Source organism: Pleurodeles waltl, chromosome 10 (assembly GCF_031143425.1).
Source record: "Pleurodeles waltl isolate 20211129_DDA chromosome 10, aPleWal1.hap1.20221129, whole genome shotgun sequence".
NCBI lineage: Eukaryota > Metazoa > Chordata > Amphibia > Caudata > Salamandridae > Pleurodeles > Pleurodeles waltl.
The window spans coordinates 86,529,893-86,674,071 of record NC_090449.1 but is presented as its reverse complement, the minus strand read 5'-3'; the positions used below and the strand labels follow the sequence as shown (position 1 = coordinate 86,674,071).

At 44.5% G+C, this 144,179-nt stretch overlaps 1 protein-coding gene across 1 annotated transcript; it reads right to left on the bottom strand.

Moving 5' to 3' along the window:
* Positions 1-25,220: 25,220 nt before the first annotated feature.
* LOC138261143 (somatostatin receptor type 5-like) lies at positions 25,221-133,585 on the bottom strand. The gene is made up of 2 exons (XM_069209823.1): positions 132,844-133,585; positions 25,221-27,592 (listed from the first exon to the last, which is right to left on the bottom strand). Exon 2 carries the CDS (start codon positions 27,528-27,530, stop codon positions 26,427-26,429), a length of 1,104 nt encoding a protein of 367 aa, XP_069065924.1. The 5' UTR covers positions 27,531-27,592; positions 132,844-133,585; the 3' UTR covers positions 25,221-26,426.
* Positions 133,586-144,179: the final 10,594 nt, after the last annotated feature.

Below are 144,179 nucleotides of genomic sequence, written 5' to 3'. Positions count from 1 at the left end.
AGCTGCCCTGCTAATTAACTCCACCAGCAAGGACAAAATCTGCCACGAGGAAAGACCCTGCCACACTGGAAAAAAGCCTGCTGCAATGGCAGAGATTCCCAACAAAATGGTGGAGACCTAACATGTCGCCCAAATTTATATCGCAGCCCATGCTACTAAAACCCCGCACCCGTGAAGCCCAAGTAGTGCCCAAAAACAGTGCGAATGGGCTGTACAACTCTCGCAATAATCCCGGGCGGGAGACTGCCGATATCGGAGCTCCCCCCCAAGACCCCTTTCTCCACCCGGCTGTTCAAGACCGTCGGGTGGAGCAATGCAACATGCACATGTCTGTTTGGCCGGCCAGCTAAACAGACATGCACACCTATTGTGTACATAAAACTCCCCCTCGAGCCCAGCCCCACCCCAATCAGGCTCCCAGGAAAAATAAAATAATAATAATGCTTTATTATCATTTTATTTTTCCTTACCCTGCTACTTGAAAGCAGCAGGTGACGCTCCTTCGCCTTAGCGGAGGAGCCGCCCCTGGGAGGTACTCCAGATCCGTAAAAATATAATTTGACTAGTTTTGTAAGCTACCAAACCATTTTAGAAGGTTTCTCATGTTTTATTCATTTATTTTGATTCTGTCATCATGTAATAGTCACTTCTCTTATGACATCATAGATGTTAAAACTTGTGTGACATCGCTTCCTGTGGTGTCATCTAATATAGTAATTGATTTTTCCTCCTACAAAATCCAGTACTGCTCGCCAGCAAGCCTTCTTACAAAGGGGCAGATGCAAGAAAATACATTTTCCTGCGACACTCAAATATTCTAACTACATCACACAGGCGACGAGAGATATCTATCAGGATAGGTTGTCCTATGGTTTCCACTACTAGGTTTTCATTTTAGAGCCCATGAGGGTTAAGTAAAAACAGGAAGTGAACAAATAATTAGGAACATGTCCAGCAGGACTAATACAGTGCGAGAGGAAAAGAGGGATTGGTACAGGAGACGGAGAATGAGTTGAAAGACAGATAAAGTAACCTGGGCATGGCCTTTTTCATTATTTAAACAATAAATCAACGCTCAACATACATTTAATCAAAACTGCGAAATGTCACCGTAGGCTTCCGAGGACAGTTGCTCTTTCAAGTCAAGAAATCCTACAGTGGCATTTTACAGCCTTAATATGGAAAGGCAGTGCGCACATTGTTCTAGGTATTACTTCTGTAATTATTATTCAGTTTCCATCCACATCAGAGTCAAACATTTTGCAACCCACATTCGGAAAGAAAAGAAAAAGTCGAACCTTCATGGCACAAACACCAGATGGACTTTTTGGCACGGGATCTTGCTTGGCACAGCTTCCCCTGCTCTGGCTGTTTAAAACCCACAGTGCATTATGTGGGGGATGGGGAGCTGTGAAGCAACACGTGTCCTTGAACATGTTTTTCAGTTTTGCGCTCCACTCGCTGTTTTTGCTCCAGAGAACAAAATTGTTAAAGCAAATCTAATAATTACTTTCATGATTCTGTCATAGGCATTGTTTACTGGTGGTGAGCGGGATGGGATTAAAGAACAGGTAAAAGTCAGAATCCCAGGTCTGAACTAAGGTGAGCAATAACCCCATCTTAACCCCTTTGTATGCTTTGGGCTGGAGGGATGGGACAGTTTGTCGGAGGGATTTTACACAAGCTGGGAAAGATGAAGTAGAAAAGTGCTTGGTGGACACTGAAAGAGATAGCCCTGATAAGTTTCATGCATCGTGGGTAAGACTAACGCACATCATTAATCCTTCACTGTTGGACTTGTAGGGTCATCCCCAAACATTTTACTGCCACCCTCAAGTTTTTGAAAAACAGTTTTTGTTCGGCTCTAGGACTCAGAACTTCACCACTGCTAACCAGTGCTAAAGTGTTTGTACTCTCTCCTCTGAACATGGTAAAAATGGCTTATACCCAACTGGGAAATTTAATTGACTTGTAACATCCTAGTAAAGTGGTGCGGTATGTACCCAGGGCCCATAAATTAAATGGTACCAATGATACTGGTGGGCTTGCAGCACTGGTTGTCCCACCGCTTAAAGTAACCTTTCAAACATCTCAGGCCTGCCATTGTAACCTGTGTGTGTGTAGTTTTCACCTGCTATTTTGTCCTTGAAAATATAGACCTTATGCTAGGCCCAAACCTTCCTTTTTAATACATAGAAGTCACCCTACCAGGCCAGAAGGCATGGTGCAGTGTATTTAAGAGGTTTGACATATATTTTTAAGTTTTAAATGGCCTGGTAGTGAAAAACTCTCAAATTCGTTTTTCATTACTGCAAGGCCTACATATACCATGGGATAACACTGGAGCTGTCTTATTATATTTAATAAGCTGTAGTTTCCAAACGTAAGTTGGTATTCAGTTCATGTTTGGTGTCTCTGGTATTGTAATGAAAAATCGTCGATTGTGGTAAAATTGGATGTTAAATTACAACTTTTATAATGCCATTTTTAGAAAATTGGCATTTCCTGCCTTAACCATTTAGTGCCTGCAGCCTGTCTCTGGGTCACATGACTGGGTGGAGCTGACAGTTGGGCTTTGTGTATTCCTTCTAGATGGCCACACACGTAGAGAACTTAGGTGTGCCAGGATAGACCTTGACTACAGTATGGAAGGGCACAGCTGGGCACAGCCCTACTTACACTTGAATATGCTGTGTCCTGCCTCCACACAAAGGGCTACAGGCCTGTAGTTACTCTGGAGCCAGGACAAGAAAAGCAGGATGCCTGGTCACTTCGAAGGAAAATCTCTAGAAGCTTTCACTACCTTCCACAGGTAGGGCACCAGCTATAAATATTGGACCACGAACACTAACTCTACAGTACACTTCTGGACCCATGGAAACTCTGCCAGGAAGAAGGACTGCTGTGCTGCTGAAAGGTGCGCCACTTTGCTGGACTGCTGCTCTAAAGGACTGTTGCTCAGCTGTGCTGGCCTGCTGCCCTTTTGCCTGGATGATGAGGACTGGACCTATGTCTGTTGAACCCAGAACCCAGAGTGACTCCAAGGGCTAGCTGGCTGTCCTCCTGATCTGAAGCCTCCGGGACACAACAGGCTTCCAACAACCTTGCACCTGCAACTGGACATTTGTGAGTCTGCCCTGCCAGGTGGGCCCACACACAAATCTTGGACCCCTGAAAGTGGGCTAAAGGCATTCTGCCAGCCTCTGTGGATCCAGCAGAACCAATGCATTTACTTTTCTGTGCAGCGTAAACCAGAGCAGAACCGACACACTGTTGCTGCTACATGGATTGGACCAATCTCAAAGACCTGCATCGCCTTCACAGCCCCATCTCAACCACCGCTACACAATGCATCCTCAGCTCAGGCCCTTGCGTCACTCACCAATGGCATCCTAGACGATGGTAGCGGACTATCCATCACAGCCTCACAGGTCCCCGGAACCAATGCATCGCCCGACTGTGTGCCACATCCTCGATGTCGGACTGCGCATGGTTAGTGCAGTCGATGAGATCTTCGATAACGATGAAGGGCTTGCAGGTTGAGCACAGGTTAATTTAGGGTTGGCTTGTTCGTTACCCTGACCAGGATTGTGGTTGCTGCTTGACCAGGGTTCACACCCCCAACAACCCAATTTCTACATTCATGCATTACCACTTTTGAATCCTTTGTCTTGCACCTTTGAAGGTTCTTTTGAGCTCAGCAGGTGTCCTTCATTTCCCACCCAGCGCAAAAACGAAGTCATTTATTAGTGCAGCTGGTATAAATGTTTTTAGCCAATAATGAGGGTCAAGGAAAGGTTAACCGTTTTCATACACCTTCATACATGTTGTACAAACGGGGATACTTTCTGATATGTTTCTTATTACTTCATATTACAGATATTTTTCTGTTTGTTTTTCATCACAATTGAGTTTCATCCTAAATGTACCCTCAAACGATATGGAAAGTCACTCGTAGGCACACTCAAATGATGATAATGTCACAATTATGCAATCTGAAAACTTGGCAGATATGAATAGTGTGTAGAAGTCTTGCACGTGATCCAGCCATGCTCCTGCTTTCTGAGACCCTTCTATTGCTGTGTCCACGTTTAAACAGGCAGAGTGTGAATCTAAAGAGTGTTTACATTAAAACATGAGAGGCCTGACACACAAAGATTTTGCATTGTAATCCATTGCTTTACTTTTACAGCTTTATTTCGGTAAAACAATACCATAAAAGCATACTGACAAAATTCTTACATTTCTAGAAGAAACAAAGACACTTTTTTAAAAGAAAAAAGACAAAGAAACACTAAAAACTGATCGAGACCAAAGCTCCCTCAGGGCCATACAATACAAATAGGCGAGTTATGGGTATAAATGTTATTAAAAAATCAACAATTAATCACTAAAACACTATAAAATATACAGTACACATCATCATGCAGATCGCCATATAAATATTATAAAATTTTATAAAATACCCCTAAAGTATAAGCCTTAATACAAAAACAGTTAAAATTGCTATCTTGCTAGTAGTATCATTAACTATAGACTAGCTCAAAAAGTAACAATTATGAAAGTAGGATATATGCTTTTGAATGACTATTTGCCTCCAGTAGGTTCAAGTTGCCTCTACAATCTTAGCAATATAGATACCATCATCACGTGAGGGGTTATTTGACTAATTTTTAGAAAGTGATTAACAATCCCTAGGGCCCAACGATTCCTTTCTTTCTTACGTGCCTATATTGCTTAGAGGTCATATACGATCGAGTGATGCAAAAAGGCACATTGTTCTAGCAGCAGCAAATATTCACTTATCTACTAGAAACAAGTTATCTGATATTGATCTTAAAAACAGTAGGTAAAAATCGATTACAGTATTTCATTTGTAAAACCCATAAAATTTACCTCCCGTGCCATCAGGCACTTGTTTGCCTAACTAGGAGGAGATTTTTTGGGATAAAAGATAAATAAATATCAGAATCCAGGAACAAGTTTCATAGGTGACAATGACCATTCTAGGTAACTTAATCAACCTCCCAGTAGCTACGGTCCTCCCGGGCATAGACAGTGTCCCCTGAGCTAGATATATCCTTGGCCGATTATAGGTCCCAAGGCCATTGAATTGCAGAGGGTGACTCCCAGTTATCGATTTCAGGACCCATAGGTTGACTTTGGGAGTTTTGCCTGAATTAGAGCGCCTACAACCTCAGGCCCGCCTTGTCTCTGATGAATGAAATTGCTATTAAGAACCGGCTTAGACCAAAAACAACATATGGTATCGAGCTGGATCTAAAAAATCTGGCAGCTTCATTGTAGTTCCTGATTCCAACGTTCCTGCAGATGGGTCGGATCCATTGCACTGCAGTTTGTGATTGACAAACGCATTGTGATTGATAAAGGACATTGCAAACTGCAACACAGTCATTGTGACCTGTTGCTATTAGGAAAAGAAAGGGGTGGCAAAAGTCTTCCTTTACATTTACGATGTGCAATGGAGTGCACAAATGCTTTGCTATCCTTGTGGTTGCAAAGCCTGGATGTCTTAGCACCTGCCAAGGGCAGTGCGTAACCATTTTCGAAGTGTAGGCTGTCAATATTTGACAAATAATACTCTGCTTATGCAGGCGGCATTTATCAGAAGTTGCAGATAGTGTCCCAGGGGCCACTGCATGCGCTCGTGATGTTGCATTCACAATGTGCCACTGTTTGTGCATTGTGATCCTTGTCCTTTTAAGAGGTCTTAGCGCAGGAACATTGTGCATACAAATGCTTGGATGAAACTCTGCTGTCCCATGTGGGCCTTCACCCAGGCCTGCTCTGCATTCCAGAAAGCCTAGTAGTCTGCCTTATAAAAATACATGAGCAAACAGAGCATCCCAGGATGCTTGGTTCTGGTCCAGGGAGGACCTGACCTGGCAGTTTGGGCTGGAATGTTCCCACGGGGAACAGGGTCAAGACTGATTTGCATATTGCTGGGTCCAAACTGGGGTTGGGTGGGGTGGTGGTAAAAAAAACAATGGATTAAACCCAGATCTTTGTGACTGGGGGTAAATGTGTGCATTGTTCAGCATTCTGTCCATCATCTGTTGTTTTTGCTTTTGTCACCCTAAGTGGGAAGGGTATGCCCAGATGTGGGTCTCATTCTCACTGAACCACACGATTCAAACTAGCCTGGCTGATGAAGGGTGATAGCTCAAAATTGGTTCCAGGATGCTTGATTCCGGTCCAGGGAAGTACTGGCCTGGTAGTTCAGGCTAGACTGTTTTCATGGGGACCAGGGTCAAGACTGGTTTGTATATGGCTGGGTCGAAGCTGCTGTGGCGTGGTTGGCAAAAAAACAATGGATTAAACCCAGATCTATGTGAGTGGAGGTGAATGTTTACATTGTTCACTGTTCCATCCATTATCTGTTCTTTTTGCTTTTGACCACCTAAGTGGGAACGGTATGCCCAGACTTGGCTTCCACGCTCACTGCACCTCTTGATGCAAACTTGTCTGGCTGATGAGAGGTGAGACCCCTAAACCGGTCCCAGGATGCTTGATTCCGGTCCCAGGAGGCCCTGGCCTGGCAGTTTGTGCTGGACTGTTTCCTTGAGAACAGAGTCAAGACTGCTTTGCATATGGCTGCGTCCAAACTGGGGTGGTATGGTGGGCAAAAAGACAATGGATTAAACCCAGATCATTGTGACTGGGGATGAATGTTTGCATTGTGCAGCATTCCGTCCATCATCTTTTCTTTTTGCTTTCATTAAAATACATGGCACTTTGTGTGCAGCATTTTTGTGAAAAAAAACCTTTGTGTTGTGAGGGGCTTTGAACATCCATCATACTGCAAAGGAAAGTCTATGGGCAGCACAATGGAAAAGTTGCACTAAAACATGTAACTTCAGTGACTTCCTCAGATGGTATGAAAGGTCCCTTGACTACGTGCCCTGTGACATCGAAGGTGCCAAAAAGGCATTCATGCCCACTACCATTATGATTTGGTGGAAATGAAACAGCTGTGGAAATGAAGGCATTGAAGTATAAGTTTTAGCTTTTCTTTTTATATAATTTTTACATAAGATGGGGTGGGGACTGGATGCTCTAAAATCATGAGTGCAAACCTGTACTGAAATAAAAGTAGCCATTTTACAATACCAAAATGGTGTTCTTCCGTTGAGAGTTGTACTGTCCCTGAACTTGAGGGGCCCAGGATTTATGTACCTTAAAACAGCATGGGCTGTGTAGAGTGAATACCAAAATTGCTGTTTTAAGAGATCTCTATCATAATTGTGGTCCTACTCATGTCTTTTAAAGCTGAAGTTGAAGGAGCGGAGCTATTTTAGCGAGGTTTTAAAAAAAATTTTTTTTAATTGCTTTCATTATAGTGAGATAGAACAGAACAAAACAGTCCCAGCACATCAGTCAGAATGCATAATGAACAAACTATTATAGACACACCCCATGTTCAAACATTACAATCACTGTGAAGTTCTATTACCATCCAGTTCCTATTTTTGGTAATTAAACATTTGGTATGTGTTCATGTAGGTGAAATTTAAGTAAAGAGTAGTCAAGTAGCTCAGCCACGCATGACACCATCTGTAGCAGGAAACAGTAGAAAGGAAAAAAGTGCAGGAAAAGAAAGGAGGAGAAGGGGAGGGAAAGTACTAGAAGAGTCCACGCATTTATAGCATCCAACCTGAAAGGGTAAGGCGTTGGCTTGTCTCATCGGGGGGCCAACACGGTCACAGCTGGCTCTATACGCCTACAGCTGTTTCACACCAATACGGCTGCGATTCAAGGTAGGCCCGCAGGGGAGACCATATATCTTGTGGCCGAGAGTTAGCGACGTCAATTCCCAGTAGGTCATTAGTTGTTCCTGGCAGTACGCAGCATTACGCAGCCAATCCTGACAATGGGGTGTCTGTCCCCTAACCCAACACATTGATACTCTGTGCTTCGCCAGCACCAACATCAGCCCCACTAGTCTCCTGCGTTCGGGGGGAATCTCCTTTACACATCCCAGGAGAGCAAATTTGGGGGACCCCAGCAGCTCGAGTTTGTCTGTTTCTTGCAGTGCACCCAGCACATTCATCCAGTATTCCTGCAATGTCCCGCAGCTCCACAGCAGATGGAGGAAATCCACCTCCAGCGCTAAACACCTATAGCGATTAGTGTCCAACCAGACACCCATCCTCTTAAGGCACCTCAGCGTATAATGCAAGCAATGCAGAAATGTAAAATGTATTAGGCACAGTCTCATGTGCATGTGTGCACAGCAATATTGCCACACGTCATTCGAAAGGGTCTCCCCTATATCCACCTCCCACTACACTCTGGCTTTGGGTGCTGTCAAGGGCGCAGTCATCTGCATGCACCTATACAGGCCTGTAATAGGGCCGCGGGGAGATAGGGACCTGTCCCTAGTTCCAGAGCGTGGCTCACAGGGGCGCCTCAGGGAAGCCGGTGTATCTAGCACCCTGATTCATAAGTAAATGAAATGATAAAGTGCGGTATCATGCGGTTCACAGAGCACAGCTTCTGGGGAAATAAGTGCGCCCTCTGGATACCAAGACCCCAGGGTCGTCATCCCCAAGTCACGGAGACGCTCGCATATCTGTTTGCCCTGCAGTGTTCACAGGTTCACAATGTCCTGCACCAGTGTTGAGGGAGCAAAGGGTTCCTCAGTCCTAGCCCCCCGGAGGAGCGCCCGCCAGGCCAGCGCCATGCAAGTTACCGTGTCAACATTCTGTATCCTAGATCTGGGTGGCCCATAAATCACCCCAGAAAGTCCATCGGGCAAAACAGAATAATGTTCCAGAGCCAGATGGGGCAAATATTTTATGGGGTGCATTAAAAAATGCACAAAGTGTGCCTGTGCGCAGTTATAATAAAGTTCCAGATCTGGAGCAGGCAGGCCGCCCAACTCAAACGGCTGCGTTGGCATTTCCCATGCGATTCTGGGCTGTTTACTGGTCCAGACCAGAGTTATGAGTGAGGACCTAAGCCGCTTCAGGAAATTAGACGTGAGCACAAGAGGAATACTGGTGAACAGATAAAGAAAGTTGGGCAGGATTACCATCTTGGCAATGGCTATACGGCCAGTTAGCGAGAGCAGAAAGGAGCACCAAGCTGTCACCTTATGCTCTAGCCACGTAATGGCCTTGCCATAGTTGGCCGACCATAACTCATCCACCCCCCGCTAATCCATATGCCCAGATAACGTACCGGGCTATCAGCCCAGCTCAGGGGATATTCTGAGCAGTACGGTGTTGTAGCATCTGACAGGGGTAGAATCACTGACTTGGACCAGTTTATTGTAATTCCAGAGACCTGACCAAAGCATACAATGTTGTCTATTAGTGTGTCAAGGTGAAGCTGTGGGTCTGGTACCTATAAAGCAACATCATCAGCATACATAGAGACCAGGATTGGGCATGTCTAAATGCCAATTCCCTGTGGTTATGGTGTTGTCTCAAATGCACAGCAAGTGACTCCATCGCCACCGCAAATAGCAGCGGCGAAAGGGGCAGCCCTGCCAGGTTCCTCTAGACACCGGGAAGGGATCCGATATTGTCCCGTTAATTCTCAGTCTCGACACTGGAGCTGAATACAATAGATGGATTCATTGGATGAATCTAGGGCTCAAACCCACCCTTGACAACAGGCCAAACATTTACAGCCACTCGAGGGAGTTGAACGCATTGGTGGAGTCTAGAAACACAGCAGCAGCGCGGCCTTCAGGGTTCACCATTCGGGTCACCCCCAAAAAAGTACAGAGGTTCTACATGGTCGAGCAAAAACCAAGGACCACAGGCAACGCATGTTCTCAGTCATTATCACTAAGGGTGTCCCTACCCTCTCCATTATCCTGGGGGCAGCCTAGGAACACTTTTTTGTGAATGGTTTTCACAAATTTAGCTTCCTATTTCGGATCTATGAAAAAATGTAGTTTGCCCTTATGTTGCACACGTAGCTTAGCCGGGTAGATGAGGAAGTATTTAGCATCCGTATGGCTCAGAGTGCGCTCAACCGGGAGGAACGCCCTGTGGGCCGCCTTCACGCCAGGGGTGTAGTCAGGGAAGATGCTGAGCTCATTATTATTACAGAATATGGGTCGGCGCTCTTGAGCACGGTGAAGTACCATGTCTCTGTCTCTGTAATTTATCAAGCTCGCAATAACAGGCGAGCAGGCGTCCCAGGCAGTGGCCTCAGGCCGAGCAATCAAAGAGCCTGCTCCACCACCAACACCGATAAGAACTCACCAGGAAAAAGCGCAGACAACATAGCCTCCACATAGTCCTCCATGCGCCCCATGGCTGTCGACTCTGGGAGACCTAAGATACAGAAGTTGTTTCGTCTAGAGCGGGCTTCAAGGTCCTTGTTTTTTTTCCGGATTACTTCCAGCACCCGCTCCATCTGAAGCAACCGCTCGCCTTCTCTGCACCGACTGTCCTCCAAGTCTGAAATGCATGATTCCACCTGCTCAAGACAGGTGTCGTGATCATCCATACTTTCTTTTAAGAGATCCATTTGCTCCGTCAGAGGATCTAGCTTAGCATCTATAACCTTTACATACGACAATGCCCTAACGGGGAAAACAAATTGTTTATATATCATAAAACAACATAGGTGAAAACAAACAATTTATTCATACAAATATAATATTCATTTCTTTACTTATACATAAATATCAATTTAATATATTCATCCTATATGGATGCTCAGTCTTCTGAAGGCTCACACGTGAATGAAGAGTGCATTGGAATTGATTGGTGACCTGGTATATGAGGAGGAATGGTATTTCAAAATTAGATTTGATCTCCTCATAAATAAACAAGTAAAAGAAGTGAAGAAGTCTGAGGATATATTTAAGGGACTCCCATCGTAATACTCCTGAAGAAGACCCATTGTGGAGTTGGGATTTGGCCCAAGATATAGAGGGGTCGAAACGTCGACGGATATATCATAGTCTGGATTGGTTTCTGCATAGTATCTTTGGAGGATTGAAGCAATTGATTTAGACTCTCTGAGGATTTGGAATGGATTTAATGCAGCAAACAGAAAAGAACCAACCAACTGTTTTTAATGTTTCTTGTATAGGTTTTTGATCCATTGGAATATGTATTATTTTTCTTTCTATCTATCACAAGCACTTTTTCTCACACTACCTGTCCTTTGGTGTGTTGTTTTATCAGATGGGCTGTCCATATAGGATGAATATATTAAATTAATATTTATGTATAAGTAAATAAATGAATATTATATTTGTATGAATAAATAGTTTGTTTGTTTTCACCTATGTTGTTTTATGATATATAAACAATTTGTTTTCCCCCGTTAGGGCATTGTCGTATGTAATGATTATCTTCTACCCAGCTTGATCGGGTTTTTGGGTTACCCTCTGTGGTAAACTAGCATCTATAACCGTCAGGCTGTGGTTAAGGTCTAGAAACATAGCTTTCTCTGAGGTCGACTGAGAGTCTTCCTCCTGAGGCAGATCGTCCGTTGCTTTGCCTGCTTGGCTGCACTTTCTTTTGCCCTCGAATGAGAGCTTAGGTTGCTTATGGTCAGCCTTCCCTATCGAAGTAGAATCTCACCCGGGGGCGCACAGTCCAAGGCCGATAACGTAGGCACTCAATCCAGCACCAGTCACTCCTGAACAATACCGTGCAATATGGGCAGGGGGGCACCCCGTCCCGGCCCCGGAGGTTCCCCAGCAGGTCACCGGGCGGGTCACCCACTCCTTTCTGCCCTCAGGTATACACCAACACCATGGCCCCTGTTCTCTCATCAGGGCCCTGGATCCCCCAATTGTCTTCTGCTCCCGCTGGCAGTCTGCCGGCCTTCATCTGCTGCAGGGGGTGCACTCACACGCCTTCTATTTCACCCCCCCAGCAACAACGAGCAAGGTAATCGGCCACGGGGCCGGGATATACAGCTCGGTGCTCCTCAACAGCACGCCGGCTCCTCCATAAAAGCGGGCACACCTCCTGGCGTATTCAGCGGGTCCCCCACTCTCTGCCAGCCATCCCTGCTCCTGCCTAGGGTAAGGAGCCAGGCAGCGTGCTCCACCACTGGCACGACCCCAGGCCCTATCGCACAGCGCACCCACCTGCAGCGCCTGCGGCCCGATCCCTGCTGCCATTCCGGCCCCACAGGCACTCACCGACCGACCTGGGCGGGCGGCTCAGGGGTGCTTCAGCTCCGGATCTCCAGGTCTCATCGTCCAGGGGGGTGGGGGCAGTCAGTACCTTCCACGCTTTCCTTCTCTATTGCCGGCCTGACTCGGGGTCCCACCCGGCTGCTACACTCTTCGGCCATCCACGAGGCAAGGGCCTCGCCGTCAGGCCTCACCGTCAGCCGATCGAGCGGGTCTTCACCCATCCTCCACCAATGAACTGGCTCTGCTTCACCAGTCCCCACCTCCTTGGCAATTTAGCACATGGGGCGCATGATGAAGAGCGCCTAGGACAACTGATCCGTCTGGATTTTACACAGATTTAGGCCCCTGCCCTGCAGAACCTCACCGAGTGTCGGCCATCTTGCAGGAAGGCCAGGCCACGCCCCCCAGCTATTTTACTAAGGGTGATTGTCACTGAAATGTTAAATATGTGCAGTAAATTTGGCTGGCAATCTAGCAACATTTGTTGACGTATCAGAGAGTGAAATACGCAAATCAACAAAATAACATATACAAAGCAACACAATACAATAAAAACACACAACTGCTCAACACACTCAGTCAAATCGTGAACACACCACAACAACCACAGCATAACACAACATTGCATTGCGATAATCCAGCAGAAAAGAGCTACAGCACAAAAAACAACACATTCACAGCCAAGACAAAATGCCACACAGGGAGTATGCACATTCTTGCCACACTCTACCACCTTTAGCAATCTGCTTTAATGATTCAGTGGTAAAGGGTGTTTTCACTAACCACTGCCTTACTTACCACCAAAGATATGAAATAGCGCCAATAAAAAACGTTTTACGATCCAACCCATTTCACAGCATTTTAGAATTCAGATTTCCTGCACATCAGTGTGCAGCCGAATGTCTGCTTCTGTATGCTGTTGCTGACGGAGTGTAGCCAGTGTGTCATGGGCCCTAGTGCAATAAACAAAATGGGCCCTCTAGTCCCTGTTTGAATGACTAAATCCAGCAATAATCAGGGATCGGTAGGGCCCCAAGGCTCCTGGGCCCCAATGCCACTGCACCTAATGCACCAATGGAAGCTACAGTCTGGTTGTTGATGCAAATTGCTATTTTTGCTACTTGTTCCAAGAGAATCAATGAGATGGCAACTGATGTGGAAACAATGCATTTGGAGCTTTACCCCTGGAGAGAAGGTTGAAGTCCAGAGTATGCTGCCTGCTGTCTGAAGAGACTGACTGTGAAACGTTCACTGAGGCATCAAAGCCTCAGCCACAGGGAGCCTCGCTTCCGAAGAACCTGGACTGGAACCAACCAGCTGTTTTTCTTTAAACGGATGGACGGTGCCGAGAATGGCTACGAATCTATGAATATCATCACTGCAGAGGTCCTTTTGGCTTCATTGAGCCGGACTCGTTGAATTTGCACTGGCCCATTTCAGCATTCATGGATCCTAAGTAGCAGTTCAGCTTTTCAGGTTCAGAGTTACTATTTCTTGCAGTTTTGTTTTCACTCAACTACTGCATGACTGCTGCAGTGGTGGAGCCCAAATATTTTTGGGGGCCAGAGATGCGATGTAGTGGGGAGGAGTAGGTATCCATGTTATCAATAGAATAGATTAGGCCCTTAATCCATCCTTTCTCCGTGGGGATGGGACCCCATCCTCATCCTATGGCGACTCTGCATTTTGCCATTAAACCTGCCAGTGTTGCCTATTGCTTGGAGTGTTTGGGGACTCTTTCAACATAGCCCAGTAGCACTTGGAGTGGGGAGGGAGATAAAGTGACATGGAGCTCTGGTGACCCTGACGTTGCAGCACCTGCAGCATTTTCTGCAGTGTTTGAAGGTAGGGCCACAGGTAGGCACGCAGGAATAGGAGTGACAGCACACATTGCAGTGTAGCCTATCACAAGGGTTGGCTAATAAGGGTCTTGATTGATCTTTGGACACTGAACCCTAGTTACCATCGGTAAGAACAATATGTTCTCGCGCTAGTTTTGCTAGAACCGCCTTGGAAAGGTCTAGACATGCCATCATATATTGCCGCTTAGGGGCACCTACAGATCCCTGCCCTCCCAGATCTCTTGCAGATCCTGCTGAGACTGTTAATCCAGTGTTCAACACAATGTTTCATATTTCACTTCCTTCTCTTGCACTCCCCCAAGCATGAAAGCAGGGGGCGCTTGTTCCCTTGATAAAAAGATCCAACAACAGACCCCTGATAGCTGGAGAATTTTAGAATGATCTCCCTACTGCTAGTATCATCTAAAATACTGGAGAGGCTAGTGAATCAGTAGCTCAACCAAACCAAGGGATGAGCTCACATGCAAAGTGAATGATGTTTTTACGGCATCATTTATGATGTGCAAGGTAAAACTGCACAAGTACCAATATTTTGCTCATCACTAGCTGCTTCACCCTTTTCAGTCTGGTTTCCGATCACGGCATAGTACAGAAACAGCATTACTGGAGGTTTCTGAAACCATCAAAGCCCATCTCGATCAGGGTCAGAGCGCTGCTTCATCCTCCTGGATTATTTGGCAGCATTTGTCACCTTTTCTCATCAGATTCTATTATCAAGACTGTCTGAGATTGGACTCGGGGTTCTGCCTTGCTCTGGATACAATCTTTTCTATCAGTCAGAGGGCAGTGGGTGAGAATTCTGACTTTCTCTTCCACGGCTATTTTTTTCTTTGGGATCAATGCTTCAGGTGGACAGGCAGCTTTTTAGCAATGCCTAATAGACGTTGTAGGCTGCATGAGCAACGGTCTCATATGCAATTCATCTAAAACAGAGATTCTTCTGTTTGGTCAGAAGATGGCTGCTAGTCCTGGATGTGGTGTCCATGCAAACTTGGTACGCCACCTACCTGCTTGCCATCCGTCAGAAATTTAGAAGTTACATTTGATGTACCCTCTCCTTTCGTCCACATTTATTGGCAGTAGCGGGCACAAACTTCTCGCTGTTATGATCCTTAAAGAAAGCTTTAGAATTTGTCCCTTCTGATACGCATAAGACACATGTCCATGCCTACATCACATCTATATTGGATTAGACCAATGCATTATTCCACAGTGTATCCAATTATTTAGTGGAACATTTGCAAATTTTCCAAAATGCTGCAGCTAGACCAGTTTTAAGGCTTCACAGGTGCCAGTCTGTGGTGCTTCATTCCATAGAATTGCACTGGCTCCTTATTAATAAGTGCTTTTTTCTTTAAAGCCTTAATTCTTGTGTTTCAGGCATTCCATAGGATAGCTCTTAAATATCTTTCTTATAGGCTTTTTTTCCTACCATCCCTCCAGACTTGTTAGATCAGGAAAGGTATTTCTCCTTGAGGTCCCGAGACTCAGCCCCAAAACCAAGACCAGTCGTTTTATTTGACCTCCCTCGTATCTAAGGCTTAGAATGAGATTCCACCTTCAATGCATCACATCAGGGAGGGATTGAAGTTCAGGAAGGAATTGAAGACCTGGCTTTTCAGCGTTTGAGTCCTGCTTATGGGACTGTTTGCTTCTAGTACTGGGACGCCTTTTGTTTGACAGCTGCGCACTTTATAAATTCTGTTATTAATCTGTTAAACAATGGGGTATATTTAAGAAAACTGGTGCTGCACACAGCCCAGCACCACTAATGGGGGAACGCCCCCTTGCACACATTATGTCTGGGGAACGCATAATGTAGTGTAAAGGGTTACAAAGTGGTGCAATGCATGCATTGTCCCACTTTGTAAATATGGCGCAGTGGTTTCGGCTTCTAACGCCATATTAGCGTAAAAAAAATACGTTAGTGTGGTGTTGAAATGGCACCAGGGGCTCTTAAATATGTCCCAATGTTTTTTGATGTGCCATATATTCACCAACACATGTTAATAGTAGCCTATTAGTAGTAAGACATTAATCATTTAATTTGAAAGGCTGTCTCTGCCCTCTCACACACTGGGCTGTTTAACCATCAAGAAACAAGGCAGAAAGCCAGGAATACATCTGTATTTTGAATTTCACGAGTCTGTAACACGCACTCTGACCAGGCCCTATTGAATTATATGGGAAGGGACAAACAAATTATGAGCAGGGTTTGCTAAATTATGTGGAAAGAAAAAGCTAATTTTGCAGCTTGGTGCAGCACATTTTGAAGTGATATTACTTCACTATTTTCTAATTTTTACATGTTAATATCGTATGGACAGAGGTTTCACTTCATTATCATCATCTTAACAGCTAAATACAGCAATCAGAAACTGAAAGGTTACCTTCCTCTGTGTGATTGGTGGAAGGCCTTCCCCCGCTCAATAACACATGTGCAAGCATTTGTAGTAACTTTTGATCCATTTAACCTAGTAAAAATCTTCAAATTATACAGATGGTGGATCATGTAGCAAGTGCGGCATATCCATAATTATGTGGAAACCACTGCAGCTGCACAATCATATAATTGTAGTGGCCATGTTTATGACATATCAACCATTCCTTGCTTTTACAGCCAACAGCATTTTGCATTGTAGAGCTTGTTTTTTGGCAACTCTTTCGTTGAAGGGTCAAAGCTACAGAATGGAAAGTGTTGTTGCCTAAAATGCCAGAACTGTCTGAAGGTAACATGAAACCACTTTTCAAGTATGTTTTAAAATGCTTAAAATTTATCATGTCCACTTCAAAAGCTGCTTGTTTTAATTAAAGACAAAAGTAAACTCTTATGTAGATTTGTTTCTTCCCCGTGAAGTAATTATAGGTCTTGCCAATACCATAAAAACACACACAAAGTATCCACAGTTCGATACAAGAGGTACTTCCATATGAAAATCAGTGCTTTCATAAGCATGGCCAAATGCTTGCAATTTACCTGTCAATGCAGTTTTAAAGTACTAGAGAGCTTGTAAACTTATGCTATTGCAAGTTAACAACATAACCTGGTTTCAGAGCACTAGCTGGAAAAAACTAAGCAAAGGATTTTCTCAGAATAATTGATGTTTTATGGCACCACCTAAGATGTGTAAGGGAAAACTGCACAAGTACTTAGACATGGGAAAAGCAGACAACACCATCACATATGCTTTGGCCAATAACTAGAAAATCCAAGAGACTACCTTGCTTAATAAAGCGTTTTCCTGCCATAAAATGAGAGATACCTTGTGCCATTCAGAGTAGGGTACTGGCTTATATTTTGGCTACTAAGTATAAATTGATAAGATATAGCCCCTTATTAGAGTCACTGAATACAAAGATACCTTTATGGAATCTCAGGATACAGACATACCTTGAACTGAACTGAATTGGCAAAAGCAGGCAATGTTTGATGGTTCAACTTCTAAATGCCAGAAGGCCCTTGAGAACCTAAAGGATGTTTTCTGTATCCAGAATATTATTGGCCAGATGAGTGCTTGTGACAATGGGGTAATAATAATGCTAAACATCACTTAAATTGGTTGGACCTGCCATAACAGAGGTCAATGCACTGAAAGTGTGTGGTAGGGCTCCATCAACGTGACAGAGCTGATGGCACACTGCCAATCTAATTTTTTAAATAAAAATAAAAAAATCTCAAAGCAGGATGTTTTTTGACCCCCATTGCCATAGGAATTTTCTCCCATGGCTTGGGGTCATTGACATTATTTTACTCTTACATACCGCCTCATTTTGTATGGTGGTAAGCAAAAATAAAAAACATGCCATTGTTTTGCCCTCTATAAATAGAGCGGATGGACCATGGTAAAACCTCAGATGGTCCATACTCTGTTGAGCCATCAGAAGTGTATTTCAGCAGTGAATACAGAATAGTGTTTGTTGCAGACAAACTGGAGGTCCCCCCGACTTTAAATGAGGAATTCTCCAGCCTTTGTGCTCTGTCAAATCATTTGCTTCTAACCTATCTTTTTATCATGTGTATAATTTGTCTTTCTCTCTCGCCATTTTTAGCTTTTTTGGCAAGCTTTAGCCCCATTCTACTGCCATGGCATGGACATTTATTCTTGGTGTTTTTATTACTTTCTGCTTCCATTTTGCTCGACCTGGGAGCCATAGATCAAAGTTAAGAAATGGCAGGAAATTATTCACTCTGCTTCAGTGGCACGCCTGCTTAAGCTTGATATAGCGAGGGCTTCACTAGGCCCTTGCTTTGACTATATCTTCTAGGAACTGTACATCATCTATATGCATCACAAAGGCTACACCAAGCTTCCCTAAAAGGGGTGCCAATTAGTTCATACATAATTTAAGTGAAGAGGATTGTAGGAAAGTGCCTCTTTTGACATGGTTACCCCCTTCTTTTTGCCTGGTTTCTGTACGGTCGCTGTTCCAATTGTCAAACTCTTTAGTTGCCATTGCATCCGGAGCCCCTGGACCTAGAGGAGCTGAACTGATGGTGCCACTGAGTGCTTCAACATCCGAACTTACTGAGTACATGGTACCCTTGGTACCTAGGGCATGGGGCACTAAAGGAGGCCCATGAGGGCTGCAGCACAGATTGTGCTGCTCTAAAGGACCTTCTCATCAACTGCACACAGTGCTGCCATTGCAGACTGTGGGGGTCATTCTGACCCCGGCGGTCTCAGACCGCCGGGGCCAGGGTCGGCGGGAGCACCGCCGACAGACCGGCGGTGCCCCGCAGGGCATTCTGACCGCGGCGCTTTGGCCGCGGTCAGTGCAGGAAAACCGGCGGTCTCCCGCCGGTTTTCCGCTGCCCGTCAGAATCCTCCAAGGCGGCGCAGCATGCTGCGCCGCCTTGGGGATTCTGACACCCCCTACCGCCATCCTGTTCCTGGCGGTTCGCCCGCCAGGAACAGGATGGCGGTAGGGGGTGTCGCGGGGCCCCTGGGGGCCCCTGCAGTGCCCATGCCAATGGCATGGGCACTGCAGGGGCCCCCGTAAGAGGGCCCCGCTTGTATTTCACTGTCTGCATAGCAGACAGTGAAATACGCGACGGGTGCAGTAGCACCCGTCGCACCTTCCCACTCCGCCGGCTCGATTACGAGCCGGCTTCATGGTGGGAAGGTCGTTTTACCCTGGGCTGGCGGGCGGCCTTTTGGAGGCCGCCCGCCAGCCCAGGGGAAAACTCAAAATACCCGCTGCGGTCTTCCGACCGCGGTACGGTATTTTGGCGGCTCCCGCCGGGCGCGCGGTGACCGCGCCCAGCGGGAGTCAGAATGACCCCCTGTGTGTCTTAATGCAGAGATGTAATGAAAACATGACATGGCCCGCAGTCTGTGTGCCATGTACCCTAACACTGCATGCAATATATGTAAGTCACCCCCTTGGCAGGCCTTACAGCTTTAAGGCAGGGTGCATTATAATACATGTGTGGGCACAGCTATGCCCCTGTAATGTCTCTGCCGATTCTCAGACATAGCAAGTGACCAGTGAGGCCTTTTTAAGAACATGTGCTGGACACTTGCCATTACGAGTTCCCCAGCTAGATGATGGCTTCTCTGAATCCTGGGATGCTTGGTATCAAATATCTCAGAATAATAGATCACACTGATGGATTTATTAATAAATACACTCAAAGGGCACCTTAGAGGTGCCCCCTGGAAACCTACCAACTACTAGTATGTTTACTGACTGGTCCTGATCAGTACAGCCACCACAGATTTGTTTCCGGACTCCTGAGGCCCAGGGACAAAAACCTGCACTGGGAAGAGGTGTTACCACTATTCCCAGGCAGGATGGACATTCGAGAATGGGGAGCTTCAAAGGCCTTGCCACCTTTGTAATGCGACCCAGACCTCTCCAGATGGTGGAAATTACCAACCGCCCCTGCCCTGACCCCACTTTTGGCAGAAGCACAGGCAGAAAAATTAATTATGTTAGTAGGAGTGCCCACTTCATGGCAGACCCACCCCTAAGGTGGACGAGCTGAAGTGGACACTGCTTTTTAAATTCCTTCATCTTATTGAGAAGGAGTTAGGCCACTAGTGTTAGGGTTATGCCCACTTCCCAACAGAAGAGGTCATAAAAAGGTTGTAGTCACCCTAAAAGTGAGTAGTCTATTGGCTACCACCTGGCATTTCCTGTACTGACCCTAAATGCAGTATTTAGGTGGCACCCCTGAACCCTGAAACTCAGATTCCTGATCACCTAGGAAGAGCCGTTCATTACACAGTTGCACCAGCAGAGAAGACTGCAGACATCAACCGACATGGCCCCAGCCCTACTGGCCTGTCTGCACCCCTCGACGATCCTGCGCCAAAAGATGACCTGTTCAGTGACCTCCAAAGCCTTGGGAGGACTGCCTGCCTTCAATAAAGAGCAAGATCTCCTGCGAACAGCGGACCTGTTCAAGAAGAATCCAACTTTAAAGAAAAAGACCTCTGCCCTGAGGAACTACGAAACCACACCCAGACCCCCCTCTGTACCCGACACCCACTGCACGAGCCCATCGGTCCTGTGAAGGTTCCCCCGTGATTCTGGGTCCACCAGGGGTTGACCCCTGCATCCGGAGCCCCTGGACCTAAAGGAGCTGAACTGATGGTGCCCCTGAGTCCTTCAACATCCGCACTTACCGAGGCAGCTGTGGGTTTTCTTTGTCGAGCCTCCTGACCCAAGCCTGCAGCCTTTTATCAAAACCAATTTCCCTATTTGGTTATCATTGGATGCCAGACACTGTGCTGGCACTCTGCACCTGGCTGCACCCGTGCCACTGAGGGTGTCAGTTTGGTGCTGTCTTGTGGCCCCCTTGTGCTTACTTTAACCCCAGGAGATCGAACCCTGACATCGCTTTACTCTCCTGTGAGCAGCACATCTTCATTCACCGCCTTCTCCTTTGGTTAACATTGGGTATCTGACACTATGTTGGCGCTCTGCACCCGACTGCCTCGGTGCTGCTGAGGGTCTAAGTTTGATGCTGCCTTGTGGGTCCCCTTGCATTTACCTCAACCACAGGAGATCGACCGCTGACACTCTTTAGTCACCTGTGAGCAGTGCATCTTCATTTACCCCCCCAGTCTCCATTGATTAAATCGGGCACCCAATCCCAAATCTGACCTCTGCACCCGGCCGCCCCTGTGCCGTTGTGGGAGCACTCTTGGTACTGATCCAAACCTTGCCTGGTGTTGACCTGAAACCCTGAAGACTGGATTTGGAAGTTGAGTACGAACCTGCATAACTGCAATCTTGTTTTCCTCCCATAAGCTTAACAGTGAAGACTGTGAAAATTACACTGCGTAGATTTTTGAAACTGAAAAGTATTTTTAATTTAAGAATTGCATACCTTATAATGAAGTTCTTTGGTTCAAAGCATATATAAAAGCAAATTTTTCTAATTTGGCCTCGGATTTATTCCTTGAATGTGTGTCCCATTTATTGCCTCTGTGAGTACAACAAATGCTTTAGCACAACTGCTTGATGAGCCTAACTGCTCGCATACACTACAACAAATAGAGCATTAGACCTATCTATTTCTGTCTCTGCAAACATTTGGGGGTCCACTGGACTCTCTGCATGCTGCACTTCATTTTAATGACCATATAGATGGCCAGCTTCCTACAGGGATGATAGCTCTGAGCTTTGGAATATACTCCAGGCTATCTGTTTCTGATTACAATGAAACAGACTAGGGGTCTCATTACGACTTCGACGGTCCTTTCATAGGACCGCTGAAGCCACGGTAGGCAAAAGACCGCCAGTAATGGAGGTCTTTTCCACGCCATATTTCCCCCCGCTGGCCCAGCAGAAAACTCACCACAACATTTATGCCAGCTTGTAATCGAGCTGGCGGCAATGTTGTGGTGCATAGAGTGCGACAGCACCTGTCGCGCATTGTACTACTGGTAATTTGGGCAGTGAAATGTGCGACGAGGCTGTCCATGGGGACACCTGCACTGCCCATGCCAAGAACATGGGCAGTGCAGGTGCCCCATGGGGCCCCTGACGCCCCCTTTCCACCAGCCTTTGCATGGCGGTGGGACCGCCATGCAAAGGCTGCCGGAAAGGGGACTTGTAATCCCCAGGGCAGTGCTGCTTGCAGCGTTGCCATGGCGGATTGCGACTGCCGAGACCGCCAGGCTGTGGACAGGTGGCAACCTGGCAGTGGGGCAGTCAGACCATGGCCCATCTGCCACGGTCATAAAAGGGTGGTCGGACCACCCTGTCTGCGGTGGTCCGACCGTCATCGCGAGTGTTGCGGTCTTGAGACCGCCACATTCATAATGAGGGCCTCGGTGTACTGTCATTGTGAGGTCTGAGAGAAAGGATTTAGTAAAGAATCAGGGCACCAACATTATTGTTGCTCTCAATAAGATTTGAGATATAGGGCAACATGAAAATGGACCTGAAGTTTGTTGGGCCTTCAGAAAAGGTTTGACTATAGCTATTTGAAGCTCACCTGCCAATCTCCATTAGCCAGTGAAGCATTTATGAATGAACTAAAACTGGGTGCAATACCTTTGGGGATTAAATTCAAGAATTTGTCTGGGCAGATATCAATGAGTGATTCTGATGAAGTATGCTGTTAAATGAGCATGCTACCTATGCAATACTGAGCAGTTTAAGAGATGTGAAAGGCTAAGGCTCATTGTCTGTAGTATAGGTTGGTGGGGCATTAGGCTCATTGTCCATAGGAAGAGGCTGAGGGGTTTGAGCTTCCTGATTGAGATTCAATTGGGTATCCTGTCTACTCGTACTGACCTTATGCAGAAGGAAATCGGCAAGGGACTTTGCTAAACACTGAGTGGGAATCAGAGGCTAGGTGATGAACCGATTTTTGTGATGAACTTCAGAGGAGGCGGTGGCAGAGTTTATTTTCAAGGAATACTATGTTCTTTTAGAGGCTCTGACAAGATGACTGTACTTTCATAGTTGCCTTGGGTAGATGATCTTACATTCATTGTAGTATGTTTTCCTCCAGCACCGTTCGTGATAAAGTAGTTTAGATCTTTCCTCTTGAAGAGTTGGAATAAACCATTTAGAATTGATTTGCCCTTTAAAGTCGTACACTCTTTATGGGCTAGGAAATCTAATATTAAGTACATGGGGACTTTGTAATCTTTCAGACAAGACTGAGGATCCAACTCTGAATTTGAACTGGTCAGTTTTTACGTTAATTTTTGTCATTTGTGTCACTGGTTTGATAGAAGGTGAACCACAAAATCGAGAGCCAAATAGTGGCTTGCAAAAAAATGTAATCCACAATACAGACTTTCACTATATTGTTAAGGTAAGTAGATGCAGAATTAAGAGCAGTAAATCCATAGTTCCCTTCCCTATATATACATTTCTAGATGACATATTGGTAGTCGATATGGTGGATGCTATGTTTTTGCTAGTAAATAATTCAACGGAGGTATTGTGTCACGCAAGAAAGTTACATGTTTTGGCCACTTGCAAGAAGAAAAAAAACTTCTATTCCTTTGTCGATTTAGCCATGAAATTGTGATAGTAAATAGTGATTGGCACACAGAGCCGAGGTCAAGTTTGTCAGTGGTTACAATTTTCTTCTGAACATAGTATTGACCTAAACCAAAGAGAAATATATATTCTCAGAATACAGTCTTAAAATGCATTTAAGAAGCATGTGAATGGCACAAGTAAATAAACCAATTAAATAAAATGGATCTACATTGCTACCTGTAAAAAATACAGATATCTGAGATCTTGATAAACGTGGTCCTATTTAACAAGACTCAGACTGTCTGGACTCTTTTGTTTTGAACTCCCTGCATACATGAAATACGTTTGATAACCCACGTATGAGCTGATGTCAGATCCAGTTATTGTGCCTTTGACCTTCATAGTGAACAGTGTTTATTTTCAATTTAAAGCACTGACAAAGAATATTTTTACCAACCATGGTTATTACTATTCCAATCCACATCCTATTGTTCAAAATGACTTGCAGATTTTAACATTTTTGAACAACTAGGAGGACTTCACCATACGCAGAAACTCAGTTTTAATCAAGTAGGGTTTTAGCTGTGAACCATAGTGGACCGCTTGCATCTTTGATCGGTACCAGAGAGGCGTAACGATAGATTCAAGGGTACCTGGTTGAGAGATATCCCTTCGGTGCTCTATGTTACCTACAATGTAACGGAACAGAACTAGAATTATTTAATGAAGAATAGCAGGCCATCTAAACATTAAATAATAGTGGATTGCCTCATTACTAAAAAAATAAAAAATAAAAATAAGGGCACAGGCCCATCTTTTTCTTAGGAGCCTATCAGGGTTGTGAATACCAAAGCTGAGTTCATTTTTTTACCTCCGTCAACCTACACCTCTGGTGTTTCCCACTCTTGCAGGTTATTTTTCAACGTTTTTTCTCCCATTGTCACTCTTTTCTTATCTTTCTTTGCCCCCTCATTATTCCCTTTCATCCATTCTCTCTCTTGCTCTATGTCAAAATATGATGGTAAAAAATAAGTCACTGTCCACAAAAATGTATCCGGTTGCGGATTACCTTCAACCAGTGGTACAAATATTGTTCAAGGCCAGTCATGGCTCACAGGGGGGGGGGTGAAGGGGTGGGGCGGCACATCATGTGGTGGGGGGAAGGACAAACCAAAAAAATAATAATTTTAAAAAATAGTACCTTGCTCGCTGCCTCTGCTGTGCTGCTCCTCAGTCCTCACATTAGGCACGGGCTCTCAGCATGCCCTGCGACCAATCCTAACATTGCTTTCATGCGTCTGGCGGCATGTAAGCAGCATTAGGAGGGGCCGGAGCACCCTGGCTTGGTGCTTCGAGGCAAAGTGGGAGCCTCTGCCTACTGTCTCCAACCCGGCAATTCAGTGCCGGGTTGAGGAGAGCCCAGTGTGCATGTATGTTTGGCTGGCCCAAGACGTCTGGGCAAACATGCATGCACACTCTCCATCCCTGTCACGCCCCACGGTATAGTTTATTATCGATTAATTGTAAAAAGGTTTGCAGCTGCTGGCAGGGGGGCAATGCTCCTCTGCCATAGCTGTGGAGCCGCTACTGCTCAGGACCCAAAAGGATGCCACAAAAATTAGACAGATAAAGGGTCTAACTTGCATATGCATCCTAATGCCTCTTCTCCCGAATCCTAGCAAATTGATCTATGTTAGGAGTTATAACGTGCTAGAAATTATGAGACAGAATGCAAACACAAGCTGTCAATGAGACAATGTAAAATAAGTAGCACAATTTATTTGCCTTTCCGAAAATATTCAAACACACTTCTGAAAAACAATAAATAGAATGTACATTCATTACACATTTAATGGTGTATCTTGGGTGAATCTATACAAGGGAGACTGTACATTGGCACTGGCCGGTGAACTTTGAGCCACACATGGTGTCTGTTTACATTCTGTTTTAATACAAATGATTTTATGGAATAGACAAGGCCACTTTAATATTCAGACTTCACACAGACTATCCTCACACCGAAATTTAAAGTGTATAAACTATATTGTCATGACATGTCAAGATATGTCACTATGGTTACGTGTCATTGGATGTGCAACAATGAGCAATATGAATAGTGCATAATATCATAATATTAAAGAGCAAAGAAACTCAGATTTGACAGCTGGATAAGGTGGGATTTTGCCAGTGAGGAGAAAGAACACGTTTTGTCCGAGGTAAAGCATAAGTTTTTCATCTTTTATGCAATCATTAATGCGCCACTGAGTTGTGTCTTCTCGGATTTCTATTCCATTTATTGTTCCTCATTCTGTTCCATTGCTCAAAATTTTAAGAAAAATCCACTTTAATGCAAGTTCCATAAATCGAAGTAGATTTATTGTGTAGCGGTCTCCAATTAAAGAGCCCCATTGAACTATATGGACTCTCCTCATTGTATTCTGATTCATTAGTGATCCCATAACACACTGGCTGTTGATTGCCTGAAAAGTTTTGTTTTTGTTTCATTCAGTACACTGAAGGTTTGAAATAAATGAAGTCCTGGCCACACCGTGACCTTAGAACGCAGCCCTGGCCAAGCATCTCCAACGTGGTTGAGATCTGAGTGTAATCAGGGTTGACTCACGTTTATATAGGTAAGAACTACAGCAAATTTGCATTTCATATGTCAGATATCCTAAGTTCTGGGATTTGAACAGCCCCTCGTTATACCTGAGGGGAACACAGATGTTTTGAGCACAGGTTGGAGGAAGGTAGAATTTGGGAAGCTGACCTGGACCACATGAACATGCAGTGGGCCTGATCTCAGAAGTGAGATTGAAACCTTCTTGTTTCAAACATGTACCATCTTCCCCTCAAATAATCGTGGCAATTTCAAATATAATGAAAGATAATTCCCTCTGTTGCTGTGGTACTCTTTAACACTGCCCATTTACAATGCTCAGCACTGTTTTTATTTTATGACAGGGTTAGACCATGCTTGTTTGCATGTCTCCATTGATTTCTGAATTTCTTGGGACTAGCATTGTCTCTTGTAGATGGCTGCTTTTTTCATTTCGGTGATCGTTGAGGTCTATATCCTTGATGCCATTGCCTTTCCGGAGGCATAGGACCTTTTGAAAACTCTGCTTGAAATTGTCAGACAAAAACCCATAAAGGATAGGATTGGCACAGCTGTTGGCATAAGAGAGCACCACAACAAAAAAGTAAACCCCAACTGGCTCCTCGGGCAATATAAAGGACAGGTTGACTATGTTTAAGATGTAGAAAGGAAGCCAGCAGAACACAAAGACAGCAACGATAATAACCACCATCCTGGTGACCTTCCTCTCTGATCTGCGACGCCTTGTAGAGCCCACTCGTAGGCCTGACGATTTCACCTTGAAAACAATCAGTAAGTAGCAAAGGCAGATGACCAGTAAAGGACCGAAGAAGCCTACGACTGATGTATAAATGATAAAAGCTGCAGACCAAATGTTGACTGGATCAGGCCAATTTATGTTGCAGGTGTGGAAGTCTTCCTGCACATCTGCAAATATGATTACAGGAAGCACGACCAGGAAGGAAAAAGTCCAAACTGTGGCACTGATGAGCTTGGCGACCCTGGGACGGCGCCACTTGGTAGATTTAATGGGATGCACAACTGCCAAATAGCGGTCAATGCTCATTACCGTTAGGCAAAAGATGCTGGTGAACTGATTAATTCCATCAATGGTCATAACAAGCCTGCACAAAAAGGAGCCAAAGGGCCAGTAGGAGATGGCATTTTGTGTGGCAAGGAAGGGCAGTCCCAACATGAAGAGTACGTCTGCCACAGCTAAGTTTAATATATATATATTGGTAACAGTCTTCATCTTGGCATAGCGAAGGACTACGTAAATGACCAGGGTGTTTCCGCTGAGTCCAATGGCACACACCAGGATGTAGATAAGGGGGATGAGGATGGAGCTCAGTCTGGGCGAGACTGTTGGGTCCATTGATTCCTTGGTGGTGTTGACACATGATGAGAAGTTACAGCCATCTTCCTGCCCCGCCGTACTATTGATGGGTGTGGCAGAATATCCCAGATCCATGTTCTTGCCTTGCTGCTTGGGCTCAGAAATAACAGGACTCCACTTTTGCAGGCATTCCGTTTCTGAAAGAGTGAAGAGAGAGAAAAAAAAGTATGTTTTTTTTCTGGAGCACAGTTTACAATAAATAACACTCTGTAAACTACATAAATGGAGGAAATGGAATAAAATAATGGAGAACTCTTTTTGCATTGTGGTATATTTTTCTGGCTTCAAAGTTGTGATCAATGCATAAACTTCTAATTCCACTGGTGTGTAACTCTGTTTTCAACTGTGTTAAGAAAATTAAATAAAAAACGTTTGAGAAACTATTGCAACGCCTCTGAAATCTTAGAGCTTTAGTTTTAGGGACTCGTTGGAATGCATTGTAGTTTGTAGTGGTTTTACATTTTGGGTTCCATCCACTAAAGTAGTTTTCGTTTACAAGTTCTACTTAGATTTATCCTAATACACATCAACAGGTTATTTGATATTTATCAGCTGGATTGGTTCTGACATTTGGAATTTGGCAACTGGACTGGGGCAGGAGTACACATTTCTGGTATATGTGTTGCATCTTTCCAAATATGTTGGTCATTATTATTCATATGATCATGTTTACCTATCTCTGTAATACCTAGGAGTCTATGTTTCTTACTGTACCCATGCACTACGAATAAAATGACGACTGGGTGACACAATATCTTTTCACATCCAGGATGTATGTGCACCTCTGTGTCCCTTCATTTTTTAAATTCTGTAATGACGTCTGCGTTTACATTCAGTGCCTGTATATAGATCAGCCAGCCTCTGGGATCTAACTTAAAAGGCCAAAAACACCTAATGTAAACCGCCAGTAATTCGCAAAAAGATTCCTGGTAGATAAAAAATAGTTTTATGACGTGATTTCTCCAGCAAAAGTGGGAGTAAATATGGGGGCGGGAAGTTTAAATTAACAGACATGGTGTGCCTTGGAACTTTGTAAATGCTGCAAAAGTAAGTTTGTGGGAGTTCACAGTCTCCACTCAGGCCCCTTTCTACCCTGAAAATGATTTGGAAAATACTCCAGCCAAGGGCCAGAAAACGTCCCCTTCGGGATGAGAAGGGTAACGAATCACCCTAACATTTGATGGTGTTGTAGGGAAGGGATGTTTTTAGAGGGAAAAATGTTTTCTTCATGGAAGAAAATAATATACATCTGCAGAATGGTCTGTATTCCCTCTTTTCTGAAAACTATGCTGTAGAACTTTCCGCACAGAAAGAAGACCACACAAGATATCACATGACTTTCAGAGAAGTGCTCCTAGAAACCTGCGGTTGGCGCTGCCTTCCAGGTTTACTTCTGGGAATATTCATTAACTGAAAAAAAAACTACAGGTAAGCTCAGGCGGCGAACCTTACTTTTTTTTTTATTTGGACCTAGACTTCAGGCAGTAGCTTCTGCCAGTGGCCAGATTTCCTGTTATCACCTACACAACACCTCCTCAAAACCATGTTGTTGGGCAATTGGAAAGTGTGCTCTGTACTGTACTTTGGGCTGTTTTCAAGTCGAGCCTGCAAGCACTTTGACCTGTTATACGAATTGTGGGCTTTTAACCACGTCCACCTCATGCTCATCACTGTTGTTCGTGGGCTTGCCTTACAAAAATTACTTGATATCATTGGTGAATGCTTTACGTTTGTCCTACCTTAGGGCGGTTTGGTTACTGCCTCGGATACTGACCCTGTTTGCACAATTTCCAATATACTTTAGTGTGGGTGAACTACTTTTTTCTTTTGTCTGCACTTCGTGGCTGCTATGGAGTTAATAGCGCTCAGAGCGTTTTTACATTATATGCACTCTGATCTGCTTAGTACAGGTTCTTTGCAGCAGGCAAATTTACCCTGAGGCTTTCTTATGATGACTCCTAGCTTCCACAAGACAAAAGTACATTCTCTTGGCTGCCATGGCACTTACAGTGCTCACAGCGCGAACTTGATCAGCGTTATTGTTTTTGCATTACATGCACTCAGATCTGCTTAGTACACGTTCTTTGAAGCAGGCATATTAACCCTGTGCGCTACCTTACGATAACTCCAAGATTTCACTAGGCCATTGGTTCCCAACCTTTTGACTTCTGTGGACCCCCACTTTATCATTACTGGAACCCAGGGACCTCCAATGAATCATTATTGAAATCCTGGAACCCTTCACTGAGTCATCACTAAAAGCTAGGAACTAATGAGCCCAAACTTCCACTAGACAAAAGTACGTTCATTCTGTCAAAAAAGAACGTTAATCAAGTTATTTTGACATTTTTACGATATATTCACTCTGATCTGCTTAGTGCACGTTCTTTGCAGTACACATATTCATTCTGGGACTTGTAGTTTTATTTTTATAACTTGTTACAAGCTGAAAACAAGCTGTTGGAGTAGTATTCGTAGAGTTGTCCAGTTTCCCAGTTTGATGTGTGATTCACTCCTTTAGTTTATGTTTCGGCTTTGTATTATGGGACTTGAAGTTTTATTTTTCCAATGTGATACAAGCTGCAAATACAAAGCAGAAATCTGATTAGATGAACTATACATGTTTGAGTCTGTGAAACTTGAGCTGTGTGTGCATGTATTTATAAAACTAACCTCGAGGAGAGCTTATAGTTGATTATGCTGTACAATGGCCAATATTTTATAACTAATATTTCAGTTCAAGATTGACTGAGGATCATTAATATCATGTCAGGTGTGTGTGGGGGAAAAGTCATAGGTGTTTTGTTAACTCCACAGACTGCAGTAAAGGGATAGTGATCCAGTAAGCACGCATTCCTGGAGTGCAATTATTTATTCATTGCCCCACGGGCAATGTCGCCTGTACCGACTGCCAAGTAAATATGTTTTGCACCTGGGAGTAATTTGTGTTTTAAAGAACTTGTTTAAAATAATATTCCAGTAGGACTACTAGCCCTTTAGTTATATGCAGGGCCACTGGAATTATGTGGCAGAAAGGACCAAAATATGCAGCAGGTTTGACCAATTAATGTGGCAAAAAAAGTCCAGTTATGCATTTGAAATGCTAATAGCTCCAACTTAAGTAAATGGGAGACCTATTGCATTGCAAATGCTTGTTTTATGTTGCATGTGCCGAAAAGTGCACTGTAACAGCCATGTCAAAAATTATTGTGGGGCCAAGGCCACCATTTTGGAGTGAGGCCCTCATAGGAGCAGAACCTGCTTCAAAGTTTACAAGTGTGTCTTGTAGGGAAAGAGGAAACATGGAAGTCCAGCATCTGGAGCTATCAGGTTTAATTAGCCACGCATGATCATTAAAATCTATAAATAAATATACTGCAGCAGGAAGACAGGACTTCTCACAAATCACAGGCCTGAGCCAAAATGATCTCTGCACGCGCCTCACTCCTTATAGGCCTCCTTCTGTCAGTGCTGAAAAGCTGAGCTAGTGAGGCGCTTTTTCTGAATGTTTTCGTGTTGTGCTCTTCCAAAGCAGTCGAACCAGAAGGAAGTCATCATTCATTTTTCAAGGGCCACTGCTTGACCTAAGCTGCGTTGATCTAAGTTATTTAATCTCTACTGTGTATTGTGCCTTACTCTACAGAGCTGCAGCCAGCATGTCTTGCAAATAAAGGAGCCAGGCCTGTGGACATGCTCTGCTTAAGTGTGCTGTCCAAAGCTCCACAATTGAAACATACACGGAGACAGAAGATTATTGTCTATGGTAACAGGCTGAAAAACAGAAGACACCAGATCTTGTTCGAGATATCTGAGCATTTTGTTTCCTAAAAGCTTTACATGGGTAAAAGTGCAATTCACGAAAATGAAGTTCTTTAAAAAATGTAGGGACAGATTTAAGAGCCCCTTGCGCCAGGTTACTGCCGCCATAACGTAATTTTTTTACACCAAGGTGGCGCTAAAGTGGCATTTTCCCATGCCATATTTACAAAGTGGCATAATGCATGCATTGCACCACTTTGTAAACCCTTAAGCCACATTATGCCTGTGCCAGGCACACTGTATGCAATGGGGGTGTTCAGAGCAGGCAATAACGGGGGGCATATCATTATTTATAAAGGGCCCCTATGTACTCTACAGGAGTAGCACAAATATTTTGGACCTACTCCTGCAGAGTACATCAATAGCGTAAAAACAAAATAATGCTATTGCCCCCTACCCTGCGCCATGGTGCACCATATTTTAAATTCAGTGCACGCATGATGGCGGTAGGGGGGCACTAAGGGGCGCAAGGAAAGTGGCACTGCACTGGGTGAAGTGCCCCTTTCCTTAAATCTGCTCCATAGTCTCACAGATAAGGCCTTGGCCTACAGCAATAGTTAAACAGCTACAATAGTGTATAAAGCTGGAACTGTTTGTTTTAAACTAAAGCCCACAAGAACATAAACAAAAACTGGGACCAAACAAACATCAAAAAGGGTATCAGAGGAAATACTTCAGGCAAACAGCGAAATCAATTTACACGGACGTAACAATATTCAACATCCGATATCCATGAGAATTCCTTTCAGAAAGTAAATTTATTTTACTACTGATTAATCTACGAAAAACATAAAACTCTATTTAAATAAAATGTATTGTGGAATCACAAACTGAATAATTATGTGGCTTTAGAATGGCTCTAAGAGGCACAGTCCTTTCTATTTGTATTATTTATATATGAAAGTTACTTTTGTATTCTAGTTTAAATTCTATTTGAATATGATTGTTACCATTTTATTCCAATTTAAGGTAGTTTGGGGCCAATTCACAAATCAAATAACAGAACTTGAGAGAGTAGCACAGGAGTACTACTTTATGTACTCCCAGAAGGATTGTTTCAGCGTTTAACTTTTGGATTTGAATGTTTTGGTCGATTCACAAAAGTATGTAAGAGTGTGTGAAAGAGTACTCCTGTAATACTACTTTCCATGCTCAAAAACGATTGTCAACTACATTAGTAGAATGCTAGTCTTGCTTTTTATTGAAGCTGTTTTCCTTCCTTTCATGATTACGCATGAATACTTACAACTGGGCCTGGGCTAAACTCAAAATACACTGACATAATTTGAATCATTAGGAAGTTCACATTATGCTTGTTACAAATTATTCCCCAAGTTACGCCCTTGTTCCATCGTGAGTAATTACGTGTAATTTGTGTCAAACATTTACAGTGCAATGTATTTGTGCAACAGACACTAGCAACATTTTGTTTGCAGCGCTTTGTTTAAATGCATACTCATGCCAAAAATTGATGCACGGATGTATTTCACGCTAAAATGTCGGATGGATGACAGATTTGCATTTTGTACATTTATGGATAATTTTGCAAAACGTTTGCGTAACTACACGAAAGTAAATTTTGCGAACTTCACACACCCCTGCTCCCAACATGTGTTTTTCCTCAGTGTAAATCATACCTGGTGTTAATAGTTTACACTTATGTAAGTAATTACCTTATTGAGTGAGCTAACAGTCTTCCTGCAAGAGAATGTCAATTTCCTGTATGAAGTAAAGAGTCCCTATCAATGACTCACAGTAGAGAACCTCTTGCCTCTCTATAATAGCATAAGACATCACTCATACCACACACGAGAACCATTTTTCCAAATAAAATACAGCCCACCTCTACAAATAGATAAATGTTCCTCCCTCAATAAAAGAGGATAAGATATTATTCAGTAGGTAAGCACTCATTCTCTTCCTATGCAGCACTAAATTATCCAAGTAGAAATGAAAAGCCCCTACTAGTATTTTAGAATTCGCATACAACTCTCAACATCCTTGCTTTGAAAATAAACTTCAAACACTAAATGCAAGGTATTTTTCTGTGTTTTTTATGGCATCAAAAAGACTTCTAGTCGTGGATTGCTCAGATGTCAACGCAAGGAATTATTTTGCATCACAGTGACTGAGAGTAGCCCTAGAGCAGACAGTAATGTACCTCGGTGTCATACTTGTGTTGATGTTCCTTTTAATGCAATCTTTGGGCTGATTCACAAAGGCATTTTCAGCATGTGAAGTAGTGCTTCAAAAGTACCACTTCACTTCTAATTGCAATTCACTGCGGTGCAGGCTGAGATTTCCAACTATGCCTGTTATATATGTTAGTCCCAATTGCATGATACACAGAGTTTCACTCTTGGAGTACTGCTGAATTCCAGGAATAAGCCTGCCTAGTACCAAAGTTTAAGAAAGTTGCAATTTATTAAAGTTACACAAAATTTTACTCTAGTAGTACTATAGCTCAATGAGGCTCAAATCTACTCCAGGCAAGCCATAAAGTAAGTTGCACATCACACATGGCCACTCATATACACTGCAAGGGAATCACAAATAAATCTATTAAGTCAAGGATTGCAACTACCAGCAAAAAGCCAAATATATATATTTTTTTTTTAAAAAGCATTGACCAAGTTCTTACTCTGAAAGGCTAAACTATGACTTTTCTGATGTTTTTTGGCAATCGCATGCATCAAGGGGCAAGTGCACTGTTAGAAATGGGGTCTTTGGTTGACAGTCAGGTTACCCCCTGTTCAAGCAAGGACCCTCACTCTAGTCAGGGTAAAAGAGAATCACCCTCAGCTAACCCCTGCTTACCCCCTTGGTAGCTTGGCAGAGGAGTAGGCTTAACTTCAGAGTGCTAGGTGTAAAGTAGTTGTACCAACACACACAGTAACTCAATGAAAACACCACAAAATGACACAACACCAGTTTAGAAAAATAGTAAACATTTATCTAAACAAAACAAGACAAAACGACAAAAATCCAGCATACACAAGTCAAGTTATGAATTTTTAAAGATTAAACTCCAAAAATAGCGCTTACAAACAAAAATGCTTTGATGAGATATTAACATGGCGTCGTGATGGAGTCGTTCCCAACAAGCCAACTCCAGCGGTGCCGAACACGGAGTCGTGTAGACCCCCAAGTACAGTACCTTTGGTGAAGAGTGAAAACAAGCCAATGCTCGAAGTCGGGGATCGCGGCGTCTGTGCAAAATGTTGAATCCGTGCACTTCGAGCGGCGTCGCTCACGACGTGGTGCGGCGACTTCCACGGAGTCGCGGACTTCAGCGGGGCTGCAGCGGCGTCGGGCCTGCGAAGAGCGTCGCGTTCCAGCGAAGGTCACGGCGTCGGGTGCAGGCGGCGTTACCGGATTCAGCAGCGGCGTCGGTCCGGAGTCGTCCGAAGTCGATTTCCTTGGATTTCCACCAGCTTTCCTTTCAAGGGCCCAGGGACTGGATAGGGCACCACTTGTCAGAGCAGGAGTCTCTCCAGAGACTCCAGGTGCTGGCAGAGAGAAGTCTTTGCTGTCCCTGAGACTTCAAACAACAGGAGGCAAGCTCTAAATCAAGCCCTTGGAGATTTCTTCACAAGATGGAAGGCACACAAAGTCCAGTCTTTGCCCTCTTACTCTGGCAGAAGCAGCACTGCAGGAAAGCTCCACAAGCACAGTCACAGGCAGGGCAGCACTTCTTCCTCAGCTATCAGCTCTTCTCCAGGCAGAGGTTCCTCTTGGTTCCAGAAGTGTTTCTAAAGTCTGTAGATTTGGGTGCCCTTCTTATACCCATTTTAGTCTTTGAAGTCACCTTTCTTCAAAGGGGACTCACACCTACTTGTGAAATCCTGCCTTGCCCAGGCAAGGCCTCAGACACACACCAGGGGGTTGGACCCTGCATTGTCAGAGGTAGGCACAGTCCTTTAAGATGAGAGTGACCACTCCACCCCTCCCTTCTAGTAGAGATGGCTAATCAGGAAATGCAGGTTCACCTCAGCTCCCTTTGTGTCACTGTCTAGTGCGAGGTGAAAAACAACCCAACTGTCAAACTGACCCAGACAGGGAATCCACAAACAAGGCAGAGTCACAGAAGGGTTTAAGCAAGAAAATGCTCACTTTCTAAAAGTGGCATTTTCAAACGCACAATCTTAAAATCAACTTTACTAAAAGATGTATTTTTAAATTGTGAGTTCAGGCACCCCAAACTCCACATGTCCATCTACTCTCTAGGGGAATCTACACTTTAATCATATTTAAAGGTAGCCCCCATGTTATCCTATGAGAGAGACAGGCCTTGCAACAGTGAAAAACGAAGTTGGCAGTATTTCACTGTCAGGACATATAAACCACATTACTATATGTCCTACCTTATCCATACACTGCACCCTGCCCTTGGGGCTACCTAGGGCCTACCTTAGGGGTGCCTTATATGTAAGAAAAGGGAAGGTTTAGGCCTGGCAAGTGGGTACACTTGCCAAGTCGACTTTATAGTATAAAAGTACACACACAGACACTGCAGTGGCAGGTCTGAGACATGATTACAACCAGTGCTGCAGGCCCACTAGTAACATTTGATTTACAGGCCCTGGGCACCTCTAGTGCACTTTACTAGGGACTTAACAGTAAAACAAATATGCCAATCATGGAGAACCAATTACGTACACATTTTAAACAGGAGCACTTGCTCTTTAGCACTGGTTAGCAGTGGTAGAGTGCCCAGAGTAATAAAAACAGCAGAATCAGAGTCCAGCACACATCAACAACCTGGGGAAAAGAGGCAAAAAGTTAAGGGAGACCACGCCAAGGATGAAAAGTCTAACATGCACGTATTCCCAGGAATTTTGCAGTGGGCTTTCTGTTAAAGAAAAACAATTCCAAGATGGCTGGCACATATGTGCTAAGACACAGCAGCACAAGTTCCTCATGATGGTGCATATGTATGCATGAGCAGTGAAGTATAGTAACCATTCTTAATTTACTCCGTTTGAGAATGGTAAATTGCATCAAGGGGCATGTGCATGCATTCCCAGCAATTTTGCAGTGGGCTTTCCGTTAAAGAAAACCCATTCCAAGACGGCCAGCACGTATGTGCTAAGACGCAGCTGCACAAGTTCCTCATGATGGTGCATATGCATGTATGAGCAGTGAAGTATAGTTACCATTCTTAATTGACTCAGTTTGAGAATGGTAAAATAAAATAAAAAAGAAAATATTGAAAAGCATGTGTGCGTCAGAGTCAACAAAAATTAAGCAAAAAAATGAATGAAGCGGCCTTTTAGCAGTTTGCAGCTGCAGGGCACTTGTAGAACAAGCATTTGCAATGCAATGACTCTCGCATTTGCTCGACTTTCGAGCTATCAGGGTAGTAAACTAGAGGATGAATGACAATGCGTATGTGCAGCGGGAGCTGCCACAAATTTTAAGGGGAGGGTGGGTGGGTGTGTGGAGGGGACGGGGGAAATTTATAAAACTAAATTTTTAAAAATAAGTGCAATCGCTCTGTGTAAAACCCAGTGAAATTGTGAATTTTAAAAGGCAAGTTCACAAACTAATGAAAGTGATGGGCATGACATAGGTGTGGTTAAAAGCCCACAGAGAGATTACAACAGGCCAGAGCTCTTCCACGCTCGACCCTAAAAAGGCAGGGTAGTAGGAGCAAATTTTGTATGTGCAAAGGATTTTGCAGCAACTTTTGCAATGCCTAGTTAGTAACATATATGTCTGTAATATATGTTTTGTTTGAATTACACAGGAAGAATTCTGATGGGACAAAGTGACAGGATCAAACTGAACAGCACTCAATAATGTTTTATTATTCAAATAAATCGTCGTGCTTAGAGGCTAATTGCCTAAAGAGAATGGCATAAAACAGTAAAACTCGGTTTATGTGTATCCCAATTGGCTGCATGTGTATGATTTAAGTATGTCATGCTTCTGAATTATGACATATAGTTAATATCTAGGGCATCATTAAGGTGAACTGAGTGTTGAAATCACTAAATAAATTCTTTTAATAGTACCGCCAGTCTCTCTCATGCACACAAACACCTAAGAAGCTAATGGGTGCATGTTTCAGTAAAGTCAAAAGAACCACAGAGACATTGGGGAACAATAATAATACACATAACCATTGTGTAGTCTAATATTATACATGTATTTTATTGCAGCTAGCATGGAAAATATTTTTCATGCAAGAACATATGTATTAAACACAAAGATAAATACTGGGGTTTTACAGTTTGTAAAATATTATATATATTATATAATTATATGTTTTAATATTGTAAAGCTGTTTCCCTACCCTGCTCTTGGTGTAGGGCATGAAGGGTCAGCATCCATTTAAAGGTAGTGGGAAATGCTTTCCGTTTGTGGAGGAAATGTGATTTTATGCCAATTGTCTCCACTGGGTCAGGGGAAGGTTGGAAAAGCAATTTCTAAGCTATGGTTTTCCACTGTGGGGGCTACAACTGGAAATGCTGTCACATCCCAATGGAGCTTATGTGCAACTGGAAAGATGTGACTTTGTACTGAAAGCAGGGATTAAATATTAAGCAAAGGTATAGGAGGTTCCCCCTCAGAGCTTTGCTTCCAGGGCAGGGAGGGGTACATTATGGAGATGCTACACGTCGGTGGGTTTGCCTTGGTTCAGATACTCCAATTGAACATATGCTTTTGCACAATCCCTTCTTTCATGACTTCTTAAGGAAACCCACACAATACACTTTATTAAAGGCTTCTTTTAGAGAGAAAATGTAAAATGTGTCTCGCAGTTCCAGTGTTTACAATTGGATGGGTAAAGTTTCAAAATGAACTGTGAGCGCCGAATAGCTGAATATCCCAATTACAGCACCATGAAAGGGAGACATTAATGTCTTAAAAGCGGACTACTTATTCTCTCTTTTATTTTCCGGGTACCCCCAAAATGTGAGGTTGTGTTGGTTACTGGAGACAAGCTTCCATCTTGTGCACGCCAGGACAGGGGCACAGCACCAGGACGGTTCCACAAAGTGCCCTTTAAAAGCCGGTCACCCTGCCTGATGTTGACAGTGAAATGAAAGTTGAGCCTGTTTTGCCAAGCATACCAGAATGACCGGTCATTAGAACTGAAATTTTGAGGAGCATTACCTCGTACTCCCTCAGCTCACACTTTCAAAGGTTGGCAAAATGTTGGATACATTAGGTATGGAAACAACACAATTTCCTTTTCCTAAAAGCACACCCAGAGAAGACATCGGCACGGTTTTACAAGCCAGTGTTTTCAGAAGGGATTTGCATAATTCCTTCATTGGACTAATTCAAGTTAACACTAGTTTTGGCACTGCAGCAATAGCTGCATAAAAGTAAACTAAAAAAAAATAAAAAAATACGCTACATATGTTACTGAAGACTACTGTATGGGTTTGGCGGGGCCGCTGGAATTATATGTGATTCTGTGGCTATGGCGTTTTCTGCACAATGGGGTGAACTCTTTGCACAGACAGTGTAAAAAGTACAAAACAATGAAGGAATACTATTGCAAAATATGCCGCCGAAATCTCAAGGCGAGGGCGGGTGCAGATGGGGACGGGTAAAGTTTACAAAAGAATATTTTTTAAAAAGGAGCACGATCATGCTGTGTAAAATCCAGCGAGATCGCACAGTCTAGGAAATACAAAGGAAAAAATACCAATGGCAGACGGGTGCGTGCAATACAATTGATAGCAACATGGAATACCCTTTTGTATCGATTGTTAACAAGATGCCGCCAAACCCCAGCGTAGCAGAATGAAGATTTATGGGCCCCAATAAGGATAAGCAATGTCATGTGTGCCATGTCAATGTTGTGAGTGCTGGCAGGAAGGGGCCCTGGAGAGAGAGTGGGAGAGACTGAGAGTCTCTCAGGGAAGCGATGCGAGGGCATATGGTTCTTTTATTTAGACAAGAAAAAGCTTGTCTGTTACAGTGACCTTTATAACGTATGCACGACAAACGGAATCATGTATAAACAAAGGAAAAAGAGCGAGGGGAGAGCAAGCTGGCACTAGAAAAACACCCCTCTGATTTTGGTTTTATGTTTGCAGAGGGAGCAGGTGAGGAGGAGGGACTGAACAAGCACCCACAGTGTAAGACAGACAGACACATTCTAAAAAAATAAAGTCCCCTACAGAACAAAAAGAGAAAAAGGCAGGACAAAGAGGCAGAACTGACCACTAGCAAGCAAGGATTTTTAAAGGACACAACAAATGAAATCACTTGAATCCACAGAATAAGTATACTTGAAAGTATACAACACGTCGAATGCTAACGCTCAACCTAAAAATTACTAATATTTGTAACAGGGAGTGTGACACGAAGCACTTGGGGAGAAACAAGAGAGTACACAAGAAAGGGGGTGGGGAAACCAAAGAGGAGCAAGCAGGGGTGAGATGAAACACTGCATTCATAAGGACTGCTTGTTGAAAAATATAAAACATCTTCTCAAGTATGCTTTGGATGTAACTCATTCAATCAGAACACTGTTTACTGGATCGCTCCTGGGCAGAACAGACACAAGAACATAGAAGACTGCAATGAATCAAGAGCAGACATCTGAGATAGAAAACAAAGCCAGCTAATCATGTGCAAGAGGCTGATCCAAAGCACACTCTGAGGACATGTTATGTTTTGGAACCAAACAGATTTACCAATAAACAGCTAAAACTGTCTGCAGCTGATGCCTAAAACAAAATAAATACATAACAGAAAAATACATCATATCACTTCAGACATTTCAGGCACTCTTGTACACCTCAATGCACAAATGTAAATAAAATAAAAATAAAAATAAAATACATGAAGCAAAAATAAAATGATTTTAAAAATAGTTACATAGATCTCAACTTTGTATACATCCATAAACTTCACATTACACAAATATTGCAAAATATAAGCTAAAAATCTATAAAAGGTCAAATTATTGTAAACACATCCATCAAATCGTATTATACAAATATAAAAAATTATAAAGCAAAAAAATGGTGTCTGCCTATAAACATTGTAGACATCTATTCTTATTGACTTATAAGAATGTAATCATAATTGATGCACATACATAAGAAATACATGTATGCAAATTGGTAGTGATTTTTTTTTTAAACTACTCATACACTCAAAGGCACAGTTTAATATATGAAATGCAGCAAATGCAAAAAACACATGCACTACACAAAATGCAAATGTAGGTGATATCTTGTTACACCACTTTTCTCAACACAGGTCGAAGAGGTCAGAGACCAAGCTGTAGGCTTTATTTATACGCTTCCAGTAGTAATGTGAATCAAGTATGTTTTATTAATAATTTCCACATGGAGAAGCACAACAAGAGTAAGTCACACCTACTCATAGCAAAATGTTTGTGAATTGAGCCCATAGTGTGTTTAGGCATCAGCTGACAGCTAACAATGCTAAGTTTGATCCTGCATTTCTTCAATTAGTTGACCATGTGGAACAGTTAAAATCCATGGTAACTGCATGATTAACTCTTATGCGGAATATACACAGCTTATTGTCTCCATTGCTGGAAACACTGCCTTCGCACAAAAATAATTAAAATCTTGTCCTTCATCTGTGGCAGCATGGATTGGAAAAAGCAGCCCGAAATTAAATTCATAGAAACTGAAAACTTAATTTTATCTGGTCCTAAGCATGATAGTCGGTCAAGCTTAGTCAACCCCATGCTCCGGTCAAAACAGTGAGAAATCTAGGGATAAAAGTCAATCGAGATCAAGACTTGACTAGTGGTATGCTTTATATCTAAGGCTCCCAAAATACCTTTAAATTATACCTACAGCTTATTGAAAATACTACAGCTAGAATCATTCTTAACTTACTAAAGCTTCAGTAAGTATATTTCCACCTCAGAGCAATTCATTGGCTTTCAAGCTACAAAATAATTCTATTGAAAACATCTTGGTCATTTATCTTCAAAACCTCAATGTTGGTGAAACTGTCTTCCCAAGGACCTACAGCACTTCTCCCCTGAGCTCATTTTCTGCTGGAACCTTACAACTTATTTGTTTTTAGTTAGTTCCTGCCTTTTTCTGTGGTTTTTAACTCTAGGATGCATTAGTCTACGGTACTTGGTGTACTTTACAAATCTACCATTCATTCATTCATTATATTAATAAGACATGATTTATTCTAGCCTTTTAAAAACTGTCTTTAACAGACTGCAACAAGTGCATAATCATGCAAATATTTTAAAACATTTTTTAAAATGGCCCAGCAGCTTCAACCTGCTAAAAGGCCCCTTGCATTGTTGTTTGTGCTGATGTGGACATGACTTTTCCTTTTTTTTCATTTTACCTTACTGTTTAAAAAAGTAAATTAAACTAAGATTTTTCTTTGATATCCCTAATTCCGATGGTTTCAACAACCTGCTTCTCTGTATTCAAGTCCATTTGGAACCTTTTGAGCTTTCTCACCTCTTCCTCTTGTAAGGCGGTAGAGCACACCCTCATCATTGCAAGACTTGACTACTGGAACGCTCTCTACCCAGGAGTCCCACAATAACTTACATTACTCATGCAGGTTATTCAAAATGCTGCGGCTGGACTCATTATTAACTCACCTATGCATCGGTTGATCTCCTCCACCTGCAGAGCTCTTCATTGGCTTCCAATCCACAAAAGAACTATATTCAAATCATGGACATTCTTTTCAGGGCACTGGCCAACAAGGGGACACTTATCTTCACAACCTCATGAAGCTATGTAATCCTGTCAAATCCTGCAGGCCTTAGTGGCCAATCTGCTAACCATTCCCCACATTCAAGTGGCCAGAACAATAGGATGCTCTTTTCCTATTTAGCAGCCAAATTATCGTACTCTCTCCCGGAGGACCAATGTCACTCCTCTACTGATCTTTTTTCCACTGGAATATGAAAGCCTGGCGCTGGCTAAAATGCCAGTGCTAACAGTGAGAGGGCTGGGGTGGAAAGCAATCACTTTAGCTGTGCGGTCAGCTCCATTGGGTGCACTTCTAAGCCCTGGCCATAGAGGCAGATTGGGTGGGTTTAGTAGTCAACTTCAGTGAGGACAAGATGCATATCACAACAGCCATACAAGAGCTGCCAGGCTAAAGTGGATTTTTGTCGCTGTATGGTGTGTACTGTGAGCTTGTGGCATTAACATTTTGTGCTTCTGTGCCTATGACAGGATCGACCGATTATTGATTGCTCCAGAGATTGCACATGGGCCCCATTTGATCATAATTTTCACCACTCAAAGTTCACTCCCTAACTCTTTTAGTTCTGGGCAGGCTCAGGGGGTTCTCATGAGGAAGGTCTTTAGAGCACCAGCTAAGGACATGCTGCAGTGTCTATTTAGCTCCTGGGGTAGGACACATTAGAATCAATGAGAGGGGTTTCCTGCATGAGATGTAATGTTAATCAATTCACTAGCATGCCAATAGGTCAGGCCTAGGTTGGCCAACAACGTATACTGAGTATTGTTCTATCCTTGTCAGTATTTATTTTCAATTTATGTACCTCCCCATTTCATGTTTCACCCCCCAAAAAAGAGTGGCTTTGGCAGTAACCAAAGTTTCCAGTCAGGCTGCACCCAACTCTTTCAAGGATGCATCAAAGCTGGGATTATTATTGCCATACCTCACTCTGTGGGTTAGCATCTGTCATCCATCTCTGTATCTGATACCAGTAATATGCTGGCCTCTTCCAATACATCTCCCAAGAGAATATCTTAAGATATCTGCAAGGCCAACATGACTACCATAGGTCTGGTGGTTCAGTGGACTGCTGTATTGACTCCAGAAATTTGTGTTTGACCTCATAATAACAAGTGTGAATCCTGGCAAGTGGTTTGCATTCTTCTGTTGTGGTGAAATAAGTGCCATTGAGTAACAACAACAAACCACTGCTATTCAGTGCCAAGAAGGCCTTGGGGTGAAAGTGCTCTTTAGAAATACAAATTATGTTACGCTCTGTTCTCTGTCTCCAATCATCATGAGTCTAATCAATGTCTTTCTTTCCAGTCATGATATTCCTCGGTCGCTCGAGCATGCAGTTATCATTCCTATACTACAGAAACCCAACACAGGTGCAGATAATCTTTTCCTATTTTGTGTTGTAAAGGCTCCAAAAAACACCTGATTACGATTTTTGTGGACAAGTTACTCCATCACAGTGGTCACAGATAGACTATCCACCAAAATATAAATTCCATAGGATACCAAAGGATTTATATTTCGATGGACAGGCTAGCCGTCACTGTTGTGATGGAGTAATCCATCTGCCAAAATCTAAATCAAATCCTAAGACCGCATCATTAATACAGACGGGTGAAACAGTTGCCTCCTTTGCATAGGGACACAGTTTCATGGAGATGAAGGTTTGTACCATAGACATTACAAAGGTGTCAAATGTAGCACTACCCAGTGGGTAGTGCAAAGGGGAGTCACAAGCAGCTGAGGCCTCTTTTGTAATCATGCAGACACACAAAAGCAGGCACAAATTCCCACTGTGTCCGCGGACACCCAAGTAAACCAACTCCAGGTGATCTTTAAAAGCTGGCCCTTCATCATGAACCATTAAGTTTGCTCCTATTAGCATATTAAAGGACCATCTGGTAACAACGATACAGTCGAAAAAAATGGGAGGATGTTATTGGGGATAAAGGGCCATATGTTGTGAGATACTGGGCTTCATGGACAGCTCCTCAAATAAAATGCAAGCATAATGCGGAGTGAATACGTTATTTCTAATGGCCAGACTCTGATTGCTGGCAAGTAAGAGGGGGTTGTTAGTAACATCCCTTCTCCTCACTTCACCTCTCTAAAAAACGAGTAACATCTCCCCTGCTGGCAAATTAGAATGTTTAAACTTAATCTAAGGAAAATACTCTAGTACCTCTCAGGTCTCTTATTTACCCACCCTTTGAAACTACAGTACATAAGGTGTCAGAATATATTATGCAAAAATAGTCTATAGTAACCGAGAAGTCGCATGTTGACAGCAAGATGAAAGAAAAGTTTGGAAATAAATTTATAATAAGTAGCATAATTTACACAAATTAAGAACCAAATCGCTCACTACAAGAAGAACTCACATTATTTAAAGTAGAAAGTCACAACTTCCTTTTGCGAGACATCTTTTAGGCAGTGGCATCTGCCACTGAATAGGGGTGGTGGGGTGGGAGTGGGTATAACAAAGAAAAATGTACCTTTCTTCTGGAGACCTGTTTGCGTCTCCTCTGTCCTCTTCCCGGCAGCAAAAAAGGCTCCCAGCCAATCACGACGTGCTGTCACAAACATGACAGCAGTGCCATGATTGGTGTGGCGTCCTGCTTTGGCGCTTACATAGGGAGTGGGCGATTGTGCATTTTCTCCACCCGCTGTTCAATGAAGCTGGGTGGAGAAATGCAAAGTGCACATGTCTGTTTGGCCGGCCCAACACAGCCAGCCAAATAAGCATGCACACTTATTGTGCACTCCACTCCTCCCTCCAGCCCTCCTCTCTCCCCCTCCAGCCCAGCACCCCCAACCGGGCTCCCAGGAAAAATAAAATGATAACGCTTCGTTATTATCATTTTATTTTTCCTTCCCCTTCTGTTTAAAATCAGTGGGGCGATGCTCCTCCTTCTTAGCAAAGGAGCCGCCCCTGCTTTTAGGACAAACGGCCATTCCTTCCTTCTTCTGCAGGAAGTTTGCACTTAGAGGAAGCGATCCTTTTCAGTGAGACTTCGTTATTCAATGAAGACATTTTTTTCTGTCTTTGTGTGTATTTTGACAGTCTTGTCTCATTTTTAGGCACCATTCAGCATTTGTTTGGGTGGGAATAGTTTTATTATGCACTTGAAAATAAGCTATTTAGGGGACTGAAATTATAGATTGACGTTTTTAAAATATAGATGTTTAAAAATGTGTATTGAGTTTTACATTACAAAGAAAACAGCCATAACTCTTCAGAGTATATTGTAAAATAACCATTGCATGCCACATATGGCATTATCAATTTCAAGTTTATAAGAAATTAGAGGCATAAATGTTTAACCTGCATTTCAAAATGCTTTAGTTTGCTTTTCGATTTGTCATTGTGTAGATTTTACTTTGAGGCAGCATGAGAAGCAAGTGGAATCAGCATCAATAAGGAGTCATTTGGGAGGGCGAGAGGGGATTACTGAGGCAGATGATAGCCAGCTCAGTTTGTCATTCCCTGCCCAATGGCATGGAATAGAAGGTCCTGAAACTGACAGGGCTGAAAATATGCAATCAGATTTCTGTCTGATCAGAAGTATGTGCCTGCCATCTCAATCTCTTATTTACATCCAAGCCAACGACCTGCAGAAAAGCTAATGGTTGCCATACACCGTGCCATGCTGCAAGCCAATGAAGTGCCTACTGTTTGCAACCACCGTGGGAGGACAAAGGCACATACAGTGCCTAGATATCAAAATGGGTTAAATAACTGTGTCCAAGATCAGTGGGATTGATTCACAAAACCTTTTTCTGTGAGTAAAAGGGACTTAAGACATTCTAAGATTTAGGTAAGTCAACAGAAACACCCGTGGAGGCACAGAAAAGGTGTTGAGTGTTTCAGGTTTAATGCAAATGGAAGGAGCTAGGCTATTCTGAGAGCAATAGTCACTGTTAATCAAGAAGAGAAGAGCAAGTCTGTTGTTTGTGTATCTAATATAAAATGTGAACATAGAGCAAGTCCTGCCCTGGGGAGTAGTTTTGTGTCTCAACTAGAAAGATATTCTTAAGACATGAAAATCAGGGTAGGCCGCTGACAAAAAAGCCAGAGTGTAAATAGCAGTACCAGTAAACACATCACACCTTCAAGGAAAGAAGAGTGTTGCCAAGAACCTCCTCCACTTGTGTCCCAATTCCTTGCACTGGGAGCAGTGGCAAATTAGACAGTCAGGGACATTTGGTTAAGATAGTGTTTTCGCTCATGCTCGAAACAGTTCATTACCTAATTAATTCAACCTGGCTGGAAATAGAACAGAATAATTTCAGACACTAAACTAACATAATTTCTCTTACTGATAGGGACCTTTACCCACTTGGGTTTCCCCAAGGAGGTGGTATCTGACCGGGGTACCAACTTTATGTCTGTGTACATAAAGGCCATGTGGAAGGAGTGTGGTGTCAAATTCACCACCCCTTACCACCCCCAAAGTGAAGGGTTGGTGGAGAGATTCAACCGAACCCTGAAAGGCATGATTGGGGATCTGTCAGACTCTATGAGGCGTAAGTGGGACGTTGTCTTACCATGCCTTCTGTTTGCCTACCGGGAAGTACCACAGAAGGGGGTGGGCTTCAGCCCCTTTGAACTGTTGTATGGGCACCCAGTCAGAGGGCCTCTGAGTCTGGTGAAAGAGGACTGGGAGCAAGCTGCACAAGAGAACTTTAAAGCCAGCCAGGAGGACATGAAACAATGTTACGACCAAAATACCACTCTGGTTCAGTTTCAGCCTGGCCTGAAAGTGTGGGTCATAGACCCAGTAGAGCCGTGTGCTCTCCAGGACAAATGGACAGGGCCATTTGAGGTGAAGGAGCGCAAGGGTGACACCACTTACTTAGTGGACTTGCAAACTCGGAGGAACCCCTTTAGGGTCCTACATGTGAACCGCCTCAAGCCCCATTTTGAGAGGTCTGAGTTGACCATGCTTCTGGCTACAGATGATGGGGTGGTAGAGGAGAGTGAACCTCTTCCTGACCTCCTATCTGCCCAGGAGCAGGATGGGTCAGTAGAAGGTGTGGTCCTCTTCACTTCTCTGACTCTAGAGCAGCAGAGTGAATGTCTCCAGTTACTGAGACACTTTTCATCTCTGTTTTCACTCACTCCAAGTGTCACCTATCTATGCACGCATGATGTGGACACTGGGGACAGCCTGCCTGTGAAACACAAGGTGTACAGGTTAGCTGACAGAGTGAAGGCCAGCATCAAGGATGAGGTGTCCAAGATGTTGACTTTAGGGGTGATTGAGCTCTCCAGAAGCCATTGGTCCAACCCAGTGATTTTGGTACCCAAGGCTCTGGTGCTACACCATAACTCTGGTTCTGTGTGGACTACCGGGGGCTCTATGCAGTCACCAAGACTGACACCCACCCAAAACCGAGAGCAGATGAGCTCATTGATTGGTTGGGGGCTGCCAAGTTCCTCAGTACATTTGATTTAATTTCCAGTTCTGGGTTAAAGAACGCCCCTGCCACCTTTCAGAGGTTGGTCAATCAGGTCCTGGCTGTGCTTGAAAACTTCAGTATTGTCTATATTGAAGACATTGCTGTTTTCAGCTCCAGTTGGGAGGACCACCTGCACCACCTCTGGAAAGTGTTGAAGGCGCAACAAGCCGCAGGCCTCACTATCAAGGCCAGTAAGTGCCAGATAGGGAAGGGGTCAGTAGTGTACTTGGGACACCAGTTAGGGAGCAGCCGGATGGCACCCCTAAAACCCAAGACTGATGCCATTCGGGCTTGGGCACCCCCCAAGACGGGGGTTTCAACGGGTACTACAGGAGATTTATCAAGGGATACAACACCATTGTGGCCCCCTTGACAGAGTTGACTTCTAAGAAGCAGCCTAGACAGGTGATATGAACTGAGGCGTGCCAAACAGTGTTTGACACCCTGAAGGAGGTGATGTGGGGGAGCCCATGCGGCTGCCGGATTTCTCCAAGGAGTTTGTGGTACAGACCGATGCTTCAGAGCATGGTGTGGGAGCAGTACTTTCACAGCTGAACGAAGAAGGCCTAGACCAGCCTGTAGTCTTCCTTAGCAGAAGACCACTCCCCAGGGAACAGAGGTGGAGTGTAATTGAAAGGGAAGCTTTTGCTGTGGTCTGGGTGCTGACGAAGCTAAGACTCTACTTGTTTGGGTCTCGCTTCCGGGTTCAGACAGACCACAGGTCCCTCAGATGGTTTATGCAGATGGGGGGTGAGAACCCAAAACTGTTTCCCTACAGGGGATGGACTTTACTGTGGAACACCGCCCAGGCACAGAACATGCCAATGCTGATGGTCTGTCTGGGTTCTTCTGCCTTAGTGAGGAGAACTCCCGAGGGGTTGCATAGTTCCTCCCTACACTCAGCTGGAGGGGACATGTGTTAGACCTGGCAGCTTTTGACATTGTCTCCCCTGTCTTTTTGCCTTCTGACCTCCTGTTTTTATGGTGTACTAAGACTCTGTTTGTGCTGGTTTATTGTCTCTGCGCACTTTACCACTGCAGATCAGTGCTAAAAGTGTAAGTGCTCCCTATGTAAATTGTATTGGTAATTGGTTTATCCATGATTGGCATATCTGATTTACTAGTAAGTCTCTACTAAAGTGCACTATGTGTGCCCAGGGCCTGTAAATCAAATGCTACTAGTGGGTCTGCAGCATTGGTTGTGCCACCCACTTAAGTAGCTCTGTAAACATGGCTCAGACCTGCCACTACAGTGTTTCTGTCAGTTTGACTTGGCAAGTATACCCACTGGCCAAGCCTAAACCTTCCCTTTTTATGCATGTAAGGCACCCCTGAGGTAGGCTCTAGGAAGCCCCATGGGCAGGGTGTGATGAGTGATAACCCCTCTAGATCATAAGATTGAATCCCAACTGCAGATCTAGGATGGGGTTATAACACAATATGACAGTACGTTCTCATTTGACAAGCTGAATTGAACGTCCATGATATTGCTTGAACTTGGACTGAAAACCAGGCATTTATTGTGCAGAACTGTGTCATGAGGAGGGTTAAAACCCCTTCCTGGATCTGCAGTTGGGATTCAATCTTATGATCTATAGGGGTTATATACAGTGTTGTTGTTTATGAAATGGACATTCGTTGGAATTGTTGTACATTTTTTTGAACATCCTGAATCATATTGAGTAATATATTGGATTTTAACAGTATGGAGTTGTCTTATTAATTTATTGAAGAATGGATAATATGCATGCATACTATATCTAAATAATTCCTCAAGGAGCATTTTTAAGTGAGACAATGTCTGTACCCAGTTCCTAGGGCAATACTGGGTTGCCCCTAAGTGTGTACTTTTACAAAGTATGCATTTTCTTGCTTAAACGTAAACCATTCTGTGACTCTGCATGTTTGTGGATACCCCGTCTGGGTCAGTTTGACAGTTGGGCTTTTGTGAATTCCCTCGAGACAGTGACACAAAGTGGTCTGACGTGTAGCCTGCATATCCTGATAAGCCGCCTGAGTTAGCGAGAATGAGGGATTGGTCACTTGCAACTCAAAGGGATGTGCCTAACCTCACACATTGCAGACTCCAACCCGCTGGTGTGTCTGGGGCTTGGCGTGGACAAGGAATGATCTTGCAAACACTTGAGACTTTGCTTTGAAGTTTGCCAACTTCAAAGGCAGAAAGGGGTATAAGTATTGGACCCAAAACCCCAGACTTTTAGAATCTTTCTGGAATCAAGAGGAACCTCTGCCAAGGAGAAGAGCTGGAGGAGGAGTACTGCCCCTCTGCTGTGTTGCTTTGCTGGGCTGGCTTGCAGTTGCTGCCTTAAAAGAGAGCAAAGGGTGAACTTTGCTGTGTATTCTGCTTGAGAAAGTTCTCCAAGGTCTTGGAGTAGAGCTTGCCTCCTGTTGGAAGTCTCAGAGATATCAAAGACTTCAGTTTCATCTTCCTACAGCACTGGGAACTGTGTATTTTGTGCTGTTCAAGAAGAAAAACCACTGCGATGCTGTCAACTACGCCTCTGGCCTGCACCGTGACCTGTTGACGCCGCACGGAGCCGCATTGCCCTGCTCCGCACCGTGACCCTGGTCTCACCGATGCTTGCATCAGACAACTTCACCGAGCCACTGCTCGCACCGTGACCTGTGGGCCCCACACTCCAGCATCGATTTGCTCACACCTCAGCCTGGGCATCCCTGACGACGACGCTACTGCTGACACCGCGGCTGCTGCCCTCACCGTGGCCTGTGGACAACGCTCTTGACAAGCACAAAGCACCATTCTTTCTCACACCTAAGCCCCGGTCCACCGACACCAGCACCATCGACTCCGGTGTTGTCAACAGTTTTCCCTGTCTGCACCACAACCCCTGGATGCCGCTCAGAGGCGTCCCCTCTGCACCGCCGACTTGGGGCTACTGACGACAGCGCTGCAGCAACGACCACGCTGCTGCCTGCACCGTGACCTGGTGACACCGCATGTCGAACCACCCCACTTCACACCACAGCCCTGGTCTCACCGATGCCGCTGGACGACCGTCACCGAGCCGCTGCCTGCACCGTGACCTGTGAGCACTGCACGTCACACTGTCCCGCTTCGCACCGCAGCACTGACGCCATCCACGCCAGCGCTCCTGACTTCATCAGCCCAGAGCACCATCTGCAACATGTGTGACTTCAAGGGCCAGATGAAACCTGCACCGACCACCGGAACCGACACCGCAACGCCAGCGACGCCGCTCTCTGAAGCTCACCACGAGGATCATGATTTCCTGCAAATCCAAGGTACTGTTTGTGGGTCTTCCCGACACCGTAGCTGGCCGGTGACGTAGCGGCTGGCCTAAACTGTTGGTTTTGTTCATCACGAAGCCGTGATAGCCCCAGGTGGAGCTATCGACTTCAAGGAACTGTATTTTTAAGTTAAATCTTACAAAATTCATATCTTTATTACTGTATGTCGAACTGTTATCGTTTTGGACTTTACACAGATAAATATTCACTATCTTTCTAAAACTGGTGTGGTGTCCTTTTGTAGTGTTGTCACTTATTACTGTGTGTTATGTGCAAATGCTTTACACATTGCTTCTGAGATTAGCCTGACTGCTCGTGCCAAGCTACCAAGGGGTGAGCAGGGGTAACTGAGCGGGCATCTCCCTTATTCTGATTAGAGTGAGGGTCCTTACTTGGACACGGTTCAAACCAACTGCCAACTACAGACCCCATTCTTAACAAAGCCATGTTGCATAAGCAGTGTGAGTATCACTTTGATAATGACCATGACTACCTTAAATACCAGTTTATGGCTACATTGTACATTTCTGCAGAAGTGGTGCTAGCTTTCAACATCAACTTTGTATTAGTAAAAGTGCAAAGTAACACAGTCCATTCTATTTGTACTAATTGTTTACGAATATTCAATTTTTATTCCCATTTTATCAAATTGTTTGATGTTTTGGGCCAATTCACAAATATGTGTAAGAGTATGTAAAAGAGTGCTGCCAGAATACTACTTGGTTTACTCGAAATGTTAACGTGACTTAGGGCCGAATTAAGAGGACTTGTGGTGGCTGTCGGACTGTCGTGGTTGTGGTGGTCCAACCGCTACAATACATGGTTGGCGGGTAGCCCCGCCAACCTGCCTCCGTCTCCACCGAGATCGGAGATCCCAACGGGCTGACCACCATGAAAAGGCTGGCGGAGAACAGGTGCAGGGGGCCACAGGGGGGGCCTGCACTGCCCCTGCCTGTGGCATGGGCAGTGCAGGGGTCCCCCTGGTCAGCACCCTCGTAATGCGCACTGTCTGCACGGCAGGGTGCTGATGCCCCCTGCTGGTGGCAGCATTGCCGCCGGCTCGATTACGAGCCGGCAACAATGCTGCAACACTTTCCTGCTGGGCTGACCAGCGGAAACCTTTGTTTCCACCGGTCAGCCCAGCGGGGAAATCTTAATGGGGCTTGCAAGAGGTAGCCAGCATGATGGCAATCACCCCGTTGGGAGTTTGGCAGACGGGTGTTCCTGTTCGCCAAACTCATAATCGGGCCCTAAATCCCATAATTTCTAATGTTCTTTTTTTATACTACTCAGTGTTACTCTGGTAGCCTAGCAGGACGTCATGCCAATTTCCACTATGCCAAGGTTTGCACCCATAGAAAAGGGTATATGGCCTAAAAAGAGCACATGTGGCTGAGGCTTGGACAGAATTTCTGAGCTGAAAATTCAGATATCCACAAAGCAAGAATTCTGGAGGAAAGCGTGAAGCAGAAGAAATTCCTCCTGTATGAGCATGTGGGTGATTATTACTTGTACAAACCTATGAGACAATAAACACGCTTTTAATATTGATATGATACACATTTAAGTATGAAATAGCAAATATTTTGCAGCAAGAGTAATACTCTAATAGAACATAATGTTACAAATTTATATTTTAGAAACAAGTGGTAATATTATTAGACAGCAATGGAGCCACATGAATTAATGCAGAAAATAGGGAAAGCCCAGCACAAACCATTAATTCAGAAACTCATCAGGGACTTTTGCATTTTGGTAGACAGGAAATAGTTTAGGTACATACTTCCATGAAATACTGTTTTAATATACAACGAGACACTGGATATATTAGTGAAATAAATGTAAATCACTTAGAGGCAGTTGCAGAATAAGTGTTAAAATAGATATTTCTTTACCTTATTATATTGTCTTGGATACATTGATCTAAATCTTTCTCCCTCCTTGCCTTTCTCGCGCACTCTTTTTTTTTTATTTGTTCCTACTTGTGCTACATTGTATGAGCTATTATTTTATATGTTCTTCTAAAAGGAAAACTTTAAAGTATTAACCATACTGACTAGGGAAACATCCTGAACAACTAGGTCTAAACCACTACTTGCCTGAACCACTACTGCTAAACAACTAAAAAGTCTCTACAACTAAGTACTGAACAACTACTGTCTAAACAACAATTGTGCCTGAATAACAATTGCCTGAACAACTACTTTTAAGGTAAGGTTTTCTTTTTGGTTTTTATGGTTTATTAGTTGTTTAGAAGGTATATATTTATATTAGTTGTTCAGGCAATTGTTATTCAGGCACAATAGTTGTTTAGACAGTAGTTGTTCAGTACTTAGTTGTAGAGACTTTTTAGTTGTTTAGCAGTAGTGGTTTAGGCTATAGTTGTTTAGGACCTAGTTGTTCTGTCACATATTCTACTGACTAATCAGGAAACGGAGTAAATTGCCAGAGCCTCTCCACCCTTTTAAGATATCCATATGAGATCATTTTTATTTCAAATGAATTACTAATCTATTCAACTCTCAGTCGTTACATATTCATTGGTTAACCTAAAAATCCTCTAAAGTTGGTGGCTTTCATCCTTATGGACCATCATTGAAAACCCAAACCCTAACTTGTGAGCACTTAGTTCATCATCATTCTCGGAGGTCTTGATTGGAGTCTGATTCATTAAAAAAAAGTAGAAATCTCATAGCTCACGAAATTTAGATTTTTGCTCAGTTTACAAAACGCATAGGTACATGCCAGGTATTTTAGATTTTGTGGCTTTTCCTATCATGCTTCGCGTTTCTCAACTTCCAAGTGTAAACTGTCAATATGGTGTCACCAGGTGAAATATCAACATTGTTTCAAAATGTCAGTTTTTTTTTTTTTTTTTTCGTTTAAACGGAAATTATTTTCTTTCTGCTAATCTCAAGCAAAGAAGGAGTTGCTGCACACTTTACCAGATTTCGTACTCCCAGTCAATTTAGCTGCAGAATCAAAGAAATATGTGGTTAAGACATTGCAAATGTTTGCGAATACTAACAAATTTGTATCTTTTGGGGTGTGCACGATTTTTATATTGTCATACTCCCCTGATACTCTACTAGGTACACCCATTATAACACTCATTGATGTCACTTAGGGCTTCAGAAAAACCTGTACATCTTGCAGATCTGTGCCCATAAATAGCTTCAATCCTGACTTTGCGAACAGGATCCAGAGTTTACATGCACACTTGCCACATTTTTTCCGTCTTTATAGCTAAGCGGCTAAGAGTTTTGTGAGCCAACATGGCCCCAGCAAACCGGAATTGCTGGCGGCTTAGGCTTGCCTCATTGTGCTTTTATAGTACTCCAGTTCTAGTGCTTGCTGGGGTTCCCACAGGAAGCAATGCTAAGGACTCTGGGCAGGCCATTATACCACTGGATGCACCCATTTCGTCACCTGAAACACCCCGAAATAGCCAGCTAGGCCTCCTCCATTTATAGTTACATATTTATTTACGTTTAGTATGTGGAACCTGGCTGTTTGGGGGACCCTTGCAACTACTGGTGGTCATGTCCCTGATACCAGGACAGAAAGCCCAGTGATTTGAGATGGGGTCTTCAGGAGGCCAGGCGGGCTGAAAGATACCTTTATCAGTACGTCCTTAGCACAGGCCTTGCTTTGGATCTTTAGACCTTTGGTTACCCTGATGAAGGAGAAACCAGGCAGCCCGCCAAGGCACACTCATAGTTTGCTCCGTCATTAGTTTAGACTATTTGTTCACGATTAAATTAAGAAATTATTTTGACTCAGGCAGTTCATGTTGAGAAGCTAAGCACTGTCTTGGACAAAGAAATAGTGTTGATGTTTGTAGGAGGCTGGACTGGCTTGTAGTGAGTACCAAGGGGTACTTGCACCTTGCACCAGGCCCAGTTATCCCTTATTAGTGTATAGGGTGTCTAGCAGCTTAGGCTGATAGATAATGGTAGCTTAGCAAAGCAGCTCAGGCTGAACTAGGAGACGTGTGAAGCTACTACAGTACCACTTAGTGTCATATGCACAATATCATAAGAAAACACAATACACAGTTATACTAAAAATAAAGGTACTTTATTTTTATGACAATATGCCAAAGTATCTTAGAGTGTACCCTCAGTGAGAGGATAGGAAATATACACAAGATATATATACACAATAGCAAAAATATGCAGTATAGTCTTAGAAAACAGTGCAAACAATGTATAGTTACAATAGGATGCAATGGGGAAAAATAGGGATAGGGGCAACACAAACCATATACTCCAGAAGTGGAATGCGAACCACGAATGGACCCCAAACTTATGTGACCTTGTAGAGGGTCGCTGGGACTATTAGGAAATAGTGAGAGTTAGAAAAATAACCCTCCCCAAGACCCTGAAAAGTGAGTGCAAAGTGCACCAAAGTTCCCCTAAGGACAAAATAGTCGTGTTAGAGGGAGAATGCAAGGAAAACACAAATCAGCAATGCAACAACGATGGATTCCTGTCTGAAGGTACCTGTGGAACAAGGGGACCAAGTCCAAAAGTCACAAGCAGCTCGGAGATGGGCAGATGCCCAAGAAATGCCAGCAGTTGGTGCAAAGAAGCTCTTACTAGGCTGAAGAACTGTGAATACTGCAGGAACGACAAGGGCTAGAGACTTCCCCTTTGGAGGATGGATCCCCCACGCCTTGGAGAGTCGTGCAGAAGTGTTTTCCCGCCGGATGGACGCCAACAAGCCTTGCTACATGCAAATCGTGCGTTTGGCGTTTTTGGACGCTGCTGGGGCCCAGGAGGGACCAGGAGGTCGCAAATTGGACCTGCAGAGAGAGGGGACGTCGAGCAAGACAAAGAGCCCTCACTGAAGCAGGTAGCACCCGGAGAAGTGCCAGAAACAGGCACTACGAGGATGCGTGAAACGGTGCTCGCCGAAGTTGCACAAAGGAGTCCCACGTCGCCGGAGACCAACTTAGAAAGTCGTGCAATGCAGGTTAGAGTGCCGTGGACCCAGGCTTGGCTGTGCACACAGGATTTCCGCCGGAAGTGCACAGGGGCCGGAGAAGCTTGCAAAGTCGCGGTTCCCAGCAATGCAGCCCAGCGAGGTGAGGCAAGGACTTACCTCCACCAAACTTGGGCTGGAGAGTCACTGGACTGTGGGGGTCACTTGGACGGTGTCGCTGGATTCGAGGGACCTCGCTCGTCGTGCTGAGAGGAGACCCAAGGGACCGGAGATGCAGCTTTTTTGGTGCCTGCGGTTGCAGGGGGAAGATTCCGTCGACCCACGGGAGATTTCTTCGGAGCTTCTGGTGCAGAGAGGAGGCAGACTACCCCCACAGCATGCACAAGCAGGAAAACAGTCGAGAAGGCGGCAGGATCAGCGTTACAGAGTTGCAGTAGTCGTCTTTGCTACTATGTTGCAGGTTTGCAGGCTTCCAGCGCGGTCAGCGGTCGATTCCTTATCAGAGGGTGAAGAGGGAGATGCAGAGGAACTCGGCTGAGCTCATGCATTCGTTATCTAAAGTTTCCCCAGAGACAGAGACCCTAAATAGCCAGAAAAGAGGGTTTGGCTACCTAGGAGAGAGGAAAGGCTACTAACACCTGAAGGAGCCTATCACAAGGAGTCTCTGACGTCACCTGGTGGCACTGGCTACTCAGAGCAGTCCAGTGTGCCAGCAGCACCTCTGTTTCCAAGATGGCAGAGGTCTGGAGCACACTGGAGGAGCTCTGGACACCTCCCAGGGGAGGTGCAGGTCAGGGGAGTGGTCACTCCCCTTTCCTTTGTCCAGTTTCGCGCCAGAGCAGGGGCTAAGGGGTCCCTGAACCGGTGTAGACTGGCTTATGCAGAATTGGGCACATCTGTGCCCAACAAAGCATTTCCAGAGGCTGGGGGAGGCTACTCCTCCCCTGCCTTCACACCATTTTCCAAAGGGAGAGGGTGTCACACCCTCTCTCAGAGGAAGTTCTTTGTTCTGCCATCCTGGGCCAGGCCTGGCTGGACCCCAGGAGGGCAGCTGCCTGTCTGAGGGGTTGGCAGCAGCAGCAGCTGCAGAGAAACCCCAGGAAGGGCAGTCTGGCAGTACCAGGGTCTGTGCTACAGACCACTGGGATCATGGAATTGTACCAACAATGCCAGGATGGCATAGAGGGGGCAATTCCATGATCATAGACATGTTACATGGCCATATTCGGAGTTACCATGGTGAAGCTACATATAGGTAGTGACCTATATGTAGTGCACGCGTGTAATGGTGTCCCCGCACTCACAAAGTTCAGTGAATTGGCTCTGAACAATGTGGGGGCACCTTGGCTAGTGCCAGGGTGCCCTCACACTAAGTAACTTTGCACCTAACCTTTACCAGGTAAAGGTTAGACATATAGGTGACTTATAAGTTACTTAAGTGCAGTGTAAAATGGCTGTGAAATAACGTGGACGTTATTTCACTCAGGCTGCAGTGGCAGGCCTGTGTAAGATTTGTCAGAGCTCCCTATGGGTGGCAAAAGAAATGCTGCAGCCCATAGGGATCTCCTGGAACCCCAATGCCCTGGGTACCTCAGTACCATATACTAGGGAATTATAAGGGTGTTCCAGTAAGCCAATGTAAATTGGTAAAAATGGTCACTAGCCTGTCAGTGACAATTTAAAAGTAATGAGAGAGCATAACCACTGAGGTTCTGGTTAGCAGAGCCTCAGTGAGACAGTTAGGCACCACACAGGGAACATATACATGCACACCTATGAGCACTGGTGCCCTGTGTGACAGGGTCCCAGTGACACATACATATAGGCCACAAACCTATGAGCACTGGGGTCCTGACCAGCAGGGTCCCAGTGACACATAACAAACATACTGAAAACATAGTGTTTTCACTATGAGCACTGAGGCCTGGCTATCAGGATCCCAGTGAGACAGTGAAAACAGTGACAAACACCCTGACATACACTCACAAACAGGCCAAAAGTGGGGGTAACAAGGCTAGAAAGAGGCTACCTTCTCACAATGTTAGGCTTTCTTTGTTGCCAGTCTGGTCGTGTGAGTGTTATCATCATGGCAGTCCAGGGATGAGCGAAGGGTCTTTCTGACACAAGCGGGACACCCAGATATTTCCTTTTCAATGACATGAGGGCATATTCGGGAGCTGCTGACTCGACTCTTCTGAGGGACATTGATGAGGGGAGGACCTACAATTGGGATGCTCATTTTCAATGTTTGGATTGTCCCAGCTTTGTGCCTCTGTGCTGCAAGGAGTCTGGGGAAGGACTGGTCCAAGTTTGCACTCTCTAGCTGGAGAAGCCAGTAGCCAACCACCCTCTCATTCCAGCTCCTGTGGATTTGGACCCCTGGTCAGGATGCAGCTCCTCTTCTGACTGCAAAGAAACTGGAGGACCACAGATTCTTTGTATCACCCTGAGTTTGTGGGTTTTCTGGGAAGACTGGGATGAGTATTTTGTGAGACATTAGCAATTTAACCAGACTAGGGGGATCAGAAGAACCTTAAAGATTATCTTTAGACATGTTTTATGGCTTTACCCTTTATTTTCTTGGAATGGGTTGAGGGTTTACCATCCCAGCAAAAACATTTTGTGTTGGACCGTTATTTTCTGGATCTTGAAATTAGCCACAACAGCCATCGCTTGATATCAATTAAATCTCCAGTTTCAATGTAGGATAACTGGTCTGTGAGGCCCAATGTCTGTGTTTTATCAACCAGAACTTTGCATCAGTTCTCCTTTTCTAAGTTTACTACAGAACTCCATAGTCACTATGACCCAAAGCGAACAGGGAAAGGTCACCATTTCCAGTTATGGTGCAGCCTCACCTCTCTCTCAGTACACCATAATCCCAGCACCAGATATCTGTTTATTTCTGTCACAGACTTTGACAACATAACACACAGTTAACAATAGTTCTGGGCGAAATTCAAATCATGCTATTGTAGTTCATGTCATTTTTTAATTCCTGTTTCACTTTCTATGCAAAGTTTCTCAAAATTACACCACTATGCCACGTCTAGCCATTACACATCATATGTGTTAGGCAGTTACTGTAAACATTGAAGAACAACAGAACACATGCACTTTTTTACACTATTTGTAATGGTGCAAAATGAGTCCGTGTGTCACAAATTTACACGTCGACACATTATGTGCGTAGGTATAGTGCTAAATGACAGATTTGCATTTCATGTAATTACTCATAATTTACTGTAATTTTGCCAAACTTTTGCGTGATTACAAGAAAGCAAATTTAATAAATTTCACACTTCCTTACTTCACAAACAAGCAGGAAGCACATGGCACTTTGCGATGATTAAAATGTTACAGTTCACTAAAGTACAGATATGTACAGTAACTGTGTGTAAATATTTTGTACTATATGTTATACAGATTTCACTGTGTATATCTTGGTTAACCTACTTTTCCTCCCCATAGTCAGTAAATTAAACAGGTTCCTTTTTTTTGTTACCAGAAGTAGCATTTTTCTGCAAGTAACATTGGACGCCATATTTTGTTGTGTTGCTAGGGCTATGCACTGTCAGGTTTTTGCCACAATTGTTACAGTTACAGAGAGAGACAAATATTATCAAATTTCAGTGCTCCCTTCCAACCAGGTCTTGGGGTACTTTCACTAAGTGGATCATTAACCTCCAAGCTTAATGTATTCTCCGGGCTAATATGGACCAACAGTTGTTGCTTAGTTGAAAGGGGGTGGTGTAGGCATGAGTGGGGGTACAGTACAACCCAATTATCACAACTCCAACAGATACATGAATGCCCAGTCAAGGTTTTCAGCCTTGGTATAGATACACCACTTTAACAATACCTCACTGCAGATCGATATGTCCATTGAAAACAAAGGGGTTGAACATTAACAACGTCAACACTGGAGAAACACAGTGAAATGGCAATGTAGTAACCAGACACGGATAAATCATACCCTTTTAAAATAAAAAAACAACAACTTTATACCACCACAATCTGCAAATGATTACAAACACCAAAACACTCCCAGGAACCAAAATATTGTGCAGCTGTGATAAATGATTGGATGACTCATAGATTGTCTGGAAACTAGCTACCAAACCGCAAACACCATTCCTTTTAATACGGTTCTTCGACTACACTTATATTGCATCGTCAAGAATCATATGGTTGCCTCAAAAATATCCTAGTTCACAGGTAGTATGGGAGACACAGTTTAGTGCCCATTTGGTAAAGAGCAAACTATGACCCATGGGACTACTAATTAGAGGTTTTACCTTTGCACTTCCTGCCTTTATGGTTTTTGCACTTTGACAAACTTAATCTGGAAGTCTTCAAGCTTTTACCACAAAAATAAAACTCAATCTTGAACATAATGGTCTGAATTAGGTGTGCATTGCAGTCAAGTGAAAGGTTGTGTTTGAGATCTCCAACAAGTCCTGGCCTTTTACTCAAAAAGACACTGGAATACTTGAGGCCATACCAGTAAAGGTGAAAGCAAATCCAAAAAGCAACATGCTGTGAGCTAGAATGCCAGGACTAGCTGACAGTGCCACTCATGATATGGAGTCACTTGTCAACTGTGGGTGTGGGAGTTGTATTTCAAAATACTGTTAGGAACATATAATCTGACGGATATATTGGGGGTCATTACGACTCCCGCCGGACGCGGTGACCACGCGCCTGGCGGGAGCCGCCAAAATACCGTACCGCGGTCGCAAGACCGCGGCGGGTATTTTGAGTTTTCCCCTGGGCTGGCGGGCGGCCGCCAAAAGGCCACCCGCCAGCCCAGGGGAAAACGACCTTCCCACGATGAAGCCGGCTCGTAATCGAGCCGGCGGAGTGGGAAGGTGCGACGGGTGCAGTAGCACCCGTCGCGTATTTCACTGTCTGCAATGCAGACAGTGAAATACTGAGCGGGGCCCTCTTACGGGGGCCCCTGCAGTGCCCATGCCATTGGCATGGGCACTGCAGGGGCCCCCAGGGGCCCCGCGACACCCCCTACCGCCATCCTGGGATGGCGGTAGGGGGTGTCAGAATCCCCTTGGAGGATTCTTTTGGGCAGTGGGAAACTGGCGGGAGACCGCCAGTTTCCCTCTTCTGACCGCGGCCAAAGCGCCGCGGTCAGAATGCCCTGCGGGGCACCGCCGGGCTGTCGGCGGTGCTCCCGCCAACCGCGAGCCTGGCGGTCTATGACCGCCAGGCTCGTAATGAGGGCCATTGTGTACTAAACATAGTTTACAAATATTTTGCTCCATTGGGTGCAGATTTTCTAATATTAAATCCAATGGAAGGATATTTCAGTCAGACAATATTTTGAGCACGACAGACTGCTAACATACCTGTGTGACCTGAGCTGCGTCGAATTCCAAGGAGGCTTTAAGTTTGCATAGTAAGGGATTTTTGGATTTGAGTATGGTGTAATGAAAATTGACAGGGGTGAGCTAGATAAGGATTACAGTGAGTCCAGCAGGGTTGAAAGTATATATCTATACTTTCAAACAGATTACTTTCAAGATCGCCTCTGCCTTGAATGTGGGCACAACGAGGTGGCCATCAGCATAGAAAATAACATGTTCTATATTTCAAATTGAAAGATGGGAAGCCACCGAAGTTCACTTTCCCAATGCTAAGGAAATATTTTTAAAGCATTCAGCTTTGGCAAACCTAAAAGTCGCAAGCAGAAAGCATTGGCGCAGTGAGACTGATTGGTTTTGCCAATGCTTGTTAAATTGTCTGTGTTAGTTCTGATTGAGACAGGCAACTTGACCCAAAATTATCACACTTCTCTTTAGCCTATTGTCTCTCAGAATAAACGTTGCACTATTGACCGCACACATCATCTGGCCCATATCAATGGTTTCCACCAACCACTGGAGGAGCCCCATCGCCAATGTAGGCATTCACCTTTCAAACCAAGTCAGGTAGTGTTCGGAAGCTGCAAAGTATGGTCCAGAAGGGCTCAAATTACTGGCAGTCTAGTTCAGGGTTGGGGTGCGACCCATCCATGCCACACCGTCCTCTGAATGATACAGAACCCAGGTGACATCGTAGGTGACATCGACGTTCTTTTCTTTTAGGCAAGTATTTCAACTTTCCACAGGGAAAAGTCACTAATTCTCCACCCATAAGTCACAGCTCCAGACATGCTGTAGACTCCCAAATGTAAACCAAGACGCTCGGTGTCGGGCACAGCCGTGTTGCTTGGTAAGATGTCTAGGACACTTTCAGGCCTGGTTTTGATTTGTTGCAAGTTTTCTGTCCCCAGTAATGCCTTTGGTGAGGTGTTCACATTGCTCTCCATAAGCGAAGGGCTGCGGTTCCTGTCCTCTGTCAGCTTCACTGAAGGTTCATCGTGGAGCTGCAATCCTTTCTGTGGAAACGTCTCGGTTTAGTTATGATCATAATTCACTCCCAATGCAGAGCAATGGCACATTGCCCAGTTCATATGTACTTTACAGTATATTGACTCCCTCACCATACCTTCCTGTGCCTCCCTGCACCTCTGTGCTCCTTTCCCTCTGTGCCTCTATGCGATCCCATGCCAACCTATGCCAACTCTTCCTTTGTGTGTCTCCCATGACACATACTTCTCTTGCCGCTCAGCTGCATGTGCCTTGTGTCTCTCCTGCACAACCTGGGAGCTCCAGAACTTGACATGTTCTGTGGGATTCTAGAACACTGCTGAGTTCCAGCGTGATACTACCCTCTCACTACCCATCATCTCTTCTCACTGCCCCTGCACGCTCATTCCCCATTACTTCCAAGCCCATGTCCTTGTACCTTTATACCAGGGCCGAGTATACCTTCCTGCTTATGCTACATTTTTCCTCTTGTTCATGCATCAGCTGTACCGCTGTGCTTATACCCCTTTGGATACTCACTGGTAATGCAGCTCCTCTGCATCCACACTCTTGGCTCATGAAGCCTCCTTTTCCCTTTCCCTCCCTAGTCCTGAATCTACCTACTAGCAGTGGTGGCTCTTCCACAATGCGGAGGAGCGTCGCCCCACCACTGGCTAGGAGCCAGCAGCTGAGAAATAAAACAATATTTTGTTTCATTTTTCAGCTGCTGGTTCAGCTGAGCCAGAGTGTGAAGGGAGGGGCTGGGCCATGGGAGGGGGAGGAGGAGTGGTGTGCACTAAGTGCGCATGTTAGTTTGGCCAGTCGTCTTAGGCCACCCAAACGGACATGTGCACTTAGGTTTCTCCAGCCCAGTTGGAGAAACTACACAGGTTTAAATGCAGTGTCTGAGTGACAGACCAAGCCGCTCAGACCAATCCTGATGTTGCTCTCATGCTAGGTATAGCATTAGAGCATTACCAGGTTTTCATGGGGAGCCTGTGCTGGTGTCCCAGGGACTGCTGAGACAATTATCAGAAGAGGTGGCCAGCACTGTCGGGAAAGGCATGTTTATTTTTAATTTTTATTTGTCCCCCTGTCCAATCCCCCGCACCTCCTTGAGATTTGTGAATGCTCCTGCCTACTACTTTTTGTGCACCCATTACATTTCCCTCCCCATGGCATACTCTGACACTGGCATCTTAATGCACTCTTTTTATCCACACCTCCTCTAGAAACCTGACACCCGGCACTTTGCCCCTCCCTGCCATCCACACATACCATATTTCTTGCCCCATGTTTCTATACGCCTCTGCGCACCTTTCAGACTCTTTAGCCCTTGTCCTACCAACTGTCCATACCACTACTTTTGCCATTGGTCATTACATATATCTTCCAGGTACTATTTAAAGTTCTTAACCGCCCTTCATTCATGTGATCACACTAGATGTGAATTGATATGCTTCTCTTTCATCCAATTATTTGGTATTGACTCTCTGTTGCATCTAGTCTGGGATGTTTCTGGGTAAAGACTTGAACTTTTCTAATAAAGTCTTCTGAAGATATTCAGTTGTTCTTACCATACCTGTTTTTAGATCATCAGATTAACAGATGCTAAAATATGCAGCAATGAGGAGCTTGACTGAAACAATGGAACAATATCCCCAGACAAAAGAGTCACTAACAACTTCACCAGTTTAAAAAGTACATTAGAATGAATCCTCATTAATCAACAGGCCTGAGAAGTATGATTACTTCAGTTGGGTCTTTTATTTAATCCTCTCTCCTTGAACATCCATTCCCAGACCCCTTGATAGTCTTGTTGTCTGTCTACAATAGTGTGTACCATAGACACGCTACCTATGCACCTTGGGTCCTACAAACGTTTCTGTTCGAAGAGCTATTTCTAGTCATTGAAAACAATCCTGAGCTACCACCTAATATATATGTGTGTTAGATAAGGATACATAGGCCCTCATTACAACCTTAGCGGGCGGCTGAAGCCGCCCGCCAAGGTTGGACCGCCGGGCGGCCGCCAATGCAGCCTCACTCCCGCAGCGGTCATTTTGAGATCCCCGCTGGGCCGGCGGGCGGAAACCTGGTTTCCGCTCACTGGCCCAGCGGGTTTCAGCCGCAACACAGGAGCTGGCTCCAAATGGAGCCGGCGGTGTTACGGCTGTGCGATGGGTGCAGTTGCACCCGTCGCGCTTTTCACTGTATGCATAGCAGACAGTGAAAATCTGCACGGGCCCGTGTAAGTGGCCCTGCGACTCCCCGTACCGCCAGCCTTTTCCTGCCGGTTCAAACCGCCAGGAAAAGGCTGGCGGTAGGGGGACTCATAATCCCTTGAGCAGCGCTGCAAGCAGCGCTGCCCTGGCTGATTAAAACCGCCGGGACTGAAGTGGCGGTAAACCGCCGGTCCCAGCGGTGCGACCGCAGCGCTTTCGTCGCCGTCATAATACCATGGGAAGCACCGCCAGCCTGTTGGCGGTGCTTCCGTCAGAACAGCCCTGGTGGTCTTTGACCGACAGGGTTGTAATGACCCCCATAATGTCCAAATAACTTGAACGCTACACTTAGAATATCCCAGTTCTGCTCCAGTAGCGTACAGTATCAATGCCACATGAATTCTATCAAAATGTTAACTTGTGGGGTGCTCAAAGTTTAGATTTGTCCATGGTTTATGGATCATACTGAGAGGTGAGAGTCTAGTTTAGACTTGTGTTCTCGTTGTACAGTACATAAGATGGCACTCTTCTCATTTTGACAATTAGTGCGTCAAGAACCATTAACAATATTACATCTTGCATGGCCCATGCAGACTGCAGACCTATATAGAAAAAAACATATCTCTGAAGTGGATGGCACACTGTACAGCACTCAGACAAAGAGGAAACACATTAACGAATGAAGATATTGCTTTCAGAAACTCAACACTCTTTAGAAAAGGAACCGAAGGCAGAAAAGAAGAATGACGGAAATTAAGCAATGGAGAAAGGAAGGAGAGGCAGAAAGAGAGAGATTGGAAGGAAGGGATAAATACACGAAGTAAAGGGTAAAAGAAAAGGAAATGTGAGGAAGAAAAAAGGGAGAGGGAGCAAAAAAGAGACAATGAGAGAAAGAAAGTAAGGAGAGGAGGAAAGAAACGAGAGGAATAAGGAAAAAGAGGAATACTTTGAGAAAGCCAATGAAAGAGAGAGAACAAAAAGGATACAAAAAGTAGGAAAGATGAGTGTATAACAGAGAGAAAAGAAGGGAGAGAGAATGGTAGAGAAGGAAGGAAAAGTAGAAAAAGAAAGAAGAGGAGGAAAGAAACGAGAGGAATAAGGAAAAAGAGGAATACTTTGAGAAAGCCAATGAAAGAGAGAGAACAAAAAGGATACAAAAAGTAGGAAAGATGAGTGTATAACAGAGAGAAAAGAAGGGAGAGAGAATGGTAGAGAAGGAAGGAGAAAGAAGAATGAAAGGAAAAGTAGAAAAAGAAAGAAGAGGACAAGTGAAAAACAAACAGGAGAGAATGACAGAAAAATACATAAGGGAAGGCAGAGTAACAAATAGAAAGCACGAGAAGAAAGAAGAGAAAACAGGAAAGAGAAAAGAAGAAAAAAACAAGCTAAACAAAGGTGAAAGAAGAAATAAATGATAAAGGGAAATTAAGTAAAAGAAAGAAATGTAGAACAAAGTGAAAAGAGAGGATGAAGGAATAAAAAATGAAAGAGGTAAAAGAAGTTAGAACTGAAACAAGAAAAGAGCAAGTCAGAAAAAGAAAAGACTGCAAAGAGAAAGGTAGAGCAAGTAAAGATCAGAGCGAGATAGAAAGCAGTTGAACAAAGCAGGGTAGAAAAGAAAAAAAAACAAAGTGAAAGAAAAAGAAAACTAGGAAAGGAAAGAGAAAAGAGAGAATAAAAGAAAGGACGAAAAAAATAAAGTAACAAAGAAAGGGCAGAGAAAAGGAGCAGAAGTAGAGGAAAAGAGAAAAGTACAGAAAAAAGTCAAAGACATTAACAAATTGAAAAAGAAAGTCAAGGAGAAAACAGAAAGGAGACAAAGAAGGGAAATTGAGAAAAAAATGAGAAGAAAGAAGAAAGAAGGAGAAATGAGAGAAAGTGTGAAGAAACATGAACAAAAAATAGAGAATGCAGACCAAAAGGAAGCAGAAGAAAAAAGGGAACTAACAAAACATAGAAAGATGGATAGAAGCAAAGGAGAAAAAGAAACAAAAAGAGAAAGAAAAAAACAAAGTGCTGGATGAAAGAAAACGAAAGAAAGAAGGAAAACAAAAAAAAGTATTTTTTGGACGAGTATGAGAGACATGGCCCTGCACTTCAGCTTCCCACTCCACAGACGCCACTGAAAGCAGTGCAGTATTTTCTAAAGTGCTGCCTTTTCATAATCATCATGGACGAGCTACTCAGAAGTAGCCTGCGAGCTATCGGAGCTCTCGGTCGACCTTTTGGAGAGCCCCGCTGTATAAATTGATCTATGCATGCTTTGGCGCACTCCCTGCGTTATTAGCAGGGCACTGGGATTTGTTTGCACATTTTAAAAGAATATACAGTGCAACAATCAAAAGAGGAATTTAGGTTCATTCTTTGTAAAAAGCCTGGGAGACCATGCTATTTTGATTAACAGGATCCCATAAGATGATTACTGATAGATCTTTAAACCTAGTGCTTGGAAAAAGTTAATCGCAGCTAGAGAAAAGGCTTAAAATGAGATAAGAAACTGTGCGACCTCCAGCCTTCTAACACCTTTAAATTAAATTAAATATCACATCATTTTCATGCAGGGAAATGTTCATTTTCCGGACAGTGGATCGCACAAAGTTACTTCATTCCGAAAAACTGATCTCTGATCTGAAATCGTGTCATTGGTTGGAATACAAACTCGTGCTCATTTGCGGGACAAGAAACACAAGCGGGTGCATTCGTCACGCATCAGATACTTCTAAAACAGGTGCGGTCCGTATCTCTTAATGTACAGGACCTTGCTCGGCGTCAGTGGAGCACAATACTGCTGGGCCCTTCACCTGTATTTACCTTTCTATTAAGTTATTTGCATAGAGAAACCGAGCAGAGCTTGAGCCCTGCGTCAGAGCCCTTTCAGAGATCATAAACCTTCAGAGGTAGATCAGAATTACATCATGAATAAAAGGGCTCGCGTGTTCGTGTAGAAAAAACATACACTGCACACGCGCGCGCGGCTACAAACACCTGTGAACACACTGTTGGGCACGTTTGCACCCGTTCACACACACACACAGGTGCACACACTTGCATATACAGGCTCACGCAAAGGTTTCGCACATTATGCATTTAGAAATCAATGGTGCGTTTTAACAGTTCCTGGTACCAGCATCCGCGCCATATTAACTGAAGGTTTGTTTACCTGTTGAATACGGGCCGGGGCCACACGTGGCCAGCAGTCTGAGGAAAAAGTGGCCAAAGTGAAATCTATTGGCAGCAAGCCAAACGGTGTTTGCTCTAAAAGACAGAGATATCAGCTATGCCAATGTTTTTTTTGCCAGTTGCATGTATATGCAGATATCAAGTTGCATGCAATTGAATGGCAGGCAATCTTGGGATGGGTTTTTTATTAAACAAAACCCAAATCAAGATAGCCCGCAATATGATTGCATGTATCGTGACAGACATGCCTCAAAACCCAGAATGGCCATTTTAACTAACGGTTCTAACATGGCTGATTCCAATATTAAAACAATAAAGGTGAAAAGAGAAAAAATAGTAAAGAGAAGAAAAAAAACATATGGAGTACGATGGGTGCTCATTACTAATAAAAAAGAGTCCCCTCAAGCATGCAGTGGAAGATACAACTCTTCCAGTCAGAAAGCTGTAAAACCTAAAGGCTACTGATTGTGAGCCAACCGCAATGGAACCCGAGTCGGGTACAGGAGCCACAGAGTATCTTGACCCCTGGTCACAAACACCAGATGTGTCGATTTTGCTCCAGCTTTCCTGGAGATGTGTCAGTTACGAAGGTGAAGTGCTGATGCTGGGATACTTTAGTTCCAAAGCCGATGCGCCACGTTCCTGCATACAGTGAAGGGATGTGTTATTCTTCCTTCAGGAGTAGCGGCGATGCAGTGGTTCTGAGTGGTTGATGTGTTGATTTTGAAGTCGATGCGCTGGGTTTCTCCACTCAGTGGAGGGATGCTCCCATCTTCCTTCAGCAGTGGCCTTGATGAGGTGGTTCCGATGTGACAACGATGAGATGGCGAAGTGTTGGTTCAGAGTGTGATACGCTGGTTCTGCTCCCGCAACAGGGTCAATGCATCTGTTTCTGCTCCCATCAGGCAGGAGATGCATCAGCTTCTCTGGTGTAAGTATCTAGGTCCACGTCCAGAGAACCAGGCATAGAATCAGTGGTGGCAACTTTGATATCCTGGAGTCTTTAGCAACAGGAGGAAAGCCAACTAGCCCTTGGAGATGACTTGGGGTACACAGCAGGGTCCAGCTCTCCCTCAATCAATCAGTCATTTGTAGAGTGCTCTACTCCCCCGCTAGGGTCTCAAGGCGCTGAGGGGGGTGGGGGGAGGGGGGAGTTGCTACTGCTCGAACAGCCAGGTCTTGAGGTGTTTCCTGAAGGCCAGCAGGTCCTGGGTCTGTTGTAGGTGGACCAGGAGGGAGTTCCAGGTCTTGGCGGCAAGGAGGGAGAATGATCTGCCACCGGCCTTGTTCGGTGGATGCGAGGAGGGGTGGCGAGGTTGGCGGAGTGGAGTAGTGGAGTTGACAGTTGGGAGTGTAGAAGGTGAGTCGCTTGTTGAGGTAGGCAGGCCGGCGTTGTGGAGTTCTTTGTGAGCGTAGATGAGGAGTTTAAAGGTGATCCTATTGTTGACGGGGAGCCAGTGTAGATCTCTCAGTTGGGCTGAGATGTGGTTGCGGCGTGGGATGTCGAGGAGGAGGCATGCAGAGGCGTTCTGTTTTTTCTGGAGCTTGGCCGTAGTTCCCACGTAGAGAGCATTGCAGTAGTCCAGTCTGTTGCTGACGAGGGCAACAGACTGGTCAGAGCACAGTAGGCAGCAGGGCAGCACAGCAGAAAAGCAGTCCTTCCAGGTCAGCAGTCCAGCAAAGTGACAGTCCTAGATGCAGCACAGCACTTCCTCTGACAGAGTCTAGTTGTAGGTCAAGAAGTGTCTGATTTGGTGGCATCAGATACCCAGTACTTATACCCAAATGTGCCTTTGAAGAACTTCAAAGGGTCTTAGAGGTCTGCAACTATCGTTCCTTCCTCAGCCCTGGCTCCAGACTATAATTAGGGGGTAATCCGCCCCTAAAGTGTAATTGTCATCCCTTTCCACCCTTCCTGCCCAGGAAGAGCAATCAGAATGCAGATTACTGCAAATGAGCACTCAGACACACCTAACCTTCCTGTGTTTGTGGCTCTCTAGTGGGAATGCACAAAGTGTAGCTGTCACCCACCCCAGATGTGTGTTGATAACTGGCTACAGGCACACAGAGCTGTAGAAGCAGATAAATGACTACTTTCTAAAAGTGGTATTTCTCAAACAATAATGTTAAATCCAATTCTAACAGTGAAGAGGATTTAGCATTACCACTTCAAAGATATGAAACACAAGAGAATGACTCATTTCTAATCAGGAATTATATCTTAAAAGTGTATTAAGGATTTCCCAAAGTTAGCATATGAGAAGAGTAGGTCTCACAGCAGTGAAAAACGACTTTGGGAGGTTTTCAGTACCAGGCATGTAAAAATTAAAAGGACATGCCCTACCTTTAAGTGCACAGCACCCTGCCCTATGGGCTACCTCGGGTGTGGTTTATGTGCATTAAAGGGGGAGATTAAGGCTTGGCAAAGGGTTTAAAATGCAAAGTCAAAGTGGCAGTAAAATTGCACACACTGGCTCTGCATTGGCAGTCATCTGACCTGTTTAAAGGTCTACTTCAGTGGGTAGCATAATCAGTGTTCCAGGCCCACTCAAAGCGGATTTAACTTACAGCCCCTGGATATATAGTATACTACTTTACACGGGGCTTACCAGTAAATTAAATTTGTTACCATGTTTATGGGAGAATCACATGCAATTTAGCACTGGTCAGCATTGGTAAAGTGCTCAGAGTCCTAAGGCCAAATAAAAAGAATCAGCAAAAATATGAGTCAAGCAGGCAATAGGTTTGGGGGAAGACCACCCTAAGGAAGGTCTAATAATGGCATTCGTCTGTGCCTGACAGGTGTTGGCCACAGGACCTGGCCTCCAGTCAGGCCCTGTGCCCAATCCTGTGCAGGCATCTGACCCCAAGCTGTACACACCCTTTGGGCACGCATGATATGTGGTTGGCCATCAGACTTACCTTGCACCCAACTCCTGCTTGTGCCCAACATCCCTCTCCACATTAGCTATATCCAGCAGGTGGTTAGGCGCAGTGCCCGGTGCTCATACCCCTGTGGCCATACATGAATGAATGAAACGGGTGTAATGTTAAGAATGGCATAACTACTGACATTGTCAAAGGGTCAGAACAGCAAAATATAATATCAACATAGGAAAAGCACATATATTCTAGTAGTCAAAAAAGAAAAAAATATATAATGAACTATATATTTCATGAACTCATACGGTTCAATGTTTAATGAAACTGATTATCAGGCTCCCCTGCCTGCACCCATCTCAGATGCAGTGGAAGCCTGAATTTCTCCCACTCAGGGGGAGCTGCATTCATGTTGCTCCCGCCTGGCAGGAACAACTAATGCCCATATTTATACTTTTTTAGTGCTGCATTTGCGTCATTTTTTTATGCAAAAGCGGCGCAAACTTACAAAATACAATTGTATTTTGTAAGTTTGTGCCGCTTTTGCATAAAAAAGTAGCGCAAGTGCGGCGCTTAAAAAGTATAAATATGGACCTAAGTATTTTTCCCTGCCCGAGAATGCAGGCAGAGAAAAAGATCTGTGGTCTAATGGGAGCAATTTTCTGCTTCTGCTTGGTGGGAGAACAGTACACTTTCCTTGCCTGGGCTGTTGGGCATAGAAAAGATGGTGTCCCCTTCCCCATGTTCAAAGTTCCAACTCTAGGGGATTGGGTCCCTGGGGCCTAGTAGAGGATGGGGGGTGTGCCCCCTCTTATTATTACAAAATCATCCGCAGGGAATTGGTCCCTGGGGCCTCACAGAGGCTTGGGAGAGGGCCAGAACTCCCCTCTCCTTTTTATTATAACGACCCCGAGTGATGGGGTCCTTGGGGCTCATAGAGGCTCACAGAGGAGGGTTGTGCCGCCCCTCTCCAAAACAAAGAGACGCTCCACACCCCAAGACTTGGCCCACAGTGGGGGCTATTTATTTAATCACCGGAGCCACCCTCCTTTTATAAAAAAATGAATGCAGATTTGTGCATCCACCCTGATTATAGGATAAAATTTTAAAAGAAAATGTTTCTGGCTCACTAGAGGTGGGGGGGTTCTTTGGGACCTTTTTGTTGCTCCTGCTAGGCCCGCCACCTCCTCGCCTGCTGTCCCTGGATCTCCCCAGCTCTTACCCACTTCCTGTGGGTGCTGGTGGTGGTAGTATCTGGCAGGTACCTGCTGCCCCCAGTGAGGACTGCTGAAGATGGTGCTTGCTCCCCCCCCACCCAACTGGGCTCAGCTACCTAATGGCTCCACTCTGTAGCTGAGCGTGGCCTCTGCATTGCCAACGCCAAGTCCTGACCTTCACAGGAAAGACATGAAGGGCCATGCAGTGCCTGGCTAAGTGCACTCACAGCCTCCACCTCCTCAGGCTATGTACTCTAACAGCCAACACCAAGAGCGTTTGCACATTACCTTCCTGTACACGTACAAGCTTGACAGATAACCCTTACACTTCAGCCAAACAGCACTCATACCATCCTTCTGTGTGCCAAGCATTCTAAGGCTCACAAAGTAAATTAACCTGGAAGCAGCAGCTGACCCTAACATGTCTATATTGACTGGATGGATTTGCATTTACAACATCAGGCTTACAGCCACAGGTTTGTTTTGCATCAGATGAACCACTTGAAAAGTAAGGTAACTGAAAGGGGTGGGTGGTAAGCTGTTGATATTGTGCTCCAAGCAGAGCACAGAGTGGCAAAACTCCACTCACTCCACAGGTGAAGCAGAGTTTACTGCCCACCCCTAATTTACATCAAATCACACATATCATCATTTCTGGGCCAATATCTAGCTTCCTGCCAATTTTGTGTAATTGCGTTCAGCAGTTTTTGTATATCACTTTCTAAAAATGGTTATTGAAAATGCATTGGGATTTAGCATTTTGAGACTTCCATTCTTCCCGAGGCCCCGCTAGTCGGATTACCCCAAAACGTTCAATGGACAATTAAGCAAAACAGAGCACCTTTTTGGAATGTTTTGTGAAGATTCATCAAACGGCACCAAAGATATTAGTAAAAAAATGCATTTCCTTTCGAAATACTCACCTAACTAACCAAAACTACCCAGTGGAAATATATAAATTTAACAATAATCAGATCTTTGGAAGCAGAAGTGTATTTATAATTGGGCAGCAAGAACAGACCCTTAAAACGGATCCTAGATTCAAGTGGTAACCATTGTATCAGGGCAATATGGTTCTGGCACAAGCAAAATATTCTATTTTTCTCAGTGAAGGGGTTAGATGGATCCCTGCATTCTGGACTGTTCAAAGTTGGACAGTCCTTCTTTTGACCTTCCCTAGACATAGTGTGTTAAATAATCGAGTCTTGAATTAAAAGTGTTCCAATCAAAGTAGCTCTTAGACAGGGTCCTCTCCAATCTTTTTGCCTCCTTCCTCCTATTTTTTTCTTACCTGCTGTTGTTGGCGCTAGGATTCTGCGCACTTTACCACTGCTAGCCAGTGCTAAATTGTGTACATTGACTTATCTATGATTGGCATATTTGATTTGCTAGTAAGTCCCTAGTAAAGTGCACTAGTGGTGTCCAGGGCCTGTAAATCAAATGCTACTAGTGGGCCTGCAGCACTGGCTGTGCCACTCACATTAGTAGCCCTGTAAACATGGCTCAGACCTGCCACTGCAGTGTCTGTGTGTACAGTTTTAACCTGCCAATTCAACTTGGCAAGTGTACCCACTTGCCAGGCCTAAACCTTCACTTTTCTTACATGTAAAGCACCCCTAAGGGAGGCCCTAGGTAGCCCCATGGGCAGGGTACAGTGTAGGTTTAAGGTAGGACATATACTAATGTGTTTTATATGTCCTGACAGTGAAATACTGCTAAATTTGGTGTTCACTGTGCAAGGCCTATCTCTCTTATAGGTTAATATAGAGACTGCCTTTAAATATTATTAAAGCGCAGGTTCTCTTTGGGAGTAGATGGACATAAGGAGTTTGGGGTCTTTGAACTAAAAATTTAAAAATACATCTTTTAGTGAAGTTGGTTTTGAGAGTGTGCGTTTGAAAATGCCACTTTTAGAAAGTAGGCATTTTCTTGCTTAAACCATTCTGTGTTTGTGGATTCCCTGCCTGGGTTAGTTTGACAGTTGGGCTGTTTGCACCTCTCTCTAAACTGTGACACAAAAGGAACTGGAGTGTAGCTTGCATATCCTGATGAGCCACCTGTGCTAGGAGGGAGGGGAGAAGTGGTCACTTACACCCGAAAGGGCTGTGCCTGCCCTCACACAATGCAGTCTCCAACCCCCTGGTGTGTGTCTGGGGCCTGGCCTGGGCAAGGCAGGATCTCACAAACAAGAGAGACTTTCCTTTGAAGTAGGCCTACTTCAAAGGCAGAAAGGGGTAAAAAAAGAGCACCAAAATTTGATCACTTCTGGAATCAAGAGGAACCTCTGCCAGGAGAAGTTCTGAAGAGCTGAGGAGAAGTGCTGCCCCTGCCTGTGACTATGCTTTGTAGAGCTATCTGCAGGTGCTGCTTCTGCCTGTGAAAAGGGACGAAGACTGGAATTTGTTGTGCATTCCTGCTTGTGAAGAATCTCCAAGGGCCTGACCTGAGCTAGCCTCCTGTTGTTGAAGTCTCAGAGCCATCAAAGACTTCCCCTGCCAGCACCTGGACTCTCTGCAGAGACTCCTGTCCTGTCAAGTGGTGCCCTATCCAGTTCCTGGGCCCTTGAAAGGTGAAGCTGGCAGACAAAGACTGAAAATCCACGCACAGACCGCTGTGAGGGGAAATTTTTGATGCACCTTCCGTGACGCAGCTGATAAACGAAGCGCTGCTGGCTTTGCGGCTGAAATCAATGCTCCACCTGCATCACGGCTGGAAGATCGACGCAATGGGGCTGGAGGAACGACTCGCAACACCCGCTATTGGAGGCTGATAATCATGCAAACCCCACATAGCGCGGTTTTGTGATACAGTGCAACCGGGTTTTCAACGCAACATCGCTGGGTGTGGAAAAACAACACACAGCCTGCCCGAACCCGAGGTGTCTCTCCGGATTGATGCATCGCTCTCTTGCGGGAGAGGAGAAACAACGCATGCCGACCCGACCGGAGGAGGAACGACGCACAGTCTTGCTTGTAAGTGAGAAATCGATGCATCGCTGGCCTTTTCCAATGCACACTCACCCGTGCTGTGTTATTTTGATGCTACCCATGTACTTTTGTACGCTAACAATGTTCTCACTGTTTTCTAAAGGATTTAAGACTTTTATTCTTTGAAAATTCATAACTTGACTTATGTATGTTGGATTTTTGTCATTTTTGGTCTTGTTGTGTTTAGATCAATACTCTCTATTGTTCTAAACCTGTGTTGTGTCATTTTGTAGTGTTTTCACTGAGTTACTGTCTGTGTTGGTACAAATACTTCACACCTTGCTTTTGAAGTTAAGCCTGCCTGCTCGTGCCAAGCAAACGAAGAGGGTGAGCAGGGGTTAACTGAGGGTGATTCTTCTTCACCCTGACAAGAGTGAGGGTCCTTGCTTGGACAGGGGGTAACCTTGCTGCCAACCAAGGACCCCATTTCTAACTGTTTTCAAGAGAAAGTTAATTTGAGTGCATATGGAGGGGAGCCTTTGTAAGAGATACCCAGTTTTTTATTTTAATTTGAATTTGGCTATTACATTGTGCAAAAACAAAAGTGGGAACACAAGGACAGAATTTTACTGATTCCACTAGCCCTACTACTGAACAAAGAAATCTCATAATTGACAGTCCCAAGACCTTGACATTTGTGAAGCATACATAGCTGCTTTTCATGTCTGATATTGATTCAACCTTGTGCCTCACTTTCATAAGTGTGGTATAGCAGACTATGAAAATTAACATGCAGATTTATTTAGCATTGCTGCACTGCACTGCATGAATGGGAGAGCTGAAGAGGGCCATAGCTACTGTGATATGGCCCTCTTCGGCTATCTCCTTCCAGTGGTGCTTAACACTGTATAGCGCCAACACAGGCGGCTGTGCACCATGGTGCAAGGCTGCCTGCATTGTGGGCAGGATTGTTTCTGTGCAGTAAGATATACCTTCCTGCATAAAAACAATCTTTAGAGACTTAGGGCCTCTTACAACCTTGGCGGGCGGCCACCACTGCCCGCCAAGGTTTAACCGATGTGCGGCCGCCAATGTGGCCGCACTCCCGCCAGCCCCATTTTTACATCCCCGCTGGGCCGGCGGGGATGTCAGCCGCAACATGGGAGCCGGCTCCTAATGGAGCCGGCAGTGTTGCGGCCGCACTGTCTGCTGTGCAGACAGTGAAAAGCAGTGTGGGGCTGTGCCTGGGGGACCCTGCACTGCCCATGCCAAGTGCATGGGCAGTGCAGGGGCCCCCAGGGGCCCCGTGACTCCCCTTCCCGCCAGCCTTTCCATGGCGGTCTCTACCACCATGGACAGGCTGGCGGGAAGGGGACTCGTAATCCCCTGGGCAGCGCTGCAAGCAGCTCTGCCCTGGCGGATTAAAACCGCTGGGACAACCATAGCAGTAAACCGTCGCTCCTGGCGGTGCGAAGTGCCGCGGTCGTAATCTGCAAGATTGCACCGCCAGCCTGTTGGCAGGACAATCTCCAAAACAGCCCTGGCGGTCTTTGACCACCAGGGTTGTAAGGAGGCCCATAGTCCTCATTATATGTGCATTTATAGAAAAAGGAAGTAACAAGGAGAAGTAAACATATTCCTCCTTGTTACTCCACACCGTGGAAGGTTTAGCATTTTGATGGATTTCCAGATTTACAAGCTAGATTTAATCTGAGAATGTGTCAAAATCAATGGGGGATGCATGGAACACCCATGCTCCACCTATGGAATGCCTTCCCAGTGCAAGGAAATACAAGGCTGTGCTATGCCGTGTGTTGTGACTATTTGTACTTACTAAACCACACAAAGCCACTCAATGCGGCTTTGCTTGGCTTAGAAAACACCAAAAATGATTTTGTAATGCAACCCTTACATAAAATAGCAGTAAACCTGCCCCAAATCTATAGGTGACTTCAAATATATTGAAAAAGCAGGGAAGACATGAACAAACGTGAGACTCGTGACAAGTAGGACCAGAGTAGGGGAAAAGAAGTTTCTTAGCTTCACACGGCAATGAGCCAGAAAAGATAAAAAGCATGGAAAGTCCGTCTTCCTGACTCCTGCATTTTATCAGAAGAGAGGGTGACTACATCATGAGTCATTCTTTTGAAAGACTCAGTCAAAGTGTCTCAATTCATCTTCATAAATGGTTTCTACTTTCATCCACTGGGGTGTTTACAAGTCTATTGCCAGGACAGAAAAAGCAGGATTGCTTCTTGTGAAGATGAACATGATGAAAATGTGCCTGTCGTTGGCTTGTTACCTCTCCTATCCCTTACCTGTGACAGAAAGATCATCAATGGACATGTATTAGCTGTCCCCGTCTACTGGCACTCTCACATTGCACAACGAATTGCTATCATGTAAATAACTGTGTGTGAGTTGTATTATAAGCATGCTACCTGTACCTGCTAGGATAATTACGTGTAGCTGATAAGGGGCCCCTTGTAAGGAAACATATTCTCATAATGTCTCTAGAACCAGCTCACAAGAGGGTAGCAGTGTACAACAGTGCATATATTTTGTGGACAAAGATCTATTTAGAACACTTTTCATAGAGTTGTGACTGAGGTTAACCTTAAGTTGAATGACCAGAGCTGCAAGAACTGGTCAAACATATCTCGATGGTCAGGGTCTTTGTAGCAACATACAATACTTCACACTCCCGTTAACAAAAATGGCATTCATTTAGCACACCGTATGACTTTCTTTACTTAAAATTAAAATAGCACTTACAATAGTAAGTGCCACAATGGCAGCACTTCCTTTCCTGAATGCAGCATAACATAGAAACCTACGTTCCCCTAGCAATAATTGAGAGTCCTTCGTTCTCTAGAAAAGTGTGTGTTAATTTCCACTACATTTACACAGCAACAAGAGGTATCCTGCAACCCCTGCTCATCTTTAAAGGGAATCTACCCAAATAAAACTGAGAGAGATCTTTCAATCTCTGAGCACAGATGTAGAACCTCTTGCTCATCTACATTAAAACGGATTTACAAGTCTTTATATGAACATTGAAAAACACCGCAGCCATGCACACACCTGATACTTATGTGCAATATCAATCAGACAGATAGCACGAGAGCATCATACAAAAACACTCACAGAAAAATCATCACAGGAATCCACAGTGACACAATTTGTGGACGGCAGTGGTAATATGGCCTCCAGCTGTTCTCATGATCTCCAGATACCTTTTTAGATGTTAGGAAAGGCACACTTTATAGTTCATCCATTTCATCCGGGGACAAAAGTGCTGGAATAATCCTCAGAATAAACCTTGAGGCCCGACAAAGATTGGTTGTACAAGTGACAAAGTATTTTTCAAGGATGATTGAGGTGTCGACAAAGGTGTTCTGCACAAATGACTACAATGAGCAGAGGGCCATTTCATAGAACATTGCATTCTGCTGATGTCTTTGGTGAGACAGCACGTATTGTCTCTTTCTCTTTAGTGAGCACCCAAGCGCCGTTATGGCTGCACTACCCGGGCATAGCATCATTACGTGAAAACAGTACATCTATAAAAAAAAAAAAGAAAGACGAGAATAAATTTCACCCACAACACAGATCTTTAAACACATTGATTATTTTCTCATCCACAAATGCTGTATCTCTGTTTTTCATATCAGCTGCAGATGTCCCTGCGAGGTAGCATATCTTCTCTTCAACATCTTGACAGGTGCCTTTACATGTCACAGAGGGTTACGGTTAATGTGCAGCTTTAATTTCTAGTTATTTGTTGGATGATCAAATGATTATGATGTTATCCTTATTTACTTTGGTTCCTCAATGTAGTATTTAATCTTATAGTTGTCTCTCATTCTTTCTTTTTAACCTCCCTAGATTTAGAATTCAATAACTTACTGGGGGTCTTTATCAAAATGTCACTTTCTGAATAATCTAAAGCTTAATTTGATTGTCCACAACTTGTTATCAAGCTGCGGAAATACAATCTTCATTACTGGATTTCAACACATGGAATCCTATTAAGTTAGGCCCCTGGATGAGATTATAAGCACAAATAATGGCATTAGCAGCTGACGTTTTCAAAAACAAGAATATTTCTTATTTTTTTCTCCCAATCTACACCATAGTAATCATGAGTTCATAAAGCATTTTTCGTAAGCATAACTGAATTTTAAATGTGAACTATTCTCTTTCAAGGTTATGAGTTACTCTTCCAAGTAGATAGTATCATAGGTCTACTCTAGAAAGAGATCAAGAACATACCACAGAATAAAATATTTATTCAACTTTTCATATCTAGTTCCCCAGGCTACTGTTCAGTCACAATAAACCCTTGAGTCTATTTGCATATTTAGGTGCTAAATTGGAACCCATAGCAGGCTCTTGTTTTGAAGGAAAAAGTGCCATTCAAGATTAAGGCCCTCATTATGAACATGGCGGTCTGGGCCGCCATGCCGGGGGTGGCGGTAATTACTGCAACCGGCATGACGGCCCAGACCGTCATATAATATTCGTGGCAGAACTGCCACTTGTGTATCTCCATCACTGCCAGACTTCCGCCGTCAGGCAGCCTGGCGATGGCAGAGTTACATATCCGACAGGGAAGCGCTGCAAGCAGCACTGCCCACCAGATAATGTTCCTGGTTCCACCAGCCTTTCCCTGTCGGTTTACCCTGCTAGGGAAAGGCTGGCGGACTGGGTGCCTCGCTCTCCCCTGGGGGTAGTGCAGGGGCCCCCGTGCACAGCCCCGTCACGCATTTCGGGCAGTGACATATGCGACGGGTGCTGCTGCACCCTTTGCACTGCTACGTCAATGTACAGGCCCTGCATTCAGCTGGGCCGGCTGGCGGAAACACTGTATCCTCCCGCCGGCCTAGCTGAATGTACATAATGTGGCCGGTGGGGTCTTCTGCACGCTGGCGGTCTTTTGTCGACAGCCAGCGCAGTACTCTGCGGGTTTTTCTGCCGAGTTCATAATGAGGGCCTAATTGTCGTCGGGAATGAATTTCAACATCTCTAGCACCATGCTGTTTATGCTACAAATAAGGCGTTAGCCGGTCACTAAGAGCACTAAATACTTGAGTCATGCATGTCTAATTTGACCTATATGTAAGGATCTTCCAAATAAAATTGCTCTAATCGCCTCAATTAATGTCATGTGCTATACTTTCAAATATAACGTCTCTTAAAAGTGTGGTAGAAAGATCTTTACATACTTTACTTTCTTCCCAGGTAGGTGTCAGCCTTCCAGGTGATTTAGCATTTGACTTGTGGATATGGGAGATTAAATATAGTGAGAGTTTAACTGGAAAGTAATCATAAAAATGTCACTTTAATATTTCAAAATCTCATTATATACACTGTATTCACAAAACCGGAATCTTGTAGGTTTGATTACTTGCTCTTGTACATGCTATAGGCAATGTGTGCTGGTCTGAGTTGGGCAGTATTGCAATGCATAAAGAACTTATACACACATCCCGCAAATAGGGGTGATCGAAAACGTCCACTCCACCGGTGGAGTTCCGGCCTTTTGCCTACTTCGCATTCTACTTGGAGCATGGAGCATGGAGCTCTGGCAAAACTCCACCAACCACTGTATGCAGAGTTTTTTCTCACACATGGCTTGTCAATGTTTAGCTGGTGCATGTGAGCGAAAATGTGAGTACCCAGTGTGATTTTCGGGCACTAGAACACCTCCCGGTGAGATTTCTCAATGTGAGTGTTCACAGCAGATCACAACCTTTGTATTGAGAAAGCTGCTCGTGCAACAGAAAAGAAGCAGCACCCTCTGGTGTACCATGTGGTGCTGTTTCTGCTGATTTTACAGCACATTACAAGCTCCCGGTGCTAAAACTAAGGCCCTTATTTATACTTTTTTAGCACCGCAATTGCGCCGCTTTTTGACGCAAAAGTGGAACAAACTTACAAAATACAATTGTATTTTGCAAGTTTGCGCCGCTTTTGCGTTAAAAACTGATGCAAATGTGGCGCTAAAAAAGTATAAATATGGGCCTAAGTGCAAGCAATGTGATGCCTGAATTCCACCTGCTCACTGAAAATTGGCTCTCAAAATGTTTTTGAGGTTGATTCTTCAAGCAAACATTTTTCTGTGGGAAAAGAGCAAAAACATTATTATTTGCTCAGTTTTATCACCAAGTAAAACTGAGTGAAGTATAAAAATTTCGAATTTTATAAGTGAAGTAATTTGCAACATTATAATTCCGCACAGCACTATAAAAAAAAGTGTGCGCTTAGGGCATTTCATTTTAAAAGTTCTACCCAGACAGCAAACTAAATTTGTTCTCACTAGTGCACATGCATGAATGAGGTGCTGGAGATGTACTTCTGAATGGCAATTCCAGTATTGGTAACCCAAAAATAATGATGTTTTCACCATTACACTTTACTTCTGAACGTAGGCCCTTATCATGAGCGGCCCGTGAAAAATCAGTTTTTTCTACGTGCATTTCAACAGGTTAAACATGCTGAAATTCACACAGAGAAGAATGCCTGGAAAGTACTGGAATATACAGATTTTGGTGTGCTAGGCCCCAAAATTCCATGTTATTCCCCATTTTCCAGACTCGAACTCGGAATAGGTGTTAATTATCACAGCTGTTAAATTGCAATCAATGGCCTATCAGATTTTAGCAGATTTGATAATCATCACATATCTCTTATATTTGTCCCTATCCTAAAGTGTTCCTATGCAACTAGTATTGTGCAGACGTTTGAACTAACCAAATAAAATAAATAAAGTTTTTAGCATTTACCCCAGGTTTTCAGCAAGTGGTCTAGGGAGGTCCAACTCACGTTCTGGGTGCTAAGGTGGAAAGCAAAGCAGAACTAAGCACTCCCTCTGGGGCCCCAATTATGACTTTGTCAGAAATGTACAAAAATGCTAAATTGCAAAAGGTATAAAAAGTTGTATTTTTTTAACTGTCCATTTTTCACCTGATAAATACCACAAGGTCCAGTGTGGAAAAAGACCCGGCAAATGATAGGATATGCAGATTTTGATATGGTAATAAGCACCAAAGTCCACATGTTATGTTGCTTTTTCAAGTCAAAACATGTTTTTGCTGTTATTTATTGTACCCAATAAAAAACAATCCCTTGACAAGAAAGTGGTAATTGTGTCCCTAATGTGTTTGAAAGATGTCCAGATCCCTCCCCCAGTCCATGTGACAAATACCGACATAAACATCACATTCAGAAAGTGACACAACGTAGATGGTTCGTTTGGTCTGTTGCATAGATTACCACTGAGAATGAAGTATGAAGTGGAAGTTGTGAAACTAAAAGGGCCAGATGTCCACTGCTCCTGCTGATTTCGCGACTGTCAATATCCTCCCACCCCCAGCTCCCTACGTGCCCAACCTGCTTCAGACTAGATGCGGACAGATGGCTCATCCATGGCTGGTGTGTCGTGCTTCAGAAGCACGCCCCATCGGGGACAACAGGATATCAGCCAACCATGTTCAGTCTTGTGTTTCAATGGAAACAAAAGCCATTTGACATGCATCCCTCTTGGCCATTACTAAAGTGCCTTCCATTTTTTCAGCCACCAGTGAGGTCTCCTAGTGTGATAAAATGTCAAGCAACCACGATCAGATAGGCCTCTAGGGCAATGTGGAGGGGCTGGCCTGAGAGGTCAGTATGTGGGCGGTGTTTTCGATGTTACTGGGCTTGTTTTATCATCTGCTGTGCAGGCTGTTACTGTTGAGTGCCTTGATATTACCACAAACATTGCCAGCTGCAAATACAAATGCATTCAGTCTCCCATTCTTTGCAAAACACCTATAGACCATGTCTTTTAAAGTTGAAAACTGACCTAATTCGTAAATGTGGACCTTTTTTTAGGTTTGTGATTCACTGACGGAGATCCCTTTTATTAGGTTTTGATCTCTGAAGTTATATCGGCTAATGCGTTGAGTGACAATGGGGTGCAATTTTGACCCCTTAAGTCTAATTTGTATTTTGAATGCATTAGAACGAAGCATGAAACTACCCTTTGTACAATCCTGCAGGGATAGATTGGTGGAAAGGTTCAACTGGGTAATCAAGGGAGTAATACAATTAACAATGGAAAGTGATGAGGATTGCGTGATTCACTTGGGTAAGATGGTTTGGGCTTACAGGGTCACCAGTAATGAAGCTACAGGAGTTTCACCATTTGCCTCGATGAGGGGTAGGAATCTCAGAACTAAATTTACTCCCGCATGGTTATTCTGTATAGGTGTGGAACAATGGTCGATTGAAAAGGTAGGAAAGAATATGATGCATAGTAATGAAAAGAGTAAGGAGTGCTACACCATTAAAAGAGGATCTAGCCCAGTGAATATAAAAAGTTGGTTACTGGATCCCAATAAAGGAGGCTGGTTTTGTACCTAGGCGGAAATCTCGTTTCTATGAACCTAAGGAAGTTGTTGAAGTTTTTTTGTAATTCTGTGAGGTTGAGTGGTGGTAAAGTCTGGAATTTTAACAGAGTGGCAGTTGGCTTGAATTACTTTTGGAAGGAAACTGCTGCTGAATCACACACATCTAAGTAAAAATTGTGGGAGGATGATGTGGGTGCAATTTCCTATGAAAAGGAAGGTGGATGTGAGGTTCATAAGTGTGTGGACACCCCAGAGGTATATGAGGTCCCAAGGATTGAAAAAGTGAGGATATTGGAGTCGGTGGGGGACAAGGAAGAAAGTGGTGAGAAGTTTGGAAGTGAATGGGAACAGAATGCCAATGTGAGATTAGTTAACGAGATCATTGGTTCCAGAAGAGAGAGTGTGAGGTGAGGAAAAGTACCAGAAACTACCTAAATGGCTAAAAGACTATCTGCATAGTAATGTGTAGATTATTGGACTAATTTGAAAAATGTAAAATATCATCATAAATTTGAAATTATTTAATGTCCTGTAGTGATTATGCATTGTTTTAAGTGTGATTAAGAATGTAGGATCCAGGGATGTAGTTGATTTCATATTTGAATAATTTGTTTTTAATGTTATTATTAAAAGAAAAGGTGAGATGTGTTATGGGTTAGATGCAATGACACCAGGTTCCAGGTGTGGAACCTGAGGTTCTATTGGTTCTGGTTCAGTTGGAGAATGTGGGAATAGGGAGAACATAACGGCTAGAGGCGGGGGCAGGCTTATTTTGAATTTGCTGTTATACCTTCGGGCAAGAAGGAGAAATAAAGTATTTATTTGCACTTTAATAAGTGTGGTGCACTTGTCACAGGAAGGCGAGCTGCGAACCCATATATTACTTTGGTTTCTAGCTGGTGTAGAGAGACTCTGCTTAGCTGGAATCCATTAGGGGTTTTACATCCTTCCCAGGACCTCAATAGATGCCTCACAAGTATTTATGCAGGGGGGTTTTGATGGAGTGAGAGTAGGAGTTGGTGACCATACAGCACATGAAAACCCCCTGACCTTAGGTTCTAAGTGGTACCATCACTTCCTGTGCTTTCCGTTGATAATGAGGCTGTGACTAGTTGAAAGCTCTGTCCCATTCCACATTAAGCACATAATTAAATGCCCTGTTACCTCTCACACATGTTGAAAAGTAGTTTAAAGTTGGAAGCTGGGCACCTACCTGGCCAACCCTTGTATGGCACCAGGCAAATTGTAAAAGACCTACTGGACAAACATAATGGGCAGCTCAGTGAATTACTTCTTGTAGTAACTTCTATACAGAACAGATTCCCCTGAAAATGGTTGATTGCACAGGCATTTGTTTCTACTTCTTCTACACAACAAGATTTGAGGGCCCGGGGACAAGCATTTCCTGCTTCCAAATCTGCAAAATATCCTGCAGAGTTATTTAAATAATAGGAGAAGACACCTCAACCAACAAATGGTGTCATGATCCATCGTTGGTGTCTTCCCACATCTGGGTAAGTTAATACTGCCAGGATGGGCTCCACCCAAAATTGTGAGGTCATATATAATATTGTTCTGAACGAATGCAGGGATCCAGTTAAATAGAAATGATTACTGGTATACCCTGAACATTTCCTTTTATTTGATGAGTGTCCATATCCTGGTTAAAAATCGAAATTGGGATACTGAATGAAAGAGCAATGGTTTCAACATCCTATTTTGCTCACATGTTACAGCCAAATAAAATATTGCCTGAATGTGTCATATGGCTTACATCAAAGCCTATCACATCCCTGCCTATTGCTTCTTAAATGATGCAGAGTGTGTGAAAAGGAGGGGTAAAGCTCTCCTACATTACAGCATGGTGATAAAAAAAACCTGTGTTGGTTTATTTTGAACCTCATCAGCTGTGAGTGAGTGGGCACTTCCCTGTAGTCAAACTTGTGTCAAGGGCACAGTGCCTCCTTTGCGGAAGCTACAATTCGCTCCACCACCATGCTTTTCTCAGCCAAAAGAACATTTTACCCATCTCTACACATCACACCACAACAAAATCATTGCAGTATTACAGAAGATCCAACAAAGCAGCACATTAAAGGGGGGGCACGTACACTTTAAATTGTGGATTGCTCTAACAATCGATTATTGTGTGGTTCCCACTAGATCGTTTATGAGTTCCACTGGCAGCTGCACATGCTAAGCTCGGCTTTCACTATCTAAGGCGTATTTAAACCCTTCTGTATGGAACACCCTCTATAATTGATGGCTAGCACTGAACAGGAGCACAGTGCCAGAGGGGATCTGATTGGTTCATAGTCACCTACAGGTCGGGGTAGCCATTAAAATGCTCCCAAACAGCACAGTATTTTATTGTATAACTACAAGCTTCTCCATTAGCTTCAACAAATCACTACATGCACCTTTCTACAGGCACACACATCAAAACACTTCCAGGTAGGCCTCAACACACACCCACGCAACTTGTCTAAATTCATTACAGCAAAATAATTATTTTCTTTCGCTTTCCACGCGCATTGTCTTCTCTGTTTTTCATTTGCATGTATGTTTGTTGATAGCATGTTTATTTCCTTCGCTGTCTTTTATACGTATTTTATCCGGATTTTATGCTTGATTTTCTTTTCTTCCTTCGATGCATTCATGTGTGTTTATCTTGCCCTTCCATTCATGCACCCTTCAGCCCATCAATGTGTATTCTTGCCCTACCCTTTCATATGTATTCACATTCTTTCCTTTCATATGTATTTTTGCCCTTCCCTTTCGTATGTATTTCTGTGCTTTGCTTTTGCATGAATTTCACTTATTCTGTCATTGGTTTTTTCAATGTGCATTGCTTTCTTTCATAGCTGTTTCCTCTTTCCCATTATCCTTAGTTTTAATACATAGAAGTACCAAAATACCCACTGCAGCAATAACGAGCAACAAAATCCTTATACTATTCTCATCAATTTCAATCAATGGGGGATCAGATTTTAGCAGATTTGAAAATCATCACATATCTCTTATATTTGTCTCTATCTTGAAGTGCTCCTAGGCAACTAGTACTGTGTAGACTTTTCAACTAAGCAAATAAAATAAATAAAGCTTTTAGCATTTACCCCAGTTTTTCAGCAAATAGGCTAGGGAGGCACAACTCAAGTTTTGGGTGCTAAGGTGAAAAGCAAAGCAGAACTAAGCAGTCCCTCTAGGGCTTCAATTAGGACTTTGTCATAAAATTGAAAAAGTGCTAAATTGCAAAGGTATAAAATGTCTGAATTTCTGACAGTCCATTTTTCACCTGATAAATGTCATAAGGTCCAGTGTGGAAAAAGGCCCAGTAAATAATAGGATATGCAGATTTTGATATGATAATAAGCACCAAAATCCACATGTTATGCTCCATTTTCAAGCCAAAAATTGTTATTGCTGTTATTTATTTCATCAATAAAAAACAAACCCTTCACAAGAAAGAGGTATCACAAGATAGTGGTATTTGTCATAATGTGTCTGAGAGATGTCCAGATCCCTCCTCCAGTCAATGTTACAAATACTGACATAAACATCACATTCAGAAAGTGACACAATATAGAGGGTTCTTTTGGTCTGTTGCATAGATTATCATTGACAATGATGTTTGAATTAGATGTTGTGAAACTAAAAGGGCCAGATGGCCACTGCTTCTTCTGAGTTTGCGACAGGCAATATCCCCCCACCCCCAACTCCCACTGTGCGCAACCTGTTTCAGACTAAGATGCAGACGGATGACTCATCCATGGCTGGTGTGTCGTGCTTCAGAAGAACGCCCCGGCCGGGGGCAACAGGATATCAGACAATTATTTTCAGTCTTGTGTTTCAATGGAAACAAAAGGCTTTATAAATACATCCCTCTGGGTCATTGCTAAAGTGTCTTCCATGTTTTCAGCCACCAGTGAGGTCTCCCACTGTGCTCAAACGGAAAGAAACCACGATCAGACAGGCCTGTAGGGCAATTTGGAGGGGCTGGCATGACAGGTCAGTATGTGGGCGGTGTTTTCGATGTTACTAGGCTTGTTTTATCATCTGCCGGACAAGCTGTTACTGTTGATTGCCCTGATAGTACCACAAACATTGCCTGCAGCAAACACAAATGCATTCAATCTCCCATACTTGGCAAAACACCTATACAGTATGTCTTTAGAAGTTGAAATCTTACCTAATTTGTAAATGTGGGCCTTTTTTTTAGGTATGTGATTCACTGATGGGGATCACTGTTATTAGGTTTTGATCTTCAAAGGTATATCGGCAAATACCTTGAGCGACAATGTGGTGCAATTTTGATCCCATAAATCGAATCTGTAGATTGAATGGATTGGTGCAAAACATAAAACCACCTCTTTGTAAAACCCTGGGGGAGACAGAATGGTGGAAAGGTTCAGCTGGGTAATCAAGGGTATTATACAATTAGCACTGGCAAGTAATGATGATTGTGTAATTCACTTGGGTAGGATGTTTTTTTCTTACAGGGTCACCAATAGTGAGGCTACAGGAGTTTCACCATTTGCCTTGATGAGGGGTAGGAATCCCAGAACGAACTTTACTCCCAGATGCTTATTCTGTATGGGTGTGGAACAACGGTCGATTGAGAAGCTACAGAAGAATATGATGCATAGTCATGAAAAGATTAAGGAGAATTCCACCATGTTAGAAATTGAGTCGTTGGTTGGCAGTCAGGTTACCCCCTGTGCAAGCAAGGACCCTCACTCTAGTCAGGGTAAAAGAGAATCACCCTCAGCTAACTCCTGATAACCCCGTTGGTAGCTTGGCACGATCAGTAGGCTTAACTTCAAAGTGCTAGGTGTAAAGTATTTGTACCAACACACACAGTAACTTAATGAAAACACTACAAAATGACAAAACACAGGTTTAGAAAAATAGAAAATATTTATATAAACAAAACAAGACCAATACGACAAAAATCCACAATACACAAGTCAAGTTATCACTAAGAATAAAAAAAAAAAAGAGTCTTCATGAAATTTTGAACACATTGCTAACGCTGTTAGCATAAAAATGTACCTTGGGTGGGTCAAAAATAACCCAGCACAGGAGAGTGTGCGTCAAAAAGGGCTTGCGATGTGTCTATATCACTCACAAGAGAGACCTTGTGACATTTCTCCTTTAGTCTGGTAGGTGTACGTTGTTTCTTCTCTCTGCAGTAGAGCGATGCATCGATCCGGTCAGCACGGCATTCTGTACGTGGATTTCTCACTCTTGGGCTGCCAGCTTCTCCTTTCAGGGCCCCAGGAACTGGATGGGCACCACTTGGCAGAGTAGGAGTCTCTCCAGAGACTCCAGGTGCTGGCAGAGAGAAGTCTTTGCTGTCTCTGAGACTTCAAATAACAGGAGGCAAGCTCTAAATCAAGCCCTTGGACATCTTCACAAGAAGGAAGGCAATACAAAGTACAGTCTTTGTCCCCTAGCACAGGCAGAAGCAGCAACTACAGGATAGCTCAGCAAAGCACAGTCACAGGCAGTGCAGCTCTTCTTCCTCAGCTCTTCTCCAGGCAGAGGTTCCTCATGTTTCCAGAAGAGTTCTAAAGTCTGTGGTTTTGGGTGCCATTCTTATACCCATTTTGTCCTTTGAAGTAGGCCTACTTCAAAGAAAAGTCTCTCTTGCTTGTGAAATCCTGCCTTGCCCAGGCCAGGCCCCAGACACACACCAGGGGTTGGAGACTGCATGGTGTGAGGGCAGGCACCGCCCTTTCAGGTGTGTGTGACCACTCCTCCCCTCCCTCCTAGCACAGATGGCTCATCAGGGAATGCAGACTACACCCCAGCTCCCTTTGTGTCACTGTCTAGTGAGAGGTGCAACGAGCCCAATTGTCAAACTGACCCAGACAGGGAATCCACAAACAGGCAGAGTGACAGAAATGGTTTTTGCAAAAATATGGTCACTTTCTAAAAGTGTCATTTTCAAACTTACCAAAAGATGTATTTCTAAATTGTGAGCATCAGAGACCCCAAACCCCACGTCTATCTGCTACCAAAGGGAATCTACACTTTAATTATATTTAAAGATAGTCCCCATATTAACCTATGAGAGGGACAGGCCTTGCTACCGTGAAAAACAAATTTAGCAATATTTCACTGTCAGGACATATAAAACACATTACTATATATCCTACCTTAACCATACACTGCACCCTGCCCTTGGGGCTACCTAGGGCCTACTTTAGGGGTGCCTTATGTGAGGAAAAGGAAAGGTCTGGCAAGTGGGTACTCTTGCCAAGTCGAATTTACCGTTAAAACTGCACACACAGACACTGCGGTGGCAGGTCTAGGACATAATTACAGAGCTACTTAGGTGGGTGGCACAACCAGTGCTGCAGGCCCACTAATAGCATTTGATTTACAGGCCAAGGGCACCTCTAGTGCACTGTACTAGGGACTTACTAGTAAATCAAATATGTCAATCATGGATGAACCAATTGCTAATACATTTTGTACAGGAGCACTTGCACCTTAGCACTGGTTAGCAGTGGTAAAGTGCCCAGAGTAACAAAAACAGCAAAAACAGTGTCCACCACACATCAACAACCTGGGAAACAGATGAAAAAAGTTAAGGGAGACCACGCCAAGGATGAAAAGTCTAACACACCACTAAAAGAGGATCTAAACCAGTGAATATAAAAAGTAGGTGACTGGGTCGGAATAAAGAAGGCTGGTTTTGTACCGAAGGGGAAATCTAATTTCTATGAACCTAAAGAAGTTGTTGAAGTTTTGTGTAATTCTGTGAGGCAGAGTGATGGTAAAGTTTGGAATCTGAACAGAGTGGCAGTTGGCTTGAGTGACATTTGGAAGGAAACTGGTGGTGAATGACACAAGCCTCAGGTAGATTTGTGGGAGGATGATGTGGGTGCAATTACCAAAGTAAAGGAAGGTGGATGTGAGGTTCATACATGTGTGTACACCCCGGAGGTCGATGAGGTGCCAAGGATTGAAAAAGAAAGAGTATTGGAGTCGGTGGGGGATAATGAAGAGAGTGGTGAGAAGTTTGGAAGTGAATGGGAACAGAATGCCAATGTGAGATTAGTTAGCGAGAGGTCATTGGTTCCAGAAGGGGGAGTGTGAGGTGAGGAAAAGAACTGGCAACTATCTAAATGGTTGGAAAACTATCTGCATAGTAATGTGTAGATTGTGGACCAATTTGAAAAATGTAAAGTATCATCATGAATTTGAAATTATTTAGGGGGTCATTACAACCCTGGCAGATGGCGGAGAACCGGCGGTAAGACCGCCAACAGGCTCGTGGTCTTACCTTGGTGTATTATGACCATGGCGGTTACCGCCATGGTCATCCGCCGGTTCTCCGTCCCGCCCGCCAAGGCGGAGACGACCGCTGGGCTGGAGACCTAGGTCTCCAGCCGTGCGGCCGTCAGTATACCGCCGGCGGTATTTGGACCCGGCTTACCGCCGTGGATTTCCAGCAGTTTGAACCGCCATGGAATCCATGGCGGTAAGCACCATCAGTGCCAGGGAATTCCTTCCCTGGTACTGATAGGGGTCTCCCCCACCCCACACCCCCACCCGACTCCCTCCCCTACACCCCCCACCACCCCTGCCACCCCCCAAAGGTGGCAGGGCCCCTCTCCCCACCCCAACCCCCAACATAACATTACACACACACACCCGACACGCATGCAGGCACCACCAACACACACACGCACACACCCCGACATACATGCCCACATCCACACATACACACACACCCACTTTCAAACATCCATGCACACATCCATACAGACATACCCACAGCCATACACGCACTCATTCCCATACACACAACACCCCCGCAAGCATTCACGCACTCACACACCCCCTCTACATACACATACGCACACCCCCATACACGCACACAACACACAACATCCCCCCTCCCCTAACGGACGATCGACTTACCTGGTCCGTCGATCCTCCGGGAGGGGACGGGAGCCATGGTGGCAGCTCCGCCGACACCACACCGCCAAGAGAACACCGCCACGGCGAATCACAGGACGTGATTCGCTGGGCGGTGTTCTGTTGGCGTGGTAGTGGAGGTGGAGCAACCTCCACTTCCCCGCCGCCCGCAAGTATGGCTGTTGGCGGCTCTGCGTCGGAATAACGACGGAGAGCAGCCAACAGTCATAATACGCCGAGCGGCAAACCGCTAGCACAGGCGGTCTTCCGCGCGGCGGTCCCTCAGCGGTCTTGCAAAAAGACCGCCGAGGTCGTAAAGACCCCCTTAATGTCTTGTAGTGATTCTGCATTGTTTTATGTATGATTAAGAATTTAGGATCCAGGGATGTAGTTGATTTCATATTTGAATAAGTTGTTTTTAAAGTTATTATGAAAAAAAGATGTGATGTCTTATGGGTTAGATGCAATGACATCAGGTTCCAGGTGTGGAACCTGAGATTCTGGTGGTTCTGGTTCGGCTAGAGAATGTGGGGATAGAGAGAACAAAATGGCTAGAGGCTGGGGCAGGCTTATTTTTTAATCTGCTGTTATACCTTCAGGTAAGAAGGGGAAATAGAGTATTTATTTCCACTTTAATAAGTGTGGTTCACTTGTCAGGGGAAGGTGAGCTGCGAACCCATATATTGCTTTTGTTTCTAACTGGTGTAGAGAGACCCTCTTTGGCTGGAATCCATTAGGGGTTTTACATCCTTCCCAGGACATCAGTGGATGCCTCAGAGGCATTTATGGATGTGTTTTTGATGGAGTGAGGTAGGAGTAGGTGACCATACAACACCTGAAAAAACCCTGCCCTTAGGTTCTAAGTGTTACCACCACTTCCTGTGCTTCCCCGTGATATGAGGCTGTGACGAGTTGAAAGCTCTGTCCCCTTCCACAATAAGCACATCATTACATGTCCTTTTATCTCTCCCACATGTTGAAAAATAGTTAAAGGTTGGAAGCTGGGCACCTGCCTGGCCAACCCTTGTATGGCACCAGGCAAATTGTTAATACCGACTGGTGATACCAAAAACCATTTTCATCGAGGAAACCCAAAATGGCGGTGCATCCCCCTATGGGTTTCCTTGAGTAGGGCTAGTTTAGCCTTTGAGGCTTCCTTTGCAGCAGGAGCCTTGGTGGAGCTGCGTGCCCATGTTGATTACAAACTAGTATGCATATACTTTGCCTTGTGAATTATTAGGTACTCACAGGGATAGGTGCGTTGTCTATGAGCTTGCTGCAATTTGTCTTCTTGTTAGCGAGCTATTTTCATCCACCATGTTCCCGCTAAAGGATGTCCTACTGTAGGATATTCAGAGCAAGGAAATTGTCTTGAGGAGAAAGGTTTGTAGTTTCACTACATCATGCAAAGTCCTGTATGATCGCAAAACTTTGGTTGACTACTAGCAGCAGAAAATGTCTGATTTTGCCTAACTTCACGAGCATAGTAAACAGTGTAAAATAAGTGGAGTGATCTGGCACGAGGTTTTGAAAATAAGGGAAGGCCCCAAAGTCATAGCTTTGAAAGTATAACCAAGACTTTTGACAAGTACTCACTATTGTTATCTCACCAACAAATTTGCACTCAAAATGAACAAGAGTCACGTGCTTCAGATAATGCATCTAGCTGATCAAACTTATTTTTCAATGTATTTTACATATGTGCAAACGGATAACAAGTATGGGAAAATAATGAGTATCCTGGAATAGGAGTAAACTGAATGGTTCATAATTTAGAAGTATTGGCCTTTTTCACTTTGTTGCTTCCTTTATAGCTACGCTCAACATTAACGTTGCAAGGAATGTATAAAATTGTGAGGCTTCACCGCACTGAATTCTTGAGTTATTCTGTGGAAAAATGACAGTGTGCATCGCAAAGTTTTATTTTCTTCTCCAAAGCAGAACAACAGAAAAACTGCTAATTAACTTTTCAGTCGAAAAAAGACAGCAAATGGCCAATTTGCAGATATTTTAAGAATAAGATTTTTTGCTAAAATAATCTGCAAATTGTATTTTTTGCTGCTTTTCTCAGCAACGGGTTTTGCGAAATAAATTGCACATTGAGTGTTTTTGAAAAGAAAACAGCCTGATAAAAAAATTCAATGACATTACAATGTAAAATTAATTTACTTTTTCCAGTTTGACCATTTACTACAGCCGAATTGTACTTCCAAACACCCCTACCATCCAGCAGCCCCTCTCCCCGAGTACTCACAAGATGGCGGACTTCAGCTTACTGGATGAGAATAGTATATGGATTGCTGCTTGTTATTGCTGCAGTGGGTATTTTGGTAATTCTATGTATTAAGGCTAATAGAGAATGGAAAAGAGGAAACAGATATGGAAGTAAGCAAAGCATTTTGAAGAAAACCAATGAAAGAATGAGTGAAATTCGTGCGAAAGCCAAGGACAGAAATAAATACGAAAGGGAAGGACGATATGAAAGGGAAAGATGCGAATACACACGAAAGGGAAGGACGAAAATACATATGAAAGGGTAGGATGTGAATACATAAGAAAGGAAGGGATGGAAATACATATGAAAGGGAAGGATGCGAATACATAAGAAAGGAAGGGATTAAAGTACATTTGAAAGGGAAGGATGCGAATACATATGAAAGGGAAGGGCAAGAAATACATATTAATGGGCTAAAGGGTGCATGAGTGGAAGAGCAAGATAAACACACATAAAAGCATTGAAGGAAGAAACGAAAATTAAGCATAAAATCCGGATAAAATATGTATAAAAGACAGGGAAATAAACATGCTATCAAGAAACGTACATGCATATGAAAAACAGAGAAGAAAAAGCACATGAAAAGCAAAAGAAAATAATTATTGTGCTGTAATGTATGGAGACAAGTTTGTGTGAGTGTGTGTTGAGGCCTACCTGGAAGTGTTTTCATGTCTGTGTGCCTGAACAAAGGTGTCCGTGTTCAGGGAACCCAGTGGAGAAGCTTGTAGTTATACAATAATATACTCAGGGGTGGCTCCTCTGCAATGGTGCAGGAGCGACGCCCCTCTGGCTAACAGCCAGCAGCAGAAAACTAAACTGATACTTCAGTATTGTTTTATTTTCCTTCTGCTGGCTCAGCCAGCATGTGAAGAGAGAGGCGGGACGGAGCCATGGGAGGGTGGGAGGGTGGGAGGAGGAGAGATTGCATTAAGTGTGCATGTGTGCTTGGCCAGCCACCTTATTTCGGCCACCACATGCACACTTAGGTTTCTCCAGCCTGGCCAGCCTGAGGGTAGTATTTGAGCTGAAGTCTGAGCCCCTCAGACCAATCCTGACACTGCTTACATGCTAGGCTTAGCAGGAAAGCAGTGCCAGGATTGCTGGGACACCGGAACAGGAAAGGAGCAACAAGCGAGGCGGCAGGAGACGGAGGCGGCGGGGGGAACGGTAAGTGTTTTTAAAAGCGTTTTATTATTTGTTCCCCCGTCATTGTGGCACCCCTCCCCTTTATATTTGTGGCACCTGCTGCTGAATATACTGTGCTGTTTGGTAGCATTTGAATGGCTACTCTGATATATAGGTGATTATGAACATTGTGCTCCTGTTCAGCGCTAGCCATTAATTACAGGACTTTTCCATTCAGAATGGTTCCAAGTACATCTTGGATGATGAAAGCCAAGCTTAGCACGTACAGCTGCCAGTGGAATGCACCGATATAGTGGGAACCACACAATAAGAGATTGTTAGAGCAAGCCACAATTTGATGTTGTGCGTTCCTCCCTTTTACATACTGCAGTCTTGGATCTTCCATACTACTCCAGTGATGGTGTGGTGTGTAGAGATGGTTAAACTTTCTTTTGGGCTGAGGATAGCATGGCAAAGGAGAGAATTGTAGCTTCAGGAAAGAAGGCACTGTGTCCTTGATACAAGTTTGACTACAGGAATGTGCCCACTCCCTCACAGCTGATGAGGTTCAAAATAAACACAACAGGGCTTTTTATCACAAATCTGTCAGGCAGGAGATCTTTATCCCTCTTTTTTCACACACATTTTTGCAATTAAGATGAAATAGACAGGAAGGTTAAGAAGCTCTGATAAAAGCTATGTGACACATTCATCAGTATTTTATTTTGCTGTAACATGTCAACAAAATAGGATGTTGAAACCGTTACCCTCTCATTGAACATCCCAATTTCGATTTTTAACCAGGCTATGGGCACTCATCAAATAAAAGGATATTCAGGGTATACGAATGATCATTTTAATCTAACTGGATCCCTGCATTTGTACAGAACAATATTATATACGAGCTCCCACTTTTTGTTGAGCCCATCCTGGCAGTATTAAGTTACACAGAAGTGGGAAGATATCAACGATGAAGCATGCCACCATTTGGTGGCTGGGGTGTCTTCTCCACGTTATTTAAATAACTCTGTAGGATAATTTGCAGATTTGGAAGCAGGAACCTCAAATCTTGTTGTGTAGAAGAAGTAGAAAAAAATGCCTGTGAAATTCACCATTTTCAGGTGAACATGTTCTGTGTAGAATCTACTACAAGAGGTAATTAACTGAGTATCGTGGACTGCTGCCAGATGGCTGTCCATGATGTGTGTCAGAGGCAGTTCACAACGTTTGTGAGAGGGTTCTTTTGTTTGGTTACCAGTGGCCAATCAAAATTGACATAACACGTGGTTGTGCTCTTTTTAGTTGAAAGGATAAACAATCTTACTGCTGGAAGAATAGAAATCTGATTGGCTACCCTTCTAACCAATCAAAATAGGTCCCTCCAGCAACCAATCATAATTGTTGTAGATTGTCCACATCTCCATAAATCTGGTTGTACTGCCAAGAGGGGTGCAGGCAGCCCAAAGCCACCCCTCTAGCTGTCATAAAGCTCTGAAGAGTTTCCATCTGTCTTTGTCTGTAACCCTAAACACTGTGGCGGTCATTCTGACCCTGGCGGTCAAAGACCGCCAGGGCGGAGGACCGCGGGAGCACCGCCGACAGGCCGGCGGTGCTCCAATGGGGATTCCGACCGCGGCGGTAAAGCCGCGGTCGGACCGGCACCACTGGCGGGCTCCCGCCAGTGTACCGCCGCCCCATTGAATCCTCCACGGCGGCGCAGCTTGCTGCACCGCCGCGGGGATTCCGACCCCCCCTACCGCCATCCAGATCCCGGCGGTCCGACCGCCGGGATCCGGATGGCGGTAGGGGGGGTCGCGGGGCCCCTGGGGGCCCCTGCAGTGCCCATGCCACTGGCATGGGCATTGCAGGGGCCCCCGTAAGAGGGCCCCTACATGTATTTCACTGTCTGCTGCGCAGACAGTGAAATACGCGACGGGTGCAACTGCACCCGTCGCACAGCTTCCACTCCGCCGGCTCGATTCCGAGCCGGCTTCATCGTGGAAGCCTCTTTCCCGCGGGGCTGGCGGGCGGTCTGAAGGCGACCGCCCGCCAGCCCAGCGGGAAAGTCAGAATTACCGCCGCGGTCTTTCGACCGCGGAACGGTAACCTGACGGCGGGACTTTGGCGGGCGGCCTCCGCCGCCCGCCAAGGTCAGAATGACCGCCTGTGTGTGCTCTGAATATGACAGTGAAGGACATCAAAGAAGCAGACATCAGCCTCATGCACTGCTCCATGCTCAATCTCATGTACCTTTTTCAATGTACTACTTTCTTTTGGCATTACAATCGATACCTCTGCAAATGACGGGTTGCAACATCAGCAGTTTATGAATGCAAATGGAAAGATGGTGGTCTGCTGAACTTGCAGCCCTCCAATCTGCATTTACAATGGATCGCATGGGTTCACAGCAACATTCCTGCCAAGAATATTGCAAAGGCAACTTTTTAGGGAAACCATGTGAAAAGCCTATTCAAGCCCATATTAGGTCCAGTCAAGGACTCAAACCCTGGTAGCTTGGCAATGAGAAAGCAGGCCTAACTTAGGAGACAGGTATGTCAAGCATTTAAATACACCAATACAGTAAATAAGTAAGACACACCACACAATAAAAATCACACACCAATTTATAAAAATAGGAAATATTTTTATCTTTAAAATGACACCAAAATGAGAACAATCCAATATAGGGAACTGGAGATGTGAATTTTTAAAGATTAAATTAAAACAAAAGTGCTTTCTAATGCTTGGAAATCAAAAATGCCAACCGGAGACATATGGCCACGCTTGGCAAGGGCAAAGTCAAAGTTTGAGGCCAACTGAGATGGAGCCCTGCTCAGATACATTGAGCAGGAGGCTTCGGTCAAAATTTTACCTTCGCACTTAGAAACTTTTCTGGAACTTTCTCTCTCAGCATGGTGTGGTTCTCCTCAGAAAGCTGATATCAATGCAACATAATCAGACTGCTTTTCTTTGGGGTCTCAGTCAAATCCTGGAAGTCCGGAGTTCCAGAGCTTTCAGCGGGACGAACATGAAATTCAGGCCAGGTTGCAGTTGAAGGTAGTCGACTTGACTCAGGACTCAGGACTTGACTTATGGAACTTTTTCCAAAGGTTGCTCCAAACTTCCCCAAACCTCTTGAACGTTTTCCTGAAGTTCCTCTTCAGGGTTCAAAGTGTCCAAAATACCAACCAAGGGTCTAGAAGCTCTGAGATGGTCCTTGGATGTTTAGAACTACCGTCCACATAATGCAGCTGGCCAAACCCTTAAAAATCCACTGGATGCACTGCATGCTAGCGACCTTTTTGATAGTTGGTGCAGGCAAGCTCTGTTAATCTGTTGAGTCCACTCCTGAGTCCTCTTTGATGCAAAGCAAACTTCTTAGGGCTGTTGTTCCAGTGTGCAGCAGGAGCAGTACTTTAGAGGGCAGTCCTCTGGGTTGCAGACAGGGGATCCAGCAGGGCATTCCTTCTTCTTCTTGTGATTTCAGGCAGCAGATCTGAGTTGCAATGCAGTTCAGCCACTTTTATTCAATCATCTTGGGGGATAAGCAAGGGGGCACCCCTGTCCTATGAGCTGCAGGGTGCCACCCAAAGCCATGACAGCTTTCTCCAAAGTGTGGCATGTTCTTATCCCATAAAGCACTGCACTTTAAAATCCAAGATGGATGAGTTTTTTTCAGAGAAGCAAGACCTAGTTAAACCAACCTGGTGTGGCTCATTTCTATTAATACTCCCCCTGCAAACCATCTGCAAATTCCTTTCCTGGGCCTGCTATCTATCTGTGGGGTACAAGGTGAGAGGGCAGGCCTGTCTGGCATTCCTTTCTTTCCTGCTTCCTTTGAAGCCAAGTTTGATTTACCCTGCCCTGTTCCTGGCCTCCGCAACTGCAGAACTCTCCCATCAGTTAATCCCTGCTCAGTGCAGGCCACTCATCATCTCATCAATGCAGCCTGGATACTCCTGTTAAGGCTGACCAATCAGGAATGGCCACCAGCAGGCTGAATTTTGGCTTACAGAAAGGAAAGTCAATAAAGTCCTTTTTTTATTACTTGTGTTAAAGTCAATAGTAACAAGTTGTTGAATTTAACCTTACTAATCTTTTGAGTCCTTTCGTGCCACATTTAGCTCCTTCCTAGCAATACCTATGCTTTTGTGAAATATTCTCATGTTATCCTATGAAGCTAAGTATCTACAATGAGGAAAAATGAAAGGGGCAGTTTTTCCCTCACCAGGGCATATAAAACATTGTTTATAATGCCACTGGTTATAGTTACATGTCACCCCACCCCTGGGGCACCTAGTGGAGACCTTAGTGGTGAAATAAATGTGCACAAAGGTAGATTATCACTTTGGAACAATCTTTGATTTCAAAGACAAATTTGCACACATTTTACTTTTTAAAGACAGTCCGCAAAGTACAGCTGCCTTTAAAAATAATAGCAGGCAACATGGTAGTGCACATTCGAGTGCAGGAAATCTACTGGGCCTCTAAACTTCCCTGCCCTATTTTATATCAGGGACTTATAGGTAGTTCGAAACCCCCTTGCCCTATTATTTACCAGGCACCAACAGGAGTCTGTCATTGCCAATTGTAATTGTACCACCTTACCATACACCTTTTATTCAGGGCACTGGCCCTGGGACTGGCTAGCAGAGCCCAGGGCACAGTCAGGGTCAGTTACCACCAATATCCATCAGAAAACATGGGGATGAACATGCTAAAAGGATTACTTTCCCACACTGATAAAAGTGGCTCAGCACCAATATTTGACCAGGTCACATCATAGACGCTGCACAAGCCATGCAGTGATGTGACCTTGCAAACTAAACATTAGGTCCATGATTTCTATCATGACAGAACATGCTGGTTTGATGTGTGAATCTAGTGGCTTCATAGTACCAGAAACTGTCGGCCAGTAACATTAGATATGACCTGAAAGTACATGGTCCCCAGATGTACCTCACATGGAAAAAATGAGTTGGGGAATGACATTAGGCAGCCAAAAGTCTGTTGGATGTTTAGGATTGAGTTCAATGAAATTGGCACTGCTTCAATAACTAGAATTCAGGAAAACTTGCTCATGGGGTATTTTTCAATAGAGACCTACTTACACCCCAAATAAACGCAACATTCAAGCTTGCATTCTACAAACGTTCTCAGCTGTCCGGTTTCCCCCCCCCATGATATTCCACATACAAACACAAACACCTTTTCACTTACGATAGTCATTTCTTGGTCAGACTAATTTTAGAGTAGACTGATGAGAATCAATCTCTCCAAACTTTGCTGAGGATAATGTCATACTATTCATGTTAGATTTAGCATTTCCTTAGAACTGATTTCCATAATATGGCTCCCAAATTAGACAGTTCCATACAGTGTGCTTACTGCACAAGGATGATTATTCTTTGTCCTGGCTCCCTCACCAAGATTAATCAGCAATACCACCAAGCAAGACTCATGAAGCTGGTTGTTTGTCCTACCAAATGGTGAATTTCCGATAGAAGATTCGAAAACAACAGGGCTCTACACTGTAGTTCTAGCTCATTTCAGACTTAAGGTTGGCCTCCTAAGGTTCTGGACTGGCTTAACCATACTGGTTCCTCTCTGGGTCCAAACGTTCCACCACCCGCTGCCCTCGAGCTACACAGCATCTAGAGATGGTTCCCAACCTCTTCCAGTCAAACCTAAAGGAGAGGCATTACCTGATACTACGCGAATGCCGGAGAAAATTGTGTGGCCATCAATTACTAAGGCTTGTACACCACTTGTGACTCAGAAATAATGATTTATCTGACGAACAGAATTTGTTACAATCAGTACCAAAATCCTCTGCACAGCAAACTCCATCCATGATTACTCCCTTTCCTATGCAAAGTGGTCTCATGTGGCCGCTCACAAAAACACTAATAAAAAAAGAAGTAACAGATGTCTCTGGGTCTCGGACATCTCTGTATGTCCAAAGCATTCACCCCTGCAGATCACACTGCAATATGAGACAAAATGGGAAATGTAATCAAAAGACCTTACATGCAGATATCAGAAGGTGGCTCATTAACACCTTTATTCAGATGAAAACATGACACTAATTGGACGAAAGTTAAAGGTAGAACCTATTATAAATGCATAACATTAAACCATTTGCTTTAAGTATTCCCTGGTCTAAATGAAAAGTCACTTTTTCACATTTTACCTTTGTTGGTTTGTAGGGGGAGGGTCCTGTGCTTGGATCTTGCAAGTACCTTTGCCTGGCCAAGTCTTCACCCTCATCTGCCAGCACAGGCCTCTGAGTTATGATAGTACGGAAAGGGCAGCAGTAAGTACGATAAAAGTGTTTCCATTCTCCCATTACAACACCTAGTTGCGCCGAGGCAAAAGTCAACTTGTTTCAGTGCTTAATTTGTACTTGTTGTTTCCGGTGCGGAGCACCGGCACTTGTTTTTGAGGGCCAGCGCTTAGTCTTCTGCCTCAAGCATTTACTGCGAGCAAAAGACACATTTGGGAAAGACGGAGAAAGAGAAAAACAAAAAAGCGTCACAATGGGAGAAAGCAGAAAGCTGCAGGGGTGAGCTGAAGGGGCAGGGAGTGGCTTTAAATGGATTGAAGAGGCCGAGATGGCTTTAGGATTAGCTGCATCAGTATTCCGTGTTCACACATTTAATTTCAGCAGCCGGGTGTAGGTGTAAGGGATATACGCACCAGCACCTTTTTATTTACAAATTAAGCGCTGACTTGTTTCACCTAACTAACCTCAGCCTCCTCAGCAAACGTGTTTCCTGCAATGCGAGAGCTCACTTCTCTGTCCGTTTTCAGAGGAAAGCTAAGAGCTCTGATTTAAGTGGTGGCTCAAAGTAGAAAAACTGGCACAGATTGTTTTTGTGCTGGTTGGTACAATTTTGCCCTGATTTTTAGTAGGTCGTGTGAAATGTGCACTAATTTCGCACCGTAAAAACTAACTCCCTGGGCTTTGAAAGTTATCAGGTGTAGGTTTTTGGGGAATAGCATGTGGATTTTGGTGATTATTGAGCTGTAAATAACGCACATTTTCCCGTTTAAACCCCTGCAGGTTTGTTCTGCTGAAAGTTAAGAAATTATGAGGACATCACCACACGGTATTTAGAGGGTGTTGTAAATAACATAGAACTCGGAATTCATACCCACTCATAATTAAGGCCTTTCTGTCTATAGCGATGTGTGCACACATGCTGCACATGTTCAATAAATTGTGCAACTAGTTAATAGATTATATTTAGGGTTGAATGGCCTATTTTCTCCGTTAGCAAAGTTTTCAAAGTTCACCAGATTAATTTCTACTTCTCCTATGCAAAGTTTTCTGTGTAATGCTAGATCATTATGAGATCATTTTCATTCTATGCATACTGAGTCATGATTGAATATTTTAGAAGTTTTTTTCTCAGCAACTTTGCAAGTGACAGAGTTCATCTATGCACTGTGCAAACTATGTTCAGAATTTTGCCACACACGTTCACCTTTTTTTCAAAGAAATTGTTGCAAAAGTCATGATTTTCATAAAATGTTGCAAAGTGTAAACCTTTGCAGCCTTTGTAAAGTTGGAAAGATTTCCATTGGAATTCCTGAGAGGTTGCATCAACAAATTCCTCTGAAGGATATATTCCGGTGTATCAAAAAATAAAAGATGACAAGACCTCTATCTCCAGTCCCTCTCCATCTCTTTTCTGCTGTTCCCACTATAGAAACACACATTGATAAAGCCAGTGACTCCGACAAAATGTTGAGATTTAAATATTGAGTTGCAGGCATTTCAGAAAAAGAACATTGTAATGCAAAAATATTATGTTGGTTGAATATCGGTGTCAAGAATATTGATTTTTCAAGTACGTAATATCGTTATTGTTAATATATTTTGAAGTGTAAAAAATATTTTTTTATTATCTTTATGTGTTTTAGTTCACATATCAATTTTATGTTTTATTATTGTTTGTATGAGATAATATTATTTTTAAAGATAGTTTGAAATTGTAAGTGATTTATAATTTTTAATACAAATGCTAATAGTAATGTATAGTGTCTTAGTGGTTCACTATGTTTGTAGGGGTATAGGTTGGGAAGATAATTAAGTATAATTAACTAACAATTAATTATTGCTTGATGATTAATTATGTAAATTGTGTAATAATAATAGTTGTTAAGTTATATATTAGGTGTGGGATGCTGAGTTTTTTTAGAGTATAGGGCCAGAAGTTAGTTAAGTAATAATTAACAATTAAGTATTAAGGTAATAATTATTTAAATGATTATTATGTTACGTGTGCAATCATTATATTTATCAAGTAATATACTAGGTGTGGGCAGCAGGGTTTGTATGGGTACAGGGAGGGAAGTTAATTAAGTAATAATTAGAAATGAATTAATAATTTTAGTTATATTGTAAGTATGGGTTGTAAGGTTGTGGGGTAAAGTGTGGGAAGTTAATTAAGTAATAAATAAAGAACACGTGTTGCTGGCGTTGCAGGGTGCTCCTTAATGAGGCTGCTCTCCACCTAAACTTGGGAACTACCCAGAGTTCTCCATTCTATTTTTGCATACATAAATATATATATATACATATATTAAAATGATGTTTTTGTATGTTTTTTAACGATCTTAGTGTGAATGATATTATTTTCATATTTTTTTATTTAACATTTTAGGTATAGGAAAACAATATTTTTGTTGCACAATATTGTTAGTTCGGATATTATTGGCCTGATTTAGATATTGGTGGAATGGTTACTCCGTCACAAATGTGACGGACAACCCGTCCACCGTATTATGATTTCCATTGGAAACAATGGAATCTTAATACCGCGGATGGGATATCTGTCACGGAATAACCCCTCTGCCAAACTCTAAATCAGGGCCTCTGTCTGTAACCCAAAGCCAGTAGGTACGGCTTTGCTACATGTCATGCACTGACAACAATACAGGCAATAAAGAAAAGAAACAGACGCTCTTGCCCACATTACGGGTACTTAGACATAAAAAAGATATAAAGGGACACATGCTCACATAGATTACACCCCAGGCACACATGCACACACAAATGTTGCCAAATGACCAAGAGCAAGACTGTCTGGCAGTGATCACATGACCACCCACTATTGCTTCTGAATTTAAGATTGTCTAATATTTCTCATCTTCTAGGGCAACTCTCAATGAACTGTCCTCAGAACAATGGCTGTCTTGGAAGCACATGGGAGTGTTGAGAAGGGGGCAAAAGGAAGAGCAAAACATTTTCGAGATGGGCTGGCTATGTTTTCCTCTGAAGTTAATAAAAATGACAGGTCATGGTTTGGGGAGCATAAGTAGAGACCATCATATTAGGTCTGGCAGAAAACAGGTTTATCTTCACATGTACACATTGATTCTATGTCTTTTTAAGGTGTGAATTACTAAAAATGTCACTTTAATCGACAACTATTTATACTTTTTTTGCTATCATTTTTTACAAATTGACATTTTGATTTAAAGATGCAGCGACTTACACAATGAGTGATCTGAAAAGTTCAAATGATCTGTTTGCCTCTTTCTCTCTCTATCTCTCACTCTCTTGCCTGGGCACCAATCAGTGCTTAATTTGGCACTTATTTTTGAGGCCTGGTACTTATTTTTCAGCCTCAAGCATTTACTGCAGATGGAGGAGGAGAAAAACGAAAATACGTCACAATGGGAAAAAACAGACTGCAAGAGTGAGCTGAAGGGGCAGGGAGCAGCTGTAAATGGATTGGAGAGGCATGAGATGGCTTCAGGATTACGCTGCCTCAGTATTCCGTGTTCGTACATTTAATTGCAGCAGTCCTGTGTTTAAGAGGAGGGCTTGGGCACCGGCACGTTTTTATTTAGAAATTAAACACTGGCACCAATACAGCCTAACAACCTGCCCACACACTGACGGGTTAGCACAGCCTTTCTGGCTCTGTCAGATAGTCCTATAAGCCAATCCGACCCTGCTCCATAGTACACAGTATGTGTCTTCCAGATCTTTGTTATGATAAGTAGTCTCTTCATGCAAAATTCTTTCACCAACACTTGCTTCCTCAACTCACCCAACCAATAAGGATCCTGTTTACTCCAACCGCAGGTTGGCTAGGGGTTTCTTCACTAGAAGGGTAGGAGACACTAGTTTATAGTTTACCCTCCTCTTCCTCGGCCTTGGGTGCAATTACCGTTTGTTGCTTTTTCACTTAAACACTTCAAAAGAGCCTTTCCTAATTAACTACTATTTCTAAGCCAAATCATAATATGTTACTTATTATATATTTGCCCCTTCCAAAGTCCAGGAAGGCAGACGGGTTCTCGCCATGATGCTGTGAGCCAGCTATTGGTTTTCTTGAGGCAGACAGAGCAGTTACCGGTAGCGTCAAGGGTAGTTGTTACTAAGAAATGTATTTGCATTTATCATAAAATTTTCTTTTAGGTACATTTAGTTTGAGAGCTCTTGTATGACTATGCTGCTATGAATTAAAGGAAGATACGACACAATAAAGGAAGTAAGAAAACAAAATTTTATATACATATGAGTCAGGTAGAAAGGCTGAAGGCCACACCTCTGTGGGTACTAAAATAAGAATTGATAAACACTTGGAGTGACTAGAAAAACCTATAAGTGTCCAGAGGAAATGGGCTGTTAAATAATTAGGAAATAATTGTCCATGGTAGCCAGCTCCAGATTTAGGCATCAGCTGGTGTAGGAGGCACCTTGAGGCGTGCACGTCCTATGCTGTAGGCACTAAGCATTGTCTTTTGGTAATAGTAGCGCTCGCTTCTCACAGCTCCCAGTTGGGTGGCTCACCATTAGTGTGAAGGCTAAGATGGCTACCACTGACGTATCCGTTGTGACAAATCTCTGGGTAAAGAGATAGGCAAAGAAGGTACGACCCTGTGCCAGGAACCATTTCCCCTTTTCCACTTTTTCCTAGCCCCCAGAAACCTCCAGAAGGTTGGTGCTGCTAGCATCATCTGAGGGCCAGATTTATGAACCCTTCCTGCCGGTGCAAAGTCACAAAAGGTGATGCAACTGCTGCAAGCTGTTGATATGGAATTTACTTTCCTGTGCAAAGTTTGCTCCGGTTCAAAGTACTAAACCATAGCAGTCTGCACAACAGGTTTTTGCAGGAAGGTAGGGGTACCATGGGTAATGCCTGTTTGTTCCAGCGCTACCACCAATGGTTTAGAAGCAAAGCGATATGGCTGACAATGGTAGACTGGGCTCTGAACCAAAAACATAGACCTCCTTGAAAAGGGCACTAAGAAGGAGATAAGTTTTTTAGTACAAACTCTTCTAACTTTTTGCATGTGTGCTATAATGTAGGGCACACAAGCAAATCGGGAAAAGTTTTAAAGTAACTCTAAGGATTTTATTTTGTACTGGAATGGTAGCTTGTGTGTACAAAAACAATGTGAGACTCACAAAGACATAGTGCAAAGTGTATGTGTGGACCAGAATGCCAGAAAGTAGTTGAGGGCTTAATATATACGGTGCTGCCCTTTCATACTACACAGTGTAGCAAGTTTGGCATGATTTGGCATTGTTTTTGCATGAAACAAATAGTAAATATGCCCCATTGTCCTCTTCCCACCCAGCCACATTTAATTTGATGGTTGGCAAGGTATTTATAGTTATCTAATAAAAAAATTGAATATTATATTTTCTCCTCATTTTAACTCTATGAGAGGGCGGATTAGACACTTGAATACACATAGCTATGCAATTATATGCGTCCATAAGTACTAGGTTCTTGCTTCCATCTGTAGCACAGACTCTTCGTACTGCTGGTGAGAAGACAATGCTAACCTTGAAAGCAATGTTCTTAAATTTCAAAAAAACATTTTGCAAAGTTGTGTGTATTAAATATGACCAAGGTTACAGGCAAAGACAACAGTTGTCTGATACTTCTTCTGTCAGGTAGAGGAACCGCACTAGAGTCTCTCCACGTCTGCTTCCTACCGGCTGAGCTAAAATGAAGTAAATTGCACAAACCTGCTTGAAATGCAAGAGGTTGGTAGTCACAAAAAGCTGACGGCCTAACGGCTGAGCCAATATGTAGTAAATCACAAATACCGCCTCATTTACACTCTGCTGAATTGCATAAAACACAGGGAAAATATCAGGAAAAAGTGTGGTCAGGCTTCGTGCTTTGCCCTCATCTTTAAGCCTTGTCCACAGCAGCAGAGAGAGGGTGGTCACACCTGCCGAAAAAATGCAGGTTTACAGAGTAGGTGAGGAAAACGTGTTAAAATTGTGTTCATTTATTCCGCCTTAGTATTGCACTTTTTCCTCATCGCCATAAATGTACGCCTGAGGCCCATCCAGGATGGTGGTGGAAGCCAATAGAACACTGCCTGGGTTGAGGGGGCGGTTCTAGAGATGGGGGCAGTTTCAAAGTATTTTTTCCCTTCTCCAGGGCTGCTACCCAGGTGGGACTGATCTCCTGAACTGCACAGCCTAGTCCCTGCCAGTGTAAGTGTAGGCCTGAGGTGAGTAGAGGTGCCCAGAACTAGACTCCGTTCATGAGGCCTGACACAGGAGCACAGGAGAGGTTTGAGCCGCTGAAGCATCACTGTTATTGACGAAGCGCAAACCTTTCACCAGGCAGCCGAAACAGCACAACTCAGGGGGAAAGGACAGGGATGCATCTTATGTCATAGCTACAGCACATTCCTGCCCTTTCACTTTGAGGCAGGCAGCGCAACAAGGAAATTTGCTGCGCTGCCTTGCACCAAATCCCCTTAAATCTGAGCCTGAATCTTTTAGAAAAAAATGCAGTTTTCTGTAAATCTGGCATACAACCATTGCCCACTCCTGTGGAATTGTTCATTTGAATAAGCCAACCTTTGGCAAATAACTGCTGCATGACCAGTGAAGTATAAGTGAGGCTCATAGAGTACACCTGGTAAAGAGATACCAGGGTCACTCTGGTCTATAGGTAAATCAGGGCGTGCCCGGTGGGGTGGTATGACAGATCAGTGTATGGGCCATTTGTTTTAGCAGTTTGTGGGCCTGTTTTATGGGCTACTGGGACAGTTTTTACTACTGATTTCCCTGATATCACCAAAAACTACCTGCAGAAATCACAAATGCATATAGTCTCACATACCTTGCAAAACACCTCTACAGCATGTCAATACAAGTTCCAAATGGACTCAGGGCCTGATTTAGAGCTTGGTGGATGCGGTTAATCCATCACAAACATGAGGGATATCCTTTCCACCGTATTACAATCCCATTATATCCAAGGGGAATCATAAAACAGCGGCCGGGGAACCCGCTATGTTTGGGATGGAGGAATCCATCAGCCAAACTCTAAATCAGACCCTTAGCTTGCAAATATGGGCCACATTTTTTATCTCTCGAGTTTGCAATTAGGGGGCACTTTTATTATGACGACTGAGCCTATATTGTGTTCCAGTTTGGCCCTGAGGGTCAGGGTTACTTGGAAAGGATAATGCAAGGGCGACATAGTCTGATAATTGTACATACACAAAGAAAGAATCATGGGTAGTTTTTGAAGTCAAACAAAAGGGAAGCAAGGCGTCAGACTGGGTGTTTTGATTCTTATTAGAGCTCGTTATTTCCATTTCTATTAATAATGCTGTCAACAGCAATAATCTTCTCAATTGTAGGGCCCTCTTACCTAAACAGCAGTCGGTGACCATTTATACCCAGAGCTCAAATATAATGTGCTGCATCTGTTGCATGAATATTCAGTAGGCTGCGTAGTGAGTGACGCCCATGAGTGCAATCCATACCGTGTCAAAGTCAGGCAGCATGTGACGCACCCAGCAGCCATCATGGGTGGCTCCTTTTCACCTCGGCAGCTGCCTCGCGATTATGGTGGAGGGTCCAAACAGGGCATAGCTATCAATAGAGGAGCAGGTTCAGTAGCACCGGGGTCCAGGCCTATTAGGGGCTCCCTACACACAGATTGTGACAGTTTTTTACTATCCTACCAGTGAATGGACAAGGAGGGTGTTTTCCCTGCAGTAGACCAGGTGACACGCTTTTTACGTCAGTAGGTGCAAACATCCTGCATTAAGGAAATGCTGTTCCTCACTATTAACTCTTATCCCCTTTGGGCTATCTGATTTTCCCAAAGACCCTCAGCCATGATTTGCATTTTTACATTTTAATAATTTTGAGATGCATGGGTCAGCACCATCGTTCAGCGATTTCCACCAGTTACTTTTTAGGAGGGAGGAGCTTTCCGGCACATTCTGCCTCATGCGAATGATATCAGCAAGAAAATAAATTCACCACAGTGCCAAGGGTAGCAGCAGTGACAGCATGAAACTTTGTGGCCCCTAAAATGTGGCTGTGCTGACCCTCAGTCCCACTATTATCCCCTTGGTAGTATTCATTCACTCTTGAGATTTTGGGGGTAAGAGCAGGAAGTGATTAAATATGACAGGGATCTTAGAACCCTGTCTCCTCACTGTTTCTTCTGCTACCATCATCGCCCCTGAGACCATGGCAAGCTCTTCCTGGAAGCTGCTGTTCCAGGTCTATCGATTTGATTTAAGGAGGAGGACAATGTTGTCCCCAGCACTATGGTTTGTGTGCTGATTGGTATCAGGGACGGCGATGGCATATCTCTTAGACCCTTGCACATTCCATGGACCTGCTACCAGATGTGCTCAATGGCACTGCCCACCTGCTGCACTTCATCCACAGGGAGCAAGTAACAAAACCAGCTGCTTCCTCTCTATTGGCAAACATCATACTCTTCAAAATGATGCCAATGTCAGTTTCTAATCCTCAAGACACTCCTTGCACCGCTCACCGTCTTGTCATTCGGAAACCTTAGACCAATAAGAGCTACAGATGACCGTGTCCCTTATCTCTGCAGTTGCATTCGATATTTTAGCATTTTAGAAAACTAAGCAGTGCTGTGCACAGGCGTCTCATTTTAACTAATGCATTGGGCGTTCCTACGAAAATGATATTTGACATCTGTCCCTCCAGTCTGTTCCCTTTATCCACTTTTTGATTTGGTCCAACACTGAGCAGCTTTGAACTTTGCATTAGCCTCTGGCATGTGAAGCATGAAAGCACAATGACATCTAAAGAAGGACTGTGTGGATCAATGCTCTCTGAGATTGTCCCATAACGCAAGCAGCACTTCTCCTACACCCTCAGAAACGAAACGCAGCCCGCCTAAGGGAAGAACAGAAGCAAGAAAGTAAGAAGTCATATATTTTCATTTATAGGTGGGGATATCCAACTTAAAACTTAAGTTAACATCTTTTTGTACCAAATTACTAGTGACCACTGAATTCTGATGTGGCCAGTTACACAAGTTTCCAACCCCATCTGAATGATTTGGCCTCCAAGGAACACCTTGAATATGTCAACTTTCACCCTGAGATTTTAGCTGCTTAAAGTAGCAGAAATCTCTGGCTGACACTCCTGGCGGGTTCAGAACCATCCAAAATTACTGATTTGTGTGGTAATTTCTCATTTCTTAGAAGACCCTCAGGATCCTACGCGTAATGGGCTGAATTTTCTTCAACCTCCCCCGAGATACTCGTCCCTCTGAGATCGGTAAATCCTGGGCCACTTCCCAGGCCACTCATAATGAGAGCACTAGCATCCCTTATATTCTCAACTAAACATATATGTATCTCCCACAGCTATTGACACAGCTTGCAGTTACCTTTTTGTTGTTTTTTATCAGCCTCGATACTGTGGGTTTTCCTACTGACGTTTACTATTGTTTGTGACGGTGTGCCTGTGCTTAATAGGTCTCAAAGGGTCTAGAACAGTGTAGGGTATCTGCCAATACACCCCTTCATTTGGTCCCTCTAGATCTACCATTGGAATGAAACCCACAATGGCCACCAGTACTAGCATCTCGAAGATGCAATGAATGAAGCAAGAGTTTTGAACACGCAGTAGACAGCAGGAAAGCTCTGCAGCATCACTATTACCTTGCCATGTTGACTCTCAGGTACTTTTATTCACTGATGATGCACACAATCATTACATTTTCAAATAGATTACTCTCTTATCACTATTGTTCACCGAATTATCCATAGCCATTCAAGATTGCCTCCTGCCTAAGACTTTGCCGCAATCTCATGAAATTCTTGCATCTTTAATGCTTTTGCGCCAAAAGGCAAACATGGGACAACCGACAGAAGCCTGAAACATGCTCAGCTTGGCATGCCTGACCTTCAAGGCGATTCTTGTTAAACATCCAGCACCCCTCACACCATCATAGAGATCAGTTGTGGGAAACAGCTACTAAGGAGATCGCAGAATGGAAATTAATAAATTCAGTGTTCACCCTACTGTAACACCATGTATGTTTGTCGGTGTTTATGTTTGTATGTATGTTTGTATACATGTACGTAGCTGCTCAGAAAATGCAGCGCTGTATAAAAAGTATTATAAAGGAATACTATAGAATATATAGCTTGAGGTGTGCAGATTTTAGTAGGGAAGTTTTGAAAACTTCTTGAAGGGTTTCCTTCGTGAACTTTGCAAATTTCGCCACTTTACCTTCACCTTTGCCCACGCAAAGCGTTTTTTTCCACATTCAGGGATAATTTTCACTGTGTAGGAAGATAATTTCCATTCCAATCGAGACCAGCCAGGCAGGGAAAAGTATGCAAATGTTTTCTATGCAAGTTTATCTTTTTTTCAGAGCTGTTCAATGCTTAATAGTAGTTGTTCTGGCAAAGAACGCTAACTGTTCGCTGCAAATGAGTCGAGATTCCGAATTTCTTTGTTATTGTTAAGTATACATCCCTCTGTAGCATACATTACGGGCAAAGTTGTTTATCACCCAAAGTGCCAAAGCAAAAAAAAAAACACATTGAAAACTTTGAAACGATGAAGACTTTGCACCTTAGCACAGTCCTGCTGAGAACATGAATGTAGCTCTCGCCCCGGCACAATGAGAGAAAAGAGCTTCCATTAATAAATCAATGCCCCCGAACAGATGCATTTGAGAGCGACCTTGGTCGTGGTGGCTAGCGGCTGTGCGGCCGGAAGTCCATGGAACAATGAACAATGTAACCTTCACAGAGAAACAATGGGAATTCGTCTGAGAATCATGATCACTGCCCGGGCCTCAATAGTTTGTGGTGTGTTTTATGTATTTAGTCGGAGAGAGAGGAAAAAGAGAGAGAGAGAGAAAGAGAGAGGTGTGTGACAGAAGACTGAAACAGAATGCTATATAAAAATAAAAAAATCTACAGTACTGTTTTGTGGACAGTCTTATCATTTTAATACCTTGTAAAAAGCGAGCTAATCCTATTGCTACATCAAGAAAATACATGTTAGCCAGCAGTGTGATTGTTTCCTGCTGAGACTATGGGGCATGTCGACAAAAAACTGGCAAATCAGTGCTGATGCGCCAGTTTTCTTGCATCGCCCCACCCCACCTAACAACACCATGGTGCATGCTAAGCAAACAGTGTCAACATTTTTGACGCTATTGTGGCGCCGTGCTGCACTAGCGTCACAAATGTTGACACTAGTGCAGCACAGTGCAAGAAGGCCCATTGACTAAAGTAGGTGCTTCACTATAACGCTCTGAGCAGGCATTAAAAATGATGCCAAAAATGGCGCAGTCAAATCTTGCAGATTTCACTGCACCATTTTTGCAGGCCTCTTAATGCCAGAACACCCCCCTTGCCTTCATTATGCCTGACGTAGGCATATTGTGGCGCAAGGGATCACAAAGTGGTGCAATTCATTCATTGCACCACTTCATAAACATGGCGTGGCGCGAATTGCCTGATTGAGCGACATTACCATAAAAAAATTACACTAGTGTGGCGCAAGGAGGCACTAGGGCCTTATAAATCTGGCCCGTGGAATCCAAAAGGCAAATTTAAGCCCTTGGAGTGGTAGCACCTGGCAGCAGACTGCCTTCCATAGTGGCGCTGAACTGGGAGACCAGAAAGCCCCACTCTGAAACATGGAGATCATTTCAGTGTTAGAATACTGTGCAGGATGAAAAAAAGAAAATGCAAAAAGCTGCTGCAAGGTTTTGTGCCAGCTCTAATTCTACCAGTCTACCTACTGGGGGTGCGCATTCCCAACCGCAACTGCTGAAGAACTTTCGGCTATGAAGGCTTATGCACCCACACCCCACTGCAGGGTAGTACTTAATGTGTCCAGAGCATATAGGGAGGGGTGGGTTTAGGCAACTACTGCCACACAGCCATACGAATATGTGAGGGGACGGATGCCCCAACCCCCTTCCCCCCGCCCCTGTTGGGAAGTGGATGGCAGCGTGGTGGGCAAATGGCTCTTCTCTGCTCCTCTTCTGCCTTTTGCCATTTTTGATTCCTTTCCTCAGCTTCTCGGTAGCTCAGCTCGGCTCAAGCACTCCAATACACGCAAGCGAGCAGGTGTGGGGGAATGATGATGAAGATGCATACGTACACATGTAATCGTGCAACCTCAAACAATTCATTGGGTTTTGACTACCAGGCTAAAGTCAGGAAAATATAGTCTCAAACTATCATAACAGCCATCCAACATCTTCCAGGTGATGTGAAGTAGGAGACCCATGGCCATGTAATTTACAATTTGAATGCAGACATGTCTTATTAGGACAGCAGAAGGATATCTTGCTCCTAATTTTTAGGAGTGTGCTTTTTCAAGGACCTCTTGTGTGCCTGTGTACTGTCTTTTTTTAAGTCCCAATATCTGGACATGACCCACCAGACCTGCCCTACGGGTCATCTACCCTGCAAAAGCTGCAATCAGGTCCATTTAAAGATGCCATTTATGAGGGTTTATGCTGCGATACATAACCATGAAGAGGTCCATCTTGCTGGTGTATGGCATTCAACAGACAGAGTATTGTGATATGGGCTGGATTAATTATAGTGTTTTAATAAAATATCTTATTCTAAGAATCTCTTTCATTTCCTGGTATGAGTCTCAACTTCCCTCTTGTGTTCCTACAGCATCCTGTGAGTCATGACTTTTCATTGATACAACCTTCCAGTTTAGACTACTTGACATTCTCGAGATCCTGCAGGATGAAGGATCCTATTTATTCAGTGATTGTTTGAATCAAGGCACAGATAAGGGATGTCAGCAAGATGCTGGCTGTATCATCCCCATCTGCGCTCTCAGATGCCCAAAACATTGCTCTTGAAAAACGATATCAGTGTAATGTACTTATGGCACAGTCAAAGGGAAGATTACATCTCCCGGCAAATGTTCACGCACAGATCATACCACAAGGTGAACTGCTTGGAGTAGTGAAGGATTATTTCAAGTGGCAATACTGGGTTTCACTGGCGCAGATCGAATATTAGCGTGACTGCAACTGACGTAAATACATTGACTAAGAGTACTGCCATCAAATTACTTTCAAATGGATGCACCAAGTATCACATGCCTCACAGGTATATCTTTTGAATGACCAACATACTGCCCAGCAACACTTTATGTCTCCCACAAGTATTTTTAAAAAGCAGAATGAACATTATACCCAATATGTGTTGTAAGGTGATATGGAGACAACGTCCAGGTTTACTGACGTTTAAATTCCTAATGCTGGCTAAACTTTTCTTTGCCAATATCGTGCCTCAATACAAAAATAAACGCACTGTATGGAGTACCTGCCCCAGCACAATAAGGTACTGCAGAAGACCGTGCACATCATGGAAACATAGAGCAGCACCTTTGCCTATAATGTTTTTGTGCAGATAGGTGTGAATGCCGCACAAGGATGGATGGAGTCTAACAGGCTACCCACTGAATGCGGGGCTTCAACACCCCTCTCAAAGGTTAGTATACAGGTAGTAACAGGCCTACCTTTTAATGTTAGGAGTCTCAGCCACAAGTCCAGAGACTCCGCAGTCGTAAAGATACTACTACTAAAATTTGTTTGTGAATAACAAAAAATTGTATACTTGCACTAAAGTGTAAATTTACTTTAGTGAATCAGACCCTAGTACTTCAGTGATACTACCACTCTTGGAGACACTAGCACTCAAGATACTTTAGTACTCCAGACACACGAGCACTCGTGGGGAGGCTAGCACTCTTGGATACACTGGCATTCTTGGAAACACTAGCACTCCAAAGGTAGTAGTACTCTTGGATGCACCACTACTCCAGGGACATTAGCACTCCTAGACACACTTCGCACTTTAAACACTCTTAAAGAAAACAGTACTCCCTGGGGCAGCAACACACCCGGAGACAATAACATTTCCAGAGACAATAGCACTATTGGGCACAGTACTAGCTCGCCTGGGTGCACTAGCACCCCTGGGGACACAGCCCTTGAAGGGAGATTGGCACTTCCATTGAAACTAGCATTCTAACAGAGACCAACACCTGGGCATAAACTATACCTTCAGGGACACTCGCACTTTTGGGGACACTACTTCTCTTGGAGACACTGACACTATTGAAGACACTAACACTCGCAAATACATTATCTCTTGGAACCAGAACACTCTTGGAGAAACTAGTATTACAGAGATACTAGCACTTTTGGAGACTCTAGCACTCTTAGAGACACTAGCACGCCAGACACACTAGCACTCTTGGAGAGACTCGTTCTTCAGAGACACAAGCACTCTTGGAAACACTAGCACTCCAGAGACGCTAGCACTCTTGGAGACACTAGTCCTCTAGAGATGCTAGCACTCCAGAGATATTAGCTCTCTTGGCAACACTAGTACTCTGGAGATACTAGCTCTCTTAGAGACACTAGCACACTTGAAGACACTAGTTCTCCAGAGACACTAGCATGCTTGGAGACATTAGTATTCCAAAGATATTACCACTATTGGAAACACTAGTGCGCTTTGAGACGCTAGTATCAAGAGATGCTAGCACTCTTGGATACACTAGTACGTCAGGGATACTGGTAATCTTGGAAACACTAGCACTATAGAGACACTAGCACTCCAGAGATATTACCTCTCTTGGAGACATTAGTACTCCAAAGAAACTAGCAGTTTTGGAGATACATGCACACTTGGAGACACTACTATTCTTGGAGACACTAGCGGTCCTAAAGACAATAGCACTCTTGGAAACACAACACTCCTGACAATACTTGGACTCCAGACATCCTAGCATTCTTGGAGACACTAGAACTTCAGAGACACTAACAATCTTTGAGACAATAGCAATCTTCGAAATTCTAGCACATTTGGAGACACTAGCATTCTTAGAGACACTAGTACTCCAGAGATACTACCACTTTTGAAGACACTGGCTCTCCAGAGACACCATTACTCTTGGAAACACTAGTTCCGCAAATAATCTTGGAGACACTACTAATCTTGGAGACTGTAACGCTCTTTGAGACACTAGCACTGCAGAAACAGTGGCACATTTTACACACCACATCCACACAGTCATTGGCACTAGTGGAGATTCTAGAACTCTTGTAGACACTAGTACTACATATATATCACCACTTATTGAAACACTAGCACTCTTGGAGACATTAGTTCTCCAGAGACACCAGCCCTACCCCAGAGATACTAGCATTTTTGGAAACACTAGCACTCTTGGAGACACAAGTACACCAGATATACTAGGAATCTTGGAGACATTAGTACTAAAGAGATAGCAGCACTCTTAGAGACTCTAGCACTCTGGAGACACTAGCACTCAAGAAATACTTGTTTTCTTGGAGACACTAGTACTCTGGAGACACTAGCACTAAAGAATTACTAACTCTCTTAGAGACACTAGAACTCATAACATACTAGCTCTCCAGAGACACTAGCATTCCAGGGACACTAACACTTTTGGAGAAACTAGTACTGCAGAGATACTAGCACTCTTAGAAACACTGACACTCTAGAGACACTAGCAATTCGGTAAACAGTAGACTCCCAAGGACAATAGCTCTGTCAGCCTCAAATACACTCTCCAGAAAATAGATCTTTTGAGGACAATAGCATTCCTACACAGAACACTTGTACTGACGATGTCACTTGATACGACAATTTTATTCAAAGGGCCACAGGCATACTCTGGCACAATAGTCCAGAGATACTAGGTCTTTTGGAGACACTGGTGCTCAAAAGATAGTAGCACTCTTGGAGACATGAACATTCTAGAGATGCTAGCACTCAAACAATACTAGCTGTCTTGGAGACACTAGCAATCTAGAGACATCAGCACTGAAGAAATACTAGCTCTCTTGGAGACACTAGTGCTGTAGAGACACTAGCACTCAAAAATGCTAGTTCTCTTGGAGACACCATTACTTAGGAGATATTAGCACTCTTGGACACACCAGCAATATAGAGATACTATCACTCCAGTGACACCAACTCTCTTGGAGACACTAGTACTTCAGAGATACTAGGGACTTGATTTATACTTGTTTTCATTTTTTTACATAAAAGCGGCGCAAATTTTCAAAATTCAATTAAATTTTGTACGTTTGCGCCGCTTTTGTGCCACTTTTGGATAAGAAAATGATGCAAGTGCGGTGCTAAAACATGTATAAATCAGGCCCTAGCTCTCTTGGTGACACTAGCACTCCGGAGACACTAACACTCCTGTGAACAGTACACTCCCAGGGATAATAGCTCTACCAGCCTCGATTATGCTCTCCAGAAAAAAAAGATCTTTTGAGGCTATTGCATTTCTATGTAGAACATTTAGTCTGATGATGGCATTCACTGGGACAATATTATTCAAAGGGACACAAGAGTTCTCTGGCACAATACTCTAGAGATATTAGCACTTTCAGAAACACTATAACTCTTGGAGACACTAGTACTCCAGAGATACTAGGACTCTTTGAGACACTAGTACTCAGGAGATACTAGCACTCTTGGAGACACTAGTACTCTAGAGACACTTGTACTGAAGAAATGCTAGCTCTCTTGGATACATTAGCACTCTAGAAACACTAGCACTCAAGAAATACTACCTCTCATGGAGTACTGAGCAGATAATAGCAATCTTGGAAACACCAAGCAATCTAGAGATACTAGCGCTCCACACACACTAGCACTCTTGGAGACACTATTACTACAAAGATACTAGCACTTCTGAAGACACTAGGGGCCATATGTACGAACACATTTTCCCATTGACACAGAATGGGAAAAACCCTTTGCTACATCTGGCCCTAGAACTCTAGAGAAACTAGCCCTCCAGTGAACGGTACACACCCAAGGAGAATAACTCTACCAGGCAGTATTCCTACTTAGAACACTCACTCTGACAATGGCACTTGGTGGGACAATATTATTCAAAGGGACACGAGCATTCTCTGGCACAGTGGCACTCTCTGAGGCAGTTGTACTATAAGGGACCTATCCTGTTATGGTATATGTATTTGTGAAGTTCACTATCACTCTCAATGGTATCCTGGTGCTGAGTAGGTGTGTGTGCCGATCCCTACCTATGAAGGTTTGGTTAATGAAAAAGTTAGGTCTTCAGAATCTTGCAGAATTCAAGAAGAGAGGAGAAGGCTCTGATGTGGAGAGCGATGTCACTCCACACTTCAGGATTTTGTAAGAGAATGCTCATCCTCTTAATCCGGTTATGTGTGTGTGTGGGATGTTGGCGAGTAGGAATCCTGCGAAGCAGAGGAGTTAGGATAGTTGGTAGAAGGAGATGCAACTCTTTAAGTAGGTATAGCCTGAGTTGTGTTGTGCCTTGAATGTGTGTGAGAGGAGTTTGAATTAAGTGCATTTGTGTTTTGGAAGCCTGTGTAGTTCCCGGAGGTGTGCTCTACTGTGGTGTAATGTGAGCTCTTTGTTTGATGTTGGGCATAAGTCTGGCTGCCGATTTCAGGATGGTCTACTGTTTTCAAGGGAGTTGCTTGGATCCCAGCGTAGGTAGTATTCTCAAGATAACACTGTCAAGACATTAACACTCCTATAAAACTAAACCTCCCTGGAACAACAACACTCAAGTGGATGTAGGCATTTCTGGTGACAATAGCACTCATGTGGTCAACAATGTACCCAAGCACAATAGAATTATCGGGGACAGTAGCACCCTTCGGGACAGTAATCTTCCTCATGACAATAGGCTTCCTCCATGCAGACAGCCATCAATAGAACAAAAAAAACTCCTGATGGCAATAGTACTGTTTGGAATAATAGCCTTTCTTGTGACATTAGCACTTGCATAAGCAGAAGCACTGGCGGCTAATTAACACACTCAGGGACAGTAGCTATCCAGCAGTCACTGGTACTCCGGGAATTAGTAGCACTCCCAAGGATCACTGACACTCCTGGAGGCACCAGCCCTACAGGAAACAGTAGCATTCCATGGGTCACAAACACTCCCAGTAATAGGTCACTACCATGGATACTTGTACTCCTGGGGACATTTAATCCTATAAACAGTAGCGCTACCAGTGTCTTGAACACTCCTAGAGACAGACGCACTCCAGGCGTCACATCCACTCTTGGAGATAGTACCATTCCCACAGACACTAGTACTCCTGAGGACAGTACTACTCCCAGAGACAGCAGCACTCCCAGGGTCACAAACACTCCTGGAGACAGCAGCACTCCCAGGGTTACAAACACTCCAGGAGGAGACTGCAGCACTCCCAGGGCTACAAGCACTCCTCAAGACAGCAGCACTCCCAGGGTCACACACACTCCAGGACACAGCAGCACTGCCAAAGTCACAAACACTCCTGGAGACAGACGCACTCCAGGAATCACATCCACTCTTGGAGACAGTACCATTCCCACAGACACTAGTACTCCTGAGGACAGTACTACTCCCAGAGACAGCAGCACTCCCAGGGTCACAAACACTCCTGGAGACAGCAGCACTCCCAGGGTCCAAAAACACTCCTGGAGACAGAAGCACCTCAGGGGTCACAGATCCTTGAGACAGAAGCACTCCAGGGGCACAAACACTCCCGGGGTTAGTGCCACTCCCACAGATACTAATTACCTGGGTACAGTACTAATACCAGAGGGAGCAGCACTACCAGAGTCACAAACACTCCCAGAGATGGAAGCATTACCGGGGTCACAAACACTCATGGAGACAGCAGCACTCCCAGGGGTCACAGACACTCCTGGAGGCAGAAGCACTCCAGGGGCACAAACACTCCTGGAAAAAGTCCTGTCGACATTAGCCCTACCAGGATCTTGAAGACTCCTAGAGACAGGTGCACACTAGGGGTCACAACCACTCATGGAGACAGCACCACTCCCACAGACGCTAATACTCCTGGAGACAGCAGCACTCCAAGGGTTACAAACACTCCAGGAGACAGCAGCACTCCCAGGTTTACAAACACTCCAGGAGACAGCAGCACTCCCAGGGTTACAAGCACTCCAGGACACAGCAGCACTCCCAGGGTCACACACACTCCAAGACACAGCAGCACTCCCAGGGTCACACACACTCCAGGACACAGCAGCACTCCCAGGGTTACAAACACTCCTGGAGACAGCAGCACTCCCAGGGTTACACACACTCCAGGACACAGCAGCACTGCCAGGGTCACAAACACTCCAGGAGACAGCAGCAGTCCCAGGGTCACAAACACTCCTGGAGACAGCAGCACTCTCAGGGTCACAAACAGTCCTGGAGACAGCAGCACTCCCAGGGTTACAAACACTACAGGGTTACAAACACTCCAGGAGACAGCAGCACTCCCAGGGTTACAAACACTCCTGGAGACAGCAGCACTCCCAGGGTTACAAACACTCCAGGGTTACAAACACTCCAGGAGACAGCAGCACTCCCAGGGTCACAAACACTCCAGGCGACAGCAGCACTCCCAGGGTTACAAACACTCCAGGAGACAGCAGCACTCCCAGGGTTACACACACTCCTGGAGACAGCAGCACTCCAAGGGTTACAAACACTCCAAGAGACAGCAGCACTCCCAGGGTCACAAACACTCCAGGAGACAGCAGCACTCCCAGGGTCACAAACAGTCCTGGAGACAGCAGCACTCCCAGGGTCACAAACACTCCAGGAGAGAGCAGCACTCCCAGGGTCACAAACACTCCAGGAGACAGCAGCACGCCCAGGGTCACAAACAGTCCTGGAGACAGCAGCACTCCCAGGGTCACAAACACTCTAGGAGACAACAGCACTCCCAGGGTCACAAACAGTCCTGGAGACAGCAGCACTACCAGGGTCACAAACACTCCAGGAGACAGCAGCACTCCCAGGGTTCCAAACACTCCAGGAGACAGCAGCACTCCAGGGTTACAAACACTCCAGGAGAGAGCATCACTCCCAGGGTTACAAACAGTCCTGGAGACAGCAGCACTCCCAGTGTTACAAACACTCCAGGAGACAGCAGCACTCCCAGGGTTACAAACACTCCAGGAGACAGCAGCACTCCCAGGGTCACAAACACTCCAGGTGACAGCTGCACTCCAGGGTCACAAACAGTCCTGGAGACAGCAGCACTCCCAGGGTCACAAACACTCCAGGAGACAGCAGCACTCCCAGGGTTACAAGCACTCCAGGAGACAGCAGCACTCCCAGGGTTACAAACACTCCAGGAGACAGCAGCACTCCCAGGGTCACAAACACTCCAGGCGACAGCTGCACTCCAGGGTCACAAACAGTCCTGGAGACAGCAGCACTCCCAGGGTCACAAACACTCCAGGAGACAGCAGCACTCCCAGGGTTACAAACACTCCTGGAGACAGCAGCACTCCCAGGGTCACAAACACTCCGGGCGACAGCAGCACTCCCAGGGTTACAAACACTCCTGGAGACAGCAGCACTCCCAGGGTCACAAACACTCCAGGAGACAGCAGCACTCCCAGGGTCACACACTCCAGGAGACAGCAGCACTCCCAGAGTCATAAACACTACAGGAGACAGCAGCACTCCCAGGGTTACAAACAGTCCTGGAGACAGCAGCACTCCCAGGGTCACAAACACTCCAGGAGACAGCAGCACTCCCAGAGTTACAAACAGTCCTGGAGACAGCAGCACTCCCAGGGTCACACACACTCCAGGCGACAGCTGCACTCCAGGGTTACAAACAGTCCTGGAGACAGCAGCACTTCCAGGGTTACAAGCACTCCTGGACACAGCAGCACTCCCAGGGTCACAAACACTCCCGGAGCAAGGATGACTCCTATAGTTACTTCTACTCCTGGGGACAGATACTCCTATAGACAGTAGCACTACCAGTGTCTTGAACACTCTGAGAGACAGACGCACTCCAGGCGTCACAGCCACTCTTGGAGACAGCACCATTCCCACAGACACTAGTACTCCTGGGGCAGTACTATTCCCAGATACAGCAGCACTCTAGGAGTCACAACCACCCCTAGAGGCAACTACATTTCAAGAGACAGAAGCACTCCATGACCTAGGAGCATTCCAGGGGTCACTCACGAAGCTGATGACAGCTGCACTCCGGAAGACAGCAGACTCCGAGAGACAGTGGAACTCCCGGGGACAGTGGCACTTGTGAGGTTCCTCGCGCGTCTGCAGACAGCTGCACACAGAGAGACAGTGGCACCCCCGGAGCTGGTAGAACTCTGAGGCCACAAACACTATCAGAGACAGAAGCACTCTGGGGGCCACCGAAACTCCCAGAAAGAGTTTGACTCCCGAGATAGTACAGTTGCTGGCGACAGTAGCATTCCCAGGAACATTACAACTCGCAGAGAGAGTAGAATAATTCCTTCCCGGGGACAGTAACACTCCTGGGGGCAGGAAAACTCGTGAAGACAGGAATACTCTCGAAAACACTAAAACTCTCCGAGACAGCAGCACTCCTGACACAGCACCCCTCCTTGACGCAGTAACAGTTTCAAGGACATTAGAACTCCCGAAGACAAAAACAATCTTGAGTACAGTAGTACTTTTGGGGGCAGTACCACTCCCACAGACATTAGTACTCCCAGAGACAGTATTACTCAGGGGCAGTAGCACTCCTGGGGACAGTAGGTCTCCCAGAGACAGTACCAGTTGCAACAATAGTAACACTCTTACTGGTAGCATTACTCCTAGTGGCAGTAAGACTCCCGAGATAATACGACTCTTGAAGACAGTAGAACTCGAGGGGACAGTGGCACTCCGGGGGACAGTAGCACTCCCGGAGATACTGGCACTATCAGGACAGTAGGACCACCCGTGAAAGTATCAATTGTGGATACGGAAGCCTTCCATTGTTCAAAAACACTCCAGGAGGCACTAGTACTCCTGGGGCCAATGGCACTCCTGAGTTAGGTTACACTGCCCGTGACAACAGCACTATCGCATACAGTACAACTCCCAAAACAGTCCCAGTCTTGGTGACGGTGACACTCCCAAAGACAGACCCACTCCCAGGGAAGTTGTCTCGCCTTGAGACAGCACCACTGCTGGGGGCAGTACCAGTAGCGGAGTGGGAGCCACTCCTAGAGAAAGTGACATTGCTGGAGACAGTAACACTCCCAGAGACAGTATTACTCCTGTGACATATAACACATTTGGAGACACCCGTACTCACAGGACAGTAACACTCCTGAAGACATCTGCATTCCCAGGACAGTAACACTCCTGGAGACACCTACATTCCCAGGGCAGTAGCACTCCTAGAGACACCTACATTCCCAGGGCAGTAGCACTCCTAGAGACACCTACATTGCCAGGGCAGTAGCACTCCTAGAGACACCTACATTCCCAGGACAGTAGCACTCCTAGAGACACCTACATTCCCTGGACAGTAGCACTCCCTACATTCCCAGGACAGTAGCACTCCTAGAGACACCTACATTCCCAGGACAGTAGCACTCTTGTAGACATCCGCACTTCAAAGACAGTAACATTCCTGGACACATCTGCATTCTCAGGACAGTAACACTCCTGGAGACACCGGCGCTCTCAGGACAGTAAAACTCATTGAGACACCCACACTCCCAGGACAGTAACACTCCCAGAAACACTCTGGTCCTAGGACAGCAACAGTCCTGGAGACACCTGCATTCCCAGAACAGTAACAATCCTGGAGACACTGCAGTCCTAGGACAGCAACACTCTTGGAGAACCAGCACTCCCAGGACAGTAACCCTGGAGACACCAGCACTCTCGGGACAGTAACACTCCTGGCGACAAGAGCACTCCCAGGACAGCAACCATAGAGACTCCAGCACTCGTGAGACAGTAATACTCCCAGGTGTATAACACTCCTGGAGACACCAGCACTCCCGGTGACAGCAACACTCTTGGAGACACCAGCAATCCCTGGACAATAGCCTTAGAGATACCAGCACTCCTGGGACAGTAACACTCCTGGAGACACCAGCACTCCAGAACAGTACCACTCCCGGAAGCACTAGCAGCCTCAGGACAGTAACACTTCTGGAGACACCGACACTCCAGAGACAGTAATACTGCCAAGTGTGTAAGACTCGTGGAGACACCAGCACTCCCGGCGACAGTAACCCTGGAGACACCATCCCTCTACAGACAGTAGCAATTCAGGAGACACCAGAACTCCAAGGACAGTAAACCTGGGGACACCAGCACGCCTAGGACAGCAACAATCAAGGAGACACCAGCACTCCCAGGACAGTAAACCTGGAGACACAAGCACCCTTGGACACTAACACTCCTGGAGACACCAACACTTCCAGGACAGTAACCCTGGAGACACGAACACCCTCAGGACAGTAACCCTCCGGGAGACGCCAGCCCTCCCAGGGCACTAGCACTCCTGGAGACACCAGCCCTCCCAGGACTGTAACCATGGAGATACCAGCACTCCTGAGACAGTATCCCTGGAGACACCAGCCCTCCCAGGACAGTAACCTTGGAGACGGCAACACTCCACGGACACTAACACTTCAGGAGACACCAGAACTCCAAAGACAGTAAACCTGGGGACACCAGCACACCTAGGACAGCAACACTCAAGGAAACACCAACACTCCCAGGACAGTAACCCTGGAGACACAAGCACCCTCAGGACAGTAACCCTCCGGGAGACGCCAGCCCTCCCAGTACACTAACACTCCTGGAGATACCAGCCCTCCTAGGACAGTAAACCTGGAGAGGCCAACACTCCTGGAGACAGCAGGCCTCCCAGGACAGCAACCATGGAGATACCAGCACTCCCAGAGACAGTATCCCTGGAGACACCAGCCCTCAAAGGACACTAACACTGCCAAAGATGGGGTGAGACTCTGTAAAGCGGGTAACACTTGTGGGCTCTTAAGAACACAACAGGGCACTAATTGTACGAGTTCTGGTCGAGGAATCCTTCCTGGCGCTGGCTTTATTTACAGTCCGTGTTAATCATCCCTCAGCCACTGCCCTGCGCTCGCGCACTCTGGCGGGACTCAGGAGTGCCCATTAACACACGGTGCGTCAGGTGCCGCCTCGTCACAAGCTCCAGCTGTTAGTCTTACCCTCTGGGGCAGGATCTCCGCGCGTCTGCGGGTGAATGATTAACATCAGTAGCAGGGGGTCGGGGATGCTCGCTATCGGCGCCTTCCCCTTCCCAGAGCGGCCTAACCAAGCCTCGACTTTTCAGCACCTTGGAGAGCGGCGCATCAACCCCCAATCGTGGCTTACTCTGCTATAGTAGTTTTTCTGTGCTTTCCTGGCTGGCTGTGAGGTCATCTTAGCGGTTTCGATGAGCTTTAATGTCAGGTACCATTACTCAACTCGCTAACAATCATTTTGCCTCATAAATATGGCAGTAAGATAGACTTGAAACCCCTCACTGGTTAAACACCTTTGTCTGCGCCAGGCACATTAACCCACTGAGCTGTGCTACAGTGTAACCTTTGCATACCTGGTGATAGTAATAATAATGTGCTGTGTATAGTGCCAAGTCCACAGGCTCAAGCGCTGATAAGAGGCGTCACAATCCCTGACAGTGGTACTCATTTTAACGAGTAAGGAAGATCTTGCAGTTAAAGCGCCAGCCCTTGACTCCAGCCTTCGACATTTGCAATGTTCACCACAACCCCCTGAGTTGTAATCAGGGAATGTCTTTTTCTGACGCTAACGTGGTCGTGTTAGGAATGTTGCTGTTTACGGTACCAATTTATAACCTTCAGTGATGACGTACCCCAGAGGAGCCGGTTCACAAAAGAGCGGGAGTGTCTAATAAAAAGTGCTAACCTTTTATTGTACATGATGCAATGGAAGGGGGTCGTACACACCGGCTCCCTGAAAAGAAAAGGATGCCACCCACGCAAGACACATGGGCATTGTACAGCACCCCTCCATCATGCTGATGCAGCTGACTACAGTGCTCTTGCCTTATTTTAGTTTAATACACCCTGCACCCAGCCCCTCCCCCCGTCGCGCAACAAAATGACAAATAGCAACGAATGCGAGACAACAGAGTAAATAATTTACACCCCGCCAGCCAACATGCGGCCATTTATCAGGCCACGGCACAGTGGTCACCGCGTGCAAATACAACGGGAGCAAAGGAGAATGCATGCATCTTTCAAACGTTACAAGTGAAAGCACAGAATAAATCTGTCTCCTAGGCACGGGCAGTATGTTAAGGCAGAATAACAGGGAGAGCACGACGTCGGGGGGTGCACTTTGGGGGACGTGACGACAAAATCTATAGCGCCTATAAACTGGCGAAATAGCGTATCAAGCACTACATGGGCGAAAGATGACTTATGATTGCGCTGTAACATGGTGTCAGGAGTGTTAATAACACGAAGTGTAATCTGTTTCTAGGCACCCCCTTCCCTCCTGCCTGTCCCTTAAAACTGCAGTTATTGTGTGGAGCAAGCTGCGGAGCAGGGGTGTTGCTACCAGTAGTTCATCGGGTGCAGTTGCACCGGTTCCCTAGGGAGTGCACACCCTCACTGTTGGTGCACAGGCAGCAGCCGCTTGGACTGAGAGGAGCGTCTGCAGTGCTTGATACGTGAAGCGCCCTCTGCATCTTTGTCATGTGAGCCCTGCGCGGTCTGTCAGCTCCGCAGTTCACAAGCCCACCGGCGCATGGTAAGGATGCGTAAAGGAAAAGAAGCGGGATGTCAGAGAACTGTGCAAACTGGGCGGTGTGAAGTCAGAAAGTGTGGCACGGCACTCAGCTCTGGTCGGCGCTGCACTAAGAGCAGACTTACACATGCTAATCACTCTGGCGGCAAACTGGAGATCAAACTAGGGCAATCTCCTGCCAGAAAGTGCCTTGAGCCAATCAGTCGCTAGTGCAGCGTTATACAACTCTCCCTTTTCACTCCATCAATATTATTGATTTTTTGTTGTTTTAATTTTGGGTAGCATCGCTGCTTCCGAAAAGAGAGTCGGTGAAGTTTCTCCTAAAGGCATCACCAGGCAACACTGCCAACTGTACCAACCTGGACTCTGCTAGACATAGCAGGCTCCCTGAAAGGAGCATCAGTGAAGCAACGTATCCGAAACTGATTAGGAGATATTCAGATGGTGAGAAACCAGCGCCTTACTTACCAGACACTGTGTGCTCTTGGGCAAGCCTAGCCTGACATTTCCAGCATGTAGTAGAATATGCAAACTACGGTAGAGTGTGCTGCCACTGACCCAAGAGCATCTTACTGCCCTCCCCTCACCGTCAGTGCTTGAGATCTGTACCTCATCTGAGCACAACATACTGTTCTTCGTGCAATGTTAGCTTTTCTCCTGCTACAATAAAAATGTTCTCTACTGCGCGCTCCAGTGTTGTCAGCACTATAACACGCATCAATATATAGGGATAAATACACAAACTGCCTGTATCTGTAATGTTAGAGCACATTAGACTAAAGTATCAAAGGAATCAGCTTCCAATCTCGGCTTCCACATATTGCCGAATTGTGTGATTCTTGGCGAACCATATTATCCTACTTTACCTCGACTATCTTATCTTCTAGTTATTACGGATGCTGTAAATCGGGGTTTTCGGGACTTCTGAGTGCTAAATTCAACACAAAAACATTTACTTCGCATGCATCTGCACGGTTAAGGTCCAGGGAGTTAATGGCTCCTTGGTGCTGGTGAACAGTGCGTTCCTAAGGAGATATGAACCAAAGGATGGAGTGATTGACAGCTGTCACTTGTCCCACTCTCAAGCCTGGCTGCAACTCTTAGGCAACAGTCAAGCCTACCGACTGAGATAGCTCCCACCGACTGAGGTGATGCCGCGAGGCACACACTCACATTAAACTTCACAACGTACCCACATGCAACATACTAAAATACACACATGGACCGTCATAACTGTACCCCAAACATATACTGACTTCCTGACATCGTTTGACTACCACATCATTGGGGGTGAGCGTTTTTTTGGGGGAAAAGGTGAACTTCATTATTAGCTTCCTTTTTGTGATTTCCACGTCTACGAATTCCACAAGATTTCACCGATTCGTTGGGTTCCGTGTCGTTTCGTGATACTTCACGATTTCACGGGAAAGGCTCTCGAGTGAAAATTCCACGACTTTGAAAAATTCCGTGACCTTTCGCCCGGATGAAGAAATTTGATAAACACGGGCGTGTTATTTCCTGAATTAAACTGTTTCATCATTGGGCGGAGATCACATTCGTAAAATGTTTCGCTCCGTGCTATAGTAATCCGAACCGGGAGTGGTCTGTGTCAAAATCCACGAAATCAGGGCAAGAAGGAACTGCACCATAATAATTATGTGAAGACGTGCTAATGGTAGAATAAAGCGACGTAAATATGTCTAATACCGCAAAGTGTATCCGTATAATAACTTAATATACTCATGCCCGTGCAGCCATCTTACCTTTTACCCCTCCGCCATGCCCCCTGCCCCCCAGCCACTCCCCGCTTCAGCAGTATCCAAGGGAGACGGCCACGGATCATCGCATGCCACTGGGGCCGAGGCGGCGGTCAGACAGCCCTCTTGTCAAGGCCACCCCCAGCCAAGATTGACCCCTCCCCCTCACAGCCATCATCAGACACAGTCCTGATGGAAAGAGACTCCCAGGCAGCGAGTGATTTCTTTTAAAGTCACTTTCGATCTAACCTCAGACCCCTGCGGTCCCCAGCGTCTTACCCCAGGGAACGGATTCAGGCTCTTTTAAGTTTTGATGGCAACGAGAGATTACAAGGAGTATAGCGCCTCTCCCCACTTAGCCCTCGCCTCTACACTCATTAGAAGTTCTGCAAAGTGTGCAGTTCACGTGCACTGTGCCTGTCAGAAAAAATGGTTACGCGTACACGTGCGTTTGTGCCTCTCGTGAAATATACATTTTCCAGGAGGGCCTATTTACCTACTTAAGCATTCATGCTCCATGCACTGTGGACACACGCTAAGTGAAATGTCACCCACCAGTGCTTGCACCTGTGCGTGCACAGAAACGTTACAGTCGCATTAAGGCTAGGGAAACGTGCATCGTATGTGCCAGTCATGGTCAGCGCCACTCATTCCTTGTGCCATTTTATAGCCGTTGTGAAACATGAATATTCTGTGTCAGTATTTATTCATCGTGAAACATGCATGTTCTGTGTCAGTATTTATTCATTGTGAAACATGCATGTTTCTCTGCGAATGTATTGTCCTTCGTGAAATATGCATGTTTTCTGCCAGTTTGCGCGCGTTGTGAATTATGCATGTTTTGTGCTACCTCATTTCAGTATGTAGCATGTTCTGCTCCAGGTTATCATCAATATGAAATATGCATGTTCTTTGCCAGTCTAGGCAGTGTGGAATATGCCGGTTCTGGTCCAATTTACGGGCAGTGTGAAATATGCATGTTTTGTGCAGGGGCGTAGAGCAGGGCCCTGCAGTCCCTGTGGCTCATGTGGGCACCAACCCTTTGGAGGCTCCAACTCTACACGGGCTCTTCATTGGCCCCACAGGCCAATGAATCTCGTGAGGTATGAGAGACTGAGGGGCCCTCATCGAGCCAGATCTTTTCTCGCCAGTTTATAGTACGGGCACTGCAGCGTGTTCCCTGCCAGATTATGGACAGTGTGATGTATGCATGTTCCATGCCGGTGTATGTGAAGTGTGATATATGCATGTTGTATGCCACTCTATGGGCAGTGTGATATATGCATGTTCTGTGCCGGTCTATGTGAAGTGTGATATATGCATGTTGTATGCCAGTCTATGGGCAGTGTGATATATGCATGTTCTGTGCCGTTGTATGTGAAGTGTGATATATGCATGTTGTATGCCAGTCTATGAGCAGTGTGATGTATGCAGGTTCTGTGCCAGTCTATGGGCAGTGTGATATATGCATCTTCTATGCCACTCTATGGTCAGTGTGATATATGCATGTTCTGCGCCAGTCTATGAGCAGTGTGATATATGCATGTTCAGTGACAGTCTATGGGCAGTGTGATATATGCATGTTCAGTGCCAGTCTAGGCAGTGTGATATGCATGTTCTGTGCCAGTCTATGGGCAGTGTGATATATGCATGTTCAGTGACAGTCTATGGGCAGTGTGATATATGCATGTTCTGTGTCAGTCTATGGGCAGTGTGATGTATGCATGTTCTGTGCCAGTCTATGGGCAGTGTGATATATGCAGGTTCTGTGCCAGTCCAGGCAGTGTGATATATGCATGTTCTGTGACAGTCTATGGGCAGTGTGATATATGCATGTTCTGTGACAGTCTATGGGCAGTGTGATATATGTATGTTCTGTGCCAGCCTATAGGCAGTGTGATGTATACATGTTCTGTGACATCTATGGACAGTGTGATATATGCATGTTCTGCATCAGTCTATGGGCGGTGTGATATATGCATGTCCTGCATCAGTCTATGGGTGGTGTGATATATGCATGTCCTGTGCCAGTCTATGGGCGGTGTGATTTATGCATGTTCTGTGCCAGTCTACGGGCAGTGTAATATATGCATGTTCTGAGCCAATCTAGGCAGTGTGATATATGCATGTTCTGTGACAGTCTATGGGCAGTGTGATATATGCATGTTCTGCACCAGCCTATGGGCTGTGTCATATATGCATGTTCTGCATCAGTCTATGGGCGGTGTGATGTATGGATGTTCTGCATCAGTCTATGGGCGGTTTGATATATGCATGTTCTGCATCAGTCTCTGGGCGGTGTGATATATACATGTTCTGTGCCAGTCTATGGGCAGTGTGTTGCATGCATGTTCTGTGCCAGTCTAGGCAGTGTGATATATGCATGTTCTGTGCCTATCTATGGGCAGTGTGTTGTATGCATGTTCTGTGCCAGTCTATGGACAGTGTGATATCTGCATGTTCTGCATCGGTCTATGGGTGGTGTGATATCTGCATGTTCTGCATCAGTCTATGGGTGGTGTGATATATGCATGTTCTGTGACAGTCTATTGGCGGTGTGATATATGCATGTTCTGTGCCAGTCTATGCAGTGTGATATATGCATGTTTAGTGACAGTCTATGGGCAGTGTGATATATGCATGTCCTCTGCCAGTCTATGGGCAGTGTGATGTATGCTTGTTCTGTGCCAGTCTATGGGCAGTGTGATATATGCATGTTCTGAGCCAGTCTAGGCAGTGTGATATATGCATGTTCTGTGACAGTCAATGGGTATTGTGATATATGCCTGTTCTGCACCAGTCTATGGACTGTGTCATATATGCATGTGCTGCACCAGTCTATGGGCTGTGTCATATATGCATGTTCTGTGCCAGTCTATAGGCAGTGTGATATATACATGTTCAGGGACAGTTAATGGGCAGTGTGATATATGCATGTTCTGTGCTAGTCTATAGGCAGTGTGATATATACATGTTCTGTGACAGTCAATGGGCAGTGTGATATATGCATGTTCTGCATCAGTCTAGGGGCGGTGTGATATATGCCTGTTCTGCATCAGTCTATGGGCGGTGTGATATATGCATGTTCTGTGACAGCCTATGGGCAGAGTGATATATGCATATTCTGTGCGAATCTATGCAGTGTGATATATGCATGTTCTGCACTAGTCTATGAGCTGTGTGATATATGCATGTTCTGTGCCAGTCTATAGGCAGTGTGATATATGCATGTTCTCTGCCAGTCTATAGGCAGTGTGATGTATACATGTTCAGGGACAGTTAATGGGCAGTGTGATATATGCATGTTCTGTGCTAGTCTATAGGCAGTGTGATATATACATGTTCTGTGACAGTCTATGGGCAGTGTGATATTTGCATGTTCTGCATCAGTCTAGGGGCGGTGTGATATATGCCTGTTCTGTATCAGTCTATGGGCGGTGTGATGTATGGGTGTTCTGCATCAGTCTCTGGGCGGTGTGATATATGCATGTTCTACGCCAGTGAAAGACCTCTCTAGTTTGTGCTAAGTGTGCACGTTCTTTGCTAGTTTATTGTCAATTTGTTAAGTGTAGGATCACTGGCAGGTGGTGCACAGTGTGAAGCACGGACTCTCCGTGTGACTGCATGCACTGATTCGAGCCCGTTGTAGGCCAGTGGAGGTGCCTGTTAAATGCCAGCGTCTCCAGTTACAAACAAACAGAGATTCGTGCGTGGTAAAGTAACGCCCCTCACCTTGAGGTAGAGGAATAAATGACACCATCGAAGAAGAGCTCGTGATATCACTAGTCGCGTCCAGTGCCCGGGAATGGTGTAAATTGTTACGAGGCCCGGTTAGTTCCCCAGGAGCCGTAGAGTTCACTATTCAGTCGCTCACACAGGAAACTGTTTTTTTTCTCGTGATGGAGGGGGCAGTCACGTGGGTATCTTTAGACATGCGAGGCCTACTGCCACATTCAAAAGTGTAGGGGCACGGCAGCACCAGTATGAAGTGATGGGGAGCGGCGCTACACTTCACGTGTATTAGTGAATGGGTCGATCACTGAATCCACGAGTGAAAAAACGAACAGGTGAAGGGATGATGGATGCAGACACGGATTTATAAAAGAATCAATGTATGGATGAACGGATTAACGAATGACTGTACAGATGGATGTGGTGGGTGAATGAAGTCATGAACATACGAAGATGTTAGTGCGTGGACGGATAAGCGTGGGTGGACGGATGCAGCCATGATCGTACTCATCAATTAATGAATGCGTGAATGGAAACGTGGCTGAATGAATGAGTAGCTGGATGGAAGATAACTGGATGAATAAATTAATTCAGCAATGGGGCGTATTTAGATATAGGAAGCAATCTATCTCAAAACTCTGACTATCACTAGGGTCGGTTTTCTAGTTTCATTTTGACTTTCACTTTAAAATATTCCCTTCCGAATACTACCACCACTTAGCATTCATATCAGTGATCCTTCAGGGAAAACCCTCTAATAAAGCTCCTGTGCTTCCGCCTCACACTTTACCTAGCTCACAAGTGCTCCCGTCAGCCCACAAGCGCGGAAGCCACAACAGCAGCAGACGCGTAATGCACGCAAGCGCTAAGATCCCTGCACCAGCCCGCATATCATAGCACTAAAGGGCAACAGCAGCAGTACGCGCCTTATGCACACACGCACTAAGAGTCCACAACAGCAGCACCTGCGCTATGCACTCAAGCGCTGAAGCCACGACAGCAGCACGCGCATTATAGCGCTAGGAGGACACAGCAGCAGCACGCGCGTAATGCACACAAGCGTTTGGAACCACACCAATCGGGCGTTATGCACACAAACGCTAAGAGCCACGCCAGACACGTTGTGCACACAAGCAGTAAGGGCCACAGCCGCGCGCAAGCGCGCTGAGAGCCAAAAGGACGCGCGTTATGCATACAAGCGCTAAGAGCCACAGCAGGCGTGGCTTATGCACATTAGACACATTGTATTCTTAACTCACCTTGCAGTGCCGACTTCTCCCCTTCGACCCTTGTAAGTTTCTCTCCTTCGTCTGCCCAACGCTGCAGACTTCCGAATATATCCCCGAACACAGAGGGTATGTGATGGAATTGTTGATGTGTGGGTCACTCTCCAAAAGTGGGGGGTCTCCCTCCCCACCCCTTCTCACGGGCTCTGATGATTAAAGTCCTGTTTGATCGGAGTCGGGCACGTAACCCTGCAAGTGGTCCCAAGCTCGCAGAGAACGAGCCAGCTCAAGTCATGCTTACAGGTGGCACGCGTCTGTTTATGCCACTGGCTACCAGGTAACTATTGCAAGTGCGCGCTGCCCCCTCAGAAGAGCCTCCAGCAAGCGCTGCGCTAAAATCCGCGGGAGTGTGTACAGCGCCTCTACGGGTACAGCCCACACAGAGGAACCCTGCTGCCCCCCTATCCCTGCACTCCTGTCTCCTGCCCGTGCACGCGTGTGGCTGCTGGTGGCTCTGCGCAGGACAGGCGTAGAGGTATCTGCGTCCAGGATAGCTAGCAGTGGCCACATCTCTCTCTCCAAGAGGGGCGTGTGGAGTCAGACGTGCTTCACCCCCGCCTTGACTGGCCAAGTCACTGTCTCTGCCATGGATACGCACCGTGGGTGCCTGCCCTTTCTCCTGCCCGCCTTCACCAGGGTGACGCCTGCCCACCCCACCGCTGGCTGTCAGGGCTCCCGGATTGATTCCCGCGAGGGAGCTGCTCGCTCTTGTTGTGGCATTACAGTCTATTCTAATCTGCCAAGTAGATTGGTCTAAGGGGCTCCTGAAATAATTAAGAGGACCCTCACATCCAAAGCCAACGGAGGTTACAGGGAAGAAAGGTTGTGCTTTTCTGTCGACAAGATGTTGGGGAGTCCACACTCATGTCAATGTCAGAGAATGTAAAGTCGATTAAAACGTGATTTAATAGAGTTATTTGAATCTTATAATCTGGTGCAACTCAACACAGGCACGCAAGTCACACCACGCCAGTTTGATGAAAAAGATTAACATGTACTGGCCCTGGTTTTCTCAGCAGGGCAATCCACAAACATTTTCCCTTCACCCTCCTATATTCTGAAGTCGTTTTTTAGGGTCAAGCCTGCGTCGCATGTGCTTGCAAATGCGTTTCACTTGCAAGACGCTTTAGTAGTTAGAAAAGGGCTCGGAGCCCCGTCCATGTCACGTCAGTGTCTTTCATTGGTTCGTAGGCTTGCCTGTTAAAATCTGCTTGCTTTCATTAGTGAAAGGCATGCATATGTCATGCCTTTTCCAGTGGTTAGCCCTCCTCGAGCACAGCGACCAAGTAGTGAAAACATACGAGTCTCGCTGTTTTCCGTCCAGTTTGTAGACTACTTTTTATCCTTTTTCGCAGCGTGATTTTGCTTGACAGGAGTCGAACGCTTTCCATGTTATCGACCCTGTTACATAGTTAATTGCACTTTTGCCGGTTACGTAGATAATTGCACTTTTGCTGATAGGTTTCACTACGAGTGAACTGTAGCAACACAATCGCAATGTTTTGTTCCATTTAATGTGGCAAGAAAAGTTCGGTTGGGAGTTTACAAATGCTAATAGCTCTAAGTCCGAGAAATGAGAGACCCGTTGCATTGAAAATGTTTGTTTGACTTTTAGGATGCTGCATACTTTACCACTGCTAACCAGCTCTAAAACGCTTACGTTCTCTCCTTTAAACATGGCAAAATTAGCATATGTAATTTACTTGTAAGTTCCTAGTAAATTGGTAATACCTGTACCCATGACCTGTAAAGTAAATGCTACCAGTTGGCCTACAGCACTGATTATGCCACCCACTTAAGTAGCCCTTTTAGAAATATGTCTCAGGGCTGCTATTGCAGCCTGTGTGTGTATTTTTAAACTGCCATTTCACACTGGCAAAATAAACCTATTGCCAGGCCTAAACTTTCCCATTTAATTCATATAAATTACCACTAGGGAAGGTCCTAAATAGCTCATAGGCAGATTGTTTAAAAAACTTGAACATGTACTTTTAACTTTTGCTTGTCCTGGCAGCGAAAAACTCATATTAGTTTTTCCTTTCTGCAAGGGCTGCCTGGCGTAGGATAACATTCAGGTACTTTATTACATTTCATAAGTGATAACTTTCAACTGAGAGCATGTAGGAAAGCTGAGTTTGGCCTTTAATGAACTGTAATTTAAAACCCTCCTTAATGATAAAGTTGGATTTTAAGTCACAATTTTGAAAATGCCACTTTTAGAAAGTTTGATTTTTCTTTGTCCTAGCCATTTGGTGCCTTCAGTCTGTATCCTGGGTCACTTGACTAGGTGCAGCTAGCAGCTGGTCTTTGTGTATTACTTCCAGCCATTTAGACAAAGGGGTGATAGGTGTGGGCAGGATAAAGCATTCTGAATTTGTGGCGAAGCAGAGCTGTCAACTGCCAAACGTGCCCATCACGAAAACACGGCCGCAACACATTCACTTGAGTTTCACAGTAGAATTTGTGCCCCTAAACAAGCTGGAGCCTGGTCAGGGACACCTTTGTAGGGTGAGGACTCCAGAAGCTTCTCCTACTTCAAAGTGGGCTCCATGCATAAATATTGATCCCACAGATCCGACTCTTCAGTACACCTCTGGCACTGTGGAAGACTCACAGTGACTGCTGTGCTGCTCGGCTGCAAGAAAGACTAATTGCCCTGCTGCTTGAGTGAGAAGGACTGGACCTGCATCTTGGTCCTAGGACCACCAGAGTGACCATGGATTGACTGGCCTCTGAATCAGAGCCTTAGGGACAAAAAATGTTTCCTACCCCCTTAAACCCTGCACCTGGACTCTCTGCTGTGAGTCCTACGCTGCAAGTGGTGCCACCCCAGCCCTGGACTCTTGGAAGTGGGCCTGAATGTTCTCTGCCAGAACTGACGCAGCACCTACATCTCCTCACAGCTCTGCATTACAATTACCTCTGTGCAATGTATTCCCAGTGTAGGGCCCCATAGCTCTTTGGAACCACCACTGCTTTCTTGATGCAGGACCAAACACCATAGTCCTGCAACTCATCAGAACCACCACTCCGCAGCACATTGTCAGCCTAGGATCTTGCATCATAGCCCCACAGCTCCCTAGAATCGCTGCTGTGAAAAGCATCCTTAATGCAGGTCCTTGCACAGCAACTCACATCTCATCTGAACCACCGCTGTGCGATTCTTTCTCAACTCAGGACTCAGTTCGGCAATGAGGATATAAGGTACTTTGTTCAGGGGTCATAATGTGGTTCCTGTATCTGGCCGCGCTCAATCGCGGTCAGCCTGAACTTGTAACTTTGTCTCGGTCTAGCGTGACCTTATAACCACAGTTGGCACTTTGAGCTTTTATGCACTATTTGTACTTTAAATCTTTAAAATTGCATATCTCCAATTTTACTGAGTGGATTTTTGTAATGTTGGTATGAAATTATTACATATTACTATATTTTAATAATTTGATATGGAATATTTCATGTATTGCATTTTCGTTTCGTTACTGTTCGATGTGCTTCATAAAAAAAGCACACATTGGCTCTAAAATAAGCCTGACTAGTTTTCTGCCAAGCTACCAAAGGCTTAAGCACATGTTAATTTGGGGTTTGCTTGTGTTTCACCATGACAAGAATTGGGGTTGTTGCTTGAGTACAGTTTCACCCCCTCAATCAGTAACACAATTTCCTACAATGTGATAGCTAACGAGAATTCATGTAGGTGAAATACCGGGGCAATCTGACTCTTGTTATGTTGTCACGTAAGTGTTTGTGTAGTACACTTCTGCCATTAGTATTGTCTCACAGGGTGCCATGCTGTCCACAGACTGTGTTTCTGCATAGTAATACGTTTTCTCACTGTCACATTTATTGGGGCCAGGATATTACTCTATCGTTGAATCTAGTGGTCACATAATTATCAGTTTGGGGGTCACCTTTACTACACAATAGCATAGCAAAGAGCAGCAGCCAATGTTGCTGTGTTGTGTAAAATAAGAGAGAGCAACACAGAGCTACATTTACTAAATATGGCCTGCTGCTGTTGTCTTCCCAAAACTAACATACAAAAAGGCTGTCCACGTCCTTTTGCACAAACCTTTCCTCCTTAGTGCAAAGGAGTGTGAGTGCTGCCTAGCATAGGGTTTGTACTGGAAGGGTATCCTTCCAGTAGAAATTCTCATGTTTAGATGAACGTTTACACATTTAAGGCCAAATTTCTCATCAGTTTGCAAAAGTGTAGAGTGGCCAAAAGTGATGCACGCTAGCACAAAGTTTTGATTTGGGATTTACTTTCTAGCCAAATAACCTAAAGTAGTGCAAAGCTGCGCTACTTTGCATTACTTTGAACAAGTGGTGCATGGGCGTTCCGATGCAACTAGTCATGGTTTTGAGCCAAAGCCCTATGTGCTAACATTTGTAGACAAGGCTGTGCACTGAAAATGTAAGCACTCTCGAGGCAGGTGGAAAGATGGAGAAAAGTTTTTTTCCCCCAACTTTGTATGTGAGGTGTACTGTACTGCACACATACAAAGTGGGAAAACATGTAAACTAAGTGCTAAATTTAATATTCTGTGACACAGTCAGCAACAAAAGTTGCTGTGCAGCATGGTGTGAAAGAGGAAAGCAGGATAGTGCCATATGTATTGAGATATGTTGCTGCTGTTGTCATCTCCTTCACTGGCACACTTTCTTGCGGCCTAGCACCACACACACACTCAAACACACACACAAACACCCTTGCCCCATAATGCAAAGGAGTCTGCTTGAGTATGGCATAGGTTTCATATGGGAAAGACACCCCCCCAGTAAAAAATACTATTCTAAGAAATAGTTTAAAAGTTCCTCTCTCAGGTGGCCAATCCCTCCTGCTTCAGCGAGCCTCTGCGCCCACCTCTTCACAGTCTGCTAACCCCCCCTGCAAGTGCAGCAATTCCTATCTGTGGTTGGTGCTGATGAAGTACACCAATAGTGGTCTAAGCACTTAATTGTATTCCAGTACTTTGCACGATTTGGAAAACCTGAGGACCAGGACGATTTTTTTGTATCTGTGATTATGTGATACAGTAAGAAGTGTGTGTGTTTTTGTGAGTGTGGCATGTCCCTGTACATTTGTGTGTGAGAGTGTGTGTGTGTTTTACCGGTGACCGCTTGGACGTTGTAGTTAGGACCCCGTTTCCATAGGAAAATCATTTTTGGTATGCTTATAACTTTGGTGCAGTTTGAAAAATATTCATTAATCTTTAAAAAAAAGTCTTGTGCCCCATGTACCTACAATGCACCACTCAGTGATGCTCCTAATGATGCACCTCCTAGGATACTGGAACTATTTACTCAAGTGCAGAAGGTTACAGTCGCAAAGAAAACCCCTCTCTCTATCTTCCTTGACATCATCAGTTATTTAAGTGAATAGGAAAGAGACCAACTGTGCAGTTGGAGAGCAAGACGTAATTCTGTCCTTCATGTGACCAATTCGATATCTCCTTTCTTTTTGGGTTTTCTTAAGATCCCCTAGTTTGAAATTCTTGCCATTGTTTCAAAGGCTCCATGGCCAATTCAGGAAAGCCTGCCATTGGGGTGAGACCTTATTTCTAGATTGCGTTACTCAGTTTTTATGATTATTTATTACTTGCATATAAGAGGTACCTTCTGTAAAGCATATGTTCCTGCCTTCCTCATTTCATTTATCACAATTCTTTCAAATAATTACATGTACTTTTACCATACTAGGGAAACGTGAAGCTTAGTGGTTTTAGTTTTTCTGATTCGTAATGCCCCCACCAGCAACCATCTGCTCAAATTAAGCACTGTGCACGCCCTCCAAAGAGGGTAAGGGGCCTCCCATGATTTAATTTATTGAGTAACTATTAATAACTATCCGCCTTTTGGTGGAATTCTCCACCAGCGGGCAGATATCTCCTTATAGGACTGTATATAGAAATGTAATAAAAAAAAATGTGAATGTAAACAGTAAAATGCATTAAAAATAATAATATGAACACAAAACTAATCAAATTTAAAGTTGCAAAACATCACACCTTCCAATTAAATATGTGTTAAATTGTAAAATAATTTAAATATATATTAATTTATAAATATAACTTTTTTAAACAGTACTTTAAAAACAAAATGACCTATCCTCACTAACAGTTTATCTTCACTTAATTTATCGTAAGGTTGATTAAGCATCTGTTTTTATTAAATGTACATATTTATTAAAACATTGAAACAAAGTAAAATGTTTAATTTAATTGACTTTAATTGATTGAGTCTATTTTTAAATATGAGACTTGTAGTAATTATACTCTATTTTTTAGGAATGTATGTATAATTTAAATTTAGAATTAATTTAATTAAAGTTGCATTTTTACTCTACAGTGTTTATTTAATTCCCTGTCTCAATTGTTTTCTATCAGAGACGTTTGCAGTACCAGTGCTCCCATATCTGGTTGTTGACAATCTAAGGCTGGGCGGGAGTACATGTAAGCCTATTCTGACACTATTAGAGTTCAGTATATTTAGTAGTGCATTTTGTGAATTGCAATGGTTCTCCCTTCTTTGTCAGTGTGGGTATTGTATCAGGGAATCCCCCCATAATCCCTCCTTAATTTTTCCTTTTCCACACCATTTTATAGTAATTATTCTCCATTTTCCCACCACTGCTTTGCCCCCACCCACATTTACAACATAAACATATACCATGGTGGTACAGACTTCTGCCACGGTGGTGGAGCTTGCATACAGAAAAGACAGGACAGGCAGAGGTCGTGACCTCCATAGGTTTGGAAATTGCAGTTTATAGTAAATTTATAATTTTACTGGAGTCCTATTTTACATACTCCATAACTAAGTTTGTGAATCGGTGCCCCTAAAGTGTTCCTCCTCCATACTTACAGGCTCTTTCTTTGAATGTCACTCCCACCATATCTCCTAGTACCACCATCGACTTCACCTGTTCCTACACAACCATTTCACGCCATCATGCTCTGCCATGCATATTTATCTCAATACAGTAGTATCATTAAAAAAACTAATAATACAAAAAGGTCTAATTTTTAAGTTGAATTGCTAAAAACTGACTGACCTGGTCCACGAGCTGAATGTGGAGCTCTTCTGCACCCAAGAACACCCAGGGAGAAGTCTCCACCATACCTTGGTTCACCATAGATCACAGAGTGGATGTCCAGCCTTGCCACTGCTGTTGCTATTAGTCAAATTGTTGTAATTCCTGGCTCATGCACCAAGACTGTGGAAGAAAACTTTGACTCCAGGTTTAAGTTGCGTCTGAAAATGTATTTATTAAAAAGTGTGAGTCACAGCGAAACGGAGCAAGGGGTTACCCAGCATCAACCATTAGTCGTGCTCTCTGAGAGCAGATGAAACACAAACTGATACCCTCTTACAGAGATACACAGAATCTCTCAAGGTGTCTGGAGAGTTTCACTACTCCAGCGAGCAGCTGCAGATGAGAATAATAGCAGACTTTACTAAAGGTAAGCAGGTTTTGAAAACCCATGCCACGGGTCTCAGGGACACTCAGCACCTGAGCATGGGGAAGAAAACTTCTTATTATTAGGTGAAACATTGTCAAGAAAATATGGAAGTCACAGTCTACATTAGGTCATACAAGTCAAGGAATCTGTACTTCACCTTTGCAGCTGCATAATAGATATCCGTTGATGAATACTCTTTTTATAGGTTTCACTGTATATTTTTGCAGTCCTGCTACAGACTCCTGCAGCTACCTGCCCGGAGACAGGGTTCTATACCATACTCCACGGAGTCAATCCTTGCTCAACATTGGAAAACTTCTCCATCAGTTTCAGTTGCCATGCTTGTATTTGTTGCTTTTCTTTGTTCGACCACCTCACAGGAGATTTTTGGTTTCACCGTCAGTAGATTGATCGTTCTTCCTGCACCTAATGCAGCACTGGAAACACAGCCACGTTTAAACAACACTAGTTTGCTGTCTTTCAGTGCCGCCTACTGGTCATAAGAAACACTGAATCAGAAATGTGGAAGATACAACATGGATCTTGACAGACTTCTTTAAAGAAGGATTGGCAATGCCAATTGGCCCCTCTTGTTTGTAAGAAAGATCAATTGGCATTACCAATGTTTGTTCTTTTTGTTACTTTGTTACTGATTCCTGCAGATGTTGTATGTTTATTTAATGCTATTCCTGAAAAAATACTATACAAAATCAGAAGAAATGCATGAATTTCAGTAATGTATTCTGAGCTCTGTATTTATATTTACTCTTACTGTTGTACAGTAAATTATTTCAGCCCTGCTTTAGTGAGGTTGCTTTAGAATAACTTTCTAAATGTGTCCAGCACTGTCTTGAAGCGCAAAGACATCATTGGGCTTAGATCAGTGGTTCCCAACTTCTGGTCCGGGGATCCCTGGGGTCCGCGAAGCCTCCTCAGGGGTTCTACGATTGCTTAGAAAAATAAATAATATTAAGACATTAGATCCACAGCTTTCAGTAATGACTCAGTGGGGGGTCCCTGGATTCCAAAAATAATTCAGTGGGTGTCCCCGGGTTCCAGTAATGATAAAGTGGAGGTCCACAGAAGTCAAAAGGTTGGGAACCACTGGCTTAGATGGTTCATAAATTATATATATAGTTACTTCATATCAACTTGAGGTCATTAAATCTCAACCTTAATAAGGACCGTGGTGACTACTGTTAAAAATGGGGTCTATGGTTGGCAGTCAGGTTACCCCCTGTCCACGCAAGGACCCTCACTCTAGTCAGGGTAAGTCACACACAATCCAAATTATCCTGTGCCTACCCTCTGGTAGCTTGGCACTGAGCAGTCAGGCTTAACTTAGAAGGCAATGTGTAAAGTATTTGTGCAATAAAGCATGCAATAACACAGTAGAACACCACAAAAATACACCACACAGTGTTTAGAAAAATATATACTATTTATTTGTTAAGATGCAGGTCAAAACAATTAAGATGCAATAAATATATATTAAAATATCACTGTAAAAATGATATAAAGTGTCTTTAGTCTCTTTAAAAGCAACAAGTGTCTCTTGCAAGCACAAAGTACCTGGTTTGCGTTCAAAATCTCCGCAAGTAACTGCAGAGGAGGAGATGCGTGGAAAACAGGGAGGTGTGCGTCGATTTCTCAGGCCGCACACAGCGATTTGTTATTTATTTTACAAGCAGGGAAGGCTGTGCGTCAGTTTCCGGCACTCAGACTTGGATCCTCTTTAGGTTGCGGGGTTTTCGGATGCCCGATGCATTGAAATCCGGTGCTGGCAGGATGAAGTCACAAGGGCTGCGTCGATCCGGTGGGTGTTGCGTGGAAATTTTTACCACATGGCAGGCGCTGTGTTGATTCCTCTCAGAAAGTCGGGCTGCATTGTTCCAGCTTGGCTTTGCGTCGATCCAGTGGGCCATGCATCGAATTTCTGGTCGCTACGCTGGCACTGCGTCGATCTTTTCCTTGTGAAGTCGGGCTTAGTCAATCCCGTTCGGTGTGCGGTGATTTTTACACCGCGATGAAAGCTGTGCGTCGTTTCAGGCAGGCTGTGCGTCGATTTTCGCTGCACAAGGAGTTCTTCTTGCAGGAATGAAGTCTTTTTGGTCCTGAGACTTCAGGGAACAGGAGGCAAGCTCTATTCAAGCCATTGGAGAGCACTTCTCAGCACAGCCATAGAGCAGCAGGGCAGCAGGGCAACAGCAAGGGAGAAGTCCTTCTCAGAAAAGCATTGAGGTGAGCCCTTTGAGCAGCCAGGCAGTTCTTCTTGGCAGGTTGCAGGTTCTGGTTCAGGTTCTTCTCCAGGAAGTGTCTCATTTGGTAGGGTCAGAGACCCAGCTTAACTACTCAAATATGCCTTTGAAGTGGGGGAGACTTCAAGGAGTGGCTTAGAAGTGCACAAGGTCCCCTTTTGGTTCCATCCTGTCTGCCAGGGTCCCAGTAGGGGGTGTGGCAGTCCTTTGTGTGAGGGAAGGCTACTGTCCTTTGACATGTAAGTGTCAGGCCCTCCACCCTCCCAGCCCAGGAAGACCCATTCAATATGCAGATGTATGCAAATGTGACTGAGCATCCTGTGTTTGGGGATTGTCTGAGTGAATGCACAAGGGAGCCGTCAACTAAACCTAGCCAGACGTGGATTGGAAGGCACAGAAGGATTTATGTGCAGAGAAATGCTCACTTTCTAAAAGTAGCATTTCTAAAATAGTAATATAAAATCCAACCTCACCATTAAGCAGGATTTTGTATCAGCATTCTGGCCATACAAAATATGACCTGGCTACTCCTTTCAGATCAGGATCTACCACTCAGATAGTATATGAGGGTAGCCCTAATGCTATCCTATGAAAGGAGCAGGCCATACAGCAGTGTAAAATGAATTTAGGATTTTTACACTACCAGGACATATAGAACACACATGTTCATGTCCTGCCTTTTACCTACATAGCAACCTGCCCTACAGGCTACCTAGGGCCCCAGGGGTGACTTATATGTAGAAAAAGGGGAGTTTAAGGCTTGGCAAGTACTTTTAAATGCCAAGTCGAAGTGGCAGTGAAACTGCACACACAGGCACTGCAGAGGCAGGCCTGAAACATGGTTAGGGGGCTACTTATGTGGGTGACACCATCAGTGCTGCAGCCCTCTAGTAGCATTTAATTTACAGGTCCTGGGCACATGTAGTGCACTTGACTAGGGACATACAAGTAAATTAAATAAGCCAATTGGGTATGCGCCAATGTCACCATGTTTTAAGGAGAGATCATATGCACTTTAGCACTGATTAGCAGTGGTAAAGTGCGCAGAGTCCTAAAGCCAGCAAAAATGAGGTCAGAAAAAGAGAAGGAGGAAGACAAAAAGTTTGGGGGTGACCCTGCAGAAAGGCCATTTCCAACACAGACTGAGTTGTATAACCCATGGAGCACCTTACATTTCTTGTGACCAGACCTTACTCTTGATATCACGGATCAGAGGAAGCCACCTGTGGCAAAAGGTGTTTGGGAATTGGAGTCAATCACTCCTAACGTAGTCCAAATATCAATTCTGGCTTCGCGTGCACAATGCAGGAGGATTACCCTTAATTTTTGGCACTACTGTTTAAGGCACAGACTATACCTGAATGGCAAGGTCACACGGGGGCACCAGATAGATGTCAGACACAATGAGTCACAAACTCTGCGGGACAAACCATCCCACTGACTCTAAAGGTGAAGGGCTTTGAGTTAGTTTGCATTTTTATGAATTTATTTTTAACTTTTCACCCAAGGCGCTGACCGGATCCACCTGAGGCTGTTTCTCAGTTCCCTACTTTGCTGCTTAGAATGAAATGAATGTAGCCTCGATGAG

What these genes read in the sequence shown, in the direction of transcription:
- LOC138261143 (XM_069209823.1), bottom strand. Translation starts at nt 27,530, where the DNA reads ATGGATCTGGGATATTCTGCCACACCCATCAATAGTACGGCGGGGCAG.